This window comes from Hermetia illucens, chromosome 3 (assembly GCF_905115235.1).
Source record: "Hermetia illucens chromosome 3, iHerIll2.2.curated.20191125, whole genome shotgun sequence".
NCBI classification, from domain to species: Eukaryota; Metazoa; Arthropoda; class Insecta; order Diptera; family Stratiomyidae; genus Hermetia; species Hermetia illucens.
The window spans coordinates 121,933,909-122,078,087 of record NC_051851.1 but is presented as its reverse complement, the minus strand read 5'-3'; the positions used below and the strand labels follow the sequence as shown (position 1 = coordinate 122,078,087).

Below are 144,179 nucleotides of genomic sequence, written 5' to 3'. Positions count from 1 at the left end.
TGATAAAATCAAACAGCTTCCAACCTCTAGGATAGCATTTGCGAGTGCCCCAACAAATATATTAAGCGTTCGCATCACAACCCATTGAGAGTTGACACTGCATACCTACACTGCCAAATCTCTTAGTTCTTGAAGATACAAAGAATCATAGGGTAAGTAAGCAGAAGCAACTTTCAGAAATCCTCATTGATGAAAACCAAGAACAGTCAAATGTGAAACAAAATAAAATAATTGTAACAAGGATGGTATCGTTTCAAAGCCTTGTACCGCTATATATGTTTCCAAGCATTTTATGCCCTAGAGGGTACTGCTGTGTACAGTCCATTTCTAATATTTTCGTTCTATTTTCTATATTTTTACATACATAATATTACATTGCTCCATTGTTTATTTTTTACATTTACTTTGTGTTTTTTTAAAAGTTTGTTGCGCCTAGCTAACATGTTCTATTTGCCGTGATATTCGGATCGAATTTGGTCTTGGCAGGGATCGAATCCAAGATACTTGCAAAGGTCATCGCGAGCTGCATGCCGGGCATAGCATTGGTGGCCGCTTCATCCAAGCTATGCGAGACTATATAAACAGACTTCTACTAGTACCAGGGAATTTTGATGCTAATTTAAAGGATGCTCTGGTGTCTAAACCCCGGCATATGTGAAGCTAGTGCTGAAATCGCATCGCTCGATGAATTAAGTGGGCTCACTGAATGTGTTTGTTACCCCTTCACCGGCATATACATTCGGAATATTGCCGTGGAAGAAGACCGATCTGGAAAACATCGAGTGATAAATATGAACTACTATGTCCAAATTCCGAATGCATCACCTTGACTCTGCGTGGAACGGATCAACCTGCCTCGTGACTTCGACGCAGAAGCGTTATCAGTATTACGACAAAGCATTACCGCCAAGTCGACTCACTACGCGCTTATTTTTACAGCAGCCAATTCCGGGCTGATTCGACTTATTTTGAAAGATCGATCTTTTCATGCTTTCATCTACTGATATGCTATTAGTTATTAATATTACTACTCCTCATAATTGCAACATTGAGCGTAAATACACGGAGAAGAGCACTGGCTCGGGAAATCAAAAAAATTCGGTATTTCGAGGGTATGGTTGTAATTGGTATAACACTACCCGCTACAGGGTTTGGACCTAAATTCCTCACGGTTTCTCTAGATATCCTGAAATTTCCATGGAGCATAGTTCAAACCATTCGAATATTCTGCGAACGTCCTACGTACTGGAGGGGGTTCTCAGCGCATCTTCCCAGAAGTTTGTAAGTATGTTTCCGATTACTCTGGGTGAATATATAGAACAAAAATTGATAATGTCCTCTGGTTACACTACACTGAGTTTTTAATTTCGAATCATCTTTCTTCTTCCAAAAGAGAAATGTCGTTGGTAACTAAATTTAGCAACAACACCATAAACCCACTAGGACATGACAGTTTCGTATTATACAAAGTCCGGGTAATTTTTTTTTTCACAGACTGAAAGTGTAGACTCCTAACGACCCCAAAGAAGAAACTATCAGGTATTTCGTCCAGGAAACCTCCACTTCGAACAAACCACTCACTTTTTTAAGGTTTTGTGGGAAAAAAAGTCCATCTGTCTGCCTATCTGTTTGTCTGTCTCTCCATTACACCCGATTTAGTCGGAATAGGCTAAGGCCATTATCATAAAATTTGACGAGAAGCTGTGGTCTGTGAATCCCTTTACATACAGCCATACACACCATTTTGTGTTGAGTTTAAAGGGGCTCCCCATACATGCGAAAGAGGGGTGTAAAATTTTTTCACAGAATATGGTATATTCTGTGAATTGAAATAGTGAAAATCAAAGGACTCGATACAAGTACTTTTCGAACCTGATCTTATTTCTGATATTTAGTGAAACATAGGGGTGTGTATGGTGGGGGAGAAGCTACAGCTGGAACTTTTAGCTATTTACAAATGGAAAAACGTGTATAGGAAATTTCTCACACAAGATGAACACAAAACCTTTATACCCGAAACATCAGACACTGTCACACCTCTATCCAGGAATCAATGTAATCGTAAAAGGTAAACCAGGGAGAAAAATGAGAAAGTAAAATGAGTAAAGGGAACAAATCAAAATTTATTTTGTTTATAAAGTCGAAAATAGAGAGAGTAATAAACAAGTCGGAAACCGGAAGCTCGGCGCTTCAGGAATCGAAGGTTTTGTTTATTTCTTATGTACTTGAATGCAGAACTATCCCAGCTTTAGTGTGATATTGACATTTAGTATTCTGGTTTCCAGTAAATTTATACGAAAATGACAATTTTGAGCTAAGGCAACTTTATCAATGATAGTACGATTTTGATCAAACGTAATAATGTCATGCTAGTCTATATTACTGCAACTCTAAGCTGAACGTAAGGGAGGTTTCCACTCAGTTTCCCAAAAACATTAATATACTACTATTAACTTTTTTTAAGCAGATATCGACACGGAGAGCATTTTGAGGCCTGGACACCGCATAGAGGAAGCTTCCTTTTTTATTTTTTTTCGGTTGGGTAGTTTCTGAGAATGGGTCCCTTAAAGAAATCATCACTTTCAACCACCCGACCCCCCGACCCCTCTGTCTTTCCAACAAATGTCAAAACTAATACTGGCTTCATTTGATACCCAACATGACATTCGGTGAAAAAACATTAAACTCAACGTAGAATGTTGTAACTTACCGCATCTGTGGGCTTTCACAGTTCCCAACTTTTCACCAAATTTCATGATAATCGGTATAGCTGTTTCTGAGAAAAATGCATGTCACAGACAGACAGACAGTCTCAAACACAAAACCCTGAAAACAAAACCTATGCTTAAAACAACTATAGGGAAACGAGTCAAAGCGACCAAACTCTAGGGAGTTCAAATCCTAACATCTCCTCGCAATAGGGAATCAGGTATAAGCGGCGCAATCCATCAGACCGGTAAGGTTTTAATAGTGTCCACATATCGAGGGAGGGATAAACTAGAACAAGTCGGGAAACCGGAAGCTGGACGCTTCAGGTATGAAAGGTTTTGTATATTTCTTAGTAGGTAGCATATAATATATGCATATATTATGTGAGAGTATTTGCTTTCGGGTGATATTGACATTCAAAGTCTTGAATTTGTTTGTTAGTAATAGTGCGATTTTCACCAAACTTGGTACTATCATGCTCTATATTATGGCCTAAATCATTGCAAAACTTCGTATTGCTAGGATGAACTTAAGGGGGGTTTTGCAGCTAATTACTAAAAATTATAGTAATATACTATTATTGACTTTATTTAAACAGACATCGGAATGAAAGGTATTTCGAAGCTCAGGCACCATATAGTGTCAGCCTCCTGATTTTTTCGGATTTTTCGGTTGGGTAGTTTCTGAGAATGGCCCCCTTAAAGAAATGATCACTTTCAACCCCCCGCACGTTCCCAATAAATGTCAAAACTAAGACCAGCTTCGGAAGGTACTAATCGAGACCTTTCATTTGATACCCCACATGACTATATCTGATGAAAAAAAATGTACACCCCCCTTTTGCATGTATGGGCCCCCCCCCTTAAATTCAACATAAAAGGATGTAACTCACTGTATACGTGAGCGTTCACAGTTCCCACCTTTCTACCGAATTTGGTGTCAATCGCCATAACCGTCTCCGAGAAAAATGCGTATGACTGCCAGACACACAGACTGACAGACAGACAGCAAACCGACTTTAATAAAGTTTTTGTTTTACACAAAACCTTAAAAAGGAAAAAGATACATCAAAAGATACATTACAGAATTGGTCAAAAAAGTGCCCATAGGTTTTGGAATAAGGGAAGAAGCCCAAAATATGGTGTTAATACTCGGCAATTTACCAGAATTACGCAGGTATTTAGGAAGACGATAAGATCCAGATTCAACATTGGTATTAGAGGTATTCCACTAAGAGACGCGGCACGAAGAACAGAAGGGGAGCTATACACCGTGGGAAAGTAATTGCAAAGTAAGTCATAAGATGATTGGGGCGAGTCGATAAAAGAGTCAGATAATCCTTTTAAGACCTAGTTACCAATGAGTTTACGCAGGGCTTTTGTAGTAAATAATAGTTGTACTCGCCAACCAGAGATAATGGAAAAAGGGATAGATTAGGATTCGAGCGATTTTACCGGGTTCGCCAAAAATTTTATTATGAGAATTACTTCACAATGGTTCTACAGATTGTCGATACTGCCAGACATATTTCGTGTTATAGACAGATATACTTTTTAATCTACTCAACTTATTTATGCAAACAATTGCAGCCTAAATTATGCTAATTAACCATCGCTTTTCTGTCAAAAATCTTGAACTTTCTTTAAAATTATCTTTTTCTAGGTTAGGTTTACCTGGAGTAGTTGATTTGAAAGCCACTTTCAAACTACCGCTGTTGATGCGTTGAGATTCTGTTCTTTTCTGATACTCATTCATGATCTTCTCTGTTACATCATCAATTGCAAAATCTTTCTCCTCCCTCGAGCGTAGTGACTAATCCCTAGTTCAATTCTGGAGGACTCACTAGTAAAATAGCTACAACCTCCTCATCCTCGGGTGGCTTGCTCTTCGCAGCAATGCAACCACTCTCTAGTGTGATAGGAAATTCAGTGGTAAAAGGTCACCGGCCTCGCTATTTATCATATATAGGAGGTGATCGACGACCAAAGCGCCATCTGTCGAGTGCGTGCTCGAATAATTAGAGCGTTGTCCCAACATTCTGAAAGCGTGATTTCGAACAATTTCCATAGTTTCCATTGCTTTTTCTGAAAACGCCGATTTCGAGCAATTTCTGTAGTTTCCGCCGCTTCCTCATTGATGGCAAACTGTTTGGCGCAGGACGTGTTATAAGGTCAGTTGGAACTCCACTAACCAAAAATACAAAATAAAAATACAAATCTGTGCACTGTGAAGAAACGAAATTTAGCATTGCTCTGATCGCTGAAGCATAAGCCGCCGCAAATAATAATGATTTAAAACCCACATACTCCCCTAAGTACGAACTTGCAGGGATATTAATGGAGACCTCTTATGGAGGTAGAAGAAGCACTTCACCACGACTTCCTATAGTATAGCATCCGGAGAAATCCCATCTCCTATGGATGAAGTGGCTGCTTTCTATCGATTTAGAAAATGCTTTCGACAGTGTTAACAGGGAAAGTATAATATCTTATGAGGTGCATGCCGGAGAAGCTGGTATTACTGCTAGTGCTGCGTCTACATAAAATTTTTCAAGGATTTTGAAAGCAGAATCTACCAAGGCTGCATTATATCGCCCACTGTGAAATGAAATACCCCGACTACGCGAGTGACACCTGCTCTAACCGAGCCCTGAACTTTGGCCAAATTGCTCTAGATTTAGAAAAGGCAAATAGAATCAAACCAAACTCCAGCAAAACCAGGGTTTCGGTGTTCTGTCCAAAATCTCAAAATACAGATACGTCAATATCAACATTTACTTTTCTTCCGTGCCAATATTCCTAGTATGTTGCTATACGATAGCAACACATGAAAATGGCGCAAAACCGGGATGTCTGTTCCCTATTAAGGCTACCGGTTATGGCGCCGTTAGTGATGGTGCTGACATGAAAATGTGCGGCACTCTTATTCGGAATCCAAAGCCTTTGCCAATACTTGGCTTCGTCTTATCAGCACAGGTCATAGCTTGAAAAAGGATTGCAACTCTATCACTGACTATGCAGTAAAATCTACTATTCCAAAGCAACTAACAAGAGTATCTTAAATGTTAGATATTGCCTTCTGTTTGTAGTTAAGTCTAAAACTGATAGACCAGTAGCTTACTCCAAACTACAATTTTATTTTATTATGTATATATATATTTAAGGAGCAACTTACTCCCTTCATCAGTACAAAGCTACTTGCGAGAGAGAGTATCTTCCCAGAAACATATGTCACGGACCTAGAAAAAGAGAAGCTTTTTAGAAAGTCTTGGAGAGGCCTGAAACGTAACGACGAACCGGAAACGATGGACTGGTTAGCGCACTCTGCGTTATTTAAGAGTAAATGGAAGTTTATACTTCAGTTGCTTCACATCTGTGGTACAAAAGATAAATATAATGTTCTGCTGGACGAAAGAAGGTTATGGGGAAAAACAAACTTGACGAGACGCTGACAGAACTTTTCTCAAGGGTCCAGGATAAAAATTGTAATGAAAAGGGTATCCTCTTTACGGCCTTGGGGTAAGGAAGAAAATTTATATAGCAAGTCTTCACCTAATCGAGATTAATGCGCGTACATGTTTGAAAACAAGGTTGTTATCCACTACCGATTAGAGTAATTACCGGTTTTATGAGTAATTAACTAAAATGCTCATAGTCTGTGACTTAATAGATATTTTTACAGTAACATGCAGAATAAATCAAAGCAATTCTGATTCAGTTAAGAATCAGAATTTCATGAAACAACTAAACTAAACTCCCAGCAAAGTTACTAGAAAACAACAAAGCTTCGTACCATGTCTATATGTTCATAGTAACATTGTCGAATTCATATTTAATTCCCTTTCATAGTAACCTACTGACCTCAAAACCCTTTCACGAACTTCGTCATTCTCACCGCACTATCCTGGAATGATTTCGAGTATATGGGAAACACGTTCAACATCATATTCAACGAACAGATTACATTTCAAAAACTCATTTTCATCTTTCAACGAGACTTTCCGAGATTTTAATTAAATTGCGACAGCATGAAAGTACATTAAAAATTTGTGTGATATTTCACCTCCGCAACTTCTTTGTCCTTTGCCTCGTGCACATTGATACCAGGAGACATGCCTGCTCTTTTTCAATTTTCTATGCATTCCGAATAAATAATAAGCTTAGCCAATACAAAGGATCCCTCACATAAATACATACATATTTATTTGTTTCAGACACGTCAGCTAGCAGGTGATTACTGCGAACAATAAAGATTTTGTAGATAATTCGGTACTAGATATCATTCACCAAGTTCTAAATTATTGGAACGAGGGTTTATCTTTGATAGTCTTCCGGATTATTTCAAATATGTCGAAATTCGTATAAAAAGCTCCGTATCATTTTTAATGAGAAAATATTTCAGATAGCTTTGTCTGGAAAGTTGACTAATGTTTCAAAGTGCACAGAAGTCAGTTATACGCACATATGTCAAGCACCAATTTCCTAAAAGGCCCGAAATCTGGGTATAATACCTCGAAAAATAAGAATATGCCTGTATATGGGCATAAATAGTACATTTAGGTAAAAGCTGTTGCAAATTACTATCATTTGCACATAAAATCTCTGAAACTATCTGGAGTTTTAAAATATTCAAAAATATGTATATGGCAAAATATGATCCACGGCCCAATTTGTTTTTACTATTTGCAATATATCACTGCCGCTGATGGTACTGTGATTCTCAGTGATGACAACATCAGTACCACCATCAAGAATATTCGCTGGTAAAAGCAGAAACCCCATTTGCATATTGAAATGGAAGCAACATCCTTCCCAGATGATAGACCTGTCGGCATGTCCAGACTATGCAGCTCCTGAGGGAGCAATGATGACAGACTTTGCTTTCCCTTTTTTTCAAATATTCATAGTTTTCATCTTCTTAGTAGCTGCCATAATGATTGAGATTTTCGTTTGTAAATGAACCACGCAAGCTCTTATACATAGATGGTCTGAATTAACTTAAATGTTTAATTGAAAAGTACTTTTAACAAATTCAACTTTCAACTCCAAGTAAATTTTTCGTTAAAAATGAAACCACACAAAATTACGATCTTTGCATTTAAAAGTGATTCATGAAGAAAATGACATAATATTTGAAATGAAAAACAGAAAGCAGATCTCATGTTTTCAGATATGAATAAGTACAATTAATATTATCCCATTTTAAAGATTGGTGTGAAACAAACCCTTATTAAAAGCACTTCAACGTCTGCCTGTTGGTCAGTCAGTCTGACAGTTTGTCACACCCGATTTACCGGAAAACGACTGAACCTATTATCACAAAATTTAGTTAGGTGTGGTCTGTGAATCATATAGCAACTGGTGTCATTTTCTGTTAAATTTAAGGGGGCTTCCAAGTACACACGAAAGGGTGGTACAATTTTTTTTTCCTAAATATTGTCATATTGAGTATCAAATGAAAGGGCTTGATTAGTATTTCTAATGTTAGATGAAATATGGGGGAGTGAGTAATCTAGATGCGTGACCCAAATTTACTCCATGTTGAGACCAGTTTTCTCCCATTTAATGGATAATAATTTCTAAATTTCCCATATTTAAGCCCATCATTTTAACTAGTATAATAATAATCGCTGGCGCAATAATCCATATTGGATCAGGATCTTGAAATATGTTAGAGTACTTCATTCAAGACCGTGACGGTACACTACAGTGCACTGTAGGAGGCGATGTGGTCAGCATTGCGCTCGTCCGAGATTATTACCCTGATTTGCCTCAGGTACTCACTCACAACTGAGTCGACTGGTATCCGACATCCAGTCACGATAACAAATCCCTCTGCCACCAGTGAGATTTGAACCGCGACCTTCCGCTACGACAGCCCAACGCCCTAACCACTTGAGCCATCTGGACACAGCTAATATGGTTTGTTGTCAACTTTGTAGGTTTGTAAGTTTAAAGTACTGTTACAATAGGGAAATGTAGATGAAAAATGGTTTTGAATTTTGTTTTTAAATCATTATTGTCGATGTTGTCAATACAAGAGCATTCGGAGCGAAAACCAGTCTGCTCTCTGTCGATCAAGCTTTCGAGATGTTCTTTGATGCCTTCCAACGTTATTTTAGCTACTATTTAACGACGGTAGGCAGCACACACCTCTCCAATTGTCACACTCAAAACGGGTACCGGACTTTCGAATCTTAACGATTATCCCTGTCTTCCATTCTGTGGTGAGGGTCTCAGATTCCCAAGGCTTCCATACGAATGGAAGTAACAGAAATGCAATTATTGCAGGTGTTGCGATAAATAGATCTGCGGTATACCGGCAAACATAGCGGCTTTATTCCGTTTGAGTGCTTTTATGGGCAAAAATGATGTAAGACCCCCATCGTCAATGAAAAGTCGATGGTTACCACCCTTTACAGGACCATCAAAAGATTTGCGACCACATGCAAGCTCTTTCGTGATGCGGTATAAACTTCTGAAATCATTACAATCTGCAGCGTTTTTCGCTTCCCTGAACAGCACACTAGCAAATTCTCTCTTGTCAGGGCATACATTATGTTGAACTCACAGCGGTTAATAAAGCGTTCAACCCTTTCCGTTCATCGATTCGCTTCCATTACTTCGCAGTCAGCCAGATCTTATGTCCGACCTCCTGTGTAGCGTCCGAGAAAAGAGCATTTTTGATGGCGACCCAATGCTCGTCGATATTCACAAGCGGGTTACTCAGTATATCTACCGTCCGATCAGAAAGACAGCTCTCCCACTGTCGAGCGACAGCTGGATCATATAAGCGATTTCAGCTCCCTAACCCTGCGAGATGCGGCGGGCGCAAAGGTGCAATTGCTCGTAGAAAGCACTCTTTTCCACTATATCGGATGCGTAGTATAGTACAGTTGCGATGCTCCTTAACCTGGACCGAAATCTTGCAATTAAAATTCTGGCATAACCCAGCTCTCAGGGCAAGAGAGCGCGTCTTGTGGTACCGTCAGAAGCAACCCGACACCGGATCCGCGTCTGCTATCACTTGGATTCCCGGAGTACCAAACCACATTGCCGCAAGAGTCGCACCAGCTTACTTGGCTTAGCGAGAAATATCCTTATCCTTAGAAATAATCCCCACAGTAATGCCAAAACTTTTTTTAAACGAATTGTGCCCTGTTCGCATTGCACCAAACACCAAACAATTTCTAATCGTTTCTTAAGGAAAAAGAGGGAGCTATTAGGAAGACAATAACAGTTCGTAAACAGTGGCGAGAATACTAAAGAAAACTATAATCAGCGCTGGTAATCAAGCCATGACAAGAGAGAAAGATATTTGGGACTATTTATGTCAGAACCGAGCTTCTTTCTCAAAGTAAATGTGGCATTGAATAAAAATAATCCCAGAAGGATCAATTTCAGAGATTCCAATCGACAGCCAGTCGTTTTCAGAAAACCCAGACCCAAGAAGCCAACAGGCCTCCCAGTGTTACAGCTACCCGAATTCCCATATTAACCAGCGCAATCAAAACCCATCCAACAAAACCAACGAATCAAATCTAATTAATCAAAAACAGCGACCGCAAAGGGTCAGCACACATCAGCGCATGTTCATCCAAAAGTCGGAAAAGAATTTCAAGGCCACAGAGCTCACTATTCCCAATAGTGTCATCAACTACTTCCTGGTAAACAAATTAGGAAGGTACACCGTTAATCAAAAAAGTGCTATGCAACTGCAAAGAACCTTCTCGTGAAGAACCAGACGAAATCCGTCACAATCCTTTTTGTTCTCTTTAACCTTTGTCCCGTGCGGGGTCGGGACGTCTAGATCGGATTCGTCATTTTTTCGGTTAAAGGCGATCCGGGCAGAGTGAAGAAGCTCCCTAGCCACCATCTTGCGTAAGAAGCTATCGTTGTTTCGAAGGGAGTTTTGGGTGGCTCTAGATCGATTTTTATGTTCAACCGAATCTTAGCTACTTCTCGTGAGCGCAAATTCCATCACCATACCATCGAAGATGGTAGGTGCAACCACGTATCAATCGCGAATGCCCTCCGTTTCAATGTAATCATAGCGTGTTCCGCCACTGATCCATCGTCTTTGTCTCCATTACTGTCAGGCGCCGTTCATCGTCTTTGGTGACGCCCCGGAACCCTAGAAGACGATAATATGAACGAGTACATTGGATTCCATCCCATTCGCTTACAGCTGAAACGATTTTATGGCACAATTAACTAGAAGCATTGATCTTTGATAATTAAATCCTCCAGCTTTAAGCAGGTCGCTACTGCTTTCAATGATAGTATCGCTTTCCTTGAAGTCGATCGTCGAAAACTTTGCTCTATTCACATTACGCTGCAGACTGGGCTGTGTGAGATGATCATTCGGCTTTTGAACGAATTGTTCGATGTAAGCTGGATGTTAAAAAGACATCATCTATATAAAGCAGTGGGAATGGCACTGGACGTTGGGTTCCATTATGACAGTGACCATGTCCGGCATTAAGTTAATGCGGGCTTAGGACCCCACAATTCTCAAAAAAATATTTTCAGCTCTGGCGAAGCTCTGGTCAATAAGGTGGATTTGCGCTCAAAATAATTCGTACTCATGTTGTGTTCTGCGAATTATATAAAGGAGCACTAAACACCTGCGAGCCGCTTCGGTCACGCTGCTCCCAAGGCAGAGGTGAGGCAGCGTCTGACGATTGGCCTCTGCTCTGGTAAGAAACCGTAAAGTCGTCATCCCCTGACATAGCACATTGTTGGCGTATATATCCCTCTATGTATCTGAGCAGCCCGTAGTCCTTCCTTTGATCTCCCAAAACCTAGGCCAAACCAATCAGTGTATTCGTATAAATGGACACAGTAGTTTCATACGTATCAAGGTCTGATTGGAGCTCAATTTTCGAACCAGCGAACCAGAAATCCAAAAATTGTTTTCTGAGCCACAGGTGAGGTAACTAGACTCCTTTATACAATTTAAAACTACTTCAGGGTAGACTTCAGCAAAAAAAAATTAGGAAGTCAAGACGTATATATGCTTACATTTAATGAACAAAAATGTTACACCTCCCTAAAATTCATGTATGCATGCCGACGATTACTTTTATTGCGAGTCATCAGCTCTGCTCTCTTTTTTACGCGGCACCAGGTTGGGCACTAGTACTAAACATCTTAGAAAATCGCAAACGGCTTTAAGGCTAGGCGATCTCCGAACATGTTCCGCTTACTGCATACTATGAAGCAACATGGGCATTTGCAGCGCTGATCCCTGTGGATATTTTAGCTGATGAGACAAGCCACTTGTATGAGCAGCAGTAAGCGAACTTAATTAAATAAACTGAGCGATTAAAGTCAATCACTGCGTGACAAATTACATGGTACCAGGCAAAGAATGGTCGGTGGGTATACAAGTTTATCCCGATCATGAGTTTTTGGACTACGTGAAACCATGGTGGGACGTGTTATGATTTGTGGTGGCACCAGGAGCCGCTGTATCGTATTGGCTTACTGGCCGTGATGCAGTAGGTGAATGCTCCAAAGGCCTAATCAGGGCGATCAGACCCGAGTCTGCACGGGGACTCATCTGAAGTGACAATAGTGACGAAACCTTACCAGAGGAAAACTGGTACCATGGGAATCGGAATAGCCCCTGAATTCACATACTTCAGATGAACTCGTATTGTATGTGCGTTCAACTCGATTGTTTGCGATTGCCCCCCTAGTGGGAGCTCCATGGGGGTTGTCGTTGCGTTCGGGTCTCAGCGTGGTGTTGCGTTTCAACACAGATGCCGTAATTCTTAGTTCGGTAGAGATTTAGGTAGGTCTTTCATCCACCAGTATGAATGCTGGGCCATGTACTCGGTACAGACTGGTACTGTCGATTGTGGTCACAAAATCAATCTGTGTCTTAAGAAGACCGTGGGATTAAGTGCACGACACAGGTACCCACATAAAACACCGTGACGTAACCCCACCCTCACAAGGGGTCGGTTCTACGGATCCTGGGTAGGATCGTCTATTGCATTTGATCGACCCTCTTAGTAGAAGTTCGAGGGTTACAAAATCATCACCACCGATCAAAAACGTAACCTAAAGTACAAACAAAAAGTACTCGTAACGCCAAAGAAAGGGAAGCCAAAAAATATAGCGAAATTAAAACCCTACTCAGAAAAACGAAATCCTCAAGAGAACATCTAAGACTAGTTCACTTCCAAGGAAGCGCAGCAGCCCTAATATAAATGCACTAAGAAAATACCACATAGAGCGGCTAAGAAAACAAAGGCATACTCTCATTATAGAGGCTGTGAAGTAGCCGAAAAATTACAGAAGCTAACCAACATTGTTAGATCCAAGAAAATATAATACAGGCAGGCACGGTAGACTGACCAAAAAAATGACGATGATAACCAAATTCTGAAAACTATTTTAGAGAGACAACATTGTAAATAAAAGACTTGACAATCGACAAGACAAATAAATGTGAATACTAAAGTTGGAAGTCTTTCTTAATACTGCAAAGATACCTCAGAAAGGCACCTTACGGCACAGAGAAGGGTATTTTTAAGAAAAACTAGGCTTCAAAAACCTACAATAAAGTCTGTGTCTCCAGGTAGGTCCTGTCTTTACTTTGCTCGAGGCAACGTTCGCAATTCTTCCAATGCATGGTTCATTGGCTTTATTTTCGGCGTTCGTCTTGAAACGTAAAATTCCAAACGCGTTTTCAGTTTGTTTATAGTGAAAATTTGAAACGCCCATAATGAACTTTAAAGAAGAAGAAGGTATGCTTTTAAAACTGGAATTTTTAGCATTATATTTAATGAAGAGACATTCCTTATAATGATAAGTGAGTGGTTTCTTTGTATTTGTCTAGAAAATCACTGTGTGAAGCTTTTATGCAATGTCCGAAAAACAAAATTGAGAACAAACTCGCGTTTTTAGAAAACCACCTTAAAAATATTACCAAATGTCATAAAGACGAGCAGACATCACTAAAGCATTCCTTAAAGACGTTAAAATTTCTATTTAGGCAAAAATGGGCAGCCACTAGCTGCAAAGACCAACGCTTTAGAAAAAAACAGGACTGGCTCAAAATTTCCATAAAACTGCCTGCCTGGACAATAAAAAGACCCGGTTGACCTTCGAAAGATTTTAACGAATCAAGTTCACCAAAAGAGAAGTGTAAAGTAGTAGTACAAATAGTGACACAAACATCGTTCAGAGTTCATTTGTGCCACTGCGGCTCATACCCAATATTGGTGGCAAAAACAAGTTCATTTGGAAGAACCCAGTAGCATCTTCTATAAGGTATTATCGGCCAAACGAATTCGGTTTATCCAAGAAACTAAAGATGTCATAAATGAAAAAATCGGCATATATGTATATCAAATAAGAAATTTGAGAAAAACTGAAATACAGGCCATTTTTTTCGCTTTTTATAGAATCTTTTAAAGAAGAACTGGATATTTGTATATACGAATTTTTCACCATATATTTATTAGTATCTTGAGCATGCGTAATAATTTCCAGCTCGATAGCATAGCTCATTATTGAAATACAGAGCAACTTATACACCCATCTACAAAAAAAAAGGTGTTTTTCTACTGCCGTGCTAGAGGGCGCTGTGATCATCTTAAATAAAAAACGTAAACGGCATTTTAACGTGCAGACCTAATTACAGTCGGCAAACTAGGATTATTAAAAAAAATTGAAAGCTAAATTGTTGATGACTTCTTTAATAAATGAAAAAAAACTACTGAATGAATCGCAATTATCCTAGTTTGCATAGAAATATGTTCTAAATAATTCCTGAAAATTTCAAAGAATTTCGTTGGATAGGCTATGGCGGCAACCGATTTTCAATATGCAGTTTCGAGAAAAACGCATAACCGTTTTTAAGAAAAATTCGTGTGCAGACAGACAGACAGACAGTAAAGCGATTTTAATAAAGTTGTTTTACTCTCACCTAATAGCTCACCTAATAATGGCAAAGACAAAAAAGCTAGGAAAAAGTACCTCCTTGATATATGGGACTTTAATATTTCACTGGAATGTCAATTAAACTCGTTATGATTACGTCAGCATCTTATTTGCATGGCTTAAGGTGCGCTAAATTCTCACAAAATTGATAATTTTGAACTACTATAACTTTGATGTAATAGCCCTTTACAGGATTGAGGTAACCCTAGAACCAACTTAAGAGCGTTTTTCTTTGCAGCTTTCAAATTAAAATACATTACTCGACAATGGAGAGTGGTCGAAGTTATAATGCTCCCTATGCCATGGAGGAGCCAAATAGGGTCGAATCGTATCGACCAATATTAGTAATAACTACAGCCAAGCTATTTGAAAAGCTTCTCCTCCATGAAATCTGATGCCAGCTGACCAATTTGGTTTCCGTGAAAAGTATTCCACGATCCAACATGTGAACCCAACGGAAAAAAGCAGGTGTGCTCACTCAATTTCCACGATTTCGCCCAGCCGTTTGATAAAGGTGTGGTACCAAGGTATATTGTATGAATTGCATAAGGACCTCGCAGAACCTCACTCCCTTCGAGATCCTATGTATCTAATTCAGAGTGAAATATGAGCGAACTTACTCTGAATTGAAAAAAATGTAGCTGGTGTAACGCAAGGCAATGTTTTAGGTCCAACACTGTTTCTTTTCTATACCAATGATATACGTTGCTGTGATGAAGCCAAAATAGCGACATATGCGGATGTTATCTTTACCACCGGTGAAACTACCGACGAGCCAAAAACAAAGCCGCAAACAGCTGGTGACCTCATTGTAGAATGGACCAAGAAATGGAAAATAAATTCAAACGAAAGCAAATCAACGTTCACTAACTTCATAAACAAACAAGTCGGGAAACCAGAAGCTGGACACTTCACGTGTGAAAGGTTTCATGGATTTCTTTTATAAAAACATTTGAGCGGACATTTGTCCCGTTAGTACCTAGCACGTAATATATGCATATATTATGTGAGAATGTCCACTATTAGCACTCAAAATCGTGAATTTGCGTAGAAGCGATAAGTTTGACTCATTACAACTTTGTTAACAATAGTAAGATATCCAATAAAATTGGAAGATCATGCTCCATGTTATAGCCTTCATTGCTGCAATTTTGTAATTCTAGGATGGAGCTAAGGGGGGTTTTACAGTCAATTACAAAAAATTATAGCACTTTTATTGACTTTATTTGAACAGTAATCGGCATGGAGAATATTTCGGAACCTAAGAACAATATTATGGCAGCCTCTTGCTTTTATTGAGATTTTTCGGTTAAGTAGTTTCTGAGAAGGGGCCCGTGAAATAAATGACCACTTTTGACCTCCCGCACTCTTCACCTCTCCAACAAATATTAAAACCAAGGCTGGCTTCGAAAAGTACTAAGCGAGCGTTACCTCACATGACTACATTTCGTGAAAAAAAATTACATTCTCCTTTGTGTAGGGACCCCCCCTTAAATTCGATGTAGAATGATGTAACTTACTATATGCGTGAGCGTTTGCTGCTCCCACCTTTCCATCAAATTTGAAGTCAATCTCTATAACCCTTTCCGAGAAAACTGTGTTTGACAGACAGACAGACAGTAAACCGAAAGAGAATCCAGCTAAAATCATCATAAACGGACAAGACATGTCAAAGCCGAGTGACTTTATATATTTACGTATGACGCTTGATGTCAAGCTCAACTGAAAAAGACACATCCTAAAAAGGAAGAACGAGTTAAATGTTACATACAGACCAATGTGCTCGCCTCGCTCCCTTTGTACTTTGGGAGAAATTCCTAGCTTACCGTTGACAATAACTTGCTAATTTATAAGCACTTTCCAAGCCTCATATGAACGCACGGAATTCAGCTTTGGGGCTGTGCCCAAAAATCAAACTTGAAGTTCATACAAACGTGCTTAAACATAGTAGACGCTCCCTGGTTCATTATTAATGAGGATGCACATAGGGATCTGAGAATGTAACTGATTAGTGAAGTCATCAAAGAACATGCAACTGAGCATAGTCAACGAATAATCTCACATGAAAACAATCAAATCCGAAAATTGACTGATATCTCAACTGACTGACTGAAAAGAGTAAAGCCAAATTACTTGCTAACATAAAGGATGTTTAATGATATAAGCTACTGAGGAACAGCCAGTACTGCAGCGAAATCAATCAAGGGGTTGATCACAATGTCTTCCTCCAATAAAAGCGGAAATCAAATTTGCAAAGAAAGCTTCTGGACGGGGAAATCTTAGTTGTAGTTTGGTGATGGGTAGATTTATAAGGTGAAGATCCTGTACTCTCAGGGACGGTGAAGGAAGATTTATACCGCTTTAAAAAAAAATGTAGTCCCTCGGGGGGGTATGGTGAAAATATGGGAGATATTAGTCGGTATAAACCCAACATTCGCGTCATTGATTGCAGGCCCCACCCGTATCCATAATCGACTTCCCTCAGTCAAAAAATAGATAGACAAAAACTGAACCGAGTTTAATAAAATTTTGCTTTACACAAAGCCTTAAAAATGTGCTCAACCTCAATTATTCGCTTCCAAATTTTTCGATGTACGAGAATAGATTCACCTCTGTGGTATTTACATCAGAGGATCAACATTTCGTCCAACGTTTCCCATCTTTATCTTATTATTTTCTGATAATAATAATAACCGTTGGCGCAGTAATCCAACTAGATCAGAGCCTTAATAATAATAATAATCGTTGGCGCAACAATCCATATTGGATCTAGGCCTTGAAGTGTGTTAGAGCCCTTCATTCAAGACCGCAACGGTACACTACAGTATACTGTAGGAGGCAATGTGGTCAGCATTGCGCTCGCCCGAGATTATTACCCTGATTTGACTCAGGTACTCATTCACAGCTGAGTCGACTGGTATCCGACGTCAAATCACGATACAAATTCCACTGTCACCAGTGAGATTTGAACCGCGACCTTCCGCACGACAGCCTTGTGCTCTAACCACTCAGCTATCCGGACACCAGATCAGAGCCTTGATGCGTATTAAAGCACGTTGAAGACCGCAACTGTATACTCCAGTACACTTGTAGGAGGCAATACGATCAGCATTGGGCTCGCTCGTCAGTAATTATTAACCTAATTTGACTCAGATATTCATTCACAACTGAAGCGACTGGTATCCGGAATCCAGTTACGATACAAATTACTCTACCACCAGTGAGATTTGAATCACAATCTTCCGCTGCGATAATCACTGAACCATCCGAACACGAGCCCCGAAAAGTTACTCATGTTTGCTGTCTAAATCAATACAAATATATTAAGGGTGTATTTATCAGCAAACAAGAAAGCCTGAAGTAAATTCTAAAATCAAAAACCTACGGACAACAGATAAAACAATTGTTGTTGCTGTAGAAGAAGCAATGCACGAACATGCACTTTAAGCAACCTACATATGTTCGATAATGGCAAATACTGAATGCATCAGGAACTCAATTAACAAGCTGAAACAAATTGTATGCCTTAAGTCATCTGTCCACAATTTTGTCTTATCAAGCAAAACGTACCAAATTTGGAGTACCCCTAAACATGTGGAAAAAGCTTTCAAACATCTACCAAAATTGCTCATCCATGGCACTTCCTGCAGTAACATGCACTTATGCATTTCAATGCACTCAGCTTTCTTCATGTATAATTTACATTCGTATATCTTTATTTTCCTTATTGAGAAAAAACTTCATCTTCTCATATATTTTAACTGAAAGAACACTTTAAATTGTACATGTCCGCCCACCATTTCCGTTCAGTTCATTCTCTCATTTTTAATCTTTTGAATTCTTGAATAACTAGAAGCCATCGTTTCACCTGCCCTCGTCCACCTCTATGTGCTCCTCGAATCTCATTTCCTCTTCCTATTTTGAATCTTGAATGTTATCAGAATTCAACAAAGGGATGATAAATAGTTCAATAAAAGCCCAAAGCCCAAAGGAAGGGAGCACGATACGATGGGGGCGCCTGACGATACGAACGATAGGTCAGGGACTATTCTGATAGGGACGAGTGTTACCACTTTGCAGGGACACTGAAAGGGTTTCAGTTGTACCGAATTAACTATTAGTGCAGCGCAGACTTGGGGGAATGGGAGAATGGGGAGAAAAGTATTAGAAAGAATGTTTGGGGAGGAAAGTTTTTATTCGATTGTATAAAATATGCCCACGATTACTCTTATTAAGGCATTAAGACATCCCCTACTTCAGTGTGGACCCGGTAACACCATACATGTTTGTTACAAATCTCCTGGAGCTCACCTTTCGATTTTACTGGTGGCAATCTACTTTTCAACCTCCAAATTTACACGCAAGGTGCTTCCTACCGTATCTTTCCACTCTGGAGAGTATTCGAGTGCCACGCCGTGATTAATGCACGTTAGGTCTGAGTTTTAATATGTTTTGGGTGGCCAGAAGCTCGTCGGGGACAAAGCAGTCCGGATGATGCTCATATAGCCGACAGACTGTGAACTAACCAAATCTAAGAGATGTGTATAACTTATCCACTCCCTCCTGATTCAGTGCCGCGAAGAAAAAAAATACACGCACCAAGCATTCGCCGAACAACATTTTCTGACACATCGGAAATTGGAAGCATGTGTTCCCAGCAAGGGTGATGAAGTATACGTTTTTTTGTTAAGCGGGGGTGGAATATTTTTTAAGAGCTCGACATCATCGTCCTTGCCGTTGGCACCGCTGTTGTCTCCGTCTCCATGCTGAGACTTTTAGGCAAGTGATTGATAACCATCCAGCGAATCTCAGTAAATTTATCACTGACTTTCGGAATTCTATTTTTCTATCTTACTGTCGCTAAGCATATCTGGTGATCCTGTTCCAAGCACAGAGTTTTCAAAATCACTTTACCAAATTGAGTTCATACGAGCTATCAAACGGCGAACGGATGAAATATCTATAATATAAAATAAGAAAACTTAATTGATCGCTTTCTAAATTATATTGGACTGACATATGAGTGAAGAATAGCACACTTCGTTCAATGTGCATAAAAGCGTAATATGCAATGAAAGTTTATGTTCAAGGATAGCATCAACAACTTGGAATTCAATGTTCTCATTTATAAAAATATATGGACCAACATGAGATAAAAAGCCACATGACTTGGAACACCTTATTAGAATCTTTTCAATGTCTGTCCGCCAATCCTGAACCAAAAATAGTTATCTTTTTGCTTTTCCGCAGGTGGAAATCTTCAAAACACACTGGCCATATGATAACAGCATATGGAAGCTTTCCCACTAAAATCACCTAACTCCTACCTTCCGCATGTGGACATACCTCACAGTATTCTGTGGTGTTCGGTAATTAAACTCTAGCTAGGTTAAATTAGGTTCAGAGACTGGAGGCAGTCGTAATTCCAAGCACTCAGGTCTCAAATATTAGCACAACTGTACTGTCCCCTGAAAACACTCATTCCAGAGGCAGAGAGTGGGCAAATTTTTCGTTGAAGAGAACCTCATTGAGGTATCCTCGCCAAAGGTTTAAGGAATCTAAGCAGCTGCGTCGTTTACCCTTCTTCTTCACGTTGGTTACAAACAGTTGCGACTACCACCTCAATCTATTCAAAACCCTACTAGAGTTTTCATAATTCCTTTCGTGAAGAACAACAAAAATGGGTTCTAGAGACGACGGGTTCTTTTACAAAGATTTTCGCCTTCCGCACATTGGTTCAAATACCGTTCTTACCGAGCAAAAGTTAAGTAAAAATAAATACAGTAAAGATTTAAAAAAGTTAACCTTCTGTTTTTAGGTCTGTCAACTTTTGTAAATTATCAATTCTTATGGAATGTTAAAGCAATTATGTGTAAATACACAAGAAATAAGGAATAAGCAGCGAATTCACATAATATACATATATCAGGCTGGTAAGAGGGTAGTGGAGAGGGAGCATTTCCCCCCGATCCTGCACGGGTGGCTGGAATAGAAATTTCAGAGTCATACGGAGGCTTGTATAATTTTCATCCCGGGCCCTGTTTTCCGCATAATTCTGATCCCGGGCCCGGATTTCCTCTCCATGTTCCTGTAAATAATGGTTCATTCGAGAGTGAACAAATGATATGACTGTTGGCTCCCACTGTCGGTGCTTGGATTTAAAATCAGCCTTAAATCGTTGAATCATTCATATTGCCATTACCCTAAATTTGCAAAAAAAAAACTCTTCGGACTTTGCTTTTAAAATGAACTGCGTTGGTCTAAGTCTTGTGATAAGTTCTCCTGGAAATTTTCTCGCAGGTACTTGACGCTACCGTTTGCCTAAACTTTGAAAATTGCCGCCCTTTAAAAACTAAACTCCATTGCTCTCCGACTGGACGAAGGGACTCGTTCTGGTTTGACTTGAACTTCCTGTGATGGCCGAAAGTTAACTTTTCGTATGTTTATTTTTTAAGAGTGTCAGCTTTTGTGAGTACTATTACTGAAATATTGATTATTTTTGTTTCGGATTGGATTCTAGGTATGGATGATGTGACAGTGAGACTTCGTCTAGCACCCGCCAAATCTAACACTTTCGGCTCTAACTGTTTTGAAGTACAGATTGTTAGGTCATTTACTTCACTTTCTCTCGGTTCCCCGAACGGGGTGCACCCTACGTTTGCAGTCCTAGCTTCCCTCCTCTTGGATTGTATTTGCTACTGCCGCAACAAATATGTTGAGCATTCGCATCGCAACCTATTAAGAGTTCGAGACCACTTGATCAAACATACGCTACCAGATCCCTTAGTTATTTCGACGGTGAAGGATACAAAGAATCACAGGGTATATAAGCGGGGGCAGCTATGATGTTTTTCCTCGCGGTGTTAGTCTCATTAAAGTTGTATTTTACGATGACCGTATCTAAGTCCTGGGAACAGAACTGTTTCAACATAGTTTCCTCTAATAGTCTTGACATCAGAAAACAAGCCCTCGGTTTTATGGATCTTTCATCGTAGAAGATCCCACTCCCTTTACTGATGCAATGCCACATTCTGTTAAATCGAACGCACAGCTCTTGTACAAGAAAAGGAAGGGCCGGATTTCTGTTCACCCAACATGCGAATGATGTCTTTTGCCTTCAGTCGAGGGCTCGGTAACCAACATATGACATGTTCTGCCTTGCGCAGCTCAGTATTCACAATAGTGAACTTGGCCCGACCGCCAGAATTAAAAGCCGGGGTTACCTGCACTCCAAACAGAAAAGCCCATCGCGGAAACCTTGATTGTTAAATCTTGGCTTTATTCCAGGCTCTAGCATTTTTTCGACAGGCATTCCTGGAGGATGATAAATTGTCCTCTGACATTTTGCCATCCTTGTAGGAAACTCCGAGGCAGCAGTCTGAACTGAGGCTGCAACTTGCGCATACGTCCTCTTTCTTCGCGGCTTCGTGTCCGTGTTCTTATGGGAGAGACTCTGTCGCTGATTTGATCACCTCCCGACATACCGGCCCTAATCCCCGCGCGACGTGCGGATGTAAGCCCCGCGGAGCACAATAAAGCGTTACCCACGACGTGTTGAACTTACACTTCTTGCCACATTACCGCTGACAGAACAATTTGGTGCGTCCAGTGTGGGTCTCACCAAGGATACCAATTTATCTCCACCTTTGTCCAAGATTCCGCTTTCTTGCGTCCGATTTCTCCGGATATTACCGCACCTAGTGGTACAGCCACGTCTATGTTCTCATTCCTAAAGTGGTTCATCTTCCTTCGCAGTGCCTTCTTCTGCCGCCGACTTGGGGCCTTTCCAGATTTAAGTCCATTTCGACATACCGACGTTAAACCAGTAGCGTCCACGTCACCGGCTTCCCTTCTTCCCTTCTTCTTTCTGTGAAGTCGCTTCTTCACTCGACGAAGTTCGCGATTGAAAGTGCAGCATTGCCCGGTATGCGCCATTCTTCCGTTCCATTGCTAGCTTACATTCATCATCGAACCAGCCGTTCCGACTTTTCTTGCATCTAGGGCCAAATATATATATAACGTTCTTCAGGTGGTTGTGAAGATCATTTGTTGATGTTTCCACTTCAGGACCTCCGTTAGCTGCGGTAATTGCGGCATCCATTTCCCCTTTATAGGTGTTACAAAGGACTCCGTTATGGATGACTTCAGTGTTAACTCTCACCTGATTATCAGAGAGGTTTCGAGGTGGAATTGTTATTCAAACTCAGTCTACATTGGATATTGGGGTAGAGTATGTTTTGATATTCATCAAGGCTGAGAGATGGCGGCATTCAATTAGCACACGGCCAGTTTGGTTGAAAGTGGTTCCATCTGGAGAGGCCCACTTAAATTTGTGGACCGCTTTCCGCACCAACCAGGTACTTCCAGCAACCATTTCGTGTGACACTACTAGTTGAATAGTCCGCAGCCCATTGTCATTGTCTTGTGCAAGCTATGGGAGCCAACATATCGCCTGTATACGGGATATGATTTTGATATCATAACTGGGGCAGGCTTCGAGTGTTCATTCTACTGCCTCATAGAAGGTATCCTCCGACTCTGCAGCCTCCTCTGTGTGGGCATGAATGCCAATGAGGCTTATATTTCAAAATTTGCCTTCCAATGTTTTTAAACCGATAAGAGCAGATTTCATTTTTTGGGTGATTAGGAAACCTACTTCGAACACATGGTTTACCGAATAGCCACCATAATACATGGTGTAGTGGCTCTTCTCCAAGAAACCGGTTCCTGCCCAGCGCATTTATCGCATTGCAGTCACATGAAATGCGCAAATCTTTAGTCCGTTTTCGTTGCCGGGTGTGTCGTTGTAAAATCGATTCAAGCCGAGGTTTCTTTTGTGGCTTCGTAGCAAGTTGTTTTCCGTGTAAGGTTGTGAGCCCTACCCAACCCCCAACCTGGAGCACCAGTTAGTACAATTTACCCCATTTGTAGGCGCGGGCCTGACTTAACCCAGTAGTTAGCAAGAACTTAGTAACTGGGGATGACGGCTAATCAGGCCTTGACCGCATTCCACGTCGGATCTTTGACCTTATCCCAAAACTAAAGTTGACTTTGACAACAACAACTTGTCCCTGACAAGTTGAAAAAGCGACAAAGGCAAAGGAGAATTTGATCTGCGGTCTACATACCGGCCACTCTGTATGCGTAACACAGCCAGGCTAGTGCTCGGAAAAACCCATCAGGAATTGACTCGCTAAAGCGATACGTTCTGTCTCGCACTTATCCCCAAAGCAGTTGACCTCCAGAGAAGTTCACCAAGCTGTAGCCTGCAGACGTCGATCTTGACGAGTAGTGTCGCTCGATATTACAAATGCCTTCGATTCCGTAATATGTTCTATCTTTCAGACTATTGAGATTAATCTAAAACGTTCTCAAAGGATCATTGAGATCACGTTAGGGGTAACACTGCGGTCCATCCTAGGACCTTTAAAAACCTACTTTACGGCACGGAAGCGTGAGCTGATGCTTTTAGGAAGGGAGTGTATCGTAAGCGCCTTTCGCAGTTGGCCCTGCTTACCTTACTGCCTAAGAGCCGGTTGTGACGCTTTTCACGGGAGTGACCCTCGTCGCTCTCTTGCTAAGGAACGTAAGATCACCTATAACCGGAAGTACGAAGGCTAAAGAGAACAGAACCCCAACGTAAAAAAGGTATATTAAAGCCAAGAGACAGCTGATGGGAACCAAGACAAGGAGTATGCACTGGTTTTGGAATGGTTAAAATAGAGCACGGGATCTTCTATAGAAAATAGTTGTACCGCCAATCTGGAAATATGGGGTCCAGTTATGGAAATCGATGAGAATATCCAACTTATAAATACTGCAATAAGCACGATCCAAAATTGCGAGTAAAATAACGAGGGTCACCGCGGTCAAAGTCTAGTATGACGTGGAAGCCCATCCCAACAAGTACATGCGCTCACTGAAAGCTTAGGCCAAAATCTACCGGCTAAATAAGATCCAGATATGTGGAAAAAAATTCGGAAACATCAATATGAAAACTTAAAATAAAAGAAGCATATTAATTACCTTACCCTAAAAATATAATGACTAATGCGAATTTCGTTTTTAAATGAAAGAATCTTTAATAAAGCTTTGCTTTGAAACTAACTAGAAAATGAAAGGCTCTTGACTACATCCAAACCAAGCTTTAGACCTAGACAAGTGGCAAAACCGACCTCCGAAAAATTACCCCATCATCGAACGGGGTAAAAGCCCAAAAAGAGAGAAAGCACCAATCATTTCTACCATCATTCCCCAAAATCCTACGTAAACACTTGTCTACAATCTATCTTCAGAATCATATAATTTCAAATAGAGGACCACTTCGACGTAGCAGTCAGTCGACGTATGTTCTTGATTAAGGCTAGAAAATGATTGGATCGACTCTTCAAAAAGGCTGTCGTCCTTATTGCCAACTAAACCTGAGCCATAGTTTTCCTGAAGAAGACCGATATGTAGGAGCAAATTTTGATAATGAGCAGGCATAGATGACATGTTAAATTTTATTCAGGGGGTTTCGGATTTATTTTTTATTTCTCAAAGAGGAACCAAGTTGCTTTTGTTTGAAAATCGTCAACATTAAATTCCTCTCTATACAAATTAATGTTTACCCTTCCTACTTTTGAGCATATGAAGAGTTACTCAGATAGTCACAAAATTATAATGACGTACATTAAGCATGCAGTCGATGCGTTCCATGGACAGTACTTTCAATCTTGTGAGCAATCCACTAAAAATGAGGACCAAACAGTTCAAGAGTTTTCAAAAATAAAATGGAGCGACTCGCACGGTATGTACCATCTGAGCAAGCATTTAAAAAATATAAAAAATAAATGGGATATCTCCGTCAAATCTACGCTAGTGACATTGACTTCAATTTGAATGTCTCCTTTCATGCAATTTCCAAGCTTCATTTGCATCAAGTTTCCAACAAATCAATTTCCCATCTATTACGGCTCTCCCTCTACACTTCCGGCTAGTATTACTGATATACCGAAATGCATATATATATACACATAAGGGATCCCAATCGAGATTCTTGCACATGAATTTCACGACCAAAACCGATGAATCTGCTGCCCATCTATCAGTTATTCATTAGAAGCAAAAATGAAATCATTGTCAATTATGAAACAGATTCACCAGCTTCCTACATTTCAGTTGGCCTTCGGACATGTTCCACCGTGACACTAGAGCTATCATCCACCCATCACATGAGGTCCATCCCTGTACATTCACCCATACACGAAATAGTACCCAGCTGTGGGAATACGACGATGTCCTTTATATTATACTGAACTATGAGTGCGGATATCATGGCCGAAGTTTGTCAGAAGGAATTCTCAATAGTGTCCTGTGCTGTACAAGCTTCGTTGAGTCCATTATTGTCCGTGTACGGTCTTACTATCCAGTTGTCAACAATACCACCGAAATGGATATCGATTGAGTTCCGTACAAATTGACTAACTCCTGTATTTTCCAATCATAAGGTCAAGTTTTCAATACTTTGGTTCCTATAATTTTGTGTACAAACAAACTAAGGAGGGCTCAAGAGAAACATCACTCAAAAGACGTTAAGAATGCTAAGATGTTGGGAAGTGATCTGAGTATAAGAACTTATGTCTTGGAATTCGCATGCACTCCGAGAACAAAAGTGCTGGTAAGATTAAAAATCCTATCCGATGTTATGAATTTAAGGCTTATATTGATTGCATATTAGATATCAAACATATATGAGTTACCTACCAGATTTTAATAAGAAAATCAAAGTTGAACTTAGACAAACCATATGAGTTAGTACTGTGCATCTCATCTATTTATTATAAGCTGCAGGGACTATCCTTATACAAATGTTCCATTATGCCATGATTTCGGTCATGGCTATCCGTACGGTTTAATCTACGTCATATTCCCAATAAGTGAAAGCCACTGCATCTAGTAGCGTCGTCCATAGCTGAGTAGTTAAGCCTTCCTAAAATGTATGTCCCAGCTTATGTCACTTCGAATAAGCTCTATAGTGGACAGTTTAATTGCCATATTATATGGCTTTCTTTCAACTATACAGAATTTTGTTTGGCAACTATTAGAGTAAAGACGTTCTTCGAAATTGTCAGTCAGTTAACGCTCTAGCAACGAATTTATGTTACTTCTTCTAAATCTTAACTATTTTTTTCAATTCGCGATAAAATCTTCGAGATAGGTAGAGAGCCGTCTTTAATTGTACTGATTCAGATTGTCCTCTACCAGCTCCATTTCCTCTCTCCTCTCTCCTGCGAAGATTATTTATTTTTCCTTTCGGAAGATGCCCATTAAGAAAAATCTCACGAGAAACTAGTCATTGCTAAGAACTGACTCGTTGCCGGGGTTAAGATATCACCGAAAAAGTGGCACCAAGTGCCTTTCAATTTCAGCTAGCCTTATAACCTTAACAAAAGGAGTCCTGTAGATATTTATTTACTCTCATCTTTAAAACTAAGCCCTTGGTAACCGCCCTTGACAAAACTAAAGGCAGTAAATAGCAAAATAGAATTTGGATCTCGACGAAGAAGCCATTGGCGGACCGGCATTGGATCTCCCACGACCAATTGCAACTCTTCATATTAAAATCTCAATGGATAAGTCAAAGCAAAAATCACCAAATAGTCGTTTTGGTTTCCCGATAAATAAAGATAAAGGATATCCAACATGATCAGCAGCACTACAACCGAAGCCCGGTCTAGGTCTGTCTTAATAGAGATTTTCTTACATCCCAATTCTACGTCTAGTTTCAGCTATTCGGTATCCATAGCAGTTGGATTGCATCCTGACTTACGCTATCTCACCATCTAAGACATGGTTTGGACCTCTTCTTTGACTACCATAGATATCGGTTAATTAATTAGATGGCCCGCTCACCATAACTAATTGAGTCGGATTTTATCCACAACCAATCGACCGCAGTCTTTTCGTTATGTAGGCTACAGAATGATCCACTATTTTGCGGCAATTGTGTCTAGTTATTCATCCTGGAAAAGTGGATTCGCCATTTCTTAAAGCGTGACCTATCCACTGCCACTTCTGCCTTCTCATCAGTATCAGGCATTTGGCCCGCACGCCATCGAAGTTCTTCATTTAAAATTGTATCTAGTAAGAAAACCCCGATGATTCAAGACAGACAAGTGTTCAAGTAACAGTGGCGGAACCTCCCCATATACTGCTCCCATATAGCGACGCACAGAGAGTATTACTATGGGACAATCCCAACTTGATCTTGGTGTTACGATAGCTGCATTTTTCCCGCTTTCAAACAAAACAGCAAAGCAGACCTAGCACTATTAATGCACCGAACAACATCAACACTTCCTAGATATACAGATTGATCAATTTCTTCAATACTCTAGTTATTAATTAAGGTAAGTAGAGTGCGATGGCCAGTCAGACTGATGGCCCTGATTTTATGTCAGCTGGTGCAGTGCAATGGACTCACGGTGAACGCTAGGAAGACTGGACTAGTTATGTTCACTAGGAACGTCAGGTGGGACAGCTATACGCTACCCACCTTAGCAGGGGCAGAAATCCAGCTGGCACAAACAGTCAAGTACTTAGGAGTACATTTCGACTTCAAATTAACGTGGAAGCATCATATCCAGGAACAATATCAGAAATCCTGCAGATTTCTCTGGTGCTGTAGGAATGCAATAGGTAAGACCTTCACCCAAACGGATATACTTGATACATTCTGATGCATTTTGATGTATGCATGCATCGTCTGGTGGCCAAGACTGAACTTTGCTAAAAGCAGGAAGCTGCTAACGCAGATTCAGAGACTTGGTTGCCTAAGTATTACTGGAGCAATGAGTACTACGCTGACTGCAGCACTTGAAGCTATCCTAAATTTACCCCCCATTCACTTAGAGGTGAAACGGAAAGCAACCAACGACGCATATAGGCTCGATACCATTGGGCCGTAGAAAGGCGGCCAATCAAACGGTCATGCATCTATCTGGAAATTCCTTGAAAAACATCCGGTAGCCCTGATGCCGACCGATCATATGGTTTCCAGATTCGTTTTTGAAAAGACATACACTGTCGTAATCACCGAAAGAAAAGAATGGTCGACAAGTGGCCATGAGGCTTTTCAGATTACAGACCTAATAATCTTCACCGACGGGTCAGTCATGGAGGATGGATCGGACGCAGGAGTGTTCTCGAAGAATCCGATTATAGAACTGGCCCGATCAAATCACTACCATATTCTAGGCGGAGATGTATGCCATTTTATTGGCAACAGAAGAATGTCTGCGACAAAAATGGAGGGGTCGCACCATTCGAATCTGTTCCGACAGTCGGGCGACATTATCAGCACTAAATGGCAACGAGATATCAAGCCAGTTGGTGTGGAGTTGTCATCAGGTGCTGCTGAAACTTAGCCGACTGAACGAAACATTCCTGATGTGGGTGCCGGGGCACTCTAACATCGCCGTTAATGAGGAGGCTGACAGACTGGCTCGCCGAGGGTCTGGATCCACAATGGTGCGGCCAGAACCAGCTCTTGGAATCCAACCATCTACTGTCAAGTCCACTCTGCAGGGTGAAATCGCAAGGATTCACGCAACCGTGGAGAAATTTGGACTCTCTAGAGCGGCATTTTTGTTGCCCCTTAAGAAGTGGGACATGAAAACCCTAGTAGATATTTTGACGGGACACTGCTCCTTAAACTACCATATGGAAAAGATTGGGGTAGTGGTTTCGGCTATGTGCAGCCAATGTCAGGAGGAGGAGGAGACGGCCCTGTACTTTTTATGCAGCTGCCTGGCATCCTCAGTTCTCAGACGAAGACACCTTGGCAAGGTTTTCTTCAATGAAGAATCTGCACACTCTCTGCCTCTGGAGAATGTTCTCAGATTCGCTAAAACCTGCGAACACCGTAGGCGGGAAGCCATTGAATAGGTAACTTACGGGGATAGTACAGTGGGCCTAACAATGGCCTGAGTGCTCGGAGCTGCGGCTTCCCCAGTAAACTAAACTAACTAATATTCGCCAGGAAGCTGTTCAGAATGCTTGTTATCCTGTCAGAAAGATAGATACTTACTTTAGGGGGGTCCTAAAGACAGCCAGATTACACAAGTGGACCATATTAAGCTTAGGGGATCAAAGTTCCCTACCTCTGCGAGCAGATGAAGATGCAATAAACAAGCAAAACCCAGTGGTGATTTCATTGAGACCGATGCATCAAGTCAGTCTTACTAATTTCGCTTTTTGAGTTTACGTTTTACCCTGGCTATGCTATCATAGACAGCCTTGAAGTCCATGAAAAGATGGTGCAACTGATGGCTACATTCCAACAGTTTTTTTATGGATCTGCGCATATAAGGTTCTCTGGGCTAGTGATAGTTTCTTAGTTGCTGAAGCACTGTGAATTGGTGTCTAAGGGAGTGATCAAAGTATTCCTTGTTTTCCTAACATATGGTGGCTATTCACCCCTTAGTAGGTTATAGTACGTCAACAACACCAACTTGCCATTATTCACGGTTACCTGATATGCGTTTCAGCTCACCCCAGAACCCGAAACGCTTGCACTCCTCTACTGTTCTGAGCCAAGCGCTTTTGACGCAATCTACTCATCGGTCATCTTGAGAGAGTGTGCTAGACTGCATGGCCGAGCCAGCAATGGAATTGTCGCCCCTTCTTAAAATGTTGCTTGTGCACCAACAAAATTCTTTGTTTCAATTAGCAGTAGCATCTTTGCGCCCTTGAGTAACTGTGATGATCACTTTCCATGTGCTACTCCCATATAACGACACAGAAGGAACAATAACAGAGAACAGTTTCAACTTGATCTTGGTATTAAAATAACATTCACTTCAAAATTTTAGACAAAGCACCGAAAGTGAATCTAGCACCGTTAATGCGCTGAGCCACATCAAGTTTGTTGAGACCGTCGACAAAAAGCACGTCTCGCAGATATACAAATTGATCAACGTCTTCGATGCTCTGCCCATTAATTTAGGTAAAGACGGAACGATGATCCTCCAGACTGAGGCTGGTGTTGTTGGTATTTATTTTCAGTCCGATTATGCTTGCCTATTTTTCTGAATCCAGAGTCATTTGGTCAAGGTCCATTCATCTCCGATGATAGAGCAAACATATGTAATCAGCGTAGTCGAGATATTTGAGGAAAGATGGCATGGTCCATTGAAGTCCACCATATCACCCGGACAAAGCAGCATGAAAAACGTCACCGGTAAAAAAAAATCATATCGGTGGCAAGATACAACCATGACGGACTCCATTTTAGACCATAAATTTCTCTGAAATTCTACCTCGATGCTGCACATGACATTTCCTGACATCATATGTCGCTCTCATAAAAGCTATTAGTTTCTCTCAACTGCGCAGCGCATTCTGGACACAAGCCCTATTCCCGCTGTCAGAAGTTTTCCCGAAATCGATGAGGAGCAGGTGAAGCGAAGATTTAAACTCCGCACACTTTTCCAAAATGATCCGCAGAGTGTGGTCAATGCGGAAGATCCGAAGCAAAAACCAGCCTACTTTCTGTCACTCAAACTTTCGAGCTATTCTTTCATCACAATCAAAACGAGTGCCCTTCATTGAAATTTTAACGATCATATCTTTCTTTCGCTCGCGGCAAACGGTCTCGGATTCCTCGGATTTCCGTACGAATGGAAGTAGTAGATCTCTTCAGAAATTACATGTGCATCGATAAAAAGCTTTGCATTCAGATCACCTAACACTTCCTGAACTACGTGTAATCGCTTGTAGAAAGCATCCTTCTCCTCTATATCGGAAGCCACAGTTGATGCATAACACTCTATAATTATGATGCTTTTTAACCTGGGCTGAAATTTTGCAGTCAGAAGCCTGTCAGAAACGAGAAACCACGGTAGTCGTTAAAAACTACCCCACACCGGATTCACGGCTGCTACCACTTGGTTTTCCGGAGCACAAAAGCACATTGCCACAAAAGAGAGAGGAGTACACTCCAGAGTCTCACTATCTTACTTCGCTTTCGGAACATTCTGGGAACCCTTGATACCGTTGTCGCGGAACCTGAAGCCAATCCCTACTCGAGACGTTGTTGACTCTTCGATAACAGTAAAGTTCCGGAATTTGCAAAATGCCAGCCCACAAACTTCTATCCCTGTTAGCATAATAGCTAGTGTTAGTGCCGTCTGCCTTGTTGGGCTGGAGATCTAAAGAATAGACTAATTCGTCTTGGGCAAATTAAATAAGGTTGGTGCCTATTTCAGACGACGGGACTTCAACCATGAAAATGTCATACAGGGTTGGGCGAGAAAGGGATTCTTGCGACACTCCAGATATTACCGGCAAGAAATCGGAAATTTCATTTCCAACGCTGACTATCTATCTTTGAAAAAACGAATAGCAAGTCTTATGATCGAGATAGGAAACTGATTTTCAATAATATATAAATGAGTCCTTTTATCTGCACGGAGTAAAAATCTTTTCATTCATTCATTCTTTCATCAAGATCAAAGGCTACTTGGGTTTGTTATTCACATTTAGTCGGGTCCTCACGCTATCGTGGAGGTAGCTTAGATCGTGCTGGGTTCGACTGTTCGAATAGGAATCCAAACTGATGATCAGAGATTATGTTATTGAGATCCCAATGCTGAACCAACTCAATTCTCCATACCTTCTCAAATAATTTCCATACTGTTTTCCAGGTGGAAAGGGAATAACCGCTATTTATGTGGTAGTTATAGACTACAAGTGGGAACTTGATTGAGACCGCGGGGAGATTTCTTATGACAAAGTTTGGAATTTCGTCAGACAATGCTGACTTTTTTTCGTTTAGGTTTTTCGTCAGAAAGGTGAGTTTGGTTGAGGGATTCATTAAGGAAAAAGTGGTGAGCTTCTAGCAATTTTTCGAGATGAAGTCTTTGACCGTGGATTGAATAGTTACAGTGATTCAGCACGGACTGTCACTTTCGCAGTGTCCGTGTCTGCACTGTTCTTAGTCAGGTCGAAGTTGAGTGGTTTTTGCTTTACGGTGAGCCTATTTTTTATATCTTACTTTATATTCAGCATTCTCAATATCCATGCCTATGGAAGAGAGAGTGATATTTCTGCCCCAAATCTGTCTGACCTTCAGGTGTAGCATTATGTCGTAAGGAAATGAGTTATACTGCAACACTTCGACTTTAATAAGCCACATGTAGCCGAATAAAAGGCGCCTGCCTCCAGAAATCTGGCTTCAATTTATCGCAGTTTATCTAGACGGAAGAACTTTCGGGGACGGTTTAATTTCCACTGGTGGTCGGACATGCTTAGCAAGGTTTTACAAGAGATCGCCTAAAAGTTTTGCCTTGTATCCTCAGACAGCAGGTAGTAATCAAGAAAGCATTAAAGCACAAGGCTAGAAAGCCTTGTGGGAGAATTTCGTAAAACCAGCTCAAGGTCGGTTGGCGTGAAAGTCCTGCGGATCCATTTCAGTAGGGTTTCCCCATTTCTGTTGACTACCGTATCACCCCAGAAAATGTGTCTTGAGTTGAAGTCGCCATCGAAGATAAAGTATCTAGACTTTAGCTGAAGATTGCCCAAGACTTTCAGGTCTTGGTTCAGTTACTAAGTGTGATAGTTGCATCTGATATAGACGGAAACAACCAGAATCCGCCGTTTATCTGCTATCACTATTTTCGCCGCTGCGGAAGAAGCGAGCAGGTCCTCGATGACGACTTCTTCAGAAGGTTCATCTTTCCTGACTAAAAAACAGCACTAGTATTATTGTCATTCCGGATAATGTTATATCCGGTAAATTGAACATTGTTCCTGCTTTTAAGGTGGGTTTCCGAAACGAAGTAGATGTTTACGTTTACAGTGTCAATCAACACTTGGACAGTAGCACACTGAGCGTGTGAACTCTGGGACGCGGAAAAGTTATGTTTAACTCCATAAGTTGCGAATTTGTTTGATAGCAGGGTAGTGACTCTGCTCGTTGTTGGGGGCTGAAGCAAGCGTTTCAAGCAATTCACAGAAAGCATTGGCGGATAAAATGGGGACGGGTTGAACAGCCACTTTTGGGAAAATCTTACTGGTAGCTTGAGCGTAAGAGATTCCAGAACTTGTCAAGTTTTGTGACTGTTGTGCCACCGTTTGTTTGATGTGAGAGATTCCAGTTTTTTTCCGATTTTTGGCAGCCTCCCTTCAGGCGATCATCTTTTTGTAAACTGAATACTCGCAACAACTCGCAGGGTCGCCAGCTTTGTCGCAGTTACAAAAGTATGGCAACTCACTGGCTGATCTAATGCATTCCGTTGCAATGCGTTGCTGGTTTCTTGTGCACTTCACGCACCTAGTGGAGAGTTTTATCCTTTTTGGTCAAGTAGTTTTCAACCGAACATATTCTAAGCTGAGGGCATTCAGCTTTGATATCCAACAGAGTATAGGTCAGGTCTGTTTACCGGTGGACATCGCTCCTCCGACAACGGTTCCCCTAGCGGCTTCGACCGCTCGCTAAGAATGGTAATAATTCATAAGCCAATGAATTGTACATATAATACCTGCTTAATTGCGACATAATTTGTCTATTGTCTAAAGTCAGCGGAAACTCTAACGCGTCGAGCGTGGAGCCATTCATAATAATAATAATCGTTGGCGCAACAATCCATGTTGGATCAGGGCCTTGAAGTGTGTTAGAGCACTTCATTCAAGACCGTAACGGTACACTAGGAGGCAATGTGGTCAGCATTGCGCTCGCCCGAGATTATTACCCTGATTTGGCTCAGGTACTCATTCACAGCTGAGTCGACTGGTATCCGACGTCAAATCACGATACAAATTCCACTGCCACCAGTGAGGTTTGAACCGCGACCTTCCGTACGACAGCCTTGCGCTCTAACCACTCAGCTATCCGGACACCCAGCCATTCATACAAATAGTAAATCAACATACCTATATGATCGAAAATCATGTTTGCCTCATTGTCCCGATAGAATGAGTAGCAGTGTTGAGTTTTTAGTACGAAAAGTACCAAATTTAACTAAGTTCGTCAGTGCCTCAGTACTTTTCCTCGTTTTCAGTACTTTTTTAACTAAACAGATACTTTTCAGTACTTTTCAACAGAAACCGAAATGAAGTTGAGGTTAAAGTTTAACGATCGACCTTCACCTGGTTGAACATCTCTAGCATTTACTCGAATTCTAGGTTTATACACAGCACATCCCCTCCAAACATGATTTCAGGAAGGTACTCTAGGAAGCTGGGAATGAAATTTACCCCGATATGATTCAATACCTTTCCGATTCGATGATACATTGTTGTTTTGCAATTGTAATTGCGTACATAACTTTAAAATTAAAGTTCGAATTTGATCGGTGTTTAATTTTCATTTTATCGTTTTTATGTTTGTTTGCACGCTCTTAAACCTCGTCTCTCCCAAAAAATATTGATAGTCACATTATGCGATACAACAATAAGCGAGTTCAAAAACGTTTCTTCTTGCGTGAGATTGGGTACGCTCATATAATGGTTCAATGGGATATTACGCAGAGTGCACCATTTAAAACCTTTTTGCCACATCCAACAACACCGACATCCGACAACACTGATGAGCATGAAGGTTATATGATTTCATTTTGGCGATTTGTTGGTGAAACTACTGCACCTGGTCCGGTTGCTCCCTGTACTTCTAGAATTCACAAACTTGTTGTTATTGCGGCATCTAGTCTCCTGTTTAGGTGATATGGAGGGCTTCGTTCTGAATCACTTCAGTATTTACCCTTACCTGATTTTCAAAAGGGTTTTGAAGTGGTGTCGTTATTCGGGCCCGAAGCAGCATGCCAACGAGATAGTGATCCAAGTATATATTGGCCCCCCTATATGTTCTAACATTCATCAAAGCGTTAGCACGTGGTGAACTTACTTAGCCCACAATTATTTATGCATTTCTTTCCACGCAAACCAGGTTCTTTCAACGAATATTTCATGTGAGATTTTTAGTTTAATGCATTCGGGTGGTCAAAGGGTAGTATAGGTCCCAGGGCGAAACGTGGATTGGTACCCACGATGGACCATAAAACCTTGGAAAATGCCTGCTGAACCAACACCAATAGCTCCACTGCCAAACCCTATCTCCACCTCCACGTGGTGACCGCTGGGAGCTCTTTCGTAATGTAAAGCTGCAGACGGAGAAGGATGAAGGCGAGTCTCCCGCGCCTTAAAACGGGACAAACTGTACCAACTGGTCCTCCAGGTTGGGGGCTGGGTAGGGCTGACAACCCTACACGGAAAACTGATGTTACAAAGGCACGAAACGAGCCTCGGACAGGATGGACTTTACAACGACGAACCCAGCAACGACAACAGATTAACGATTTGCGCATGTTGTCATGGAACGTGCGCTCCCTGTACAGAGATAAAGCTGATGAGCAGCTAGCCGATACCCTGTCCCAATATAGGGCTGATGTAAAAGCGTTACAGGAGATGCGATGGACAGGGACCGGTTTCCTGGAGAAGAGCCGCTACACCATATATTAGAGCGGTCATCCAGTAAACCATGTGCTCGCAAAAAATGAAACCTGCTGTTATCGGCTTTGAAAACATAAACAAACGGCTATGCACTCTGTGCTTGCGAGGCAAGTTTAAAAATATAAGCCTCATTAACGTTCACGCCCCTACAGAGGAGACTGCAGAGTCGGAGAAGGATACCTTCTACGAGGCAGTAGAACGAACCCTCGAAGCCTGTCCCAGATATGATATTAAAATCATGTTTGAGGATTTCAATAGCCAAGTAGGGAAGGAGCCCGTATTCAGGCGATAGGTTGGCTTCCATAGCTTACACGAAAAAACAACTGATAACGGACTGCGAATTATTCAATTAGCAGGGTCACACGAAATGGTTGTTGGAAGTACCTGGTTTGAGCGGAAAGCGGTCCACAAACATACGTGGGCCTCTCCAGACGGGACCATTTTCAACCAAATTGAGCACGTGTTGATCGATGAATGTCAGAACATATAAAGGGGCCAATATAGACTCGGATCACTATCTCGTTGGCATGGTGCTCTGAGCTCGAATAACAATACCACCTAGAATCCCCTCTGACAATCAGGTGAGAGTGAACACTGAAGCCATCCACAACACAACCCTCCGCGACACCTATAAGAGGGAAATGGATGCCGCAATAACCGCAGTCAACAGAGGACCTGGAGATGAAGCATCAACAAATGATCTTCACAATCACCCGAAGAACGTTATCATGGATACGGCCACAAACATACTTGGCCCCAGCCACAAAAGGAGTCGGAACGGCTGGTTTGACGATGAATGTAAGCTAGCAACGGAACGAAAGAATGCTGCATACCGAATAATGTTGCATTCTCAAAGAACGCGGGCACGCGCAGAAACTTATCACGAACTCCGTCGAGCGGAGAAGCGACTTCACAGACGGAAAAAGGAAGCCTGGGAGAACCAACAAGTCTGTGAACTAGAAAAGTACAGGGAGCAACCGCACCAGGCGCGGAAGGTTTGCCAACAAGTCAGCAGGATGAAGCCTTATACACCTCGATGCTCATCCTGGGGGGAATGGGCATAATAGAGCGATGGGTTGAGTACTTTGATGAGCTACTGAATAACCAGAACATCGGCGAGTTGGAGGTCCCGCCAACTGAAGACGACGGACAAATTCTGCCACCACCAAGCTTACGAGAAACAGTCCGTGCAATTCATCAGCTAAAAAATCATAAGTCGCCAGAAGCCGATGGAATGACAACCGAATTGGTTAAATATGGAGGCGACCAGTTACACCAAGTGGTTCATCAACTTGTGCTCAAGGTATGAGACAGTGAATCAATGCCTGACAACTGGCAACGAAGCATTATCTGTCTCATACATAAAAAGGGAGATATCACACAGTGCAGCAATTATAGAGGTATCATGTTGCTGAGTACTATCTATAAGATATTCTCCGCTATCTTGCTAGGCCGGATAGCCCCATACGCCCAGAACATCATTGGCCCATACTAAAGAGGCTTCACTCCAGGCAAATCAGCAACAGATCAGATTTTCTCTCTGCGGCAAGCGATGCAAAAACTGTTGGAATATGGACAACAGTTGCAACTGTAGACGGCCATGAGAGAATTCGACACCCCGACGAAATTAATAAGACTGGCTAGGCTGACCCTGACCAATGTGCGGGGCCAGATAAAAGCAGCAGGATCACTCTCAAGACCATTCGACATCAACAACGGTCTACGACAAGGGGATGCCCTATCATGCGTCCTCTTTACCCTGGCCCTCGAGAAAGTGATCGGTGATGCTAAGGTAAATGCAAGAGGTACGATCCGCTTCAAGTCCACCCAACTATTGGCCTATGCTGACGATATCGACATAATGGGAAGAACCACCCGAGACATACAAACTCCCTTCATCCAGATCGAGCAGGCGGCGCGAGATCTTGGGCTGCACATCAATGAAGGCAAGACAAAATATATGGTGGCAACGTCAGCACCGAAGACGAATCAACCAACAACATCAAACCGCACTGGTCAAACAGGAAGAATAAGGGTAGGAGAATACAACTTTGAGACCGTTGATAATTTCTCCTATCTAGGGTCGAAAATCACAACCGGTAACAGCTACGATGATGAAATCCGCGCGCGGTTGTTGTCAGCCAACAGAGCCTATTTCAGCTTGCAAAGACTGTTCCGCTCAAAACGTCTCACCATAGGGTCAAAGCTCTTACTGCACAAGACTATGATCTTGCCAGTCCTCATGTATTCCTCGGAAACTTGGGTTCTTAGCAAGAAAAATTGCGAACTCTTGGCCGCGTTCGAGAGAAGAATCCTCTGAAGAATTTTTGGCCCCCTACATGAGGATGGATGATTCCGTAACCTACACAATGACGAAATCTATGAGCGATACCATGACCGTCCGGTTGTGGATAAAATTCGGCTCAATAGGTTACGGTGGGTGGGTCACTTAATCCGTATGGATGAGGATGATCCCAGCCGGAAAATCTATAAGGGCAATATCTATGGTAGAAAAAGAAGACGAGGCAGACCCTGCCTAAGATGGAGCGATGGCGTAGGTCAGGACGCCAGACTGCTTTTAGAGATATCGAATTGGTGGACCTCGGCGAAAAACCGGGATGTCTGGAGTTCCGATCCTTGTCTAACGCATTTTTTTATATACGGTTACATTATCCTCATATTAGGGCAATTCGCCTGCGGTCGTTCCATAGTTAAATGCGCAAATCGTTTGTCTTTCTTTGTCAGATGTCACTTGATGATTGATATTAAAAATGTTTCTTTTCTTTCCGGATAGCTGAGTGGTTAGAGCGCAAGGCTGTCGTACGAAAGGTCGCGGTTCAAATCTCACTGGTGGCAGTGGAATTTGTATCGTGATTTGACGTCGGATACCAGTCGACTCAGCTGTGAATGAGTACCTGAGACAAATAAGGGGCGAGCTCAATGCTGACCACATTGCCTCCTAGTGTACCGTTACGGTCTTGAATGAAGTGCTCTAACACACTTCATGGCCCTGATCCAACATGGATTGTTGCGCCAACGATTATTATTACCTTTATCTGTAAACATGGAATCAATCTCAAAATATTATCTTGAAATGAATGCGTTGTTACTTATTCTTTCATACTATGACAATACACAGCAATTACTATGGGAAAACACACCTAGTTAATAAAAAGCATCATAAATTTAACCTTATTATACACCGTAAATCTCCATGTATTTATGCGTTTACTTTGAACAATATCTAAACAATAAAGGTGACAAAAATCAAACATGCACTATAATTCCAAAGAATCTTATCTGGGCTCAGGGGATATGGATATAATAAATTGATAACACCACAAAATGGTGATAAGACGATCAATTTCTCAGAATTTGGTATAAAAGCAAACCGACATACTTAACTCTTCCAGCATTAAGTTGTGGAGAGATTTCAAATGAATATTGCTTTGAAGCAAATTTTTATTCGTATTTACCCACTAATCACTTGTATATGATGTATAGCATTACGTTTCTAATGAAATTTTCAAAAATAAATATTGATTGTTATCAATTTCTGTTAACTTTCGGAAATTTTGAGTAAATCCCATGACTTCAGTAAACTATACGTCTAGCAGTTCAAAGTAAACTTTCACAAGAATTTTTCGAATATTGATAAATTGAATCGTGTAAATAGTAACATAAAAATGAGTGCTAGATAATCTATCTTTACATTCGCCGTTTCTATATAGCATGCAAAATTATAAAAAGGCTTCACCAACATGTATTGTCGAGAAAACTTTGACTGGGTGCTCATTTTATGAACAAACCTACTTTAAAACACAGGAAAGATGTTCATCTTCTTTTATAACGTTATACTGTTTGAATGAGTGAACTCAGACACCGCTATAGAGAAACACCAAATTCATTCACAAATTCATAATTCTATATTCTACAGGAGACTGTTGATCGAATTAAATATATAATTTACTAAAACAATTAGGTTAGAAAAATCTCTTTGTTCAGACAATTAAGGGAAGCAAGAGTAATTTAAGGATTCCAATTAATTCCGCCGATCTTTTATACTATCAACTACATATTACAATAAGTCTACTGTATTAAGAGCGTATGAGGACTTAAGATGATAGCGTATCTTATCTTCAACTTATCGGCAATATTCAATACAGATAAGGCCACATAAACCATTTAGCACTACCTTAATGAGCAACAGTTCAAATAAAGATGTCATATCAAGATTCTCAATTGCATGAAGAGATAATATCTCCTCTACCTTCAAAGACACTAGTTGCATTTTACTAACTGTTTTGCAAATATCGAAGTAAGGAAATATTCTTCCAAAATGCTGGAATTTCGAAAAAAGTAAATAACTTACTTAGTTCACTTATTAAATCCCCCGTTGTAACAGCTCAGTCTTCGAAAGTTCCTCGAATTTTGATATAATAAATTTTGGCCACTTTCCATTTAAACTTTAACATCATTAAAGTAAATATAACGCATACAAGACTCACTAACGCAATCTACACATTTCCAACCAAGTAGCAATCCGTTTGCTGCAAACTATGCAAGTTAACTATTATAGCAACATAATTAATTCCTAAAATTTTGAAGAGTAGATTTCGTGCAATTAGCAATTGTTATTGTTGTTTTGTCATGCTGGTGTGTTAAACAAATTTCAACCGCTCCGCAAACTTGACTCCACCAACAAATAACCATTTTTTTTTATTATTCTTGCAACCGCTGCTGCAAATTGAGTGAGCGGCCTCAAATTTTGCACAGACTTGCAGTTACACAGATTGTCACTTGCTGACCAACCAGGCTGCTTGTCTGTAGATCTTTTAACGTTTCCAGTTAGCACTTGGTTTCAGGGGAATCCCCAATAATTTTCAACGCCATCTCCCGGAAAGGAACATAGTAAATATTAACCTATTGTGAACGAACATATACTGACATACTCCCGCAACTGTCAGCGCATAAATGACGGTTTGTGTTTGCCTATGGAATCCCGTCGTAAACAGATCTAGGTTTTGCCTATCCGGGATTTGGGTAGCCTCCGTTACGTGGCTTGATATAACTTTACTGGGGTGGAAAAATCATCAAATCCATAAGGAATATTTCAAGCATAAGATCCGCTCCTGGCCCGAATATGAGGTAAGCGTTTTGTGCGTATAAAAGTTCTATAACATTTAATTATATTCAAATTGCCATTAGAGCAATTAAGTGCATAGCGAACATTCTAACAAGAAATGTAAAAACGATTTCACGCAGCCCCAAACAAATTTACCCAGCCGCCACACGTAACGCAGAACCTATTCTACAAATCCTTAAAAAAACGTTGGATGGCACTAAGTCAAGGCTCCAACTGCTAGAAGTATCATCGGGCACTGGCCAACATGCACTCCACTTTGCCAATAACTTCCCAAACATCACATTTCAACCGACAGAATTCGAGCGGTCCTTACTGCCCAGCATCGCAGCCTATGCGGAAGAGAGTAAGTATGGGAACTTGAAGGAGCCTCTATATCTGGACATTTCCAAACCATGTTTGGAAAACCAGCACGGTCAATTTGACTACATACTAAACATCAACATGCTCCACGTATCACCGTGGTCTTGCACTGAAGGCCTCTTCCGGAACTCAGGTCAGCTTCTAAAACCTGGTGGCCTTCTTATTATATACGGTGCGATGGCTGTGGACGGAGTCCTAGAACCTGAAAGCAACAGGCAGTTCGATAAGTCGATAAGACGGCAGAACCGAGAATGGGGGGTGCGCGATGTGCGCGACTTGCAGAAGGAGGCTGCCAAATATGCAATTTCGTTACGAAACATGTATGACATGCCGGCGAATAATAAAATGCTCGTCTGGGCAAAACTGTGAACGTGAAAGTATTGAATATTTGTATAAGTTTTAACTGGAAACGAACAAAGAATGTAAATAGATAAGCTTTCAAGACTCATCGATAAGTCTTTTAATATTCCTCATAGAATAATTTATCTGGGCCAATAATTGACATAAAGTTTCGTGAACACATAAACCTCCCTAGAAATTTCCAAAATAGCAGAAAAAGCGGGTATAATTTTCAGCAAAATTGTTTTGCGGATAATTTTCTTTTGAGCTGAGATCCCAAAGAGAAACGTGGATTGGTACCCACGATGGAGCACAAGACCTGGGAAACTCCGTCGAACCAACACCAATAGCTCTTCTACCAATCTCCACCTCCACATGGTGGTCGCTGGAATTTATTCTATAATACAAAACTTGAAGCAGAAAAGGAAAACGAAAAACAATTTAGGAATTAAAACTCAGGAGCGTTTCCGTCGCCATTAGTATTTCTGTTTATTCTATACACCCGGCGCTGAAGAAGGGAACAAGTTGTTCCCGATATATCAATATTTGCTGAATAAAGAAAATACTACTGGCGGCGGAGACGGTGTTAAGTTTTAATTCCTAAAAACATTTCGCTACAAATATCACGGACACGCATTGATTGGAAATCAATTAAGTAATACAAAGCCACGAAAGCCTCAGACTACGGATTCTACAACGACGGATAGGCAACGAAAACGGAGGAACGATTGCGCATTTTCCCTTGCCCCAATATAAGGCTGATGTTACAGCGTCATGGGAGATGCGCTGGACAAGGACCGGTTTCCTGGAGAAGAACCACTACACCACATATTGTAGTGAACATTCAACATTGGGTGAATGTAGCCGAAACGACCACCGCATATGGTAGTTTAACGAGCAGTGGCCCCTTAAAATTCCTACGAAAGTCTTCATGGGTGTCCGCATAGCTGAGTGGTTAGACCACAAGGCTGTCGTCAGGAGGCTCGCGGTTCAAATCTCACTGGAAGCAGTGGGATTTGCATCGTGGTTTGACGTCGGATACCAGTCGACTCAGCTGTAAATGAGTACCTGAGTCAAATCAGGGTAATAATCTCGGGCAAGCGCAATGCTGACCACATTACCTCCTACAGTGTACTGTAGGGTACCGTTACGATTTTGAATGAAGTACTCTAACACACTTCAAGGCTTATTGTAAAGTTTTCATGTCTTAATTTCTTAAAGGACGACAAAATTTCTCTAACGGCCCCGGGTTTTTTCGCAAGTATATTCACCTACCGGAAAAAATTCTAATGTCTCCACTGCGTGAATCCTTGCGATTTCATCCTTCAGGATAGACTTGACAGTGGATGGCCAAATGACAAAAGCTGGTTTTGGTCCCACCATTGTGGATCCAGACCATTGACAAGCCAGTCTGTCAGCTTCCTCATTACCAGCGATATTTGAATGCCCTGGCACGTAAATCAGAAATATTTCGTTTAGTCTCTCAAGCAGCAAATGGCGGCAATTCCACAGCAACTAGCTCGGTATTCTGTTGCTGTTTAGCGCTGCTAACTCTGCCTGACTGTCGGGACAAATTGCAATGGTGGCATTCTTGTCGCAAGCATTCTTCTGCTGCCAATGGAATGGCATCTCCGCCTGAATATGTATTTTCAAAGACGAATCTGAAAACAACATGATCTTCTGACATCAGAGCCAACGTATGTTTTTCAAAGATTTCTTAGGTAGACGCATGATCGTATGACTGGCCGCCTTTGCATGCGGCAATGGTATCGAGTCTAAATGTATCGTTGCTATTTTGCATTTCACCTTCAAATGAAATGGGAGGTAGACTTAGGATAACTTCGCGTGGCGCGGTCGACATAGTACTCGTTGCTCCAGTAATACTAAGGCAACCAAGCCTTTGTATGTGCAGCAGCTGCTTGCATACATCAAAATAGGCTTTATTAAGGATGTACAGTATGCAAAATTCGTATTCGTACACCCATTTTTTCACCTATTATTTGTTATTTTTAAGTCAAATATAACATTAAGAGATAAATAAATTGTATATTATTATAGCAAATGAAGAGGTTAATTCATGTACATAATAACAAGTATAAAATATATTTTAAACTTAATAATAAAAACAGTAATTCATATAAAACTCAAAACAAAATTCGTATTCGTACACCTACAGACTTCAAAAAATGTGCTAGAAATATAGTTTTAGTACTTCGTGGGAAATCCTTTTTGTTTTATTATTGCTCTAAGCCTATTTGGCATTGATTGAACTAATTTTTGGGTTAAGTTCGGTGAAATATTTTGCCATTCGGTCTGCAAGGCAGTTTTCAGGTCTTCTTTATTCCTAATACTGTAATTTTTTAGATTCTTCTTGAAAATAGACCATACATTTTCTATTGGGTTAACGTCAGGACTCTGTGGAGGCGTGTTTAAACACTTTCGACAATTGTAGAGTAGCCAAAGCCGCGTGTGAAGTGCCGTATGCTTCGGATCATTGTCCTGTTGAAATATATACTTCCTACGAATTCCTAAATTTTGTGCACTCTGATGTAAATTAGTTTTAAGAATTTGCACATATTGCTTCGCGTTCATTATTCCATCAATAAAATGCAAGTTTCCAACACCAGAAGCTGCAAAACATCCCCAAATAATCAACGAACCACCTCCATGCTTAAATGTAGGAAGCATGTTTTTTGGATATAGCCTCGTATTTTTTTCTCGCCATATACGAACCCGTCCGTCCGACAACTTTAGATTAATTTTGCACTCGTATGAAAAAATTACTCGTTTCCAATAACGAAAATCCTTGTTTAGATATCTTTTTGCAAAGTTTAACCATTTTCTTCTATTGCATTATTGATAAATGGCTTAGAAGCGGGAGTCCGGCTCTGTATACCGAAACTACGCAAATAATTCCGAACACTTTGGGGTGTAATTTTAATTTGGAACAGGTTTTGCAAAAGTCCTGCTAATTTCACTGCACTTATCGTGTTATCCTGTCGAACAACACGCCGAACAAAGGATTGGTGTCTCCTTGACAAAATTAATCTGTTTCCATTTCTTTTTTTCTTCTCGATTCTACCAGACGAATTGTAAATCTTTACTACAGATTGAATTGTCGAGTGACTCCTATGCATAATTTTTGCAATTTGTCTCAAGGATTTACCATCCTTGTATAGCTGTATCACTATCTTACGATCACTGTTCGAAAATTCACTACCTTTTCGACTCATTTGGAAAATTTGTTAAAGAATTAACTCTTTATTTGTAATTCCCAAAACACTTTAGCTCGAACTGTCAACCACACTTTTTCAAGAATTTACCGTTAGAATTTTACAGTGCAAAATGATTAATATCGTACAGGGATTGAGTTCAAGCCGCTAGCCGGGGTGTATGAATACGAATTTTGCTTCGATTGAATTTGGAAATTGTTCTCTTGAACAAACGGATGTAAATAAAATTTAAGATTAATGTTCTATAACAACTACATACATATTTATGTAAAAAATTGTTATATAAGATTGAACGAATTTTCTATCATTTCTCAGAAATAACCCAAAAACCCGCAAAATATAGGGTGTACGAATACGAATTTTGCATACTGTATATATCCAATGAATCCGTTGCGGTGAAATTCCCCAGGTCTTACTTATAACAGTTAAGCCCTTGTTAAAATGTGTAGCGTGTACCTGCCCCACCTGACATTCCAAGTGAGCACAACTAGTTCAGTCTTCCTAGCGCTCACCATAAGTCCGTTGCGAAGACACCAACTGTAGACTTCATACAGAGTTCTCTTCAAGCGGTCACGTACTATGTCCGCAAACTTGCGGCAATTATTACGGATAGATCATCCGCATATGCTTTGGCAAAGACCTTTTTGTCCTCCTGGAGCCATAGCAAAGTGTCCATTACCAGCAGCCATAACAAAGGAGAGAGAACCCCTCGCTGTGGGCAGCCCATAATATATCCTGCCTTAATAGACTTCTGGCTGATGAGTAAGTGAATTTTTCTCCATTTCAACATGTGAAGGATCCAAGTGATTAACAGGACCAATTCATACTGTTTATATATTCCGAATATGTAAACCCAGGGAATTTATTCCCTCCATTGCCAGCGCAGGAGTGATGCCATCCTCCTCCGAACATGCAGACTTGTACCTGTGGAACGAGTTAAATGCCCATTTTACTCACTAAAGTGATGCTGGTTTGCGTGCCAGATCCTTTGACAAGGATCCGCTTCGGCTTTGATGTTGTCTCAAGAGAGCCTCTTCGCAAAAGCGCCTCCATGAAGATTGTTTAGCTAACCTTATTCTCTTCTTTAGAGCTTTCTGTGCCTCTTTATATCTATTCTCTAATCAGACTTCAGAGCACGATTGAGGAGCACCCTTATCGTTCTCCTTTGTGTTGCGAAATGCAAGTTCTACAATGGTGTTTTGCCACGCAAAAGCTTCTCTCATACTAATTGGGTTGTCTTCTCAATTCCAGCCACGGATCGTAACTCGGGCACTCAGTTCCGGATTCCGAAATAGAGTGGCCGAAATTGCATCCATGCCCATTACGAAATCAACGCGCATCCGAGAATGCGATATCGTTTGATACTCTCCACTCTTCGACAACAGCCGCAATGTCAGCGATGCCACCATGATGTCGATGACCACGTTGAAGAAGATGGGTTCATTACCCAAATTGAAGATCTACAGATCGGTTCCTACTAGATACTCTGGTAGTCGCAATTCTCTTGCGTTGATGTTGGAACTTCGCTAAATATGCGGTGTGCGTCGACATCACATCCTTTTATTACCTACATGCCCTACTTTTGGGATATTGGATAGATCTGATCCCATTCTACTGGGAACAAATTCTCCGTCATAGAGCAAATATGCAGAGCGCCATAGAATCTCCCTGTTGGCTTTTTATGGTTAGTTTAGCTATTGTGCTGTCGCCACCACAGATCCTGCCTGGAGATCTTTTGAGACCACTCTGCCTAGGTGCGGTCTATCACTTCCATTAGCATGCAACAGGTCAGCTGGTCGGAAGTTTAAGTCCCTGACTATCCCACCAACAACCCATGGTTCTTGTATGAGGTATATAAATGTCTTGCAGCTATTGATCCAGTGACTAATAAGTGCAGTCGCTGCTTTAAAATGCTGCAAATTTATTTGAGAAATATTGCACCTCATCTACTCTTCAGATAAAAGTGCCGTGGGCTGCACGTCCCCTTCAATAGTTTTAGGAACCGACACTTGTGGCGTGACGGTCTCAAGCGAAAGGTAACGCCATCCGAGTTCCTCAGCAATTTTTTCGTTCAGTAATTGAAAAGTTTAATATTTCTTCTTGTTCGTCGTGATGAGGTGATGGATGAGGCGAAACTTTGATGGAATGCGGAGGCAATCGGTCATTGCTGTGCCGTTCCATCCTCACTTCGGATTCCAAACAAAGAAGATTGAATTCTCGCTATTCCTTTTGCTTGACTTTGGTTATCTAATGCTCTGCGGTGGGGAACGGTTCTTTCTATATTTCACGTACTGGAGTACATTTTGAGTTTTGTGCAACCGACTTCGCTGGCTACTCCGCCTCTCCATCAGTGGATTGACCCGTATCAGCACCCTGGTGCATTATTGGCTGCAAAAGTTAGCTAAGCTACATTTTTTGGCCATGTTATTGCAGCAGGACATTGCTAGGGGTGTGACGGCGGTCACTACCACAGCACTATCCGCCGACTGGATAGCTTATATTATAAACTTGGTGGACGGTGAAATTTACGGGCCAAAGGAACGCCATTCCAGTGGAATGATTTCTGTTCCAGTTGAAAGCATTAACGTGATCCACCCTAAGCGACAATTTGGAATCGTTATGCCAACACGGGCAGATGCTACTTAACCATGCAGCCTCTAACTGTCTGAGTGGGAACTAGTTGAAATTCTTTCACGTGGATTACTTCCATCAACCCAGAAGGCAATTTTACATTTCCCCACCACAACTGAGTACCGGCTTCGACAGTTCGTGTATGTAATGGCCAGACGGAAGGGCGCTGAAATAGTTACCGGTAACAGCAGCAGCACGCAATCTTGATCTTCAGCTGCCTTTCCTTTTGCAGGTCTAGAAAAAACAGTTACTCAATGATATTATTTGCAGTAGGTTTGGTCTTCAGCTGTCTTTTTTCGAACGGTCCTCGGAAACCAAGCTGCCATATAGTATAGTAATAATTCCCTAATATTGCAAACTAAACATTGGCCGGGCAAAGTAAGCGTTGACCATTTTGTTTAGAACTTGCTCAGGTTCAATATTATTCCATGCAAGCCTAACGTTTTTCTTTTCAGGCGAATAGAAATTTTATTTAAATTTTACTATTGCCACCGCCGACATAAAATTATAAGTCCCGGGTCAAGGTCAACATTAGCAAAAGGTGGACGGGTGAGCAACTGAGAGTCTTCTTTTGAGTAGAAATCACTTGCCGGAAGAAGGTAGTACTGGCAGTTCCGAATTTAAAGAAAAGAGTAGAGAACAAGGATTTTGGTTTTTGAAGTTAGTGGGTTATTAGGTGGCATTTCGGAGAGAGTGCTATCCGTGCCTTCAAAGAATCAACGACTTCAATTTTATTATTATTTATAGTTTATTATCATTGGTGGCACGACTCTTCTCTGATCCCTTAAAACACAATAAAAAGGGCATCCTCCAATATACCCTAATAATATCAAGGCAGGGCGGGAACTTCAAAGACCACTCTTCATTCCACGCATGATGAAGGAAAACCATCGATTGAGAATGCGATCTTTTGTGGAGTTTAGCCATTATTTTCTTTTTATTTTATAGATTTAGCGCGTGTTAATCTGAGATTTCTTGGCTATCCAATAACCCCTGAAAAAATCCAGCCAGACCCAGTCAAAGTGTAAGCGATTTTGAACTCCCTCGGTCCACCAAATGCTTCCACGCAATCCATCTCGACTAACAGGCCCTTTGCAAGACTCGCACGGTTTCAGGTATTGCCTCACAATCATCGATTGTTTTGCGCGCTGGCCTGTGACGATACCTTTGAAAGACATTTCTGCACAATCTTGTACCCAGGCTTTTGTCGAGAGTGCATTCCATGCCTTTGTATGTCGGTAATTACAATCACTGGCCAAGGAATGTAGTTTCGAATACTGTTTTTTCTCGAAATCAGGCAGATTCCTCGACCTCAAACGTCACCGGATAATCGCATGCTACCCGCAATCCTATGGGATGCTTGAAAGATGGCACAGGACGCTGAAAACCGCTATGATACTGATTAATTAATAAATTTATAGGATTATACCATTATCAACTTTATTTGAGCAGATAAAGGAATTGGATGTACTTTGGGGACTAAATTATATTTTTTTCGGTTGGATAGGTTTTGAAGACGAGACCCTATTACATTTTGTAGTATCTACATTTTGAGTCCTATTCCTGTCATCTTCCAGCTGGAAAGTAAAAACAGTTTTAAAAGAACTAATTGAGCATTGTGAATCGGGTGTAACAGGCAGACAAACGGACATTGAATCGATATTAACGAGGATTTGCTTTACACAAAACCTTAAGAAATATAAAATCATATTATCTGCTTCTTGCCTCTGGCAAGATTCCCAGCTACGTCCCTGCAAAATATGGTACTGAGTTGTAATCTTGCTGTTAGGCTCTTCGTCAATTTGTAATCAGATATCAAATTGTGCCTACTAAACTTATCATTCAATATCCACATCGGCTTTCGTTTCCTCTTTCTGCTGATTTTTCAGCGGTACGTTTTAATTCTACGTATTTGTCTCGTTTGGCTCCTGAGGGTCGTTCTGGATATTGCCTGTTTCTTATCGACGTCGACACTCCTCGTCGAAAAATTCGTTCGTTTTACGCTGCGATTCGCGCCTGATGATTCTCTATGCGATAGTCTTAACAGCTTCTTTTAGTCGACTCCATTTCCCAACAACAATGACATCGGCATCCTGGTGTCGGTTCAGCAGCATTAGTTCTTCTAACGTTTCCACATATTTCAATATCATTCTTCGCTCCTGAGCTTTTGATAAATGGGGTGAGCCTGCTAATTCCCATTATTTGCTACCCGGCATCGATATCTTGCTGTGACGAGATAATAGTCACTGTCGCAATATTCCCCGTGATATGAGCTAGTTGCTTTAAAAACAGTTTTTAATGTTCCGATAAGTTTATATATTTTTCTAAAAACTTGAAAAATTAACTCTTCTGGGACAACTCTCAGCATATAAAAAAGGGCTTTCGACTTTTGGTTTATAAAGTCGATTTCGAAAAAACGTCGTATTAGTTTAGAAGTCGTAGTTTTAAGAAAAACGCATTCAAAATTTTTTATATCAAAATTTAATTGTATTAAACGTTGATAACTCTTTTATTCACTCTCTACCAGCAGCTGCAAATAGCCGGGTAAATCGTTTTTTTTTTTGTCTTCAGAATTGGACTCCCTTCTGACTGCTCGCTGCTCCTACTGTTTCTTCGTCCAATATTGTATTCAGCCTTAGGTCCATTTTCGTGAGGTGTGTGCTTAATTCTTCATTAAAAACGCAACATCTTTGCCCGACAGCGACTATCTTCGAAAGGAGCACCGATTTAAGGTATACTTTACAATGTTTTCAATGTAATTTTTTACTAATTTTCAATAACATCGAGCACGTGCTTCATCACGGACGTTATTCAGCAGTTCATAAATACACAAAGTATGTACAATGTAAGAAGAAACATCTAGCGCGTCGTGTTCCGCTTTGAACAGAAAGCGGTTTCTTGTCTGTTCATTGTCTTTTACAGTCGGCCAACACTCAGAACCATAGAGGGCGACAGGATGGACGACATTGCGATAAATTTTAGATTTGAGACTTTCGTTGATACGTCGATCACAAAGAACTCCAATTGTGGAACGCCATACACAAAAAATTTCATAATGCAGTTTTCAATTGGCTGGTCGAATTGACCCGACATATCTAAGTCGCTCAGTTCTGGGCAGGTCACTACCCCTGACAGTGATTTGTGCCTATTTCATAGTGATCGGTCGTCAAAAACTCAGTTTTATTCAGATTCAATCTGAGACCATGTTGCATGTGGCAATCATTCCATTTTTGGACAAGTTGCTCAAGATAATTGTTGCTATTGGGCGCCAGGAAAACATAAATTACATAAAGCAGTGTATACGGCGTTGGACGTTAGATGTCCCGTGTGACAGCGTCTATAACAAGAACGATCTGGAACAAAGTGCTCTAGCACAATTCGGGGTCCAGATCAAGTTGGATTGTCACGCCAATGACTATTATTATCACTCTATCTTTTACCATTACACAGTTATAGCCTTTTTCGTGAATAGTGTCAAAAATCCTTCCCAAAAAAATAATTTCCCACTCCCTTAATCATTTAATTCCAGATTTGATACCATTTTCGGAAACTACATAAAATTTCTCATAAGCATATATTTCTTCATAATGAGGCAAGTTTTATCAACTTTGCAGATTTGTAAGTAGTGAAATTTAGATGAAAAATTGATTTTGAAATTTCTTTCAAGTTTGAACAGTTATATCTTCGAAGTGATGATGACTTTTGCAATTGAAGAAATATCCGTTTATAAGAAATTTTATTTAGTTTCCGAAAATGATGTCAAATCTAGGATTAAATGATTGAGGAAGTGGGGAATTGTAATTTTTTTGAGAAAGTTTGCGAAAAATGCTATAACTCTGTAACGGCAAAAGATAGGGTCCCCATCCCAGGGACTAATTTTCCTCAAATAAGTGGTATTTTCCACCTGAAAAATTTGTACCATCAAAAACGGAACACTGTATAGTATGTACTGAAATACACATGTACACCGGGTACTCTAAAATAACTTAAAAGGAGGTTCAAGAACTCTTGAACCACATCCACACAAAACTTGTGTGGATGTGCTACTTGCATTCCTTCCGAAATTTCCTAATTTTTCGATAAACTTACCTTTTTTTGGCAACATATAAAATCCCAATCCCACAAAATATCGAGTAAAACCATACAATGAAATTCTGAAATCAGTCTTAATAACTATCTACCAATGATAAATGAATCTCATCATATTAATATCTCATTTATTTTGTGTTTGTTGTCAATGTAGAGGATGAAGCGGTCGCTGTCCCTGTTGTCAATGTCGTCGTTGTAGATCCCGTCCCGAAACCCGATATTGTACTTGAGCCCATCGCATCTCTTCTAATGTAGAAAAGGATGTACGGTTTACATTCTGCCACTGCTGACGAGTCCACTTCTTTCACTGTGTGATCGTTGAAGTGTAGCCAGGTGCCATTGTTTATTGCGAAGGATGTGTAATGTCCATAGCTTGAACTAAATTTCGAAATATTTTTATAAACAAATTTTTCAACGAGAAAAAACATTTCAATTACCCATTGCCATGGTGAACAATCACGGCAGCCAAATCATAGACGTTGCTAGTTTGGCTGTTGCGACGCGTTTCTGGGCCGTTATTCAAAACGTACTTAGACATATCTAGGGAAGTTATTGGGAACGAGATCCTCTGATCGATTTTAGTCCTATTAAAAAGCAAGGCTGTCAGTTACCACAAGTAAAAAATACTAGACTCCTCTTAATACCTAAAGAAATTATTCCAACGAAAGCGTTTAATGTGCAGACACAGAACATTGGGTAGCCGACGAATCCAAAAACGTTTTGTCGACTTCTGTTTACATTTACATGAGCTGCAATAGTACAACTCTGTTTCAGCTAATTCTTCTACCTGTAATACAAAAAGTAAAAATTAGGACATTGCTAGGGATAGTCGTGGACAAAACTTACTTCTGTAAAACTAGACAAACAATCGTTTATATTACAAATGGCTTTTGAGTCGCTACTGTCGTCACAGTGGTCGAAAAAACGCTCTGGAATGTCGAGTGATAAGTCGAGGAATGGATCATGCTTTTTACTTTCCATTCCACAGATCAAGCATCGAACTTCACTTTGCAATGTGCCGCCGAAAACGTTCGTCACTATCGAACTTTTCCCGTTTTTCAGCACATAATTACTGCTATTCGAGGACAACGACGGCGGCATACCATCTGGGAGTGATGGATACAAACTTCCGGTAATATGTGAAGCCTGCGTTTTAGTACTTGTCGCAGATGATGCGACTTTGATCGATTCCGGAGACAATAAAAGCAGTTCATTATGCAAACGATCCAGCATATATCGCAGAAATTCATGCGCATCGTGCTGACGATGTCCACGAAACTGAGGAACTACTTTCCATATCACAAGAAATAAACATTCGGGCGAAATCGCTTTCGAGCCATCGCCGCCACGACTTAAACTAATTAAAACTTTCCGCAACTCCTCGACCACGCTTGCATCACTCATGTGATTATCCTTCATACTTCTGGAATGATAGACGCGTTGCTGTTTCTGTTTCGAAGTTTGTTCCAAGCATGGCAACGCACTAAAATAGCAACTAAACTCTTGAATGTTGCTCAACGACTGTAGTACAGAATTCATAAAGCAGGTATTTCCTAAATTCCTAAGACCTACGATCTGTAATTCAATCAGACATGTTTAGTATTTGTGTATCTCTATTGGTAAAAGTAGTAAGTCGATCTGCCCACCTTCCTAAGAGCCTTCTTCTTTGCTACGCCTTCGCTACTATCACTTGAAATTGTGCGTTTTCGAGGCCTGAGTTTGCGACCTGGTCGCGGTTCTTCCCACCCCGAATCGCTTGACGATACACTCGCAGTTTCTTGCTGGGAATGAGATTTTGATGAGCCTGTCTCCTCTGGATTTGTAGATAAAGATGTTTCCGAACACGAATCATCTTCACCTTTCAGTACTTGACGGAGATCATCAACGTCAGATGTTTCATTTATAACGAAATCGTCGCATTTGTAACTGTAAAGAGAGAAAGCAACGATTAGATCTAAGGTGGCATGCACCAGGAAACTTCGTAGACTTACCAGAATACCGAATAATTCAACGTGTTCATGCAAACTTTATGATCCTCTGTGGTAAAGTGTTTTAGAGCATGCGCTTTGTCGTAACGTCCACAAAGTACGGAGCCACATAGTAGACACAACCAGTTCTCCTTGATAGATGAGCACTCTGCAAAAATGAACTGATATTACCATGAGAAACCACTTCCCAACAAACAAGCAGAAGATTCGCCAAAGCACTATCCATTTCTTGCAATGTGTTGAAAAAAAAGTCAGAACGCAGTCAATCCGAAATACTCTAATTAATGTTCGAGAGGAATAGCAATTGTAAACTCTTGGCTTGCTCAGTTGGGAGCAATTTTTATTAAGAGGACAGAGGCAACTCGTCAGATGCTGCTTCATTTCTGCGCTGGGAGCAGCTTGACCGAAGTGGCTACTGGATGTTGTTCGCTCCCTCATGTTAACACGTTGCATGCGGGCGCCGTATATGCTACGGCGCTGTAAGTTTCTTCTTAGACGCAAGCGCCGCACATACGACTCATTCCTACGCACTTTCTGTGGATAGAGAACGCTTGCTTGACAGTGGACACTTGTGTTTTGCCCCCAGGTTACAAAGCAGCTACCCATGAGAATTTTCATTGAAAAAAACGTATTAAACTAATAAATATTTGAGAATATATTAATACCAACTTAAAACAAAATCGCTAGAAGGAAAAGTTGCGCTTAACCCCGCCAGCAGTCAACATGTTATTCCGCAAACACACCATGGGTGCGAATTATGTTCAAACGAAAAACTGCCTACTATAATAGTTTGAACTAACTTGTATTAGCAATTGAGGGATCCTGAACCCACTACCCACTTGATAGCGGACCGGACCAAGTGGAGAGAAACTTTCTCTCAACTTTTAGTGCATGGACCACCTTTTAAGGCTTACACAGAATGTTAAAAAATACAGACGACTATAGTTTCTTCCAGCGCAGAGGCAATTTATCACCTTCAGCGATGGTCCTGTGAGAAACGTTAACGATCTCTCCCCAAGGCTTGATCGACAAAGAGGAGGCTTGTTTCCGCTTTGGATCCTCCTATATTGACCACATCTACACACTGCGGTTCATTTTGGAGTAGTGCGGGGAATTTAGATGTCCACTCACAAAAGCCTATTCGATTTCGAGAAGGCTTTCGATAGTGTGAACAGGAAATGTATCTAAAGTGCCCTACGCAGCAAGGGAATTTCCGAAAAACTAATAGCTATTATCAGAGCAGCACATGGCGCAGTATAGTGGAGGAGTGGTTTCCGCACCATGGTCCATTAGAGGATGGATGGGGATCGTATATTATCCGAGAGACACAACACTTAAATATCTTAGGTTGCAAAATTACCGCAGTTTCTACATTTGAGAAAAATCCCAATTATCTGCCTGGCAGCCAAAGGTACGACACTTGTACATTTTGAATTCCTCACAATGAAATCATCAACAACCTTATCTGTATTTACTTTGCAAACAAGCGCATATAAACATTCAGAATAGCAATGATATTCAATATTTGTAAAGTTCTTTTCCGTAGATAGTTTTTCCGATAACAAAGAGCTGAAAATTACTTTCGCTTGCACATGATATAACCGCATTATTACAGTAGTTTGTAAAACAGGCATTTCCCAAAACAGAACTTTTTGTGTGATTGTATTGCAGTACCAATGTTTCCAATTTATATACGTAAATGTGGATTTAGTTTGATTTTAAAATCCACTCCAGCGTCTTTCCTATTCAAACTAAGAAAAGTAGCCATCTTGATGGGGTCATTCTATAATACCTTGATGATAAGTGAGTTGGTGAGTGCTGAGCAATTAAGATATGCTCAACGTCACGAGGTGTACCGCTGCTTGCGGGGTAAACAATTCGAATGTTTTGGTCGATTAGGAAAAGGGAAAAGCTGAACCGAGATCCCTACTGCATTCTCGTCGATAAAGCAGGGTTTTCTCGGACGCAACAGAGTAATGGCATGTCTTCAGGTCGTATCGTCAAGAAATTCCCTCTTGAATCTTTTAATATTCCTTCTGAATAAAAACAGACTAATTTCTCCGTTGTTGCTGTACTATGTACCATATTTATTTTGGCATCGGTTAGTAATTAGTCAATTAAGATAGATACAACAAGTCGGGAAACCGGAAGCTTGACGCTTCAGGTATAAAAGGTTTTGTGTTTCCCTATGTGAGGAGCATAACGTAGTTCTCCATTGGCTTATAGCATTGACCCGAGATATTGAAATCGCTCAGTTCTGGGCAGGTTACTGCCATTGCCAAAACTCAGCGATTTAAATATCTCGAATCAATGCTATCAGCCAATGGAGAACTGCGTAATGAAATTGTTTCACGCATTAATGCAACTTGGATGAAGTGGCACTCCCCTGGTGGTGTTCCTTGTGATCGACGTATCACCGCACGTCCCAAATCTAAAATTTACTGCACTGTCGTCCGTCTGCCGCTCTCCATAGTTCTGAGTGTTGGTCGACTATGAAGGACAATGAAAGGCGTCTTGCGGTAATGGGGACGAAGATGTTGCATTGCACTGGTGGCGTGATACATTTTGATTACGTCTGAAATGAGAATATCCGCGATCGATATGGGTTTGCACCGATCGTGGAAAAATTGCAAGAGAAGCGTTTTCGATGGTGTGGTCACGTAATTCACGCTAACGAGAATTCACTTACCAATATTGTCTGAACATCGAAGTTGATGGTAAAGCAACCAAAAAGCGGGCCAAAACAATGGTGGCTTGATACGCTGGACGGGGATTTAAAGGTCTCGCGATTACATCCTGGTCATGCATTTGATAAAATAAAATGACGAAACCGATCACCACGAGCAGACCCCGCTTGTGAACTGAAGGCTGAAGAAAAAGAAAAAGATGTGAGGAGCGACGAGTGCACGATAGCTCCGTGTAATATAGCTAAAAATGTCATTGCCCTCTATTTTCTAGAAAGCGATTTAAATAAATCATTTGATGGAAAGCCCTGTGTTGATAATGGTGTGGCGATGTCCTTCCATAAACTAAATCTTGTGTTCAATGCTTTGAGTTGCTAAAGCAAGGCTAGCAACGTTAAATTACGATATAGGATTTCACTTCAACGAAGCTGAGTAAAGTTATTTGCTATCAGAGATGTTTTGATAAACCAGTGAACTTGTCGATTTGCGGAAGGTATCAAACGAGTTTTGGACATGTTGGATGTGCGTTGGTCGCTATTGTCATACTGGTTGGCAATGAAGAGCGGTTCCTAATGCCTATGGTAACTGAAGACAAAGTAGCATCTAAGATGGCACGGCGGACGATGACGTGCAAATTTTTTTGCAGACAGCAGATTTAGGGACTTGGGTTGAGTTCAATTCCAACGCCTGTAGTAGAGTAAAGAGCAATTATATCATAATATGTCGCTTTCGTTTCCCATGAATTCGCCGGCTTGTTACCTTTGCAATACGGATCGTTTTGACTGTCAATAGCAACACTACTTACGCAAATAATCGTTTTGAAGAACCTTTTAGAGATTTCCAATTCTTATTTTTTTTTTTGTGAAGGGAATCACACAAATGAACACGTGGAAAAAATGGAGTTACTAAAGTCGGTACCTACCAGGCTCCATCATTGCTATAAACAAGTCGCTTCGGGCATAAAGATATTGTGTTCATCTTATGTGACAAACTTTCTATGCAGGTATTCTCACCAAATTTTGTGACAATAGCTGCTTCTGAGTAAATCGGGTGAACTGATCGACAGATAAAGACTGAATCGATTTTAATAAGGTTTTCTTTCACACAAAACTTTAAAAACTGTTGAATAAATTAAAAACTTTAAAAAGACTTGTTTCGGTCTAAGTCCCGTTTTCGAAGTAAAATAGTCTTTTATTTGCGACAATTAGTGGAATACAATGAAAATTTAATGTCTGCACAAAAACGTAAAAGAGGGATGAAAATGGTTTATGGTTTCGTATCAGCGTGACCGAAGCGGTTCACAGGTAGTATAAGTTTACTCTTACGGTTACTTTGGGTGTTAATTTTAGTTAGTCAATTTTTAAAAGTAGGCAATATACTATTACTAAGTTTATTTGGGCAGGTATCGAAATGGAACATTTTTCGAAGCTTAGATTTCAGATAAATGTTTTACACAAAGCCTTAAAAAGGGCTGGGGAGAAGTAAATGCGTCTTTAATATTTCACGCGAACGTCAATCATTCTCGGTAATTATGACGTCGCCATCTTATTTGCATGGCTTTAGAAGCATTAAATTCGCGCGAATTTGCTAAGGTTGAACTACTATAACTTTGGCGTTAATTAACGTCTATGAAATTTGCCGTGTGGCGATATTATCCTCTATGCTATTGCAACATTTGGTATTCCTAGGGTGAATTTAAGGGGGATTTTTCGGACAATTTCTAAAAGTTAGTGATATACTATTAGTGAGTTTGTTTGAGCAGATATCAGAGGCCAAGATTTCATCTAAGCGCACTTGATTTTTTCTAGGATTTTTTGGTTGGGTAGTTTCCGAAAATGCGTCCTGTCTCACTTTAAATGTGTATATTTTAACTTCTTACTCACGCACTTTACAATTCACGTCAAAACTAATATTAGTTTCGGAAAGTACTAACCGAGACCTTTCATTTGATACCCGACACGACTACATCCGATGAAAACAACAACAACTTTAGACTCCACCTAAATTTATGTTACTCGCTGTATGCGTGGAACGCAAGAAAGAACATCTCGAAAGCTTGATAAAGGGGGGAGGCTGTTTCCCCCCAAGAGCCGCTCCCAATTCATTCTTCTTCATTCTTGAACCTTGGCCTGGCCAAGATGTTGTTCATTTTTCACATCGAAACCGCCACTACTAAACCGCGGGAACCACTCTTGACACATCCTGACCGATGACGCATTTTCAACAGAAGCTTCAGAGAGTTAAACGATGCTTTTCGGTTGCATTTTTCTTTATGTAAAAAATTAGTGGCACTTCCTGCAAGTTTTGCTTCGTTGAATGGAATTATGCAACTGATTGAATTTTCACTTTAGCTACTGACAATGCACTGAGAAATGCTATATAATCAAAAATTGCGAAGGATAAATTGCTTGACTTGATACCACCGAAGTAAAGCAATATAACAGTTAGACTGAAAAGTTCGTAGGCTAACATAGAAAAAACATTTTTTAATAAAATTTGATTTTATTATTCAATATAGTCGCCTTCGAGTAAGATAGAATGATTATAGCGGTCATATAATTTTTCGGTGCCATTTTTATAGTGCGATTTGTCTTTAGCTTCATAACAAGCCTCAGTTTCAGCGACTACCTCTTCATCGGCGCTAATTTTTTTTCCAGCGAGCATTATCGATAACTATCTATTATAATAGAAAAAAGTCGCTGGGGGGCAGATCTGGAGAATACTGGGGATGCGGAAGCAATGGGAAGCCCAATCTATGGAAATTTGCCATCGTTTCCATTGATTCGTGACAAGGTGCATTGTATTGATGAACAGTTAGCGCTTCGGGTATAATGGTTTTGTGTTATCTTACATATTCACATTTTTTTACTTATATATGGCTAAAAATCCAAAATATTCCTTCATATTTTTTTCAAACAAGATATACGTACATATACCCTAAACAAACAAACATTGTCTATTACCGAATGATATATATTCACTTTGTGCATACAGGCATACATATATACATATAAAATGCGTATATTGAAAACCACTTGTTCAATGTACAAATATGTTTATCTGAATTAGGCGATACCTCAAAGCTTCATTTACATATACAGATAAATACATATATATGTCCGTCTCAAGTAATTGATATTGATTAACAAACTAAAATGAAATGTTTCCCTACGACCTCCCATTCATGTGAGCTCACTTAGTTGTGGTATTCATGAATCGTCATACACGTTTTAGAATTCCTGAAATTCAGCTCTAAATAGTACATCTACACTATACGAATAGAACTTTATGGGAATTTTTCAGGAGCGCATTAATCGCGATAACCCTTAATTTCGTGTCGATAATTATGATTACATTGTTTGTACCGATGGACCCATATGAATCCAATCGAAAAAAGCAAATCAATAGTGTTTAATACAAAGATTGTTGCTCAATTCAATTATTAACTGAATTTGATTTAATTATTTTTTTTCCAGTTTGTAGTTCAAACATTTAAACAAAAATGAAAAAGTAAAGAAAAACAAAGGTAAACACCTTTTTCGGCTTCATTTTGCTCTATACTTAAATAATCTTTTTTTGAAATCAATGAAATATGAAAATAAGTCGGGAAACCGGCGCTCCAGATATGAAAGGTTTTGTTTGTTTCTTGTTTGAGTATATTTGAGTGCAGAACTATCTGTTTAGTATGTCAGATTACTAACTTTGGGTTTCAATAAATTTACACGGAAAAGACAACTGTAATTTCGATTTTGATCAAACTTCATATTACTGCAAATTCGTATGGCTTTAGGATAAACTTATGAGAGGTTTCTTATCAATTTTCCAAAAACAGTAATATACTATTATTAACTTAATTTGAGCAAATATTGATAAGGAGGGTATTTTGACGCTTGTACACCGTATAGAAGCAGCTTCGTGATTTGCTTCAGATTTTTCACTGGGGTAGTTTCTGAGAATGGGTCCGTTCAAGAAATCATAACTTTCGACCCCTCGCACTCCTCGCCTTTCCAACAAATTTATACCCCCATTTTGTATGTATGAGGAACCTCCTTAAACTGTTCCTACCTTCCCATCAAATTTCGTGTCAATCCGTATAGCCGTTTCTGAGAAAAATCCTTGTGACAGACATTTAACCGATTTTAATAAGGTTTTGTTTTACAATTAATAAAAATTACCAGCTAAACGTAACTTCAAAATATAATCGAAAACAAAGCGAGTTCCTTGGAGCATTCTTAAAACCAAATTATATTTGTTATTTAGAACACAATACCGTCTTTACTAAATGACTCTTACACGATATAATTGCAACATTTTGAACATTGTGGAAATTGCTTTTGATCTATTTTCGGTGTTTGATCTCTTTTAGAGGTTTCAGCATGTTTCGCGTGCTCTAAAAAATTTTCAATCCAGTGAAAAATGACCGAGCATTCAATCTGAATTTCGTGAACAAATGGTATCAGCAAATTATTCATAAGCTTTTCTAAATTAAAGGCTTTTCACAAAACAAAAGCATTTGAAACGATTCTCATCTCTAAAATACCCAGTGCCCATTGTAAGGTAATTTCCCTCTTTTCCAAAGCTAATTATACTTGAGGAGCCATCTTCATGAATAATTACACTACCTTCCGAGCAACTAAATTTCTCGTCGCATAATTCACTCCTGCCAGGTGATTATAACTCTTAAAAGCAAAACGTATTGCTTGAACATTTAGATTTCGTGACATTTTTCTTTCAAATAAATAATATTTATTAATACAAATTAACAAAAAGTACATAATTAGTATCGAGGGTCCATTTCTACTTCTAGCAAAAACTGACCGCCATACGTCCGGCAACCAACCCAGCATGCGACGTAATGAAATTACTTAAATTGGTGTGTGCGTAAACTAAAAAATATACACATTAGAGCAAAAAACATGCATGGTCGAATCCACTTGGGCCCCACGATACCAGTTAAGGGTTAAGCTGATATGCTTGTACTTTATTCTGCCTTCATTGTTGCAAAAGATCTTGCTACTTTGTAAGCAATAGATTAAGAGATTATCGTTTCGTTCTCTGCAAAATAATGTTTCTAAATTTATCGGTGAATGTAATTAAAATCGTTGTTAGCTAAGCGATGTATTTGTTTATATTTGAATGACCATCGAACTACGCTCGCTCGCCAATACATACATATTGCGTATCACAATTAACAAGAGTTTGAAGATTTTCAGAATTTGTTCCGAGTTTTTCGTAGCCGTTCATTGAAATTTACAAAATTGCGTGGAATTCATTTATATTTTATTACCCCAGGTTTCGAAAAATCAAAATCATCAAATCTAAATGACATTTTCGAAGATTGAATTATCGCGACTTATCTGGAATTACACCTGACTGGGAAAATTATATTGGAATTGCAATGGGAAACAGCGTTAACTATTCTACCTCGAACACTCACTCTAGTACATCCCATGGACGTAACCAACTCCCACCACTACCACCCCCACTGAATCTACAGCACCTTTCGAAAATTGAAACCATTTTAACAACAGTCGCCATTGCTGGAGCAGGCCCCATTCACTTTCTGTGAAAACAATTAGGTCAAAGTCCGATCCGCAGACTGAACAGCCAACGAGAATGACACGTGTGTCCACTTGCTCTTGAATCATCAATAGCTTCACATTTAAAAGATTCGATACCATTTGAGCCGGAGCCCTAGCTTTTTCTGCGCCAACTCACCTGAGCATTTCCACACCTTCGCAACGTTGCCAGCGCCCACCGCACTTGACGCAACGCCACTGCTGCCACCGCTACTCGAGCTGGCAACGCTAGTGACGTCGCTGTTGGTGCTCACGCTTCCAGGCGACGGGGACACGCTCGCTCCGCACCCGTCGATCAGCTGACACCGCTTCGACTTGATAATGTCGCGGCTGATCTTGCAATTATCGTTCAAATGCGGACATTCCATGCTCGCGGCTAGGGTCGTCCGCCCTCACACCAAACGCCAGCAGTGACAACAAGCGCAGCGCAGACAACGCAGGCAGCGGCAACGAGTCGGCCGGGCTACAGTTCCACGCAAAAGCACTCGACTGCCACAGCATAAATTATCCACCGAGTCAATCACCTCCACTTCCAAGCAGCTACACGCGAAAATCACCAGGCAATCGGTCACTCAGCACTTTCCAGGTCCCCGCAGGTGAGAAACTACTCACGAACGTCCCACCATTTTCCCACGGCCCGATAACTTTGCGCGGACACTTCTTCCCAGACTTTTGTCTAAAATTCACACCGCCACTGTCTCAAATCTCGACACTGGCCTCGCGAAACTGCTCCAAGCTCGACCAGAGTCGCAGAAAACACAACTCTCTCTCTCCAGCTCCCAACTACTACGGGTAGTCACTGCAATCTAGTACATTCCCGAAAGGTTGCAACGATGATCCGAACGTTAAGCCCCAATATGAAAGCAAGCGGTTCGTAGCGTGGCTCCAATGAAAACTCCAAGGTACGGTCGAGGTCCAATCAGAAATTTTACCCCGCAGGTGACCGAGTCTGCCAAAAACCCGTGAATTAGAGGAACACGCACGCTTCCCCTAGCCAACGACTGTTGACACACGACTGCCTCACGAACCGACCCAGCAAGCCACACGCACACACTCGCGGCCGCGACTAATGCCCTGGCCCCTGGCAATGCCTTGAGGAAGATCACTTTCGGCCGCTCTCGTAATTTGTCGCTAATCCCGGAATCTGCAGCACAAACAACTTCAAGAAATCCAAACGTTTCGCTTTCCGCACTCGCGGAACTTTCTTTTCCCACCGCGGCAGAACGACTCGACTTCAATCTGTTTCACGTCGTGTATTGGACCAAAAGCGGGGAGCAAACTCAAAAAGTGTTCCCGTTCCCGATCTGACCCCAGCGAACGGAATCGTCTTGTCGCATCTCGCTCCAAACTCAGCCAAGAGAGTAAGCATGTAGGAGTGAGCGGAAACGACTTTACACAGGCGAGCGAATTCGAGTTTGAAAGGGAGAGAGCTAGATGCGTGTCTTCGATTGCATTTCATTCATGGGCTGAATTAAATCTGCAAAATTGTAGTAGTGTTGTTCCAGTACGTTGGGTGGTTTGAGCATAATTTTTTTAACACGGGTCATTATGGCAAATCTAGTACAAGAATCAATTCCTAGCAGTGAAATACACCCATAAAAATCCAAGAAATTTACCGAAAATTATGAATGGAATTAGGCGAGATTCCTATCAAACAGCGACTTTCACTGTGATTTACTGTTATGACTGTTTAGCCCGAATCCGGATGAATTCAACACAGTGTTGTAAAGTGGCGATGAATATTGCTGGGAAACTCAAGCCACTGTTGCCTGATTCCAGCCGTTAATTTTCGTATTTCCTTCGAATTTTGCTTAAAAATTTTGAATTCTTCAATTTTCTTGGAACGAAATAAACAATAACAAGTAATCTAACTGCAATTGGAGGACCGTAGAAGAGTTATACTGAGTTTCTACTATTTGAAAGTTTTTCTGGGCGTGAATCGAAGCCTTATGATTTGTATTAAATCAGTTCATCTTAAATGGCTGAAAGTGATCAAATGAAAATTCTTATACTTCAATCGGAAAATTTAAGTTCGAGTGATGTCGGCAGAGTTGGGTTTAGGAACAGGGCTACTGGGTCTATCAAGAAGAAAAAGGGGTGTGCAGAAATCTGGAAAACCGCCGTTGATGAATGAGGATCCGGATGGGATAGAATAGGGCACACAGATGATTCCACAAAATCTGCGGGAAGTAGCTTATATGCTCAAAAACCAACCTTTGACCGAAAAAATGTGAAAATGTGTTTATAATGGCTAGAAAAGCATGCAAATTGGACGACACTCGACTTCTGAAGGATCATATTCTACCATGAATCCAAATTTAATTTGTTTGAACTCAATAGAAAGGCGGGCGTGAGGCGTAGATCCGGCGAATGATTTTTGAATAATTGCGCTAGATGAACCGTTAGTCTGGGAGGCAGCCGAATGATTTGAAAATTATTTACCTATTATGGTGTTGAACAATTGGCACCGATAAAACGATGGTTAGATAGAAATGCGTACAAAAACATTCTAGAGAACCATCTAATGATGTTTGAACATGATTCTGTACCGGGCCATTGCTACAAACTGGTTAGTATTTTTAATTATTTTGTTCAGAATTTATTATTCTGTTAAGGGAAAGTCGCGCCACGTCCTTAAAGAACTATTGTGCCCCCCAGAACTTATTAGGTTATCAAAAACAATAGCAATGAGGTCTAACATTTGTTTTGTCTTACCCTTCTGGTAAGGGGATTTATACACTCAACATTCTGATATGAACCCCATTGAGAAGCTTCGGCCCAATATAAAAGTGCAGGCAATGAAGTAGAAACCCAAAACGCAAATCTCTTGCTGAAAAAAAATGTACCCCACCCCTTTCGAAGAAGTTCATCAATTTGATGTCTGAAACGCTTATAAAAAATGAAAGAGGCCTCGAAAAATATTGAAAAGTTAATGTGAAACATCCATTTTTTCATTTAAAAATATTCACTTTGTGATTGTCCCCCTCCTTAATGTGTGACCTATTCATTGCCAGTTCCGATCACATCGCGCACGGGTGACAAGGCTATACGCCGACCAAGTTTTTCGTTTGAAATAGTAATTGACGAATGCTCGGGGACTTCAATTTGATCTTGCTGTTGAGATATTGCAATTTTTATATTTTACACAGGGCAGCGAAACCGGATTTAGCGTTGCTAATACATCGGGCAACAGTTTGGTGCTATCGTCAGCATAAATGTTACCGCCAGCATAAACCGTGCTTTCAAAATGTACAAATTTATTGGCGCCCTCGATGCTCTGCCCATTACTGCAGATAGGGAGAGTGCGATGACTCGTCAGATTGAGAACCTTGTTTTTGTTGGTGTATATCTTCAGTCAAAAAGCTTTCAATTGTTGCAGTTACAAGTAACTTTGTAGGGGGACCTTCAAGTAAATAGTGCATTGATGGCTGAAATAGTTTCTCTTCTGCTTGGAGAAACAGTCCGTATCCGCATGCTACGGTGAATAATCGATTCATCTAGTAGAGTTCTCCTCTTATCAGATGTGTTATGATTAAGAGCCATGGTGAAGTATTCTTTCCACCTCTTCAGCTGCCTGTCATCGTGGATCAGGAGACGATGATCCCTGTCGAGACCGACGTCAGCGCCTGTATTCTTACGAACATCCAGGAGACAACCACTAAATCGATTGCTTTTCAATTTCCCTACTGGGACCCATTCCAGCATCGGGAAAAATACTTTTTGCAAGAGTTCTGATCTGTGCTCTGAAGTGTTTGTGCGGATACAGAGCGCCTACTACTGGATAGTATAAATACTCTCATTCTTTTGTGACTGTTATGTTAAGTGCTGGACACGTTTGTTGCTAGATAGTAAGAATAGAGCTTCAATCGTTCGGGTGACTTGCTTCGATACTCAATGTACATACATGGTTCTTGTATAGCATTTCTTTAAAATCCTCAGTTGCTCCTCTTAAGGGTATATCGTTTACCCCAGTTCCGTTAACTGTTGCTTTGCCCTAAGAAATTAGGGGCTTTATCACAGTAAAGATTCTGAACGTGTCAGCGTAGTCCAATGAGTCTCTTAAGAAGAATCTGTCGTTAACCACTTCAAGATGAACAGTCTTAGTGCTGAAGCAAAAGAATACTGCCAAATAGCTTTTCCGTGAACGACTTCCTCACGAACAATGTTGGATCCCCTAACCCCATGGTTGAGGACTCTACAGTTGAGGAAGAGGCGCCCTGGTTGTAATCGATGTAGTGGTCTGTCTGCTATGTAGTAGCTGAATGCACCTATAATGTTAAATATGTTAGCTATAACCCCTGAGGTCCTACATACATATTATTGACATGTGAATCAGTCATCAGCTATTTTACGAATGAATGGGCGTAAGATAGGAGCATGGGGTACTTGGCATGGGAAAAAATATTGAATGTTTCTCACCTCCCTCCTACCAGTAATAATCCTTTATCGTCTAGGACTACCACAACTCCCAGCAGATAGCAACATCACTCCCGATTGTTCGCTGTTAAATTATCTTTACGATTCTCGGAAAGTTAATTTTATGGTTCCTATGTTTCGAAAGATTTATGAGGCGAAGGTTACAATAGAATGATATATTTTGTTCTTCCTACAACATGACCGAACAAATAATTCTATCAATTTTCTAGTGTTCTCCGTTTTCAAAATTATTCTGATTATTCTGAAGAACCGATTTTGTCTTCTTTCTCCTTTTCTTCCTTTTTGCTTGTGCTTTGCTTGTGATTTGAAGTTCAGCTTAATGTTCGGTAATCATATTGATTCTCGCCCCTACAAGAATAATGGCACAGTTATACGATACAATATAATGTCGATGAGGTGAATTTAATAAATTTTATATTTTGCTTTTTCAGATCCTTGTTCTTCGCAAGTTTGCGTTTCGGCCACATTTCCCGAAACAGTCATTTTTTCTGTTTCCGGCAACGCTAACTGTGTGGCATGTGAAAATTGAGTGCTCCATAAGACCTATCCTAGACGATTAGTATTTCGTTAGTTCAACTCCAGTCAAAAAACTGATGAATATTAAAATTTTTAAATAAAATCTGCCAGTCCGGCTGAACGAATGTGTGTGTGTATGTGTTTAAGGTGGGAGAGAGGCAAAGCCTCTGGGCATTCAGACCTCAGTGGCCCATTGTACTCGATTCCCCCATCTAACAGAATATCCCGGATTCGTTTATGTATCGCAGGATTTCCGTTAGTGGATGTGATGCTACCCGCTGCAGTTGGAATGCATCAGCACAAAAAATCTGATATCTGATGCGTCCATAGGCGGGGCACTCACATAGAAAATGTTCCGTGAATTCCGCTTCCTCATTACAGGGTAGACACGTATAATCTTGGAGAATTCTTATTCTGAACATATGCCCAGCTAGTGAATTATGGCCAGTCAGAATGCTCACAATATTTCTGCCAGTTTTTCGATAGGATAAACGTTATTTCATTTCATTTCCCTCTACACCTATTGAATCTAAAAACAGAGTTCAATCAGTTTCTAAATTCCTAGTGAAGTGCTCAAAGTACTACTCAATAAATTGGGATGCGCCTGCCCTTCAACCGCTTGTCAATCATCCAGGTTGCCGCTCTTAGGATCGCAAACACTTCAGCCTGAAAGTCCGTTGTGTATTGTCGCATGGGAAAAGCCCACTTTTCATTTTTTATTCGAGAGGTAGACTCCTGCTCTAGATCCCTGTTCTGTTTCGGTGTAGAAGACGTCAGTATGTCCTGACACACACTCCGCTGGTTCGTCCCAGTTTCTCTCCGTCTCAAGATAACATCATATCTTCTACCAAGTAGGTGTATGGGAATCCGAGAATCAGAAGGGATTGAAAAAACTGGATTCAATTCTCCCAATGACTTTCAATGATCTGTGCCCCAATGCACAATTAGACAATTAGTCAATGAGCTGCTCCCATTGCAGTGCTCTGAATAAACCAATCCAAGGGCAGCAACTTGAGTAATGCATTCAGAGCTGCCCCGGATGTCGTGCTCATTGCACCGGTGATACCCAGAAACACAGTTCTTTGCAGTGCGCCTAGTTTACAGCGGAAACTCTTTTGTTTCTCTTTAACCCACCACACCACGGATGCTTAAACGAACATCGGCCTAATGATAGCAGCATATATATTGCTACCTGAGACCTAAGTCCCCATGTCGAGGCAAAAGTTCGCCTGCACAACCCATAAACTGTGACAGCTCCTTTAATCTTTATCTCTACATAATTACTAGATATTTCACTTCTTCGGAGAGTTGAGGGATTGTACATTGTCATCCCTGGAAGGCAAGGAGCATTCAGTTTGCTCCTTTTTGTAAATAATATCATTGTGGTTTTATTTGGATTTTATGAAAGTCCATGCCTAAAGCACCAACTGTCAATCAAATCAACAGCGCGTTGTGTATTTCTACACACCCCCATCGCGTATTCGTTTTTCAGAATTGTGTCCACAATCTTTGAAACCAAAGAATGAAGAGCAGACCCACATTACTCTCCACGTTGGTAAGCACGTTTGTTTTTAGTAAGTGCGACCTTAGCGCTTTCTCCCGAATGTGACGCTCAACCAGTGTTTCCAGACATTTCAGTGAAAATGATGTTATGCTGATTTGCCTCAAGTTCTTTGGATTTGAATGGTCATCTTTCCCAGGCTTATGTATGAAGACTACCTTCATCTTCTGTCAAAAGGTAGGCACGTAGCCCAGAGCAAGATATCCTCGAGACATATTCCTTAGAAAATGCTCTAAGTGCTCTTTACTCTAATCCCATCCATCACAGGTGCTGCAGTTTTCATTGGTAACAACCGCTCTTTTTTGCAGAAACCGTCAATTGTCTTCTTCCCACTTCTGATACCTGTTCTTCCGGATGGTGTTCTTACAAGAGAGTATTTATAGACTTAACTCTGAAATTCGTGAAAATACCATCCGGATTTCCAAGAGGGTCCAACTTGCCCGACTCATCCTTATTAAGGACTCTGTACAGCCTGGAAGTCTCCCTTTCACCTTCCAGTTCGTCACAGTATGCTCTAAGAGAGTCTCGTTTCGAACGTTTTGCGAGCCTCTTATATTGACACTATGAATTCCGGAAGTTTAATCAGTCTTCATCCAGTTCTCGGTTCCACCATGGAACCGTTTTACCACGTTGGCCTCGGGAAATAGGACAAGTCTCTTTCTCAACTTTGCAGCCAAGAAGTTCATTAAACTTTGTCCAACTCCATTTTCCTAGTATTTCGCCTTTGTATTAATTCTAATTAAGTAAGTAAGTAGTGAGACTTCATCTAGCACGCGCCAGTTTCTAATCAACTGAAGTGCAGATTGTTAGGTCAATTACTTCACTTATTCTTGGTCCCACGAACGTAGGAGCCCACCCTACGTTCGTGGCCATCAGACCAGCTGAAGTGATAAAATCAAGCAGCTTCTCTCCTCTAGGATTGTATTTGCTACTGCCTCAACAAATATGCTAAGCGTTCGCATCACAACCTATTAAAAGTTCAAAGTCATTTGATTCTGCCTACACTGTCAGATCCCTTAGTTCTTGAGTCGGCAGAGAACACAAAGAATCATAGAGTAAGTAAGCAGAGGGAACTATGACATTCCTCCTCTTACCATTAACCTGGTATTGTAAGTTGACCGCAACAATCCAATACCACAGATTCTGTTAAAACGACCCCATGGCTCTTGAACCAGAAATATATACACAGTATAGACAGTCCTGCAATTTTGCCAGCCTTGCCGCCAGTAGATAGGAAGAAGCTTTGGCATGCTGCAGGTTAATTTGACTAGCTTTTATGTTTGTAGTCATAAGTGCAATCTAATATGGAAACCGCCGCTAACTGAAAAGTGTGCTGCGCTCAGTGCGGGTCTCACCGCGGTTACCAGTTTACCCTCACCTTCCGCCGAAAGTTCCGCTTTCTTGCGTTCTATTTCTCTGGATATTGCCGCACTTGGTGGTGTAGCAACGTTCATGTCCTCATTCCCAAGAAACTTCGCCTTCTTTCGCAGTGTCTTCCATTGTCGTCGGCTGGGAGAAGCCCCCCCCCCCCCACATACCGGGGTTAGGTCAGTTGCGTCCACATCATCAGCTCCCCTTTCTGCGATTTTTCCTGGTATAGGCAGATGAGAAGGTTCTGACAAGAAAGCATGTAGTTCTTTCTCCTTTAGAGCTAAAGTTTCCGTCTGTTGAGCCTTCCCCTCCCGTATTTTGGAAGAGTTAGCCAACAGTGTCACCGACAGGCCGGTCGAAGTTAGGTTTCCAGTTCGTCTCAGTAAGGGAGTTGCTGTACTATCATTTTTGGCTGGCCGCGCGGTAGACACCGGGTTTAGGTTTCCCACTGAAGTAGAGAGCCTGTATTCCACAGATTTCTCCATGGGGGACCATGAATTTAGTGAGGCCTCCCAGATCCGTGCCTCGGCCACGACCTGATTTCGCAAAGTCACTGGTGAATTCGAAGTGTGTGACTTCTTACCATTTGGAGAGTTACAATCCTTTGTTTCCATCTTCATGTGTGTTTAGACATCCTTAGTGCAGTAGTAAACTACAGTAAGCTGCCCCACAACGAGGAGCTGGTGTCCGAGGGAAGGCTGAACGGATGATAGTCCGGGTGAATGGATGATAGACTCAGTGTATTGCAGTTACCATTATGTTGTTAGTCGAATCATAACTTCCGAATGGTTCGGATGTTCAAATCCATTCTACAAAGATTCTTTTTTGCCGCCTTTTTTATACTAAATACGTACATCCAGCAGCTTCTCAGCAGTCCATTTTTGATGGATTGATTGATGGCAGACTGATGGAATACTGTCCGTGTAGGGTAGGCCCACTGTTCCATCACTTCATCTCGATCACACTTTGCTGAAATTCATGTCTAATTCTGAGCAACCAAGCATCTCGGCACCTATCAATACTGTTATTGATGAGCTCGTGACCATTCTAAAACTCAATTGCAGTTCTTGCAAGGAAGTCGAAGATCATATCTGGAGCGTCTATATTAACTTGGCATTTGATTGATTTCGAAACTTGCAAGTTACTAGACCAGGACATTTCTTTCTTTCGAATGAATGTCTAATTTCCAAAGGAAAAGAGTTATACGACCAGATCGAATCAAATATGAGAACTAATAGATGTACTGTGATCAAAATTGATTTGATTTAAGATTCTGACAAGCAAGAAAAACTGCCAATTTTATAAATTTACACTTCCATTATCCATACAGAAGCTTATTATAACAAATTCTCGAATATTCTTCACTGTTTGTTCCAATATGGCTCTATAGTTTTTATTATTTTACCAAATTGCTTTTTTATTCAATTCTCATGCTTTTTAAGAAATTTCAAGAAAACACTTTTTGCGATTTCGTCAGATGTGGGATGATACAAATCATGTGAAGTAACAATTAAACTTACGATATTTTTCCGGCGGTCTGGCAGTGCCTTCCAATCTATCGTTTTGCAATGTTTCTGCATTTTCTCCGCTTCCAATAAGATTCACTTTCCCGTGAGCAAGTGTCAAACGGAGACCGTTCGCGGACCGAGGTGGACGTCAAGCGGCACGCAGTGGAAGTGTCTGTCGGAGTGCCTCGCGGATGGTGGCTATCAAATCACGTCGACTAAAAGTCTAGTTGCGAATCACATTGTCGCCTTTATGTAATTCTAAGCCGAGACCCGGAAATTTGACTCCGTGAGGATTGAATCGATAGTGGCATTAACAGGGCCTTCAAGTGAATGTTTTTTGTATAATTGACAATATTGTGCAATTGTGTCGGAAGAGAGAGCAACGTTTTTGCTCGGCCAGAGGATGCCGGCCGACTTTCGCTTAGTGGAGCAGTAAAAGTGCAAACGCGGTTAGCTATTGAACCGGTCAAGTTTGGATTCAGTCTATAGGGAAGTGGCGTGTGTGCTTCAGTGCGCTAGCAACTATGTGATTTTCGGTCGGGTGCTATCATTAGGTTCCTGTGTGACCGCTGATCGGAATCTTGGCCGGGACGGGCTCGCTCTGACCAAACCTCGCCGTAGTCGGTTCCGTCGTAAAAGGAGGAACCTGACAGCGCATCGCACTTCTTGTACGGCGCCGTTGCCGCCGTTACCACCGAACATCGGAACATGACCAAATTGTTATCCTGCAAGCGAATCGGAACTCGTTATATAATGCGGAACTACTTCCTTGGAGCGAGGAACACCTGGACGCTGGGCCTCCTAATCAGTTTAGCCGTGCTTTGTATATTTTGGATATCGACAGGTAATTCGGTGATTGGCGGCGTATCCAAGTCGAACGATGATGGAGCTGGAGCCTCACGTAAGTAGGGTTGCCACGAACCATGCTTAGCCCCATTCTCAATATTTGTGTAAGTCGTTCCGGCTGAAGGGAGTCATCGCATAACCCATTTATCGCTTTCATATCCAGCGCGTTCAGGAGCTTGTAACAAGTGCCGAAACTACTGGCAACCACTTTTCCGCAAGTGGCTGGGAACAAAAGTGGCAACCCTACAGTATTTGATTTACATATTTTGTCTACTGTTAAGATTTATTTTCGTCCATTGAATGTGTCCTGTGTACGTCCTCCCGCTATTCTAGCTCGTCGGGGACTCGGTCGATTGCCAGTTTTGTTGCCATTTTACTTATTGCATGCAGTGTTGCCGAATAATAACCTTTGGCTACCATCGTATATGGAATTGTTGGCAGAAATCTGGGTCTAAAAAATCACACTTCCGAGAACTTCAAAACCACTTTTGGAATATTCATCTTCCAAGAATTCGAGCGATAACCACTCCAAGCATGCTTAGTAGTTAAAAAGTGCTCAACAAACAATCCCATAATGCCTCCAACTTAGTTCTCCAATTCTATCCAACCCTAGCGCAGTAATGACGTTGGTACTTAATTTGTATTTTGTTCATACATTAATTTGTTGATTAACTCTTCGAAGTTAAGATTAAGTACATGTAATTATGAGAAGTGCGAGCCTGAGTAACGCTAGGCCTTCTTTCGCTTCTATTTGCACCTGTTCACGGAGCTGATAATGAACGGTTCGCCCATGATTCATGAGATAAGAGCGGCATGGAGGAACACCAGCTACTAGAAGCTTATCAGAAATTGAATGGATAATACAAGTGTATTTTTATGGATTGGTCATGTGAATTCTTTCGATTATCAAATTGTCGAACATTGAATTAGGCACATTATCGCTCTTAAGTGGTTATCGATCATGCGAGAACGACTTGGTCTTGCTTTAATTCGTTCATTACAGGAATTTTGCATTATTAAAAGTAAATAGTGATGATGGATCATTTGTTGTGAGTGGTCTATGTTGTTGCTTGTAATCGAATCAATATCACCCATTTTGAAGTCCGCAATGCAAATTCAAATTATTAAGATTGATAATCCCAATAATTAATCCAGATCTGCTACAATCAGCCAAGTATGATGGATTTGTTTCCAACCTTTGAGGGTATTTGGTAGTCGAATAGGAATAGGAATTTTGTATGTGGTATTCATAGAAAACTGAAATATCGACACACTTTCCACATTTCTCAATTGTTGTTACCTGCAATTTTCGTTTTTGTTTGGGTTAGCACAGTATCAATAATGAACTAAAGTCCTTATCGTCAGCGGTTAATACGCCTTCCTGCAACTATGTTGTCGTCGGTAACCTTCCAATTTTTGGAAGTATGTTTTATGTGTGTGGATTGGCATTGAATCATCAGCAAAACAAGGAGCAATTAGTTTATTTTTTTTAGTATTCTACTTACCCGTCATCATTCATGATGCGACAACACAAATTAAGCTATGGCCTTTAGCGTAATTTCCTCCTTATGTCGATCGAGTCCTCCCATCACTTACGGAATAATTCTGTCGGCAGTCTAAACATTGATCTTTCACAGATTGTCTGGGTATTTCTTCCCCCGGTATCTGTTCCACTTGGCCAGCCCATTAAAACTTGCATAGGTTGACTAGGATCGATTCAGCCGGTTTGTCCCTATTGTTTTAATATGCCTCAGTTGTGGAGCTCGAAAACACCGAGAGCTTGTTCGGAGTTTCACATCTGGCATACGTACAGGTCGAGGTTTAAATGAACTAGCGCGTTTGGATTCATATCCCCCATGAGTATTCTGAACTGTTCCATTCCTGGTGCAATACAGTTCTTTCAGCCCTTCCACACCGTTTTTTAGCGTAGAAACCATGAAACGATTTCCGACTTCACAGAATGGCACTGACCTGTGCATTGGATCTCTTCTTTCCTGACCACTTTGTTCGCGGCTTCATTGTCTTCTAACCCAATGTGGCCTGGAACCCAGAGCATCCAGACAGACAGATTATCGCACGAGCCGAGCGTGTTCAGTCTCTCAAGGGACTCCCAAACTAGTTTGGAGTTCATTTGATAAGACCTAAATGCTTTAATAGTGGTTTGGCTGCCGGTTAGAAAAGCAATATTCTGTCCTGTATAGTTCATTTCGAGATTAATGCTGGTATGCTTATCCATTGGGACCCCGGCGCCCGGTCCCTCTGCCGTAAGGGTCCATCAATGCCACGCTCTCGCAGTTTGCCCTGTTACTCCAACGTGTTTAAAACTTCTTATCGAAATGAAACTTCGTGGTCATGTTATTCTTTGGTGTCAATATTCAGGATGCCGCCTAGGAAGAATATCAGTCTTCCTTTGATTTAGGCATCTTCCCGCTTCGCTTGGTACTCCCAGATATCCTGAAGATACATTTGCCTAGACTTTGCAGCTTTCCGACAAATCTTTTCAACATACGTCTTCCAGAGTAGTTTTTAATAATAATCGTTGGCGCAACAATCCATATTGGTGTAGTTTTTGGTCTCGTGTAATTCCCAAATATTTGACCTCTGTTACTCGTTTCACATCTATGCCATGTAATCTAATGACTCTTAGGTGATCAAGCGAGTAGGAACGATGGCAGGCAGATGGGTCTGAGAGATTTAGGGTGAAAGGTATCCTTTTTACTCGCTTTCGAAATAAAGACAAACGGTTCCGGGCTGCTTCCCTGATCGCGTTGCTATACGTCGTGAGTGTGCTTTTGTACATCTATCAGTCCCCGGTTTGTTTCGCTCGGTTGAATCATATAGCAGCGTAGAGAAACGTTGCTGCGAAACATTTTAACTTAAGGGGGTGTATCGGATCCGTGGAATCGATTTTTTTTTGTATCAGTTGCATCTAGATGTGGTATAGAATATATGGGCGAAGTGATTTTTCGATATTCGGAGTCGTTTGGAAATTATAGTATTAAACACGTAATATGTCACATGCCAGATTTATGTCGATCGCCGTAATATAGCGCGTATTTATCGGTCCGAATGACGTTCGAATGACTTCGCTAAAAGGACAAGAATTGGCTGTACATGTGTTTCTTGCAGAAACCTAAGATTAATGGTCAGTTAAGATTTTATGGCTAAAAATCACATTTTACTTTTTAAATGCGTTTCTCTCGAAACTGCATATTGGAAATCTGCTGCCACCATAGCCCAAAATCTATCCAAAGAAATTCACGAACATATTTCTACGGTCCGCAAATAGGATAATTGCGATTTATTAAGTATTTTTTTTTTAATCATTAAAGAAGCCTTGAAAAAACACCCCATTAAAAGGGTTTTACTATGTGACTCGATATTTCAACTTTTTTTTTAGATTTTTTTTTGCAATAAAGAAAGGCGTAATCTTTCAATCTGTTTATGTTATTATTTAGATTGGATATTATTGATATATTTGATAATCGTTTGTATTTGTGTGTTACCGTCAAATTGGGCTCCTCTAAAAAAGGTGGGTGGCTGGTGGAAAGTGCATCTCCATTTGTAGTAATCTACTTGCCTCTATCGCTTGGACCACAATTAGAACTTTACCTTATTAAACATTGAAGTGGTGTAGCTGTAAAGGAATGTAAAGGAAATTGTTAACGAAAATATAAAATCGGGTTTCCCACCAGTTGGAAAAATGTGGTTTCGAGAAAAACGCGTTTGAGGTTTTTGTTTTATAAGCAGGCCAAAATGGCGCACAATGTTTTGAAGTTCGGCCTACAATTTCTGCAGTATATTCTCCAACATATTCTGCATTCAAAACATATACAAAATGAAAGGTCGATTTTTAAAAACCGTCACATAGGAAAACCCCCTTAATGTTAGGATCTATATTTTAGACAAAAGGGTGAAGGCGGAGCTAACGCTAATAACTCGCAGAGTAACCTTTGAAATCGGTGTCATTATCAGCAGAAACAAAGCTACTTTCAATATTCTAGTCATTAATGCAAATGGAAAAAACAGGTAGCACAGAAATTGTCGCTGATTTTGAGATGAAATTGACCAGCAGACTATGCAATCATCTTGGATATTGCTTCGAATTTCAAATTCATGCGAAATTTTACCTCGACGCAACCTGTATGATTTTACGTCATCATGTGTTGCTCTGATAGCTTTTAGTTTCTCCGGATTGTCCCCTGTCCTGAGCAGAGCATTCCAGCTTTCTTGGAATCCATGAAGTGAAGCACAGAATCAAAGAAGACTCAATGAATTCCCCAGGAAGATGCCCCCCCGTATACAAATGGGTTCTGAGGTGTTCATCTGTCAGTCTGTCAGCTTTATTAGTTTGCGATCAATTTAATACAGACGGAGGACATCGATTAGCCGGGTTTGAGGCTATCAAAAGCCTTGGCGTAATTGATATATGATAGCAATTAAAGAGATTTGTTTAGTCTGTAGTTGCCTGTTCTGAGTCGATAATGAGTTGCTGGCAAATCCTTGACCTAACTCAATAGTCAATCCCCTTAGGATGTTCAGCATGCTGAGTGGGTAACCTCCACAGACCACTCCAATAATCTTTTGCTTCCGTTATCGAAAACCACACTGGCTGGACGCTCTGTTGGGATTTGTAGAGTGATCTGAAAAGGTTCCGCTGGCCGGCAGCTGCAACTATACCACAATACACAAATGATTGTAGTTGCAGTAGCGATTGACCAACATCATCGAGATGCAATTTCATCATTGATTTGAGATAGAATTCTTGGAGTTGCTGGTGATATATAGAACCTGGAAATACCTGGTGTATGCAAAGGATCTACTTCCGAAACTTATATTCACGCTCTTTTGAATTCGTCCCGAATCTCAGCGGAGCCTTCAGTCGGACGGTGAAAGTCCTTCGGCGAATACTTAAATTGTTGCCAGCAATGCGGCGTGGTGTTGTTGATGATGTCCCCACTGCTCTCATCAACTCTTGATCACCAGTATCTGCGATAATCTCAAGTAAAATACGCTGCCTATTGACGGCCGGCATTGTGTCGAGAAATAAAGCGATCCTGGTCTGTAACTCGCTGCATAGATACGTGCACGTATTGCGGGAAACGCGGGCAAATCTCGGGTGTAATGGGACAGTAAGACGTTGTACCTGCTCTTGCTGCTGTTCTTTCATAGTAGGAGCAGGGATGAAAAAGAGGTTCGTTTCCTCAGTCCACTTTATCCTATCCCTACGCGAACCTGCTCAGGTGGTCACCACAGTTTGTTACGAAACAGTTGCAGAAGAGAGAGCCATGCTTGGGTCCGGCTACGGTTTTTAATATTATACTATATATATATATATTATATACTTTTATCGTATTGTTTCGCATTTCCACGACCATTTACCACCACCAGATAAGTCCATAAACTAACGTTTAACGTCGGAGCAGTATCCCAGTAGTATCAACCTATAGAAGTTCCCTTACTCCCTTACTTTGCATGGTGTCACTTTCATTAATGTACAAAATATGGAAAACAAATAGTTTCGTGTGTAAATTAAGCATTGGTTTTAATAGGAAAAGATACTGACCGAATCAAAAATGTAACGCCCGATAAGCAATCTGAGCAATGGTTAGAACAAGGTGAAGGAAGAAATTGGCTTAGTCATTTCCGAGTAAATCGGGTGTGACAGACACATTGAATCGATTGTTTCACGCAAAACTTTAAAAATCGATAGAATAATTGAAAACGTATAAAAGTGTAATCAACAACTGGGATTTGAACTTTGAAGAGAAGCACTCTACCCCCTTAATCATCATGCCGACAGAAAAATAGTGACTAAAAAATTTTTACTCGGTGTCGAAACGTGCGGCGACGAAAGGTGCTTCGTCGAGAGGAGTGGCGTCGTTCGTATATTTTTTGAAAGTCTGTAAAGGTCCGGTGCTTCAGTGTCAATGTTATCCATGCCTTAAGGGTATCACCCCGTGTGAAGGCCGTTTTTTTTGGCTTTTTTTGAGAAATTTTTTTGTGAAGAACTGGATTAAAATATGAATTTTTCGCCATATATTTATTAATATCTTGAGCGTGCATTGTAATTTTTCCAGCCTGATCGCATAGTTCATTGTTGAAATATAGAGTAATTTATACACCCATCTCCAAAAAAGGTGTTTCTGCTGCCACGCTAGAGGGCGCTGCGATCATCCTAAAGAAAGAAAGTAAAAGGCATTTTAACGTACACTAAAATTTTTGAATTTTGTTTTTTTTTACAGCTTCTTCAATGAATAAAAACAAACTACAGAATGAATCACAATTATTCTAGTTTGCGGACCGTCGAAATATTTCGTTGGATAGATTTTATGCAATGGTGGCAGGCGATTTTCAACATACAGTTTCGAGAAAAACGCATTTGAAAAGTGAAATTCGATTTTTAGCCATAAAACCTTAACTGACCATTAATCTGTTATACCTAGTCCATAAACCTTAGGTTTCTCCAAGAAACACATGTATAGCTTTGGCTTCAATTCTTGTCCTTTTAGTGACGTCATTCGGACCGATAAATACAAGCTTTATTACGGCCATCTACATACATGTGCCATGTGACTTACCACGTGTTTAACACTATAATTTCCGAACGACTCCGAATATCAAAAAATCACTTTGCCCATATATTCTAAACTATATCTAAATACAAGTCGGATACCAGTCGACTCGTCTGTGAGTACCTGAGTCAAATCAAGGTAACAATCAGGGGTGATCGCAATGTTGGCCACATTACCTCTTATAGGATACCGTAGTTCTATAGTGTACCGTTACGCTCTTCGATGAAGCGTTCTAATAAATCTAAAGGACCAGAACCAATTGAATTGTTGCGCCAACGATGGTGTATTGAAGCCTAGGTATCGGATAACGATAGCTTCATGATTTTTTCAGATTCTTAAGTTAAATAGTTTCTGAGAATGGTTCCGTGCAGTAAATTATCACTTGTCAGCCAGCAGTGCGTTTGACGTACAGACAGACATTAAACCGATTTTTAATAAGGATTTGTTTTACACAAAAGATTAAGTGCTCATTCACTTTGTACGAAAAAAAATTTCATACTAAAGGATATGAATTGTTGTTATACTTCACTTGCAAATTGGTAGAGGGAGTTGTAAGTTGGGTAAAATATCCATAAAAAAAAGCACTGGAAGCCGTTATAAGCTCCTACATACTATTCAAAGTAGAAAAGAATATTGCAGGAAATCATCAAGGGGAAAACCTCTGCACAGAAATTCGCAGCTCTATTCTATTCTCTAGATGGGGTCTCTAGCGACTTGCATCCACTTCTTCGTCTAAAAGGACAGTTCCACGGGAAAAATGTGGAGGTGAAGCGAGGTAGAGATGTAGAGACATTCGACGCACATGGCAATGTACGTAATACATTTATATATTAGTGGTATTAAGGCTTTAGGAAAAATATGGACTCTTAGATTGTATTACTCGTAAGTATAAATATCGACATTAGTCTGTAAAGATGTTGGAAATGGGTTTTATTGTCGCCGGTAATCCACCTGGTTTTCTTTAGCATCGGTTCATTCATAGGATACCATTTACGTGTCGACACCAGTAATGGCTCGTATGATGAATGTTGCTGCAAATTCAATTCAATTTTTAAAATTGTACAAAAAAAAAAACGGTGTAAACAATATGGCATCATTTTCACAACTGTTGCACTGTAACACTAAAATTTGGAGGGAACGCCCGTAATAGATTTTCCAATTAGGAGCGTTCAGTGGTAATTCTGGGAACTTTTGATCAAAGTAATATGTTAAACAGAGAAATATTTTCACCAAAAGTGGGAACTATTTTCCGTATTTTTTGTAAATATTACATAATAATATTTCAATTATGATACAAAATTAAGTTATGTATTTCTAATTCTTATTGGCTGATGATGGGATTCTTACCTCCTTTTAAAGCTAGTTTCCAGTAGCCAGCTAGTAATGGGACCCGTCATCATCGTCAGCGTAACAACTGGTATCAGGTCTAGGCCTGCCTTAGTAAGGAATTCCATACATTTCGGTTTTGCGCCAAGGTCTATCAATCCGATATTCCTAAAAGCTGTCTGGCGTCCTGTCATACGCCATCGCCCATTTCATCGTCGGGTGGTGCTTATATTGCCATCATGTATTTCCTCGTGCCTTCATTAATTTGCAGCCCGAAGTTTCGCGCCGATCGCCACTTGTTCGATCTGGATGCAGGTAAATTGTACATCTGAGATTGTTCTTGTCGTAATGTCAACATCGTCAGCATAGGCCAGGCCATAGGACTTAGGAGGAGAAGGCAGATGATATTATTTACATCATGCAGATAACTTTTTCCAGGGACAGGTTAAAGGGGATACATGATAGGGCATCCCTTTGTGTTAGATCGTTGTTGATGGTGAATGCTCTCGAGAGTGAATCTTTAACTAGCCTCGCATATTCTCTTATGGCCGTGTACGACTTTACCCTGGCTATGCTACCATATACGGCCTTGAAGTTGATGAGAAGACGGTACAACGAATGGCCATATTCCAACAGTTTTTGAGTGGGATGACCCGCCAGGCTGAGAAACTTGGTTTTGTGTAGTGAAGCTTCTTTGTTGTGGGCTGATAGAACATCATCAGCATCCGGCCTAGCAAGATAATGGAGAAAATCTTATATGTAGATGTTACGCAGCAGTAGAACCTGTATTTCAATTAAAACTATTAAATTGCGTCAAAACTTTTGGGCTCAATTCCTTCCTTATTTTATCGGTGTTACTTTGATATATTGTTGCTTGACTCAACCATTGGAGCATCATAACGGGTTAGATTTTCCTTTCGCACGAATTGCTTGTGTAAAAATTTCTTCTAGTATCCGTTTGTGAAACCTTTCCAGACTATGTAAATAACTGCCCCGAAAATATTGAATTTATAAAATCCATTCTTTGAAGTATTTTTCGACAGACACGAGAGAACATTACGATCTGATGTATAGCGAGAGTCGGCCCATCCTAATCGATTCCTTAATACGGGCATTCCCCTCTTTTCAAGAATCGATTCATGACTGAAGTCGAAAATCGGGTGCGACCTCCGATTTTTTTCGGTCAAGACCGATTGATTTGGGGGAAAATTAAAGGTTCATTCTTGTAATTATTAAATATGTTTGTTTATAATTCTACATAAAAAGCATCATTTTCGAGTTATTTGCGAGAAATCATTTAAAAACATGGATTTTTTCGGTGAAGAAAATGAGATGTTTGAACACGAATAACTCGAAAACTACTAGTCGTAGGAATCATTTTCATGAAACACATACCACCCTTTCCTCCGACCCCAAATTTCATGTCAATCAGTTTTGACCAAAAGAATTCGAAGGTTTGAGTGTGTTTACGGTTTTTTATTCGGCTTCGAGTATTCTTGATGACGTGTTTATCTTTCATTACAAAGCTTATATATTGGGTTGGGGAAAAGTAATGCCGTATTTGTGATCGAATTTTAACGCTTTATTTAACATACTTAGAATTATCCGATTTAAGTCAAATATGCGCCGTTTTGTTCGCAAACTTCATTATCCCCCTCTTATAAAAGTCCCCCTCCGTATTGGCAAAAAACTCACACAGCCACTTTTCGCAAGCCTCTTTTGAGTCCAACTTAGTAGCACCAAGAGCATTTTGCATGGACCGGAAGCGATGGTAATCACTAGGTGCCAGGTCCGGACTATACGGTGGGTGCGATAGGATATCCCGTCCGAACTCTCGTAGCTTCTGGCGGGTCATCAAAGATGTGTGTCCTGGTGGAACACAACACCATTCTTATTGACCAATCCTGCTCGCTTCTGGTCAATCGCCTGCTTTCATTGGTCGAGTTGCTCACATTAGAGGACCGAATTGAGGGTCTGGTCATAGTTGAGCAGCTCATAGTGGATGACTCCCTTCCAATCCCACCAAACACACAGCAAAACCTTCCTGGCCGTCAATCCGGGCTTGGCGATGGTTTGGGCCGGCTCGCCGCGCTTCGACCACGATCTTTTTCGTTTGAGATTTTCGTACGTAATCCACGTTTCATTACCAGTCACCAACCGCTTCAAAAATTTGTCGAATTCGTTCCGTTTCAGCAGTGCATCGCAGGCGTTGATTCGGTCCAAAAGACTGTGGCGCGGCAGAATCTGCAGCATTCGAAATTTATTTCGAATGTTGCGGATGCGGACGGGTAGATGGCGCGGAACTCTCCACTCACTCATTTTCTGAACGCACCGGGGGAGTGGAGAATTAGCGGTGGAAAAATGCCGTTGTTTGGGACAGTAAGGACCGCATGGAAATAAGTCGGTCTCTTCTGTTCTAAACCGCGGCGGCATACACACGTAACCACCTAAAAGAAAAAGTGATTTTTTTCATTTACCTTTTCTATGAATAAGGTTTTAATACTCGTTATTAAATTCAATTGATTGGCTCGGTATAGATTGTTTAAAAATATTCCATTTAAAACGTGACTTTTCTAGACAATAGTTTTATGATATTCAATTTCTTTAACTAAATTTTAATGTATCATAGCAAAGCTGTTTATAAAAATTATTTAAATTAATTTTCTGAAACGCAAAACTTACGAGTTGTTTTGTGTTAAGAGAACAAGACTTTTTCCGTTAACTCGTGTGGCACCCAAACATCCAGCTTTTTTGGAATCCAATCTTCTGCAAATGGTTCCAAATGGTTTTATGGTCCTTACCCAGTTCCTTACCAATCGAGCGGATGCTCACATGCCGGTCTACTTGGATGATTTCGACGATTGTATCGGTTTCCAGTACGGGGTGTATCTTCGACATCCACTACACCAGAACGAAATCGATCGAACCAACGCTGTGCTGTGCGAATCGTTACAGTATCGGACCCATAAACTTCACAAATTTTTTTGGCCACCTTGGTTACATTTTTACCTCTCAGGTAGTAAAAATGTAAAATATGACGAATTTCTTCCTTGGTGGACTCCATTTTTGACGTGCTATAACTTGAGACTGAAACGTACGATCCTAAAACTGTCAAAGAGACACCTGTATCCCAGATTGTCGTCTTCAAATCGCCGTATAGTATGACCCAATGCGATAAGTACAACACAAGAAATGTTTAAGTGTCGCCTTCTATTGACAAAATACGACATTAGATTTTTCCCAACCTATTATAATAATAATATAATATATAATAATTGTTAAGAACAATTACAGGTTGCGAAGACGTTCCTTTTTTTTGTGGAGGTATGTTAAGTTGAACTTTTCAATCTGTTCATGAAATTCTACACGAAATTTTCGAAGAATTTCGATCAAATATAATTTGTATCATATCCCCAATGGTAGTGTACATAGAAGAAATAATTGGAATTCAAAAGTGAGCACAAATGCTCATTGCACCAATTCCAGTGAAAACACAGTTGACTGCAGCCAAGTATCGATTTTTATGTCCTGGATATTTAGACTTTTTTATATTGAAATTTCTCTACACTATTAGTACTTTAGAGGAAATTACATTCCTAAATCCCCCCGTCTATACCTCTTTCGTTGTTTTATTCATATTGAAAATTGCATCGTAAACAATGGATAGGGATATGAAAATGATTCATTTACCTAAATGGAGGCATTCGCTAGTACTTTCTATTCTAATCATAGATATAACTAACTTAGACATGAATGTTTATGTTTGAATTTGAAACGGGTGCTAGTCTGGATTTACCTTATCAGATTGATTAAAAATAATTTTATATGAAATTTAATAATAATATATAGAAGATTAGAAGTTACATTGTAAACAAATGCGTTTATCTGCGGTCTTGATTTAATAACAATGAGATGAATCAGCTGAACTTCCCGACAGTTTTAATGTACCGATAGATAACTACTTATAAAGTAATGACGTAGATAAAAATCTACAGTATATGACAATTATATCATGGATGAAGCTGCTTCCCATTTTCTATCATTTCAACAGTTTGGATGAGCTAATTTTTAAGATTTTTTGTGCATTATTAAAATGAGTTCGATGTCCGTCTATCCGTTTTTACACTCAGAAAAAATAACAGGCAGCAAAAGCCCAGAGTAGTACTTCTATGTCCGTGACTGTATGTACAGATATGATGGAAGTATTCTGATAAACTGTAAATTACTTTGTTTTCCTTAAGCTCAAGGTACAATAAAGGCGAGCGATTGGACGAACTACTTGTCCGAGGTCTCATTCACAAGTTCAATGTAAAATCAAAATCTCACGTCGGCGAGGTGCGTTGCTGTGGAGGTTCCGTAGTGTGAAGCCGCTTGGCAGAGATTCACCCGATATCCACACCAAAGTTGCGCATCACAACTCGCCATGACTAAGCAACTTGAACCTCACCCGTCTGAGTAGCTCGTCTACCTGTTAGTAGCAGGATGACAGCTACGAGGCCGACAGGAATCGGACTGGTCACTTTGCAGTCAACCATTAATCAAGGTAGATCAGTTATTAATTAAAACAAGTCGGAATATCGGAAACTCGGCGGTTCAGGTAAAAGGTTTTGTGTTCATCTTATGTGAGCAACTCACTATGCACGTTTTCCATTCATAGATATGTTGCTAAGAATACAAAATATTCCGTAATACTTTTCCAAACTCTAAGATACACATATGTACATACATATCAACGACATAAATACGGTGTTCATCCTAAATAAGCAAACTTGTCGATTACCGCAGTGATAAATTGATTTAACGCATCTTCACGCATTTCCACTTTACTCCATGCACAAAAGCACGTATGTGAATTAAAAACCGCTGATAATCAGGTACACACATGCCTATTATATTAGTTACTACCCGCACATGTCTCCCTCTAGTAATTAACACTGATATGCAAATAACTAAAAAAAATCCAAAAAAAGGAAATTAAAACGTCCCCATCGACCCCGCCATTCATATAAGTTCACTTCATATGATGATGACGGCATGCACGTCTTAGGGTACAATAAATTTACCTGAAATGCGAAACTTTGGCCTCCTATAACTTTGTTAATATTAATTGGATTGCGTTCAAATTTGTCAGAATTATGCCCTATATTATCGCCTGTGCTGCTGCCAAATGTATTTCTAGTATTAACTTAAGGGGGGCTTTCCGGTAAATAAAACGTGGTAATACACTATTATTAACTTTATTTGTGCAGATATCGGAACGGGATGTATTTTGAGGCCTAGATTTCATATAGATGCATCATTTCGGATTTTTCGGTTGGATAGGTTCTGAGAACTGGACCTGTTTCACTTTTTGGGGCACAGGTTTTGTCCCCTATCTCCCCTATGTTGCACCCAATATCATAAATAAAACGCAAAGTACTATTCAAACCCTTTCATTTGATATCCCACATGGCCATATTCTGTGGAAAAAAATTGTCGCAGGTATGGGGAGCCCCCTTCAAACTAAACACAAAATGGCGCCACTTGCTGTATGTAAAGCGGCACACAGACCACATGTTCTCACCAAATTTCGTGACAATCCGTTCAGCCGTTTCCGACTGACGGACAGCCGGACATACAGACATTGAATTGAGGTTTCATACAGAACCTCAAAAGTGACTAATAAGAATAATTAATTTGTAAAGTTAACTTATTAAATTTATTAACAAATTATTATAAAAATATATATAATTATTATATATTAATTTCATTATATTGTAATGGCATTTGATGTCATTCGGAATCTAATGACGCTTCTGGTTTTCTGCAATTAATTAAGACATACCACAGAAAGGAAATCTACTTCAGCCTCCAAAACGAACCCAGTCTAATTCAATAAATTAAAAATCTAATTGCCGAAAGACGTAGTCAAATTACCACGTGAACTGTCAACAAACGAGCTCAGCACAAGCAGATTTTTAATTGCATACACTTGAATATATATGTACGCTTTTGCGTGCCGGTTAGCCGTGACGTGCTTCTATATATGTAAATGCATGTACGGACTTAGCAACAGGCAATATCGGATGATATGGACGCAACTGGTCTAAAACCGATATGTAGAAATGGACCCATGCAGCCTGGGAAGAACCTCAGCCAACGGCAACGAAGGAAGTCGAAGCTGATTGGGAATGATACAATATCAGATTAATGGAAAAGGGAGAAACGTCATAGTTGCCTCTGCTGACACATTCTATGATTCTTTGAATCTTTTACCGACGCAAGAACTAGGAGATCTGGTAATGTACGTGGAATCAACCTCCTAATAGGTTGCGATGCTAACACTCAACATATTGGCTAGGGGAGTAATCGAATTGGACAAAATTCAATGAACTTCTTGGCCACAAAGTGCAGGCCCGTATCCCACTACTTTTAGAAGGCTTTGCCGAGGCTCGTTCTATTACCTGACGCAAACGCGGTAAAACGTTTCCCTGGTGGAACCAGGAACTGCAGAAAATCAGAAAATCAAACAGATGACTACTGAGCCGTGCTTGCAAAAAATGAAGACAGGTTAAACTTATCGAATGTACAACGTGAGTGTATGGGGCTCGTAAAACATTCGAAATAACTCTCTTTAGAGAATACTGTGACTAACTGAAAGACGAAAAAGAGAATTCAAGGCTGTGCAGGATCCTAAAAAGAGATGGGCCGGCCAAGTTAGACTCTCTTAGAAAACTGGATGGAGCTTTCTCGAATCCTTGGCACAGTTAGATACTAGACAGCTACCTCACTCCTCCTTGCCCCTCAAGGGGGGAAATTAGTGCGAGTACACAAGATTTCAAATTGTTTTGCCCTTGAGCATGAGCGAGATGTACCGAAAACCCGATCAGCTGTGTTTGACATACCGCCCGGACTTGCCAATGAATTGGTGAGATTGGTAAGTTTTTGCTTATGTATAAGTGAATACGTGAAATAACTTTTTGCTATATGGGTGAGCACGCCGTAGTACCAGAATAGCAAAAGCTCACCGATCTCTCTCTTACCAATACGATTTGACGAAGATTATGCCTTTTCCTTGTTTAGCGTCTCTGATGTGTACAGATAAGCTTCTGCAAGAACATTTGCAAGTGGGGTCATTTTTGTAAGGGTACTGCCTATAGTAGATCTACTGTGCCCTTGGGTCGAATCTGGGGAGTCGGGCTATATGACTACCTCTTACCAAATGTAGTCTTCATACCTAAGCCTGGAAAATATGATTATTTGAACTACAATTTTATTGGGGGAAAAATGACTATTTAAATCCAAAGAACTTCAGAAAGATCAGCTCAACAATTTTCTCGTTGAAATGGAGGGACTGGTTGAGCGCTAAGATCGCACTCATTAAATGAAAACCAACATTCTTACCAGCGTGGAAAGTCCTATGAATCTGCTCTTTGGTTTCGAAGATAGAGAACGTACCTCCGAAAGGCGAGTATGTGATGGGGGTATTCATGGACATTGAAGGGACTGTGCACCTTTCCAAAACTTTGTCGTGTCCATGAAACTTCCGTTAAGTGTATCTATGCTATTTTGACGGAGAGAAAGCTATGTATATCGGAACAAAAGCAACGAAAGGCTTTCCTCTAAGGTGGTGTACTACCGCCACTTTTGAAGAGAGTGTTAATCGACTGACTACTGAATTGCAGATGGCAGATGCCAATATACGCTCAAAATTATGCGGATGACGTGCCTATGTTAGCTGTTAGTCGAGATCTTGGAACAGTGTGCAGAAATATATTTCGCACCATTGATTTGATTTACAGTTGGAACCTTAGTCATGGACTGTCAGTAAATCGAAAAAATTACGATGGTATTTTTTACAAAAATGGGGAAACAAATGAGTTTTCGTAGCTTACTCCAAACTTCAATTTTATTTTATAGTGTATATATATATTTCGGAGTAGCTTTGTACTGATGAAGGGGGTAAGTTACTCCCGAAATACATATATACACTATAAAATAAAATTGTAGTTTGAAGTAAGCTACTGGTCTATCAATTTTAGATTTAACTACAAATAGAAGACAATATCTAACCTCTTAGAAATGAGTTTTCGCTTTGAATTAGCTTCACAGCAAAGAACAATAGTTCTGTTTATTATCGATGCTATGAGCACGGGGTTCGGCGCATCTCAATTTGCAGCCTTTGGGCTTATATACTTAGAGCACTTCAATAAGGGCAGCTCATAGACTAATATGTTTAGGTCTAGGGGAAACAACGGGCATGACAGGCACAGAGCACTGGAAGAGCTATTTGGAGAACTGAGTACAATTTTTGAAATTATTTCTGATTTTCCGATCACCACACGACTGTTTGGTAGAACATGTAAAGTTATATTCTACATCGTTAGTTCAAAAATAAAACAGGATACTGGAGTAGAAGTCTCCTTTCGAGTAGGAACAAAGGGTTGGCTCCCTGGTTCCCTTGGAACAATATATAACGGACTTTCAGGTTGTAATGTATGATTGACGGGCGGTTGAAGGACAGGCGTGAGTGCCCGCCTATGGATGCATAAAACATCAATTCTTTTATACTGATGGGCTCCAGCCGCAACGGTTCACATCCTTTAGTGGACATCTTGCAATATATAAACGAATCCGGGATGTTCCGTTAGATGAGGGAGCCGAGTACAATGGACTAGTACAGTCTGAGTGCTCAGAGACTTTGCTCCTTCCCCACCTCGTATATGCACAGGCACACACTTCCCACACAAGAACACAAAGCTTGATTATCTGGAGCATTCACCTTTCGCTTTCGCGACTTGTTTGAATTCAAAATATTGTTAATATCGGATTGAATTCTTCTTCGCTCTAGTTTAAATTTAATATATTTACTTTAATTGTATGGCTGTCATTCATTTTACAGTAAAACTTTACGAGCAACAGAGGAATATAACAAACAGTATAGACTTTCCACCATTTCATCTACACATTTTGAATACAGGCCTGTCGTAATCTTCAGTTTGAAGTAACTCTTTCCAACTTTCCTTGTACTGTAGTTGCTTCTTTAAATTATGCATTCAACCCAACCATAGTTTGAAATGCCACTCGAAAAGCGCATTAGGGTGCATATGACATTGCTGCATTGAAGGTGAATGTCAGCGAAGCGAGCTTCATCGATCCATAGTAAATAGAATTGCTTGTTACATTGCATGGTACGCGCGCAGACTAGCGCGCCCTCAGCATAGATGCTGAAAGAAGTTTGCTCTTACAGTAAAACTTTCCATTCTGCCTTCTACTTTTCGTCACTTGTTATCAATATATGATTTTATTTCCATTTGTTTACAGAACAGTCACGAACAGGATCATCGAAGAGAATTTCCTCGTTCAGCTAGATGAATATTACTTTTATGTTAAAGACATACAGCACATCTAATTATAAGAGCGCACAAGATAAATTTAGGGCATGGCAAACTGCCAAGATATAGTATTCATGCTAAAGTGCCTACTGCACCGTCTTTCATTTATTATGTACATACATACAAAGGTTTCTCATTTCTGCAGACATAGCCATGAATACGTACATGTTTTGCCACCAGCGCCCCTTGTGCAGCCTACTCCTCAACCCTCTTGAGATAATGGGCCTTCTGCACTTGCCTTGGCATCCTTACTTTGGGTTTTTTTTTCATTAAATAACATGAAATGCTTTCTATGCTATAATAATACAGCATGTTGTTGTGGTATCAAAACGCACGTCATAAAGGGACGATGGGGGAACTGGGGTCTTTGTTGCCTATCACTCGAAATTGCTCCAGTTTTTACCTATTGTTACGAAATAAAACCGTATTTGAACACTGCTTTAATTGCTATTCGTGCTGGACATTAAAATCTGCTTTATAATCGTTGAGACCTTGGCGAGGATAGTCGAAACGAATCCCCTTCGCAAATATTAGAAGCAAGAATTCTTTTAATTGAGAACGCATTGTTGGCTACCATCGAAAGCGCTACAAATCTTTTACTATCGGAACAGAAAAGACGTTATAAAATAAAAAAAATCAAGACTTGTATTCATTCACAGCATCACAATTGAACCTTTTGTCTATGTCCGGAATTTGAGCAATCTTAAAAACATATTTTTCCAGAACTAACACAAAGTTAACATAAAATCGATACTGCTATGATATTAGGGCAAAAATAAAAGCACACCTCATCGTTTGCTGAATGGGTGGTCAGTGTGGATGGCGAAAAGACGAATTGGATGACTAAATGCATACCTACATGGATGATAAATATGTGTCTATAGATTCACATAGCATTCTGTTGTATGGAGGAATCCGAAAGCTACTTTCCTGTCCTACAGCAGCAGGAAAATAATGTTACATTTGTTATTGTTTGACTTGAACGGCATGTTATATAATTTCTTCAGTAGCAACACGGATAAGGTTTTATTGCCGTAACTATCTGGGAGGTAAATATTTACATCTAACCATTCTTTGTTTGCAATGAAAACGAAGGGGCGTTAGCTAATAAGTATAATGAGCTTTGAATCTGCGATAAATGTTTATGTAGTCATTTACTAAGTAGAATGATACAGAAATCCTAAACGAATCGTTTCCTTCACGTTTTAATGTTATTAATTTATTCGAACCCGTGGGGGTCCGGATATTGCATATAGCATACCTTTGACCGATATCTCTCGCAATTAAATCACTTTTGAGGCTTTAAGAGCATAGCAATTGGCTTGGGAGTATCATCATATGAATAATTATGAAAAGACGATTTGCCCCCTATAAGGTGCAGCACCTTATTTGGCTTAAGTTTACGTATAATCAGGACTTCACTACCAAAGATTCAAGCACATAAAGACGTACACTTTCTTTCAACTGTTTTGTGCCATAAAAGAGGCTCTAAAATCTATGCAATAAAAATAGTAGCTTAAAAGTAGTATATTTGATTGATCTGCTAAGCAGTTTATTTATCGTAATTGGTTGAATGACTTTTATCAAAAACATAGGCTTACAAATGATACAAAGTATTCAAGGAGGGCAACAAATTTTCGAAGATATATTTCGATCGAACGATCTTTCTTTTTTCAACTTTCCTGTCATCAAACGTAACCATCAAATGAAAGAACTTGATTAGCACTTTCCGGTATGAGCACTAATTTTGAGATTGGTTACAACGGAAGGTGCGGGCACGAGGATTATATATATATATGGTTGCCATTTACACCTTGGTGGGGTATGGTAATTCAACCATATCACTTTCCATCGTTCACGATTCGCTGAAATTCGCTTCAGCTCTCCCCCAGTACTTCCCAAGATACTGGCGCTCCTCTACTGCTCTGCGACAGGTGCTCTTGAGGGTTGGAAAATTTCTCATTTTAAGGGGCCATTCTCAAAAACCATCCAACCGGAAAATCTGAAAAAATCATGACGGTGCTTCTACTCGACATGGCAGCCTCAAAATGCCCTCCACATAATGGAATATCTCTCTCTAGTTCTTCCTAGAATCATAAAGTGTGATAATATGAAACATCATACTTCGAAGTCTTGTGGAAATCCTATTAACAAAGTTCCAACAGGTTAAAGTTTGCACTTGAAATTACAACTCGTTAAAAGATAAAGTATCAGCACCACATTGAAATGAATTGTCCGATATATTCATTCATATACACTATGAGCTATGTACAAGTGGAACCATTGTTCTAGTAAATATTCTTGTATAAGAAGTCCGCAAAATTTTTCATACCTGAAGCCCCGAACTCCCGGCTTAAGATTTGTTTAAGGTTTGACATAGAAACAAAATCTGGTTTACTGTGTGTTGGACACATTTTTCTCGGAAACGGCAAGACCTATTTAGGGAAAAGCACGATTTTTAATGGAGTTTAAGGGGAGTCCCCACACAAGCGAAAAAGGACTGCAAATTTCGATTGTGATTAGTGGTTTATGTAACAGGTTTTAGATGACACCGGTTGGAAAGTAGGGGCGGAAAGTTTCAAAAAGTACAAATTTGAAGTGAACCAGACATTGTCGGAGCCTGCCCACCCGAAATACTGATCTCTGTTCAAATAAAATTAGTGATAGTATATTACTATATGTATTCATCGGAAAGCCCTCCTTAAATTAATCCTAGTTTCGCACAATTTTACAAACATTTCAAGCACAATATGTACTTTATACTGAAAAGGGAACCATAATATTACTAATAAAATTGTAGCACGTCAATTCTTTCCATTTCCTGTGAATTTACTGTACCTAAAGATAACATTGCCACACTAAAGGGAATAGTCTTAGTTCTGAGTGACTTGAAAAATTGTGTTATGTCTGTAAGTTACACTATTTAAATTGCATAACACATAAGTATCGCTGATCCTGTATAGCAGCTGGCATTCCGGGTATTTTTTGCTATTTTAGTTTAGAATATAAAATCACACTGCAAACCCCGTTTCTGAATGTTGACCCAATCAGTCCTTTTTGTAGTTTGCTTTCGTTCCTGTGGTGTTTCATAAAAAAAAAAATATGTCTTTGGCTTACTACAGAAACATAGTATGATGAGAACTCCACCATTAGCGTTTCTCACAGAACCAAGCTCATTGGTGATGTGGTATATTAAAGCGAAATCGTTATTATTTGCGGCAGTTTCTGTTCTCTACTTTTTGGTTCCTGAGTTATTGTTTGCGCCTGAATAAAGTTTTTCCATTCCTGGATGGCTGCAGAAGCAGCACAGGCATACAAACGAAGGGAAGCGAACATCAGATGACAATCCCTTTTTTAAGCCGATATCAGCACCCGTTTTGTTGTACATATCCAGAAGCCAACTAACTAAATTATCTACTATAGATCGCGATGTGATTGATATGATTATTGTTGTCAGATATCCTTCTGCAATTAAAAGTGACATAATGGGGTGATAAATAAATATTCGACTCTTCAGAATTAATATTTAATCTCTTCCTCACCATTGCATCAGAATATGTTTCCAAGCATTTTCTTTGGGAAAATTTATATTATCAAGCCTTGCTTCTGTTTAGTCATCTGGATTTGTTTATGTTTGATAAGTTTCGAGCTAAGATTCATGGTCTAGCATACTGTATACCAGAAAGGCTGCGTCATTTTAATAACTTTTTTTCCGAAAGAAAAATGTTTACATTGTTTGATAACATTCAGCATATTTTACCATTGCTATTTACACCATGAAAGAATTCAATTTAGATATGGAAAACAATGCCTTGCAAATAATATCTGTTTCCATTTACACATTTTGCTGATGTTTTGAATTCAATGGACCCCCATGAATTTGCCTTGGGTTCGTTTTGGGCCAATAGCTATAATTCTGTTTATTAACAAAACCCGGCAAATTGAAATGGAGATGATCATGAATCATCTTTCACCGTTGTCAATATGATTTCAGCGAAAATAAATAGTGTTTTAGCTACTGAGTAAGGAGTATTTTATATGGGCGGGAATGCAAATCAAAGTGCAGCATTCGCCGGTAGGGCAAGCTTCAGTGCCAGTCTGTTACGTGATATTCGGATGGAGTTTGGATTAGACAAGTGTCGAATCCTAGCTATCCGCACAGGTCATCACGAACCGCATGCCGGACATATCATTGGTGACTTCCACATCGAAGCTATGACCGAGACAGACTTCTACAAGTACCTGGCAATTCTGCAAGGAACCCATGCTCGATTTGGTGATCTGAAGGATGCTCTTCTGTCCGAATTCCTGCGACATGTAAAGCTGGTGCTAAAATCGCATCTCTCGGGAAAGAATAAAATAAGCGCGCTGAATGTATTCGTTATCCTTTCACTGGCATATGCATTCGAAATATTGCCGTGGACAAAGACCGATCTGGAAAACGTCTAGTGACGGATACGAACAACTATATCCAAATTCCGAATGCATCATCCAAAGTCTGCCGTGGAGTGGATGAACCTACCTCGTGACGTCGGGGTCAGGGGCGTGGTTGACGTGGCGCCACAACATCATCGCCAAGTCACCGAGTCTTTACAGCAAAGAGCAGGCGAGTCCCTTGCATGCGGCTGTCTGTAAGGCAGACTGTGGGCTGACTCCACTTAACTTGAAGGACCGATCTTTCAATCCTCTGAGTGGGGTGAAGTCAGACCAAGAGCGGATGGATGAATGGAAGTCGAAGGCGATGCACGGTAAACACGTGAATTGTCTTTGGGAGCCATTTGTTGATTTGCATTTGTCGAACAGATGGCTGTGTCCTGGGGAGCTCTTTGCTGAGACGGAGGGGTTCATGTGTGCCATTCAGGACGGCGTGGTTGCTACTTGAGCTTATAAAAAGCTCATCATGAAAAACGCGTGGAGAATGACCAATGCAGAATGTGTGGTTCGACGTTGGACCATCTCATTTCTGGCTGTACGGTTATGGCACCGGTACAATACATCACCAGGCATAACGCTGTATGTAAGGTTATCCATCAAAACCGTGCATACAAGCATGGGTTGATCACGGGAACATGTTCGGTTTACCGATATGAGCCGCAAGCAGTGCTTGATAGTTGTGCTTACAGCATGTATTGGGACCGGCAAGTTCTGACTGATGGCCACACTGCACATAACAAGCCCCAATAATAGTAACATTAAACGGAAATATGTGGAGAAGAAGGTGAACTATGAGCCATTGGCTCGGGAAATCAAAGAAATTTGGCGTCTCGAGCGGGTATTTGTAGTTCCGATAATATTGTCAGCTACAGGTATTGTACCTAAATCCCTCACGGCTTCCCTTGATGTCCTGGGATTTTCGTACAGTCCGGTTTAAACCATGCAGAAGTACACCATTCTGCATACGTGCTCGTTGCAGGGAGTACTCGACGGATTCTCCCATTGACCTACCACCGGCCACTGCCACCAGCGCCTCTTTAGTTTTTGAGTAGGTAGGATCGTCCAAACCTAAATGCTTGGCACTTAGTGCTAGAATTAGGTAAAATCCGCCATCTGCCGAGATTGTGATAACTCGGAATTAATAGTCATTGATGCCGCAAAACCATGCAGCAAGCCTAATGATATCCGAAATCTAGCCTACGATATAAACCCCTGTGCCACCAATGGATTTTGAACTGGAATCTTCCCTTGAAATAGCTTAGTGTTCCGGACATATGAAACATATATATAGTATACATAAATTTGAATTGCGAACTGAATGAATCTGAATATTTCAGTTATACATACACATGCGTAGAGTAGACGTGATGATCATTTATAGTGACTGAATCTTTGGCATAAGCTTGATATTTGAGGGGGGAATGACATTTTGGTTTGCAATACTTCAGTGATTCTTTGATATTTTCTGTCGAAGCAATCGTGTTCTTGATCGCTTTTTGTACGCGCCTTTTATATCAAATATTCTACTGGGACGATGTAGCAAGATAGATAGTTATTATTTTGCAATCGGAGTCCGCTTCCTTTGTCAAATTTGCCTTTATTCTCGATCTAAGGTGTTGGGTAAAACAAGTAATTCGATTTGATAGCGAGATAAGACTTACGTACAATAATTATTTTCTTTGTGTATAGGTATTAATATTATATGTTGTTTCAAGTAATGGTAACTGGCGAATGGGGCTAGTGAAGGTCATTGGACAGTTGCGCAGACAATGATGGTTAGGTCAGGTATTTTATGAAGAAGTACAGTCTCGACAAATGGTATTAAAATTTGTTTGATTTTTGTCTTCTCTTGAATTGTCAATCGATGTGAAGAGGTTTCATTTCCGAAGGACATGTGAATGAACGTGTATCGGTTTCTCCGAAAGGAAACCTCTTCATATTACTGATCTCTCGAATACAACTTACTTTCAGTGAATTAGTTTTGTATTACAACCAAGAGTAACGATAACTAAATAACAGGAATATACGCATCTTTTCGGTCTGCCTTGTGGTCGCTTCCCTTCAACATCCATACTAAGAGCAGACTTGGAAGACATTCGTCACTGAACCCTTCTTCAAATTTGCGGCGCCCAAAATGTAGATTGAATTTCGACTCATCTAAAAAAGCCACATTGTTCCACATCTATTGAGTCTCTGAGCCCTCTGTAGGCGTTTTTGCTCTACTATTAAGGAAGTTTTCTTATGCTATTCTCGATGCGAAATGGTTACATCGATTGACACAAATCGAAAGTAAAGCATTCGGGATATATTCCATACCTTGCCTTTTATTGATTACTTTCCCAGATTTGAAGGGAGTCATTTTTGCAGGTGAAATTCCCTTTTTCCTAATCTACAAAGCGAGCATCCTTCTAAGCTTTGTAGTGTATGGGCGAATGATAATATCTTTGTGACTTTCATTCAAGTGATTCCGCTGCTGCAATCATTAGTTTTGACGCAAAGCAGGATAATAAAACTTACGAAACTGATCAGGAGGCTTTACGTAAATCGGCATGTTAACAGTTAGACCTTGTTTTATCTTTGCTATTTTTGGAGCTTATTTCGTCAAATACTTATCTTGGCAGCCAAAGATATTCATTCAAAATTTATTACAATAACCATTGATAATATATGTGAGCTAAACATGTTTCTGATAAGAACAACATTTAGCGTTGGGAAAAAATCTAAAAAGCCGCAATTAGTTTCATATCATTGACAAATCTTTTTTTCTATAATTTTCACTTTTTATGCAGAAAGTAAGTCGATTCAACGTACGTAGCAAAAACTGTGATTGTTTTATAAATATTTGCGTATGTACCTTGAGTGTGTAACATTCGCTTTAATGTAATATCGGCATTCTATGATGTTAATTTTGTATTCCTATACTGAATTTAAGGACTGTTATCCAGTATATTTCCAAAATGTAGTAATATACGGTACTAGAATAATAATCTAATAAGATTGTCCTGTGTTACAGCAGCGAAACGTGGATGTTGAACCAGTCTGGTGAGCAAAAATTCAATCAACGTCTAAACTTCAGGAAAATCTTCGGCCCGGTAAGAGTGGGCGGTTGATATTGAATGTAATACAACAATGACTTGTAGTTATTATGTAACGAACCAGAAACCGCCATCCATATTAAGATTCGAAAGCTGCAGTGAGCAGACCATATGGAACGCCAAAAAATTCCTAAGTGTTGGGTAGGCCTTCCACAGTGAGTATTCTAAATGATTTCCTTGGATCCATGTTTACAATGTGCTTCTATCTTAACGGATAATTTCGACTTAGCGGACAGAGGTAGGCATACCTGTTATTCGTGTCAGAGCCTTCTCATTCATTTATTAGACGTACGACTTGGGTCGAAGTTCTTCGGCTTCGATGCCAAGTGAACTTCAAAACAGAATTAAGGAACGGTGCGGATTGTGTGCTGAGTGTTGTTGATTACCTTTTAATTCTTTTTCATTTTTAATTGACTGATTTATGTGAACTATTACCGGAGAATGATCTGATGTTAAATAGATATATGGGTCGCCGCCCGAACGCCGGAGCTACAGCGGGCGCGTGTGGAATTCGCATCCACTAAAAACCACCCCCGGTCTTTCCAGCCCCAGCCCCGCGGCACCACCATTGAGGCATTACTTCGCGGGGTAGGTTTGTCCTTAGGCACTCGTCCTATTTGCGGCTTTCCTCCTTCTTTGCTCCTCCTGCATTTGGATGATTGCGGAGCCAACCGTAAGCCACATCTCCTCGGACTCCAGCATCTCCGCAACCAAGCTCTCCGGGGTCCCGCTCCTGCCCAGCACCTGGTTTAAGCTCCTTCTCTCCATTGCAAATTATGGGCAGTGAAACATCACATGCTCTGGATCCTCCGGTATGCCATCGCATCTGGGACAATTCGGAGAATCATCCAACTCAAAGTGGTGCGAATACTGCCTGTAGCAACCACCGTGTCCCGTGAGAAACTGGGTAATGTGGTAGTTGGTTTTCGCTCAAGCCACACCCTAATGTTGGGAATGAGCCTATGCGTCCACCGACCTTTCGTAGACTCGTCCCATCTACGTTGCCAAAGATCATGCGACTTTGACCTTTCCGCATTTCTACACTGTGCATACCCCATCATACGTCTTGCATGGTACAGGACACTCATTTCTTTAGCCAGAATGTCAACAGGGGTCATGCCTGCCACCACCAATACTGCCTCATCTGATGTGGTTTTAAAAGCACTGCAAACCCTCAAAGCCATCAACCGATAAAGCGAGTTCATCTGCTTCCGTCTCTGAGAGTTTGCAAACGCCTCTGCCCACACAGGTGACGAGTAGAGCAGGATGGAGCGCACCACTCCGGCTAGTACCAACTTCCGGCAATGTTTCGGCCCACCAATATTTGGCAACATTTTTGCAAGTGCCATGGTGGCACTGGCTGCCTTTTGGCATGCATACTCTAGGTGCTCCCTAAAACTCAATTTGGTGTGAATTATTACCCCCAGGTATTTGATAGCCGGCTTTGATACGACCGTATGTCCACCGACCTCCACTTTCACAGTGTTATTTTTCCTGCGGTTAGTTATTAAGACCGCTTCCGTTTTCGCGTCCTTGCCCGGAAACATGCGGCTCACAAACTTGCGATTTCGTTGTTCCATCAGTAGTTGGGTTGTCTACTGGGGAACAATCGCCTGCACCGCGGAAAATGTGTCCCCCTCGAAAGGTTTCGCTGTCCAGTCGAGCATACCACCCGGCACTCTGCGAGAACTCTTTATCTAGCTTGATCCGCCCTTGATTCTATGCAGATTGCCTGGTGGTCGCTGTGAGTTTAGTCCTCACTGACATGCCAGGCGACTCTACTGACTAAAGTGGCACTCACGTATGTCAGGACCACTATAGACCCCAGGTCCCTTCCCCGGAAGGTGTAAGAAGACCCAACATTCGCCAGTACCACGTCGAGCTCCGCGAATGCTTCACATTAGTTGTCCGGCTGCCCCATTCAAGAGCCCACGTATTGAAATCGCCTGCTATTATGGTCGGCCAACGTCCTCTTGCATCCAAAACAAGAGCGGCAAGCATCTGCTCATACTCGACGAGCGTAGCGCTGGGTGAAGCATAGCAGCTATAGATGGACGCCCTTCATCTTCGCTCTGATGAAGCCCTCCTCCGGGTGCACCATTATTTCCTTGAAGGCCCTCCGTAAGTCCATAGCGCTGCTTGGTCCGTTTGGTCCTTGACCCAAACGCTACCACCGTGGTTTCGATATAGTTCACTTATTATGGCCACATCGATGTTTTTCTCGCGGATGTTTTGCGATAGTAGATCTTGCGCCGCCTCGCAGTAGTTAAGGTTGATTTGTATCAACTAAGGGCTCTCCTGTATTCCGGGCACCTGCTGCTGCCTGCAATGTGCCGATGATCCACACTTTCCTTTCCTTTGTACAGTAGACAATTTGGGTCAGCTCCGCAGTTCTTACTGATATGGCCTTCCACTCCGCATCTCCTGCATTGCTTTGGCCTGTCATTTGGACTAGTGCATGCCTTCACAATGTGACCAAAGCCAAGGCATCTAAAGCACCGTTTTAACGCCACCTGTTCCCTAAGGCGACACATAACCCAGCCTATTCTCACTCTCCCTGTTGCTAACAGTTTGAGTGCGTTCTCTGCTGGTAGACTGATGATGGCGGTTTGTGTTCCCCCATAGGATTTCCTTAGCGTTTTCACCGCCAACGCTTCGTGAACCCTCCTCCTTCGTCGTGATTTCATCTATATCTTTGCAGATTATAGTGATCTCTGGCCTGCTAGCTTTTATGTCGGCTTCCTGTCCTAAAGTCTTTCCGATTTGGCTCAAGAATTTGTCCGCGGTTACATCCTTGGATTTCTTAAGCTCCAACGTAAGATCTCCCTTCTGGGACCCTCTAATGCGGCTGACATTGTCTCCCAAATTGTTGAGTTCGGGGTCTGCCTTCACTTTCCTGAGAATATCGGCGTATGAACATTCGCCTCGTTTGGAAATAATAATCACCTCCGGTCTTATCTTCCTCCGATTATTTCTTTTCCGCAGTTCTACTTTCCTCCAAGTTTCCACATCCGCTTTTGAAGGTCCGATGCCTTTTCTCGAGGTAGCCGCTGCAATATTTTCACTGGCAGCTTAAGTTGTAATTTTTATGAACTCCGCCTTTTTAGCAGTTGAGTCCTTTTTTCTTTTCGGGGTTTGCTGGCCTGTTGAGTCATTCAGCTTTTCGCGCAGCCTTTTCCCCGGTTTCTCCCCTTTTGTGTGTTGAACCGGCGTTACTTGAGTTGCCTGGTTCACTTTTCCAATCGACGACTTTCCTACTCGTTCGTCCTGGGCCTTGCCGTACGCCAAACGGATGCCTCTTATCATGGCCCTTATATTTTGATGAATGTTTCTGCGCACCTTTATAAGCTCACACAGCTCCATGGTCTTTTTACCGAGGGCAGTAAAGGCAGCTCCATACTGATCGTTGCCTAAAACATCGCTCAGGTGATTCGGCGTCAGCTATTCTTCCTCATCGAAGACTCCCGCTATGCGCTTCCCATTGGGGGTAGCGATCGCAGGGGCTTGTGCCCATGTGGGAGGGGATCTACGAAGAATCGAGTTCCTTCTGAACGGGTCCGTCAGTTGAGCTAGTTCCAGTCCTTCCCGTACGCTTGTAGTATTAGATGCCACAGTAGCCAAGGTTCCCACTACTAGGCACTGTGGTCGAAGCCCTGTACCGTAACTACATTCCCCTACTGCTCCTCCATGTTTGGTTTTATTTCTGGGTATCCTTCCCATAGCCAATTTTTATCCACGGGTGGGCGTTTACTTCCCACCTACTGACCCTGCGGATAAGTATGCCCATACACGCACATCTCCGGATGCGTGCATGTGTATGGCCATGACACATTCGCCGAGCATTCCCTTATCCGCACAAATGGACACGCCTGATGGGAGATTTGGCAACTCCACACAAGTATATATATAACTCAAAAAGCCCACGGACCCTCTTCCCGCCCAACCGGACCGAGGGGCGACCAACCTAAGGATGGGCTGAAGGCAACATCCAAAGGCCCGCATCACAGCGATGATGCGTTTTAACGCAAAGTGTGTGCGACCATGCGAAAATGTATTGCTACATCCCGATTGTCGCAAACACTTCAGCCAATGACGCGGAGGTCCTACACTACAGAGACATGGATCTTATATTGAAGACAGTGCGGATCAAGACTGAAACCCATTAGGTCAGATTGTTACCGGACAGGACTCTTCGGACTATAGCACAGGTTGCAAGGATAACTGCTTTTTGCATCTCCATGTATAGTCCAGCCCTAAGATCGAGCGTTTTCAGCGCTTTATGTAAGTTCTGCGGGACTAATCCCGTCGCTGAAATTATTACTGGGACTACTTGGATCTTTTGTAGTCTCCAAGTCTGCTTCATATCATCTGCCAAGGGGCCGTAGTTCCGGATTTTTTCGTGCTGTTTTTCAACAGTGTTCCGGTCCAACGGTACGGCTACATCGATTATGAAGCACGCTCGTTCTTCCTTCAGAAGCAGAACTAGATCGGGTCTGTTATGATTAACACTGTGGTCGGTGGCAATAGTGTGATCCCACAGTAGTTTGACCCGATCATTTTCCAAGATTCTCTGCGGAGTATACTTATAGTAAGGATGGTAGGTTGCCACTAAGTTATACTTCAACGCAAGGTTTTGATGGAGAATCTTGCAGACGGAGTTATGACGATTGGTGTACTCGGTACCGCTCAACATCCTGCACGCAGATGTTATGTGCTGGATGGTCTCCTCTTCACAGTTGCATAACCTACAACTGGAGTTGGTGATTGAGGAGTCGTGAAGAATGTACCGTTTATAATTTTTTGTTGGGAGCGAAGCATCCTGAATTGAAGTTAGGAATGCTTCGGTCTCATAGAAAAGTACACCATTTGTCAACCATTTGTTGGAGGCTTCGATGTCAATGCCTGACAACAACAAATTTTTTATATGACCTCCGTGAATGGGTTTCTCTTTCCACATGTCGATCTTCTGTTGGACTGAAGTAACATTCGACATGGGATCCCATTCTCTGCTTCTCAAGTTCAAAGGAGATAATTTATTATCTGCCATGACGGTAGCCTGATGTATTTGGCTAGAGGATTGTTTCTCATAGAAAAACTCACGAAGAGAATGCACTTGATTGTAGTGCAACGTTTTTAAATCAAGTACCCCCCTTCCTCCCTGATGACGTGGGATAGTGATCCTCAATTTTTCGGCAGCTCTATTGTGCATGTTGTTGTTTGCAAGAACTACCCTTACCCGTCTATTGACAGATTCTAAATCAGTATTACTCCACTGTATCACACCGAAAGTGTATAGAAGGACGGGAATAGCAAAGGTGTTGATTGCCATGATTTTATTTTTCCCGTACAGCTCAGTTTTAAGGACAAGATCCAGACGCCGCTCAAATTCCCCCAGCAACTTAGATTTCATAATTGCCACAGCAGGTGTTGTTGCTTGCAATATGCCGAGGTATTTGTAGACGTCGTCCGAATCCATGCCCTCAATTCGGATGTTATTTTGGCTGTATCCTTCGTTGTCGGTGTGTTTTCCCCGAACAATTGTTTTTATGCGACATTTCTCCAAACCCAACTGCATGCCGATATCCCTGCTGAACTGGATGGTGATGTCCAGCAAGGAGCGAAGTTGGTTCTCGTCTTTGGCATACAATTTGATGTCGTCAATGTACATCAAATGGCTTAATGTACATTTCGACAATATGCCATGCTTGACTTGGAACCCGTATTTGCTTTCATGCAAAAGATGGGATAGCGGATTCAAAGCCAAACAAAACCACAGTGGGCTTAGAGAGTCGCCTTGGAAAATGCCACGCCTGATTGGTATCTCTCCTGATGTTTGCGAAGATACCGATAGCTTCGTGCTCCAATTCTTCATTACTGTTCTCAGTAGAAGAACGACATTCGGGTTAATTTTATACAAGCGTAACACTTGTAGTAACCACGAATGTGATATGGAGTCAAAGGCTGATTTATAATCGATGTAGGCTGTCGAGATGTTTCGTTTTTGGTGGACAGCCTGCTTTACAGCTACCGTATCGATTATAAGCTGTTCTTTGCAGCCTCGGGAGCCTTTTGCGCATCCTTTTTGCTCCTCAGCTATCAATTTATGAACATCAAGATGTTTTGAGATGTTCGCGCACAGAACTGAAGTGAAGACCTTGTAGATGGTAGGAAGACAAGTAATTGGTCGACATTTTGAAGGGCAAGAGGCACCCTGTTCCTTGGGGATGAGGAAAGTTATCCCCTTGGTGAAAAATGGTGGAACTAAATCAGGATCGGCAATCATCTGATTAAATTGATTTGCCAATATCCTGTGAGTGCTCTTGAACCGCTTCAGCCAGAAGTTGTGAATCTTGTCAACTCCTGGCGCCTTCCAGTTACCTGCCTTGTCAAGGACTGCTTTAACGTCGACTTCAGTTACGTCAGGCATGGTCATTTCGGGGAGGGCCTCGCATGAACGCATAAGGTGTGGGAGCCACGCTGCTTCTAAATTGCAACGACTGGATTCGCTCCAAACACTTCTCCAGAAGTCTTCTGCCTGATCCAGATTGAGGTTACTTTCCCTACCTGAGTTGATGAGATTTTTGTAGAATCCTCGTTGGTTCTGGAAGAACAAGGTGTTGTCTGTCCTTCGCTGAAAGCTTTTCTGATACCTACGGATGCGATTGGAGCATACCGCAAGTTTCTGCTTCAGCACCTCGAGGATTTCTTCGATTGGCATATCATTGGACAGATGGTAGTTTCCAATGATGTTCGCAACGCATCTGTGCACTCTTGGTGATGGATTTCCAAGGAGTGCTTGCGTCACACGACCAATCTCCTTTCTCAACTTTTCGACTCTTTTGTTGAGTCGAAACACCCAGAACGGTAAAGTCCTTCTGCGCATACCTCTGTTATTCGCTCTAAGATGTTGGTTATGGAGACGAATAACCGTGGCAGCTGCAACGTAGATCAGGCTGTGAACCTCTGTAGCAGTAATCTCGCTAGCCAAACGATCAGCCAAAATTCTGTCAACGGCAGCAATGATGTTAGTAGTTGCCGAAGTAAACTTCAGTTTTGGGATCCCTGGCCTAGCGTCTGGGAGAATCTCAGCATACTCTGTGAATGCGACCTGGAATGCGGTCAAAGCCTCATTATAAATTGGGTCGACATCCCCAGTTACTAAGCTTCTCCTGACTACTGGATTCATGGAGTGCCTTACAGGTGGAGTACTTGTGTTACTCCTTTGACTAGTCCGGTAATTTGATGACTCCAGCCCGAGCTCAAGTGAAACCTCTTGGAAGATTTGTTGCCTAGTTGGTAAGGCAACTCGGTTGTTATTCACGATCACTCGGTACTGGTTGACGACGTTCTGTTCCGGAACATGACTTAGCTCCGGAAATCGGGTTATGAACGCGTCATGTAGTCGATGTCTGTACCCTGATGGATTCCGTTCCAAATCCGTGACACGGTAATAGGCGCGGACGATAAATTCGTTGAGTTGGCTCGTCCAAACCATACGACGCCTAGGTCTCCCGTCCCTGGTGGTTGACGGCATAACCGCCAAAACATCCAAGGGCGAAGAGCCGCTCTGATGTTGTTGAACGACCCTTATCCGTGTTGGGTACTGTCTTCGTGTCCCTGGGGTCCCATTTAAAGAATTTAAACCAAAGTCCCCAATTTTATTCCCACGAGTAATGGGGAACCAGTCAGCCCTGCAACAGAGCCCCAATGTTGCAATGCCCCATGGTTACCTCCAAAGGTAGGGAAGGTATTTGGAGGGGAGCCGCTGAAATACAGTGTAACGTCACTGCAATTCATCCGATAGGCGCGTCGATCCCTTCACCCCGGATTACGGATTTGTTAAGGAGGTTTACTCCCCCTGAACGGGAAGAATCGGTAAGGGAGGACGAACACAAAGGGAAACGTTCTGCTTGTCCGCGGCTACTTATCTACAAGATTAACTTGCGATATTCGTAGCTGACCCGGTGGGTCATGTCATTATCCGCAACCCATGACACGCGCCTGGTCGCATGCAGCTCTGCGTTTGCAACTCAGGTGAGGATAAACCTGGTACGCCAGGTATATATATATATATATATATATATCGATAGATAACACATTTAAGAATAACTGTATAAAATATTAAGTTGGTCTCTAATTTCTTTTTAATTTTATAACCATATTTCGAAGTGTGCGTTGAACGGTTCCCATGTAGTAGAAATCAATAATAAAAGTTTTTCTCAAAACAGTTTTTTTGGTGCGAGCAGTAGCACAGAGAAAAATCTAATGAACCGATTTAATCCAAAGTTTATAACCTTATAGTGTAATTAACGACTGCATGCATTTATCATAAAATTAGACAATAATATTAAATTTTGAGAATTTGGGAGCATTTTTTACGCCACCTCACCTTTGAGCTTCTCCACACTTAAATCCTCGAATTCAATCAGTCTGTCATCAATCTTTACGTAGATGTCCATTTGCATACCGAGACTTTCGTAGTTCGGACTAGTTCATGTAAAAATTAGGGACTTCTAAAACCCCTTTACTTGATACCCCGAGGCTTCCGTAATCGGAATCCGAACTTCCGTTGAAATTATACATACTTTTCCTATTTCTATCCGTATCACTGGATTGCGTAGCACCCGGCGAAACCCGTTCTATAGCTTTAACGAAAACGTTTGTATCACACAATTATACAAATTATGCACAATTAATTGTAGAACAATTATGTCAATTTGAGACGTATTTATAACCAACCCGTTCTGTTTTAACTCAAGAACGAGACTGACTACTACGGCTCATTACTACGATTTAAATTTATGTTTTTTCCAAAGTGATTTTCGTCACGATATTTTCATTTTATGGACCAAAATAAAGAAATTGATGAAATTTAAAACTGCAATTTACCGGTTTGATTTCCTTCTTACTTTTCGTTCGCAAATTACATTGCCTTACTTCCCTACTTCTCTGAATGTAAAAATAGCTCGGAAGTCGATTCAGATTTGAAAGACGTTATGGCTTTCTTATGTCAAAAGTTTTTAGTGCACGATTGCTCCCCTTATACGTTGCCGGCAAATTCAATTGTAAAATATGTTTAAATAATTTTCGTGTTTTTTGTACATAATAAATATACTTATTAAATATCTAAACTTTATTAAAAAATATGAATTTTATGAATATTTCAAATTTTCATTACTCTATTAAAATCATTGAAAGATAATAGTATAAATTTCACACGAACTTCTTCATTCAATAAGAATTCTAACGGTTTGAAAATATTAGAGGAGCCCTTATTTTTCCTGTTTTCTTTGTTCAACGACTTTCATCCAACCAGTTTATTTCAATGTCATAAATGATAAATTCTACCCAAATACTATGGTAAACAAATGACAGATGTTAAATCCATTTTAATGAAGTTTTGCTTCCAACAAAGTTCTAGAAAGGATCAATTCGACACGACTTTTCGTTCATCAGATCAAACCAGAGTTGACGTCGTTCATCCCCTCTCGCCAGAATTCAATGTGCTTCAGGCAATACTTCTATTTATTAATTCATAATCCTTTCAGGATCCACAGTTTGTAGTCAACATTAAAATCCACTCCTTCAAATAGTTATTCTAAAATTCTTACCGTTGGCAAATATCAACTATTGTAGAACGTAGCTTCTGCAAATTGAGCCAACCTCCATGTAACTCCTACTTTCTAACACTAGCAATTGTCTATTGAAAATCCTTCAAAACTTATGTGTACCCCCAGTATCACTCCAAGATTATCTCATCTAATAATAAACTTGATAAAGTTGTTTTGCAGATAAGGATTAGTTATGAAGCATTGATAAGAATTCAGTAAGGTCAAGATTCACTACATTAGATCTAATTATTGTCATTGTCATCATTCTAGTTTGTCATCAATTTCTGATCAATAACGAAGTGTATTACTGAAGTCAATTGCCGATAGTGATGACTACAAGCGGGATATGCACTGTGGGTAATAATCAATACCACTGAGAATTATCCGAATTAATTAGTTGTACAACTGAGTTGATTGTTTGCTTTAGGAGAAATTATGTACGGTAAATCATTGAGGACGGCACTAGTAATATGAATGTTTTGTATATAATTAATATGGTTTATTGATTCTCTTGAGAGGGACTTGGATGAATTGGGTTTATTAATTATAGCTACTATGATGATCGATGGAAGAATATGAATATGGTTCATGGTCGAATAGCTGTAATGCCAGATTTTAGGTTAATTACTGCCAATTCATTGTAAGAATGTAGATTTTCAAAGAAAAAATACAATATATATAAAGTAGAATTTTCATCATAATTAGAAGAAATAGAAAAATATTAAATGATCTTAGTAAAAGTTGATGGTTTTCCAGATATTAGCAATTCAACGGAATTCGTTAAAATCGATCTCTTGGATCAGATTTTCGAGTGTCACTCCTAAAAAAAAGCATATTCTTAGATTCAGATTTCAGCTGCTGCCACTATATGGTACTAGGCTCCGAAATACCCTCCATACCGATACCTGTTCAAATAAAGTTAATAATAGTATTTTTAATAATTGACTGGAAAACCCCCTTAAGTTCACCCTAGAATCAAGAAATTTTGCAGCAATATAGGCTACAGATGCTCATGCTTTATGATCCTGCCAAATTTGGTGAACATCGCACTATTACTAACAAAGTTATACTAGGTCAAAGCTGTCGCTTCTGTGCAAATTCAAGACTATGAATGTCAATATCACTTGAAAGAGGATATTTTCACATAATATATGCATTCAAGTCTGGAGACCTGCAACGCCAAGAAATTGGGCTAAGTCGGGCAATCTTTCTCCGGAAGTACCTTTGTTCTAAATAATGACAGACTACACCAGCATAATGGGCCGAGCAGCCATCATGTTGGAACCACATAGATCGAAATCTAAATCTAAAAGATCTGGAAGATCGTTTTGTAGAAAAGATAAGCAAGCTTACCACATCAGATTTTGTGCTAATTCGAACGGATTACATGTCCGTTCAAGATATCGGTCCAAATGTTAACTTTCCATCGTTATTGTAACCTTTCTTCTCGGATGGAGTGGGGATTTTCCAATGCATAACTATGCAAATTGTGCATGTTCATAAACCCATCCTTTTTATTATAAATGTACTTATCATCATTATGTATCTGTATCATTGAACTAGTCTTACAAAAAGCAGAAAAGGGCAGATTATTCGACAATTGTTTTCTACAAAAGTGCTCGTGCTATGGTCCCAATGATTTGATTTATTCCTTCAAAAATTGGATTTTTTTTATCAATGAAAAGGTTATATCATCACTTTTTTAACGTATACCTGGCAGGTGTTGCATTGTTTTGAAAATGACATTAAATGAGAAAATTTTTCAAGTCACTGGCCAAGTTAGCTTAGTAATTTTTTTTCACAGTATGAGGGTTAAAACCTTGAGGATAAGTAAAAATATGTCATATTTCAGCTTAAAGTAGATTTCTTATTAAAAGTTTTGTATCGTTGTGGTGATTAATGAAATGACTAATTATTAAAGAAAATATGAAATCTCAAAAAGAATTTGAATTTTTTTAGAGGTGACACTCGAAGAAAACGATTTTAACGAATTCCATTGAATTGCCAACATCTGGGAAACCATCAACTTTTTACTCAAATCATTTAACATTTTTCTGGATCCTTGTGAGTATGAGTCCTTTAAGTATTATCGTTGGCTTTTTGGACACCCTGTATATGCATCTTGTTCAGATTTAATAAGGCAGCAAATCATAGAGAACTGCAGAGTAAGGAAAAACAAAACACCTCGGATGTAGCATATAGTTACGAAAACTGTAGGTAAGCTAATCGACGAACGTATCAAGAAAGCTCATTTCCGAACATATCAATACCAACCTAAAATTTTTCTAATTCGTTTCGTGTTGATTTTCAAACTCTCTATTTTTTTAAATATTTGACTTAGATCGAAAACTACGTCACCAAATTCAGGCAACCAAACGGTAGTTGATGATAATTGCCTTTCACTGCGGTGTTCTAATTGTTTGCTGATGGACATGTTAGGGACATTGCATTACATTTGTCACCTGAATCGATAATCAATTATTGAAAAGTGCCATGATGGAACGTTATGAACATAATATACGTATATATGTCCTTGCTTGAGGTTTGCTCAACAAGGCCCTTTATACTCGTACTGCAAACTGTTACATACTATACGGATTATATACTACATACATGCATGTATTTATCATTCTTTATCTAATAGAGGTCATTCTAATGTTGAAACTAGCGTATCAGGCATTCCAAATTAAATGTGGCTAAACTTAAGGTGAGAAACCACATTAGAAGGTTCAAGAAATCGATTTTTTTATTATTGCATAGATCGTTGATTTCAGATGGCTTGGTGGTTAGAGTACTAGGTTGCTGTAGCGGTAGCTCATAGTTTAAATCTCACTGGTGGCAGAGGGATTTGTATTGAATGTCAGATAACAGTTAACTTAGCTGCGAATGAGTAGCTGAATTAAATCAGGGTAATAATCACGGGACCGGATAGCCGAGTGGTTAGAGCACAAGGTTGTCGTACGGAAGGTCGCGGTTCAAATCTCGCTGGCGACAGTGGGATTTGTATCGTGATTTGACGTCGGATACCAGACGACTCAGCTGTGAATGAGTACCTGAGTTAAATCAGGGTAATAATCTCGCGCGAGCCTAATGCTGACCACATTGCCTCCTACAGTGTTCTGTAGTGTACCGTTACAGTCTTGAATGAAGTGCTCTAACACACTTCAAGGCCCTGATCCAATATGGATTGTTGTGCCAACGATTATTATTATTAATAATCACAGGCGAGCATAATGCTCCTATAGGGTACCTAGTGTACCGTTACAGTCTTGAATGAAGTGCTCTAGTATAACTTCATGGCTTTGATTCAATTGGATTGCCGCTAACTTATCCCGTTAACTTAATCATCCCAAAATATGTTATAAAAATTCCCAAGCGAATAGGCTCAGGTTCGCGCACATAGTAGATAGTCGCTTTCTGTACTTGCTTAATCTTGTAGCGCTAATTTGCGTACTTATAAACACCTGGCGTTCTCAAATTTTTTATTTGCGGAAACTCTAACTCATAAAGCTGTGAACCGCTCATTATGAAATTTGGAAGTATGACACTTTATCAAATTACTGAAAGATTTTTGGATTATATCATGTTTTCAGGAGTGTTTTTTGTATAATTTGTGAAAAAAAATGGGGAAAATTTACATATTTTGTTGCAAGCGTTAACAAATTTTCAATTTCCATTAATTTGACGTTCATTCAGTTTTATATTCTTATGTAATAAGATGAAACATGGAGTGGCTGCGTGTCCCGCAATTGGAGTTACGACATTACCGGATAAGTTTGCAGTTTTTGTCGCGAATTATTTAAAATTCTGAAAGGTTTTTCAAGATATGACTAATATAATGTCAAAATTTGATTGAATATACTTCCCGCCAGTTCTATGGTGGAATTTAGCAAAATTCTCAAAGGACCTTTTTCAAAAAAAGGGTGTTTTTGAAATTATCAGCATTTTAAATTTCAACCAAATTCAAACAGACTGAAAAATCCGCGCTATGTTTTGTTACGTCACAACTCGAGTCAGGAAACTTCAGTAGGCCGGCAGCTACTCATAAGAATATAAAACTGTCAACAATAATTTCCCGCGTGAAATGCTAAGGAGGACGATGAAATATTGTTTCGTGCCTTGCTGCACAAATAACTCCACAAAAACCCTTAGCTGCCCTAGCTTTTATGGCTGTTCCGAAAGGAGATTTTCGGAAGAAGTGGATCGCCGTCGTCCGACGGAATCCAGTTTCTTTGGAGTCAGGTTTAAATTGTGAGGATCATTTCAATGTGAGTTAACATTTTTTAAACTATAACTCAAATCTTAATTGATAATATACGATTGCGTTAGAAATTTTAGTCACTATTATTCAAATTCAATTAAAATCACAAGAAAAGAGATACCGCCGAGTATTAACTTGCCCAAGATTCAAATCCCGCTCAGTGCAAATCCATCTTGTTTGTGCGGCCTGTGAATCCTTCAGAAACGTACGTTTCATTACCGCTCAGGTAAAAATGTCAGAATTTGCTATATAGCCTGTTGTGCATTGACGCATCAATTTTCGACTTTCCGGTTAAAAACTAATTGATTATTGATATCGGATGTCTTCGCGAAAATAAGATTCAAATTGCTGGTTCGATGACGTTATCGCGTTTTCTTTTCCACCTTGTGAGAATTCAATTCTTAAGCCATTATAATTAGCAAATGAGCGTTTCGAATTGTTTTTTAACGGATATGGTAATTTGGCAGGTAAAACCACTATTTCGGCGTAAAAAAAGTCATTTTCTAATGCGGCGAGTCTATTAGAACTAACCCTAAGAAAATCGTAAAAAATACGTGAAAAGAAGGCTTCTAATGTGGTTTTCCTTTTTAAAGGTGTATCGATCTCAATCACATTTCTTTTTTCAAATATATGGCAACCTAACGCGCGTGGAGGGAACTATAATTATGAAAACAAAAATCTGACTGTATTTGGAAACTCTTCCTCAATCCCCTTCCAATCCAAAATAAAGATTTAAGAAAGAAAAAATATAAACGTAAAAAATGGTTTCTTTAAGATTATGTGTAAAACAAAATCTTATTAAAATCGGTTTACTGTCTGTCTGTCACAGGCATTTTTCTCGGAAACGGTTATAGCGATTGACAACAAATTTGGTAAAAAGGTAGGAACTGTGAATGCTTATGGATACATTATTCTGCGTTAAATTGAAGGGGGAGTGTACATTTTTTTCTCACCAAATATTGCCAAGTGAGAATGAATTAGAATAGTTTTGACATTTGGAAAGTGATCATTTATTTCACGGACCCATTCCTAGAAACTACCCAACCGAGAAACTAACCATAGTATAGTATATTACTATAATTTTTAGTAATTGACTGTGAAACCCTTTGAGTTTATCCTAGAATCATATAGCAATGTAGGCTAAAATACAGAGCATGATCCCACCAAGTTTGGTAAAAATTGCACTATTATTAAAGAAGTTATAGTAGGTTAAACTTGTCGCTTCTGTGCAAATTCAAGACTTGGAATGTCAACGTCGCGTGGAGATCACATAATATATGCATATATTACGCATCAATAGGTACCAAAGAGACAAATGTCCACTCAAATGTTTTTATAAAAGAAATACACAAAACCTTTCATACTTGAAGCGTCCAGCTTCCAATTTGTTTTTAGTCGCTCAAACTCCAAACTTTTTTGTTTGGGATATGAGGGATCCTAAGTCCACATTTACTTGAAGTTGGACCGGACTAGATGGAGAGCAACTTACTCTCACTTTTTCGGTCCACGGTCCCCTCGTTTTGGACATAGCACCCCATTATTCAAAAATAGATAGAATGTCTAACAGTTTCGTCCAGGGCCACTCATCATACGTTGCCTTATATAAAAAGGTGTGATTTCCATCTGTTGCCACTCGCCGTCACGCTGCTCCCAGGGTAGAAATGAAGCAGCGTCAGTTGAATTGCCTAAGCCCTGGACGAAACCGTTGGTCATTCTTTCCATTTTTTTTTTCAAAAGAAACGTTTGAACATACAAAAATATTTATGTTCTGTATCTGTCAGTAGCTTGATGCTTATTGCTTTGATAAGCCAAATTACCCTAGAAAATCCCGTAGACTCATTGCATCACGGTTTTCCTCTTTGTGGTAGTTATGTAATGATTTCACAGAAAAACAAAACTCTAATAAAAAATAATAAAAGCTAAACAAAAAACCAAAAATCAGTAAAGACTAGATTCACAATGTGTAGATAATAATAATAATCGTTGGTGCAACAATCCTCATCAGAACTTTGTAAAGGTTGGTGTCCTTGTTCTATTGCCAGAAAAAACCATCTAGGAAGTATTAGTCTTTAAGCGAATGATAGTATTTGTTACCCAAAGAAGCTGCGAATAAAGTTTCATAACTATATGATAATAATCGCAATCGAGTTTTCTAAATTACAATTATAGTTATGTAATCAGAATCATAACTTCGTAGTCTTGTAATTATAATCACTCCTATTCTTCTTTTTTGCCCTTTGCCATGTTCGATAGAAGACTCCGCCGCTTCGATCACATTAGGTCGTATAAGGCGACTAAAGGGAATACACATTTGTGGGCTAGTAACCTGCAGGGCAATGACTTTTACTATCGAAATCAGTTTATGATTTATTTCTGGGCTTATGCAAATGTGGACTTAATCGATTCTTATGAAGTCTCGTTTGCGATTCTTCACTTCTTGCTGATTTGTTCGGTTCCTGTGGGCCTATACTTCGTCTATTTCCAAAACGCTTTGTTGGTGGGTCTTAGATTGTTCGTAGATAATGACATTGGTCAGCTTGGCAATGATTTTAATTTATCTGCAGGAATTAGTTTGGGCAACGTACTTAGAACTTTCCTGGTGCTACTTGTTATGTACACAGTCAAGGTCCTTCACTTCTTTGCAGAGTAAGTTGTGAGTTCATTTTTTATGCACAGCTTCGATCTATCTCTCATGGGAGTTGGTGCCATTTTTCGCCGAAGCCAAAGCATTTTAAATGTCTTGTCAGCGATATTTGATCGCAAAGTATATGCACTATCCATTCGTTGCGAATTTTACCCGATGATTCGTTGATATCGCAAATATAATAATACTCGCTGTTTTCGTTCCGCCATATGCCTATGTAAAGCTCTTCATATCCAACTCTTGCGCACATTCTAGTCCTAACTGTTCGTGAAAATGTTCGCTAAATTCTCTGAGAAAAGGATACTCCCGGTGTTTATAGAAAATCCTGTTATTTTTCTTTTGTGTGAATTTACTGCAAGCCAGGATATTTAATATTAATATCACACTAAAGTGAATATTTTTAAATGCGATAAGCATATATGAACATATGTTACTAGGTACAAATAGCAAAGCTTTGCTCTCAATATATTCTTCCATAAAAACTCACAAAATCTTTCATACCTGAAGTGCCAATCTTTCGGTTTTCGACTTGTTTTATCCTACAGAACTGCCACTTTCCAGGAATGCTGAAACACAAAATCAAATGCATCAGGGAAATGCAAACTGAATTATCTTTTTAGCGCTGACAACAGCTAATGATGAACAGAAAGGTGTTTAAGAATATATTCCATAATAAGAGGATGTTTTTAAGACAATCATAAAAACGACCGTTTTTTGGAACAAAATGTATTCATTGGAATCGCGCTTATAAGCAACTATAAATTAATTATACTCTTGCGTGATTCACTGGTTAACACTCCCCTCTAACACGTTCAAGAGACACTTACTAATCACAATTACATCTTTATCATCTGAATTTCCGGTTGCCGATTGTACTTTCAAACCAATTCGCGTAGATGAAGCAAACCTCACAGACATTTTATTTGAATCTTTATTGGATTGAAAGACTATACGAGCATATACATCGCAGTGAAATATTACGGAATCTAGTTAAGGTATGTGATTAATAGAGCAACTGTTGTATCTATCGAATTGAAATAAATAATAAGATATATAGAAATAATATATAATTATAGATTGGAATGGAACATAATCATACTTCATTGAATCACCCTTTGCCTAACGTGCAGTAAATGTGCATACTCTTTAGGAAGAAACAAATCCTTTTACATTTCTGGGCATGTTATTCAAGCCTCATTAAATGCAGTGATGACACCTTTTTGCAATGCTAGCAAGATATTCGAAAGATGTTCTATAAGGTTAACATATCTGTGAACTAAATAAGCTATTCTGAAAATCCATATTTCATTCCATCTTCACAATTTGACGCATGCGTTTAAGAATATAGACCATTTTCAATTAGGGCTTACTTCCTTTTTTTTTGGAAACTGAATTCTTACTCGTTCTCCTATAGTCCACTTTTCAGGTTTGCATGTAAGCCTTCAAGACCAATACAAAACCTTAATATTAACCGTTGGCGCAACAATCCATGTTGGATCAGGGCCTTGAAGTGTGTTAGAGCACGTCATTCAAGACTGTAACGGTACACTAGGAGGCAATGTGGTCAGCATTGCGCTCGCCCGAGATTATTACCCTGATTTGACTCAGGTGCTCATTCACAGCTGAGTCGACTATACCAGTCAAATCACGTCAAATCACGATACAAATTCCACTGCCACCAGTGAGATTTGAATCGCGACCTTCCGTACGACAGCCTTGCGCTCTAACCACTCAGCTATCCGGACACAAAACCTTAGTCTGACCTAATACATCAAACGATTGTCTCATCTTCCTACATTTTATAGTGCCACCATTACGAATGTGAAAGAATCGTGGAACCAAATGAAAGACACGATCCACAAAGCGGCCTCTGCAGATAGAGATACTTGGCTTTAAAATGATGAGGTTGAAATGAAGGTCCGTGAAAAGAAACGCCTCTACCACAAATTTCTCACACACAGGATATCGAACACTTTTGTTGCGTTAATGACAAGAACGGTACTTTGCTTACCAACCGTCGAGCCGCAACGGATAGATGGCGAGAATACTTCGAGCAGATTTCAACTGAAAAATTTGCTCATCCTCCACTTCCACAATCATTGCCGACATTTGTAGGAGTTCCACCTGTCAGCGCAACTGGTGCTCAGAGGTGGCGGCGAGGAAGATGGGGAGGCAACCCTATCGGCCAAACCAAAACCAAGTGGCCGAGGAGTGGCACCGGGAGACGCTGTAATCACTTTGGTTTGCCGGCCGTGATTCAGTAGGCGAATGCTCCAAAGGCCTAATCAGGGCGATCAGACCCGAGTCTGCACGGGGACTCATCTGAAGTGGCAAATTGGTCACGAAACCTTACCAGGGCTATACTGGTACTATAGGAACCGGGAAAGCCCCTGGACTCACATACTTCGGGTGAACTCCTGTTGTATGTGAGGACAGCTCGGTTATTTGCGGTTGACCTCCTAGTGGGAGTTTCATGGTGGTTGTGGTTATGCTCAAGCGAGAAAAGACCTTCGGGCCTCGACGTGGTGTTGCGTATCAACACGGGTGCCGTACTCTATAGTTCGGTAGAGATTTAGGTAATTCTTGCATACACCAGTATGAATGCTAAGCCATGCACTTGGTATAGACTGGTACCGTTGTTGCTTGTCTCAGCGGGGCTGTGTTTGTGGTCACAAAATCAATCCGTGTCTGAAGAGGACCGTAGGATTAAGTCTCACGACAGGTGTCTACGTAAAACACCATAGGCTTCACTGTCAGCGCAACTGAAGTCGAGGAGACAATAAAATGAATGAAATCGGGGAAACCACAGGACCTGAAGACATCGCATCTGAGCTCTGGAAAGCGAACAGCTGGGACCTAACACTGTGGTTCAGTGAATTCTTTAATCGGGTTAATCAGGAAGGAAGAACACCATCTGACTGGCAACAAAGTACCACTGTTTCAATATGGGAAAAAAGGTAGTCCAGCAGAATGGTCAAATTACCGTCCGATCCGGTTGCTTTCCTATACCATGAAGATTTTTCAACGAATTCTTGACGACCGTATTCGCGAAATCGTAATAAAAGACAATTAACGGCGTTTTGCGGTACTGGAGGCGAAGATGTTGCGTTGCACTAGTGGCGTGTCACGAAATGAAGATATCCGCGATTGTTATGAGGTTTCACCGACGGTGGAAGAATTACAAGAAAGGCGTCTTCGATGGTATGGTCACGCCATTCGCGCTAACGAGAATTCACTTGCCAAGATTGGTCTGAACATCAAAGTCGATGATAAACGACCAAAAGGCAGGCCGAAACAACGGTGACTTGACACGCTGGATGGAGATTTAAAAGCCTCAAGATTGCATCCAGATCAGGCATTTGATAGAGCCAAATGGCGAAACCGATCACAACGAGCCGACCCCGCTTGTGAATGGGATAAAGGCTGAAGAAAAAGAAGAGGCTGATCTAATATGTTTGTTAGCTCCATAGACCCAAATCGCAAGTTGCTTCGAAAGAAGAGTCATGTAGGCAAAGTTGATACACGACCCTCAATTGAAGGTTTTTGTGAATCGAAACTTTGTTTTGTCAAGTCCGTCGCCTTTCGCCCTTCTCCATTAAAACATACTATTAGTGCATCGAAATGGATTTGGGAGCATTTTCTGTTTGCAAGTGGACCATTTTCTGACTTGTCGCGTACTGCCTTCTTTATAGAACTGAAATGAATGCCAGCCATCTGTTTTGAAGCGAAGAAATTAACACTAGTTTATCAAATAATAAATTTCCGCTGGAGTTAATAACGGCAAAGGCATCCGAGCAAATTTACATACGTTGACCGGTTAGGAAAACGAATCGAATATGCAATGAACGAACAAAGTATGTCACATGAGTTCTTACATAAGCAATTTAGTAGGCATTTGAAATCATTATTCAAATATATGACTAGCATATAAAGCACTGATATAGAGTCTAGATACGATTGGCTATTAAAAACCTACGTGCTCATCATAAATATCACAAAAGTTGGTTCGATTCACATTTTTCCGTTGAAAACGATCTTATTATCAAAGTACGAATGGACGAATATTATACAATATGTGCGATATCGAATCTCCTCATCGTTTAGCATAATTAAATCGTTTAGCGTGCGGTCTGTAAACATCAGTACATATTCGTTCTGGTTTTGATTTATTTATAATTCACTTGGGGACTTTTAACAGTCTGAATCATTCAAAACAAATTTCTATTTGGCACGACGACACGTAGTGTCAAATTGAACAAATAACAATTGATGGAAAATCGAAATATTCAGAGGATAGCGGATGGAGAGCGCTAGATCGAAATTCAAATTTATATACGAACGGAGGAGGCCTTTTACTAGTTCGTTCTATAGTGTTTATTTGAGTCGCTGATAGACTGATATAAACTCAAAATGCAGAAGCAAGATACTAATATATGTATAGGCAATTAATTAATGTTGGTCAAAATTCAAATTAGGGAATTGACAAACCAGTAGGTAACCAAGCTTGTTTTTTGTTTTCTGATAATATTGAGCTTTCCTATTTTTGACTTGCCATTTAATATGTGATCCCCTCCATTGCTGATTAATTAACTGTGACTAACTGGCGAATTTCAGTTAACTTGTTAACTTTTTGTGATTTATCTAAGAGATCCACGTCTCACTTCTATACGAGTATAATCATACATCCCTTTTATATATGTGAATCTTGTATTGTAAAGAACTTTTTCTTGATTATATTGTTGGTAGGACTGACTAATAGGGGCTTATTTGCTCGTTAGGTTTGCATCGGAATTTCTTTCTTCTTAATCCATTATCGTATTCTTCGTTTACTGTATGCACTCCATTGCTGTGTGGCATTCTCTCTCCCCTTTTTGCAATGTCACCTCGGTCAGTCGATTGAATCACAAATTTTAGAGATAACGGAAACCCATATTTTCTCGATCAAAACATGGTTGATATGTGTATAATAATGATCGATGACGAAACAATCTAAGGCTAGGTTCTAGCCTTTGAAGTATTTCAGAGCATTCCGTGATGGTGCACGTGTTCATTGCCTTACCTATTCATTTAGAGTTGAGTCGGCTGATGTCTGATATCCATCTCATGACCCAAATCCCTCTCCCACCATAGATGTTCGGTCATAGATTTAACTAATTAGATATCTCCTGTTCATTTCTGTCTAGAGTTTTGGGCTTGCATACAGTCGTTTGCAATGAGATTGTATTTCAGTTTCATTATCATCGCATTTAATACTTAGCAAGTAATCAGCCTGTCCCTTTATAGAGAAAAGGAGCTGCTCATAGTCATACCCTTCTGGCGAAGGCTGCGTCATAATCTGGCTAATTTCGTGACATATCACATCATTGACACAAAGGATATTTTTTTCATTTAGAAAGGCATATTTGAATTTCCATTTTCAGATACTTTTATAAAATAAACTTGAATTATTTTAAAAATGATGAAGGTAAAAATACGCCAAAAGATGAATACTATTCCCAGAAAACGTAATTAACATATCAAGTGATGAAATGAGTGTGCGTGCAAGTCTCCCTGGTTTTGAATAAAACAATTCCGAATCTTCATACCATTAATTTTGTGGAGGGTTAGTCATTCCTGTGCAATCTCTCAAATCCACTTTGAAGGTCACTTTCCTTTCCTCGCCCTGTAGAAAATTGTGCATAGACTGAAAAATATATAGGAACGAATTCTTTAGAATATGATGAATATCACAATGTTTTAGTTGAAACTCAAACCAAAAAATGAATTGCCATGTTGTCATAAAGCGAGACACTTAAAAACAATTGCTCATCATGAGAAGCGTTCCAAGCTCTTCTGTCCTTGGAGAGTTTCAATGGAATATCCAGGCATCCAACTTAAGCACACTCAAGGGGTATATCCTTTTTGTGATTTTGCTCCTACAGATTTAAAACTTGTCCAGTAATTCTATGATGGCAAATCTATCGTCCTGATTCAGTTACAACAAATTACCATCTGTTATCCATAGTAAGAGCTCCACCGTTAGATTCCGTTCTTCCTGCGAATGTGCGCAGACGACTTTTGACATGATCGCTTTTCCGGCTGCTACATAAGTTCGACGTGCTTCAACCACTTGAGATCCAACATCAAACTCGTAGAACAAGCAGTGCCTAATGTGTATTGCCATGTTTGTACAACATATTCAGCTACAAACTAAATTTTATTTACTACTTTTCCTTCCAGTATAGTCAAGATATTAGGATTAGAAAGCTATTTGCTATTGGTATCTAGAAACATTCTCATTGATCGAAAGTAGGCTATATCGAATAGAATACCTGTAAGACAAGTCGAATCTTGGTGTGTTTTTTTCAGTAGAATTTTTGGCACAATCTTCTAGCATATGAAGCCGATAACCTGCATTGCATTATTAATATTAATAGCCTCACTGGATCGAAGACCATGTTATTTTTTTTTGGATTAGAATTCCTGGTCCAGCTTTTTGGAAATTGGTTAGACATTTTCGAGCTATAATTCCGCCAAAGAGCTAGTGAAATAGGAAGCAATTTTCGAACATTTTACGGGGTGTCATAAAAGCTTGACAATTTTGCAAAGAGGCAGAACATTCAACTGAATAGCAATGTTGAATAAGTTGGAAATAGGAAATTCTGTGTTGTATCCACAAGATTCATTTTATTTATTGATTTCAGTGGAGCTACCAGTTAATAGTTAACTAATAAGAATGGGTTTATAGTATGTTAAACTGTTCACTTTGAGATAATAGTGGCATTTATCAAAGCGTAAAAGTGTATTTTTTACACGAAAATTGCAAAATTTCATCTACCGTGTTCAAAATATCACTGCTTTTACTAAACTTTCTAGTATCGTGCCATATGTAATGACTTGTGTTTTCGGACCCACTTTACTTTGCTATATTTTTATTAAAATTTTCATCTTAAATAAAACTTACTTTAAGTTCTTGTGAAACAACTTTTAAATATTTTGAAAAAAAAATCACTTGTTCGTCTTTAGGAAAATATATGTTGGTACAGAGACTAACAATGGTTTTAAGATGGTTTTCGGTCAAATAAAGTTGACTTGTAATTACCTGCAGCCTTCCTACTAGAACTGATGATGAAAGCTTTTATCGATTTTGAATCAAAGCCCATCTAACTTGTTAGTCTCTATGGTGTAATATATCTCATATGTTTTGTTTACTCTTTTGTGGAGAACTGAGAATCACAGTCATTTTTTTATATTGTTATTTTTTTTCCTATTCGATTTTCATTTGGGCTTATGCCTCATCACTCTTAATGCTTGCAAACGGTAAACCTACGCTTACGCTTATCTCTGCGAGCTAAATTAAATCGGCAACATTACTCTGGTTTGGAAAAGGTGGATTAGTTGCTATTCGTAATTTCAGTGGTTTCACAAAGATTTAGTAAAAATTTTAAAATTGGCATATACTCCCGGACGTGCTCATTGACTTTGAGCAATCGTTTTGGATTTTATAATACCAGTCAAAAAATAGGGTTTCCTTTCATCTGCGTTCTTAAGCACAAATACTACCTTATTGTCAGAGTAAGAAATTTTGAACCCACATAATTCTAGAAATCAACTTAATTGCATCGACAATATCCTTTCATATCCTTTTTACAGACGGATATTGCGGTATGATCGTATTAGATTCAATTTTTTCCAACGGATAAAAACTGTTCAGATTCATCAGTTCAGTCTAATCCTCCTAATATCCAAGTGTTAGACATAAAAAAATAGTTTTGGCCAAGTGGACCAAAAAAGAGGGAGTAAGTTGCTCCCCATTTGGTCCGGTCCAGCATTAAGTTGAAGCGGACTTAAGACCCCACAATTCTCGAAAAAAAAAATAATTCCTATATTTTTTATTAGTACCAAAATTGAACGTTGCATGATCTTCATGATCTACGTGAGATGACTAGTTCTCTTGCGTTTACATAAAGGACGACGCCCAGCCCAGTTTTCATCAATCATAACTGGACTTAAACGAATTCCCGTGAAAGCCCAAAAATGTGAAACGATTCCTGCATAAGGACTGCCCGCAGCTTCCCACTCGACGAGTTGAAGATTCCGATTGATATACAAATACAATCCACATCTTCTCGAGTAATTCAAAGTATACCCACAAATTGTTAATAGTAAGCATGACAAAGTGGTCAATCTAGATGGTATGTCGTGACTAAAAACAATTACGCTAATTATTCATCTGGATCAGACAGAGAATGATGGACAACGACGAATCGAATAATATTTGAATTAAATGTCGTAATTACAACCCCGTGATATTTACTACAATGCATACCGATTTCAAGATAGAATTGTTCACGTCTTTTCATCCTTCCGAAGAGAGGACAAACTAATGACTTACGAAAAATGTCAGTATATTGTAACGTGCCAACGAAAGCAGTTAAGGCATCAATTTTGACTGATTACTGATAAATTGGGGTGACGAACTACATGAAGCTAAAACAGATCATTAGGCGTTGACCTTTATACTTTTTATATAGATAATAACAACAAAGACAGTAGGTACATACTATTTATTGCATTAGAGATAAATCTAATTCCAATTTTGTCGATAAATTCATGTTTCAAATAATGGTGCATACTAAAAGCGGTTAATTTAGAACCTGGTGGGTAATGCATGAATCAAAGATTGAATGGGAGGCTTATGCCTATTTGCATAGGCATAAGTGAAGGTGGTTCTATTTTCAGAAATAAATTGTTTTTAAACGTAAACATAAAAGGTGTAATGACATAAATACAGACAATGTCCAATTGAGTCCTGTCAGGGTTTCATCGTCGTCCATTTCCACCAAGGTTAATTTTCCAGGTCATGATTTATAGTGCAATCTTGGGCAATTTAAAGAAAATTTCATGAATGAATGAATACAAAAGTGCTTTAGATTATGCTTTTAGATTCCCTAATATGTAATACTTTCAGTTCCAAACAATAAGACATTAGTAGCGCACAGAACTATTAGCTATTGTATCCACCTGCAGCAGACAATTTCAGTGATTTCATGTAGCTAAATTTCTAATGGACAAAAATAGTAAGGAATTGTTGGAATAATAGTCCGATAACACCAGCATGGATTGTTATTCAATTATGCTCCTCTCTCTCCTATTCAATTACAGACTGAATCAGACCAAGCGGTATTTCGATTACCAACGAAATTATTTACATTATTTGGTTAGTAGCAACTAGTACTAGAACTAGTACCGCCTCACAAGGTTGCAGGCATTAGTAATTATTTCGGAATGTATGTAGATAGTGAATGGTTCATTCTACATATGAAATTTCAAGAAATAGAGTTTATAAGATTTAGGAAATGTCTTGCTTTTGTGCAAAGAATGTAATACCAATGGGTAATCATGATAGCAATACGCCTAGTTTATTTAGTTTATTTCTAATTTCATGGCGATGGCAAACAAGAAACACTTCATAGAGGGGAAATTATGACCACTATGACAGTGGTAAGAAGTTTTGGCATATATATGTAGTTGAAAGAAGGTCGGTTGGGTTTCGATCGAGAGGGCCAGTGTACATCTCATCAGATCGACCACATCGCGATCAGCAGTAGATTAAGGGGTTGGCTTACTGTAGAACTTTCAATCTTTGTTTTTTTGTTTTTTTTTTGCTGAAAAAAACACCTTAAAAATGACATACTCAAAGAATTAAGATGGGGCAAAAATTTAAATACTTCTATTTAGAATTTTGGCACAATCCTCTTAGTCCGATGCGAACACACCACAAATTTGAAACACCTTTTTCTCCAAACTCAATTTTTCAAAGTTATTTTCACATTTTTAAAAATCTTTTAATAAATATTTTTCAAACGATCTTCGTCCCAAATTTTTGAATTGTTTTTTAAACACTCCCGTTTTTACAAAGATCAACAAAAAAATTCTACCTACGTACTGTAGTTATGTAAATGTATAAATTAAAAAAGTCTTTGTTCAACGTAAATTAAAAATTGTAGGTGCAATTGGTTCGACCGAGGGATGGACAGCTTCGGCTCCAAGCAATGGCGTAACTATCTTTCCTATCGCAAATATTGGGCCACCATCAAAAGTGCTCCTTCTTCTGGTGCAAGTCAATTTGTCAGCGACGTCCTCAAAAGGGCCCCATAAAATCTGGTTGGCTGCGAAAGCACGGGAGCGGCTCGACAAGCCTAAGGAACTGGAGGCTCGAGTGTGATGCTCATCAGCTCTGCTACTGCGACTAACCTCGGGAAGTGTTGCGTAGCGTGCGCTGTAAAAAAAGAGATTTTTTTTCATTGAAATTTCCGAGCTCTGGAGGAATTCTTCCCGAAAACCTAGGAAGCTTGATCGAGAGGCCCTTTTCAAATAGAAATATTGACCCTCCAGTTATTGACAAATCATAAACAACTCCCCAGGTGGAGAGCTATACGCTCCTAATGTAGCAGATTAAATCCTCTCTCCTGTTTTTTAATCAGCGCATAATTTTCACAAATTTGTCTCAGCAATGTAACTCTAATTTAAAACATCTTCCATTTCTTTTATTTGTCGAAGTCACAAAGTCGCGTTTACATTTCTGTACATTTGTGCAGTGACGCGGTCAAAGACGTTTCAAATTCGCAAGAATGATTATTATTAAATTTCATAACTACATTTGTAAAGACAAAGCATGTATCGAAAAATTGAAAGAAAAGAAATTCCAATTATGTTCGATAGTTCCTTTGCAATTAATTCTCAAAAATAGGATTAAATTTTCGGCTGGAAGGTAGGCAGTCTCTTTATTGGGAAGAGAATCGAAGTCGTCGACCAGTTTGTATATTTGCGAAATTTACTTCTACCGACGATGGCATCGAGCTTGATATCTCCCGGGAATTTTTAAAACTAATATTCAGTTGAGGCTGTTCCGCGGGAATATGTCTAAAATCTGGAAAAGTAGATACTTCAACACCGAGATCACGTTCAGATTCTTCTGCAACAACCTTCTCTCTGTACTGTTATATCAGTGAGGCACAAGGAAAGTGTCCGCTACTATTACCCGAAAGCTGCAATGCTTAATTAACATCTGTCTCCGCCATATCTTCAAGGCACTTTGGCTCTACACAATCTAAAATTAAGCCCACGATAGACGGGTTGGTTGGAGGGCAGAAGTGGAAGTGCACAAATCCATTGCATATTTTATGAAAAAATACTCCCAAATGGCCACATAGGATTCAATGTAACGTCGCATTATACATTGAATGCATATATTATGTATGTATAAAGTGGTCCAAAAGTCTTTCTATATGGTCCAAAATGTACAGAAACCGATGTATTGATGAAATGCCAGTACAAAATGTTGCCCAGGTTCTTTGGTAAGTGTTCAAATTACATGCGATCGCAATTGATGCACCTTTCCAGCACACATTTTCGCACAGTGCTATTATTTCTGATGTCTTGAAAAGCGTCATAAATTCACGGCTCCAACTCTTACAGATTGCGTGTTCTACGAGCGAATACCTTGTCCTTCACGACATCTCAGAAGTAAAAATCAATGGGGGTTAGGTTGGGAGAGCGGAGAGGCCATTCAATCGCTCCAATAACATGTCCCTGGAATACGCCAGGTAGCCGTGGACCATGGCTGCATAATGCGGTGGCACACCATCTTGCTGGAAGTAAAGGCCATTAAAATTGGGAACCTGATGTATTCCTGGGAGGAAGTAATTTTTCAGCATCTCCAGGTAGCTGTGAACGTTGACATTTCCGTCAAAGAAATAAGGGCCGTCAACACCTGCTTCCGAAATACCACCCCATACAGAAACGGCACACATGCAGTAAGTTATATCTTTCTATGCTGAGATTAAGGGGGCGGGGTCTCATACATGCATGCATGATGTACATTTTTTTTCAATGTTGGATATCAAGTAAAAGGTTTCAATTATGACTTCTCGAAGTCACTCTTAGTTTTGACATTTGTGGGAAAGGCGGGAACAGACCCATTCTCAGAAACCATCCACCCGAAAAATTTGAAAAAGAACATAAAGCTGCCCCTATGCGGTGTCTATACTCTATCGATATCTATATTATCTTACTATGTTTTTGGGAAAGTGATTAGAAACCATCATCCTAGAGTTATTAAAAAATAATCGAAAGAGAATTATGCAGTAATATAGATTATAATATGAAGCATGATATCCCCAAGTTTGATCAAAATTATCTTTTCTGTGTAAATTAACTGCAACCCAAAATACTAAATAAAACTAAAACTAAAGTGAGTAGTTTGACATACTAAATACACATATACATTATGGACTATATACAAGTGACATAGTTCTGCACTCAAATATACCTACCATACCTGAAACGCCGAAATAAAGTGTGAAGCACTGTATGTTATACGACTCCGAAATATACGGGTAGCGTCTAATTCAGGTGAACACATATATATGTATGTTTTCAAGTAATATTCGCTTTTGCATAGAAAGTAAAGGGGAAATATTATGTCCATATGTATGGACTGTTCGCACTAGTACTAGAACTAAATTAAATAACTCCAAGTTATTTTAATTTTCAATTTCAAATTTTAAAATTGTTAACAACATACATACCGTATCTTCATAATTTGCTCCCTTACTTTCAATAATACCGTATGAGAAAATTGTTACGAGATTATTCCAATTTCAATTCCAATTTTGATAATATATAAAACAATAAAATAATAACGAATTAAATTTTTACGCGTAATCTTTTTGATAAATTCAATAAATAGGAACTCTTAATCTAATCTAAGAGTATAATCGAATTTGATATAAAATTATATACATCTTTACCATATGTATATATGTAGTTATCAGTTAGTGGCAACTTAAACGTTATAAACGCATAAGCACCACCAAATCTAAAAGTCAAAATCACTGCTAAATTGGCCTTTTGGCAAATACCCAATGCAATGTACACTGCTCCACAGAATTATAGGTGCACCCTATTGTCTGAAATTGTGATATTATTTTTTTAAGTTAAGACATTTGCTTAATCACATATTTAATTAAAATACCCGGGCAAAGTTTAGCACAACATAAAAATACAATTAATTAGAAAATGCTTTTTTTGGAAAATGAGCTTTCACAAAAGCATACCTGCACTTTGAAACACAACTATTTATTCTCGTAATATTAACCCAAAGCTGGAGTCGTGGGGTCAGAATGGACCCTATCATCCACAATTTTGCTCTAATATTTATATTTTTTAATTTACGTGCACGCTCATCTAAGTAACCTCATTACGTGACGTGTTGCAATGGTTGCCGAACGTAGGGCGGTTAGTCTCTACTAGAAGCAGAAATGCAATGGCTTGGGGTCTAAATGGACCCACGACAACAGTTATGTATGTGTTTTTCTAATTTATAAATTTATAAATAGTATTTTTTTTTTCATTAATTTGAAACAAAAATATCACATCAATCTGAATATCCACGCAGTACATGTATTTGTGGAAGATAAATTTCATTTCGAGAGCAATAATGTCTTCTGTAGAATGGGATTATGTGAGGATGAACTTATTAGTGATAGAGAAAAAATGGAGAATGTTAGCTGCTCGGAAGATGAGTAATTATGCATGTGGATAGCTTTTAGAGTACAATTACGGTTTTTTGAGGCAAGAATCGATGCAAATGGTTAGTTTTGTAAAAAGCTTCTAATTTAGAAAATCTATGAAATACAATCAATATATCAATATTAATATATACATAGATTTGTTGATAACATTTGTTCACGAAAAATATATCAAATGTTCGGTAATGTCTTACTGATTTCAAAAAAAGAATAGAAAACTTTTTGGAGCTCACGAAAAATTTGGACATGTTGTTTTACAGCAGTAAAAATTCAAATGTGGCATCATGGGAAAATCTGAACGCAAAACCGGGCATTAGTATCTATGTGAACGAAAAAGAACAAAACACAAATCAACAGGGCTTAAAATGTTGCAAACATCTTTGTAAAAGTCATATAGTAAAGATGGTAATGCGTTCTAAATGTCAATTGTAAGCATATTCTAAGAAACTGCTTTGTTTTCTCTAATATTTAGAAGTTACGATTTGTGTGTCATCCTTAAGTTTTTGCGTGAAACAAAAAGCTTATTTCTGATCCGAATGTAATAACGCAGTGTTTCTAGCGATTCATTATTTGGAATAATAAAACTTGTTTTTCCTATTCCCTAGTGTTGTTGTTTGCTTCAGCAGTGCCAACAAGACAAGGCGGCTCTGATGAAGGGAATAAGTGGTTTCCGAAACATTTATGTTTGCAAAATAAAATTCAACACTAGCGAAGAGGAAAATCTAGTTTTATTATTTCAAATTATTTCTGATATTAGGTGAAACATAAGGGAGTGAGGGCTCAAAATGCATGTCCCCAAAAATGAAGTCGGTCTCATTCTCAGAATCTTTCCAGCCGAGAAATCCAAAAATAATCACAATGGTGCATCTATACGAAATTTAAACCTCAAAATACATCTCATTCCATTATCTGCTCAAATAAAGTTAACAATAGCATACTAATATATTTTAAAAATTTACCCGAAAGCCCTCCTCAGTTTCATCCTAAAAGCATAAGACTTAGTATTGGTATAAGGAATGATATAAGGCGAAATTGGGAAGTTTGAATGAAATCTGATGATCATTAACAAAGTAATGTACGTTGAAACTTTTTCATTTCACAAAAATTTATTGCACTCTATGACGTCACCATTATATGAAGTGATGGAAACATTTTAATTTTCCTTTTTAGCTGTTTTTAGCTATTTGTATATCAGTATCATTTATTCGAGAAAGTCATGTGTATAACTATGTATCCGCTACTTAAGTTTGCGGGAAGTTTTTAATAGGATGAACATCGAAAGCATTAGTGAATCCGCGAGGCTCAGTAAGATTCTGTCCACAGAACATAAGAGCCCATCTTTCCTTAAAAAGTCGGAAGGCTCTTGGACGAAATCTTCTAGCGAAACCTTGGAGCTGTTGGTTCAAACGCACTTTCCCTCCAGCGAGGAGGAGGACTGTGAGTCAGAATCTTGCTTGAAGGGTTTGCGGCAACCCCAGCTGTGCGAGACTTTCAAATCGGTAATTACCGAGGACAGGACCGGCTGGGCCTAGATGCCATAATGCCAGTCATGCTACAGAAGCAGCAGGAAAGGGTTGTGCCGTGGCTTGTTGAGATTTACCGGAGCTGCATTACTTTAAGATACGTACCGCAGTCCTGGAGGCGCGCACGAGTGGTTTTCATACCGAAAGCGGGCAGGCGCGGTCATAAGTCCGCGAAGGACTTCCGACCAATCAGCCTGACCTCTTTCGTGCTGAAGACCTTAGAACGCGTCCTGGACATTCATTTAAAGATGATTATGGAGAGAACGGCTTTCTCTAAGTCCCAGCATGCCTACCTCAAAGGAAAATCCACAGAAACCGACCTCCACGAGGTATTGGCACGGTTGAGCGGTCGCTGCAGTGCAAGCAGTATACCCTTGATGCCTTCTTGGATATAGAGGGAGCTTTCAACAACGTCAGTACCAACGCCATCAAGGAAGCCTTGACCGGTATTGGATTGGAGGGGTATCTCACGCATTGGATTATATCCATGCTGAGTACCAGGATAATCCAGTCCGATCTAGAAGGCAACCACTTGACCAGAGCTGTGAACAGAGGCACGCCCCAGGGTGGCGCCATCTCACCGGTGCTCTGGTTAATAGTAGTGGACATTTGACGTACATTGAACAGCAGCATCTCCTCCCCCTAGACCTCCACATCGAATATGTTGCAGCGTGCAGTGTCGTCAGACTACGTGAGTCCGGATGTTGGAGAGTGAAGTCCTACGGCCACAGCAACATCCTAGATGAAATACCTCGAGAAATCTGGGCATCCCCCACGGACTATGTCACACGCAAGCTGAACTTCACGAGAAACTTTGCTGTGGACCTTCCAACCAGGGCAAAGTGGAAGACCGGCGGCGTGTTGCAAGACTATGACACGGTATTCTTTACGGACAGATCAAAGATGGCCTATGGAGTCGGCGCGGGGGTTTTGTCGCTCAAGGTCACTCTCCTCTGGGTTCCCAGGCATAGGAACATAGAGGGGAATGAGCGGGCTGACGGATTAGCCAGGCAAGGCTCTGCTCTTGGCAGTCCCTCGGCGAATACAGTCGGTGTTCCGCTGGCGGCTGTCGGGGGCCGAGTCTACTCGCACTACCTAGCAGCCGCGGGCCTGAGATGGCGAAGGCTTACAAGCTGTGCCAAGTCAAGGAGAATTTGGTCCGCTTATAACATAGCCCGATCACGAGAGCTCCTGTGCCAGACGTGCAAATGCATTCAAGATTACGGCGGTCTGCACGGGGCACTGGCCCATAGGGGACCATGCCGCTAATTGGGCTCCTCGGAGCGGCCACTGATACCTACCTACCTACCTACCTCTCCAATGCGGTAGACATGGGTGTACTTTAGTACCGGTGGTATTTACTTTAAAGTACATATTTGTATGCCTTTGTAAACGGGGTAAAGTGGAAATACGTGAAGATGCGTCAGATCAATTTGGATAGGCAACGTTTGTTTATTTAATAATAATCATTGGCACAACAATCCATATTGAATCAGGGCCTTGAAGTGTGTTAGAGCACTTCATTCAAGACCGTAACGGTACTCTACAGTAGTACACTGTAGGAGGAAATGTGGTCAGCATTGCGCTCGTCCGAAATTATTACCCTGACTTGACTCAGGTGCTCATGCACAGCTGAGTCGACTGGTATCCGACGTCAAATCACGATACAAATCCCACTGCCACCAGTGAGATTTGAACCGCGACCTTCCTTACGACAGTCTTGTGTCCAAACCACTCAGCTATCCGCACACATTTAGGATTAACAAAATATTGACGCTTTTGATATGTATGTATATCTAGATTTTAGCAATTAATGAACGAATATTTTTGCATTTTTTACTATGTAAACTGTGCATAGGGAGTTCCTCACATAAGATGAACACAAAACCTTTTACCTGAAGCGCACAATTTCCGGTATCCCGACTTGTTTGTATCTGTTGTAGGTTGTCTTCTTCACATTTGTCAATAATATTGAACTCCTAGCGTGAAGTGTATGAGGTCGACTACTATCAATGTAATGCCTTCCAGATAAATTTTTTGTGTAAAAGGCTTTTTAAAAAGTAGAGGGCAAATGAATTTTTAACTGTGTACACACACAACTGTCATGTACTCATCATTCCTCACAAAAACCCTTTTATACCTGAAGCGTCCAACTTCCGGTTTCTCGACTTGAATCATGATATCAAATTTTTAATTAATGATAATTGTTTGTATTTGTCTTTTGCAGTAAAAGTGGATTCTTATAAAAAAGTGTGTGATTGGTATGAAGCACACCTCCATTTGTAGTATTCCGGAACCAAACAATCAAACGTTTTCTTAATATGCATACTTGCCCCTATCGTCCGAATCACGATTATAATTATTTCTTACTAATCTAAAAAATGAGTAAATTGTAAATTTTTTTTTGAAAATATTACGTTTTTCATTTCTTTAAATTCGAGAATAAAAGTAGAAAATTCTTCACAAAAATACATAGTCGTGGCTTGGACCAGAATTCCTGATTTAGAATAATGTGCAAAAATTGCAGCCCGATCAGTTCAAGAGAAATTTAGTTGTTCTTCCTACCAGTTGAAAAAATTTCCGTTTTATAGGCATGTCAGCATGGCTATTCGCTGAAACTTGATAAACAATTTGAATTTCGGTCTAAAATGTCTACAATACTAAGCCAACAGAAAAAAAAAAACTCTGAAAATTGTCACATAAGAAAACCCTCTTTGAATACATAAAACAATGGTGGGCGTATTGTAGAGCTCCATTTCGCAAGAAAGCCCTTAATTTTTTAAATATTGAATATTTCCGGTAATAATAAAATAATTTTGCTGTACACTTTAATAAAGTATTTGAAACAAGCAAAAAGAAACAAAATTACTTAAATTATTTCGATATAATAAGGTTGGCGGATAATTTTGTAGAGCGGTGTATTTGAATTAACAATACCTTTACATGACGAACCCACGAACTAATATCAGCAGCCCGCTGATCGATAATCTCGAGCACCATATTTCTATTATACCTACTTTGTTTTAATTTTTCATTTTTTTGTCTAATTTATGGATATTATTTCTTAGCTTAAAACCTCAGAAAGGTAAAGGCTACACAATATTTCAAACCAAAGTATTTTAATTTAGTCTCAAATAATATGAGGAGAAAAAAACCAAAACGAATCTAATTTGATTTGTTCTTTAGTGGATTATTATCATATTGTGAGCTTGTCCATTTTTAAGTGCATAATAATTCAGATCATTAGAAAAAGTGATTTGGTGCAGAAGTACGCATTACTTGCCGAAATTGTGGGTCACCTTTCACTACCATAGAAGTTACCATTTTGTGTGAAATAGATTTAGAAACCTGTTTTAGTAACTAGCGAAAACCAAAACAGGTTTCTATATAAGATTAATTCTCTTTATAGTACAAAAGTGGAGATGCTTCAAATCGTGACCTCCAAGCAAGTTTGCATAAATTACGAATCTGGTGTTTGTCTTAATGACCAATTTTGCGTTTCTAGTTAAATTTAGTTTCTCAGTGGGAATCCCTGATAACTAATTCCAGAAAGTAGAATTTTTGAAGGACTTCATTTACCAGTCAAGGTTAAATTAGCTATAGTATACTCCATATCGATTAGAAAAGAGAATTTACAATATGATAGAGTATTTACATTTAACAAAAAGCAACGGTGCCTAAAATGTTGGCCCCTAACGTTTTGACATTTAATCGTGAAGATAATATTTAATTTATTATTTTGATAAGCATCAATAATGATGTGGCAAAATTATCGAAAGCTAGGGTTTTTAGATTGCAGCCTGCGTGCTTCAAGTGCGATAGTCTAATTAATATTTCTGTTCTAATCTGTGTGACTATTATTACTTACCTAATAGATGATTAGCAATAGTCGTGTGGTAGCGCCCTGAGTCATACTTTCAATGCTACAAGCTATAAATCTCACTATTGAATAAGTGAAATGATAGGCAAATGGTTAGCTCACAATGTGAAGCACAGAAATGTTTCTTTGTTTATCAGTAAACTACAGAGAAAATAAAATCAGGGCCCACATAATATACAAACTTGATTTTTTGGGAAATAGTCATGTATTTTTTGATCGCTTATGATATAATCTATACGTTTTCAATTTTTTGTGTAAAGCAAGGTTGGAATTGTGAACGCCCGTACATGCAGTGGGTAAGATCATTCTACATGAGGTTTAAAGGAAGATTTCTTAGATTTTTTTCGAAAAATTTGATTTTTATGTTTTTTACAAGAAATGAAAGCTTCGTATATTTAGAGTACGTGTACAAAAGGATATTTCGATACGAAATATTTTTAGCGAATTGGAGCGTCTCAAATGCACTTATCTCATGTGCGGGACGTTCAGGTATCAGTTCACCGCCCGGCCAAAGAAGGCTTTCTGTGCACTGGAACGAATTAGAGTTGGTATTATTACATACATGCGAAAAATAGCTGTGAAGTATTAGCTAGTCACCTATCGAAAAAGGATTCTTATACAGAATATCCGATTAAGACTCTGATGCGAGTATAATGTAGTATATTTGACAAGAATTTTACGTTCGGTGATCGCGGAAACCTTCATATAGACATTTTGGACCAAATTGCTAGATCAATTTTTTTTGTTCCGTCATCTTACATTTTGTTGATTTGATTTAAGATAGGATCCTAATTTCAAAAAACTTCAAATACGTTTTTCTCCGAAACCATATTTTTCAACAAACTTCAAGTACATGTCTCTTGATCCGATTCTGCCCAGTCTGCCCAAAAGGATATACTTTTCTGTATGGCTTATACCTAAAAAGGAGAATAAAAAATTGTTAATTCATAATTATTAAGCGAGCGAAATAAAAAATCTGGATAAAAATACCACTTTTTTTTAAATGTCCATAATTTGGTTTACTTTTTTGTCCAAATTCATTCTAATGAAGTGTAAGTCGTAGCAAATTTTATAAATTATTACTGAATTCAGTTCACTACAAGAGGCTGCTTACCTATAGTTTTCGGACGATGTCTTGTGTGCAGAGGCATATTGAATTCCATCCTAGTAAAAATTTCCATGCAGTCTAGAATGATGAACAAATGAAACCATCAAAGTTTTTATGTCTTTTCATTCTGCCACAAACAATCTCAAATTTGTTTTATTTTCAACCCAATCTGAGAGAACCTTCCCTTAAAAGGGCCCATACATGCAAAAGAATTAGAGTACTACCCCTATGGACATCTAGACCTTAAAATACCCTTCATATCGATATTTGGCTAGAGAAAGTTAATAATGATATATACTGCATTTTTTGGAAATTGAGTGGAAACCAACCTTAAGTTTATTCTAGAAGCACCAGATTATAGTAATATAGACTTGATATAAAGGATAATACTACAAAGTTTTGTGAAAATACTACTACTATTGATATAAAAGTTACAGCAGGTCAATGTTGTCCAACCGGAGGGAGAGCGCTGACCTTTTTATAATCCCTTCCATTCTGATCCGTTTGCGACAATGAACTGTTTTTGAAGTCTTGTGTAAAACAAAACCTTATTAAAATCGATTTGGCGTCTGTCTGTCACACCCACCCCCCAAACCAATTGTCACGAAATTTGGCGAGAATTTGTGATCTGTGAATCCCTTACAACGAGTGGCATCAATTTGCATTGGGGTTAAGGGGGGCTCCCAGTACTGGGGGTGAACATTTTCTTTTACAGAATATGGTCGTGTGTGGTATCAAATGAAGGGGCTCAATTAGTACTGTTTTTGATACCTAGAGGAGCGAGGTCTCCAAATATGTGCCCCAAAAATTATAACAGGTCTTGTTCTCAGAATCTATCCAACCGAAAAATCTGAAAAAAAAATCACAATGGTGCATACATACTAAATCTAGGCCTCAAAATACATCCCATTACGATATCTGCTTAAATAAAGTGCATAATAGTTTATTACTATATTTTAAAAATTTACTCAAAGATCCCACCTTAAGTTCATCCTCCCATCTGTCTCTATCGCATTCTACGACGTATGGGACATCATCATCAAATAAAGTGAACTCATATGAACGGCGGAGTACATATGTATATCAAGGAATATTTTGAATTGAAGGTATACGCGAATGGGCAAATGCGAATAGGGAATTTCTCATACAAGGTGAACGCAACACCTTTATACTCGAAGCGTCCAGCATCCGGTTGTTGTTAGTATCATCTAATCGCACCCACAAATTGCGAAATATCACTAAAAACCATTTTTTAAAGCATACAATTCTCAATTTCACTGAAAATTTAAGCCACATCTCTCCCTTTCGCTCTTTTTAAAATCTATCTAATTCTTCATGAATTTTGAAACATTTTCTAACATTTTACAGGTTTAACTATTATACATATATGTTCAATAAATTGTTGTTGAGATATCTGCATTTCCATATTTTGGAGTGAACAGAAAAAGGAAATCTTTCGCTGTTAATATGTCGAGTAACATCGAGTTCGGTGTCACTATCAGCACATCGCTTCGATCAATTTGTCTATCTTAAATTGATCGAAGCCTTCAGCATTCATAGAAATAGGGGAATGCATGGATCTCTCGGATTGAAACCCTTAGTTTTCGGTATTTATCTTCATCAAACTGTGTTTTTTCTTTCTTCTCTAAATCCAGAGCCTTTTTTGGCAAGGTCAAGCATTCCATCTGAGAACGAGCAGATGTTGCAGCGTAAGCGAGGTTTCTGTTAAGGTTTCTGAGGAAAGATGTAATGGTCTATTAAACCTCTCTAGGCCTCTAATCAAGGCACCGTTAAGGACGTCACCAATAACGAGAAAAATATATCGATGACTGAATGCAACCCTGGCGGATTCCTATTTTACTTGAGATTCCAGCTTGATGAAGCATGTAACACTTGGCACCGTCATATGTCGTCTTGGTAATAGCTTTGATTTCTCTGGAACGCCCCTCCTGCATAGAGCTTGTCAGATACACTGTTCCGAAGACTATTAATATGGTCAGTACAGAAGGATCTAGAGCGGAAACAAGCCTGCTCTCTGTCGACCAAGCTTTCAAAGTGTACTTTGATAAGTTCAGAATTATTTTACAGACAGCAGAAAATACAAAAATATCCCTCCAATTATCGTATTCAAGGCATTTGTCCTTCATTCATCATTTTTTTTCTAATTGCTGACAAAGATCTCAAATCCACAATCTGCTCCTCTACAAGTAAAAGTAGTAACGACACACAGGCGAAAGCAAGCATCCGCCAAATGATGTCCTCTTTTGAGGCCGATGTCAGCACGCATTTTGTTATGGGGTTGTTTCTCTTTTGACGAAAATAGATGATACAAATTGAAGAAATCGTGAAAAAAAGAGCTTGTGTGTGTATGTGGTGGGGGAGAGCAAAGTTTCTGAGCACTCAGACCCTAGTGGTGCATTGTACACGATTCCCCCGTATAACTAAATATCCCGGATTCATTTATGTATCGCAAGATTTCCGTTAGTGGATGATACGCTACCCGCAGCTGGAGCACAGCAGGACCAAAAATCTGATGCGTCCACGGGCAGGGCAATCGCATAGAAAACGTTCCGTGGACTCCGCTTTCTATCTTCCCTTCACAATACCTTTGCAAATATCCCTGCTTTTCGACAGGATCGACATTGCAGTATGGTTGTTTGGTTCTGATAGGAAAAGTTTGGTGTGTCTAACAGCATTTAGGATCTGAGTCCTGTCATTATGGGAAGCTTGTTGATAGCAGCATTAACCAATGCTATTGACACCCCAATTGCCGATGCCGGTCTGGCATACGAGATTTAATTAATTCCCTTTATAACACAGTGCCCAGCCACCCAGAATACGATGGAATTTAATCTAAAATAGAGTCTGAAATGACTGTTCAATACCTTCAATACAGCTTGATTATCGCTGCAGATTGTAATGCACCTGATCTTCAATCGCTCGTCACTCACCCAAGTTGCTGCCCGTATGGTCAAAAGTTGTAAGAGCCCATTTAATCTTTACCTTTACATGTTTGTTCCAAAAAAGCTCCTTGCCTAAAATAACTCCAAGATATTTCACTTCTTCGGAGAATCGAAGCGTTGTACCGCTCCTCTTTGGAAGGTAAAGCTTCTTTTTGTGAATAATACCATTGTGTTTTTATTTAGATTTACTGAAAGTCCATGCCTAAGGCACCAACTGTCAATCAAATAAACGGCGGGTTGTAGATTTCTACACACCGTTCCGAAATCTCGATCATCATGCTACGATCAGCATTCTACGCAGAAGCAGTGATAGCACACCTCCTTGGGGGCAGAATTTCGTTATTTCTGCTGTTAGGTAACGATCGGCACCCACTTCAATGCACAGCAATTTCTGAGTTAACATAGTATAGATCCTCTATTCAAATTTTATCTACGCCGGTATAGTAAAGCTTTTGGAAAAGGCGCACAGTCAAACGCGTTCTCAATGTCCACGAACGCCCTCATCGCCCATTCGTCTTTTAGCACTACATTCTGTAATTTTGAAACAAAAGAATGAAGAGCAGACTCACATCGCGGCCTTAGCACCTTCTCGTGAATATGACGCTCAAGCAGTCTCTCCATACATTTACAAAAAAAATTTAGAGAAAAAATCTGTTCCTTCCTTCAACAAGATCTAAAACACAGCTCAAGATTATGTAGAGGTTTCAACATGATATGAATTTTCATAGAATAAGGAGTGTAAATTAGAAGCTGTTGTCCTTCTCCGGTCCTATTAGCACTTTGGCGATGGAAATTTGACGTTTTAATAAGACTCGGTGCCGGATTACAGACCAAAAACGACATAAGAGTGGTGCAAAGTAAATTTTCCAAATTTCATTTCATCACCAGAATGGCCGCGCTGTTCTCCGGATCAGAATCCGATGAATTACAGTGTATGGTTCCCGCTAAAGTGCTAATTTTTATGAAGGGTTCCTCTCTCTCTAACTACTCTAAGTTCCCAGTAATGCTTTTAATTCGATGTTTGGCAATCTTAGGCGTGCTAAGGAAATGTTTTTTATTGCTTGAGGGAAACTACAACGTCAATTGAGAATAAGATTTGCCAGGTATCTTCATCTGTTGATCATCCCCATTCAGGTTTTCGAGTTCCAGGTAAGGTCCCCTGTGTATTTTTTTCATTCCATTTTTAACGTTCATCCGTTTTTATGACTTGTAACTATTTTCCAATATGTATGGATTTCAGTTCCTTTTTTTGCATGTCCTAATTACACCGTGGTGTATCTAGTCTAGGAAAATACGTAAAATTTGTAAATGACGAGCCCGATTTCGAAAAATCTGCCGCTTAAAGGATACTAGTAACTCGTACGAGTCATCGGACGAGCCCGGGAGACGCGTATTTCACAAGGATAGTGGCGTCTACATGCTAACATAGCATCTCTACTCCAAGAAGGCTATATGGAGGAGGTTCGCTTCCCAGTGCATTTCTTCGATTTGTATGGTGGAAGGAAATTATCACAAGAAAACCATCTAGGTTACCAATAATGAACGACATGCGCAAAACCCACTCTACATAGTATTCTTGGCCAGGCAGCTATTTCTTACCATACGCAATCTAATTCTGTGCTGCTTAGAAGCTCGATGTGCCCCTCCTGTATGTAGTCTTCTTGCTCCACCCCAATTGCCCATTTTAACAAACTAGGCGTACTGTCAACGGCTTCATTAGCACCAAAGTAATCACTTGTCCGCGTTACTCGACTCATGTAATCGATCTCTTAAGATGCTAGTATCTCATACAGTCGAGTACAGTGTGGTAAAATATTGGTGGGTTAAAAACCTCGTCCCAGTAAATACGATTGCTTTCTATTCACTCAACTGGCATGAGCACAGACACCAGATATCCTGCTGGAATACAGAAGACCAATTTCCGTAAGCAGAGTACTCGGGAGTACTCAGTCTTAGTGACTCGAACGAGCTTTACTAGTATCATTTAAAGCAGCCTTTATTCTGGCAAAAAACGTCTAGAAGAAACAGTCCGTGCAATTCATCGGCTTAAAAATCATAAGTCGCCAGGAGCCGAAGAAATCACAGCCGAGTTGGTTAAATAAACCAAGTGGTTCATCAACTTGTGCTCAAGCTGTGGGACAGCGAATCAATGCCTGACGACTGGGAAAGAGGCATTATCTGTCTCATACATAAAAAGGGGGATATCACACAGTGCAGCAATTATAGAGGTATCACGTTGCTAGGCCGGATAGCTCCATACGCACAGAACATCATTTGGGCCAATGAGGCAAATCAGCAACAGATCAGATTTTCTCTCTGCGGCAAGCGATGGAAAAACTGTTGGAATATGGACATCAGTTGCACCATCTCTCCATCGACTTTAAAATCGCCTATGATATCATAGCCAGGGTAGAACTGTACACGGCCATGAAAGAATTCAGTATCCCGACGAAATTGATAAGACTGACTAGGCTGACCCTGACCAATGTGTAATGCCAGATAAAAGCAGCAAGATCACTGTCAAGACCATTCGACATCAAGAACGGTCTAAGACAAGGGGACGCCCTATCATGCGTCCTCTTTAACCTGGCCTTCGAAAAAGTGATCCGTGATGCTGAGGTAAATGCAAGAGGTATGATCCTCTTTAAGTCCACCCAACTACTGGCCTATGCTGACGATATCGACATCATGGGAAGAACGACCCGAGGCGTACAAACTGCCTTTATCCAGATCGAGCAGGCGGCGTGAGATTTTGGGCTGCACATCAATGAAGACAAAATATATGGTGGCAACGTCAGCACCGAAGACGAACCAAGCAACAACATCAAACTGCACTGGTCAAATAGGAAGAATAAGGATAGGAGAATACAACTTTGAGACCGTTGATCATTTCTCCCATCTAGGGTCGAAAATCACAACCGATAACAGCTACGATGATGAAATCCGCGCACAGTTGTTGTCAGCCTAGTTCAGCTTACAAAAAATGTTCCGCTCGAAACGTCTCACCATAAGGTCAAAGCTCTTACTGTACAAGACAATGATCTTGCCAGTCTTCATGTATTCCTCGGAGAACTGGGTTTTGCGAACTCTTGGTTGCGTTCGAGAAAAGAATCCTCCCTACATGAGGATGGACGATTCCATAGCCTACATAACGACGAAATCTATGAGCGATACCATGACCGTCAGGTTGTGGACAAAATCCGACTCAACAGGTTACGGTGTAACTTAATCCGCATGGATGGGGATGATCCAGCCCGAAAGGTCTATAAGGGCAATATCTATTGTAGAAAAAGAAAACGAGGCAGACCCTGCCTGAGATGGAGCGATTGCGTAGGTTTGGAGTTCCTTATTAAGGCAGGCCTAGACCTGATACCGGTTGTTGCGCCGTTGATGATGATGAAAGACCGATAGAAATATCAAATATAAATTTGTAAGAGCTACAGTATTAAGGAATATACATACATAAAGTATACATAAAATTCAATATACTTATATTCCATTTAAATTAGTAGGATGAAATTGCAAAAACATGTATATTCTGCATCATTTGCTTCCCAGTAGAAACCATTTTTTACTATTTAAACGATGAAAACTTGTATTTTTTTAGGAATATTTTTTCAGAATCTAACCTATGCATACATTGCGGGCCGTGTGGGCTCTTTTTTATCCTATTGCATACCGCAACGTAATCAAAAATAGATATATCCCTGTCTAACATATTAGTTAGGAGAGAACATTTCTTTTAATTCTCATAAAGGTACTTCAGAAATATATTCAGTTCCCCAAATATAGACTACTTTATTTAAAATGTGGATACCTGTATATGTTGTTTTTGTCTAGAATTATATTTTGAATATGTTTCATCCAATGAATGTTCCATCTTAAAAGCTTTTGTATGAACTTACAAAGTCTTCTTAACTGCATTTCAGTACAAACAAGCGAATTCAGGAAAAATCAATAGAAAAACTATAAAGGCAACATCAAAATGAAATCTGTGCGCATTGAAAACGAAGTCTGTAATTGTATATAATCAAAGCAGCTCATTCGTATCTTAACATAAATCATTCCATGTCATGTACTAACTTCCCATGAACATTGCCCTTCAATCCTAATTTCTTTTCCAGATAACGTCATGCACATGCTAAATGAAGTACAACGCATCAACGATACCATGTTTGTCTGCAGTGAGAGTTTCGAAGATACGCGAGCTTATATTCAGAACCGTCCGAAAGATGACTACAACGATCTTCCAATAATTTACTTTGTGACTCCAACATATCCTCGAAGAGAACAGATTCCGGAGCTTATAAGACTTGGACAAACATTGATGCATGTGCCTCAAATTCACTGGATTGTAGCAGACGACTATGATGGCTGTAATAATTTTCTAGACGTAAATAGATTTGGTAATTGAAAGAAAATTTATATGTTCTTTTTATGCCCAAGATAATACAATAGAAAAATCGAGGTTATTTCGGGTACCCGGTAGTAAAGCGTATTTATTGCATGTTCAAAGCAACTCAATCAGTCAAGACATGAATGGGTCATTACTTGATAATAATCGGAAATGATTCCGTACAACATTCAAACATAAGGTGAAATGAGGGAGGCTAGTAAATACGTTTTTCCATCAAAACTAATTTTTACGCCTGGAATTACTAAATTGCTTTTATTTGAAGGTATACCATACACTCATATCGCTAGTCCTATGCCTGACGCATATCGTTCCATATCACCAAGCCCACGCGGTGTTGCAAATCGCCGAGCAGCTTTGAATTGGTTACGACAGAATAATAAAAAGACAGGAATCCTATATTTCGGAGACGATGATAACACTTTTGATTTAAGACTTTTCAACGAAATCCGAGACACGAAGAAAGTGTCCATGTTCCCTGTGGGTCTCATTGGATTGTATGCAGTGAGCAGTCCTGTTGTTAAGAACGTACGTAGAATAAATCCAATGTCGACATAAAATCATGTGTCGACTAGTTTTATATAATAAATTAAAATTTGCTTCGAATATGCCTAGCAACCAAAGACTTACCTCTCCTACTTCCTTAGGGCAAAGTTATTGGATTCTTCGATTCATGGCCTGCAAAGCGGAAATGGCCTGTAGATATGGCGGGCTTTGCTGTGAATCTAGAATATCTCTCACAACATCCAAATGCAACGATGCCTTATAGAGCCGGCTATGAAGAAGACGCCTTTTTGCGGAGCATTTCGCTACGAATGAATGAAATTGAAACGAAAGCGAATAACTGTACGGAAATATTAGTGTGGCACACGCAAACACAGAAGTCGAAAGCTCCAATGGTTCGTATAGATTCACAATACTTGGAGTCAGAAAAGTCGAATTTGGGTGCTTTATTCCGAGAACTAGAGTCGATGGGTGTAAGTCATCAGTCCGACTCAGCAGGTACGGATGTTTGCCTTTATTTGATAAACCAATATTCGCAGAATATGTCAGATTAAACTTTACGATTTATACTTTTGCAGGAATCAAGGCTCAAATAAGTAAAGACGGGAAATCTAAACCATTTACATTTTTCTTCCGGTGAGGACTTTTTCTCAGTATAGAAGACTTACTGGAATATTCGATGCTTTTTAAAAAAGTCACATTGATCGTAGATTATCAAGAATCCATTTACTAAAGAAGGTAGTTTATAAATACAATTAGCGTATGGATTAGAAACAAATTAAAACGTAATGTTCTCATGACATATTATTTGATTGGGGAGGCTTCTATAAAACCAGCTTTTCAAGTTTGCTGCATACTACAGCCTAGATATTATCGGCGTGCTGTTTACCAGCCGTTAACTTTATACTGGAATATGACAAAAACCATAATTAGATACGTACCAGGCATTTAATGCCTGACCTAAGAACCTACGATTTGTTACTTTGATTTATAACTTTTAGTGCATCTCACTGACCCCGACTGTGTTAATTATTTATTTGGAGAAAAATATTTATGTTGATATCAATTGAGTCTTCGTAAAACGAAGACTTGAATCCTAGTGGTGTGAATCAACCAGTGGGGAACAGAACGCAAAGAGACAACTCGACAAATTTACAATATTAGACATAGTAAATTTTTCTTTTGTAATATTAAGAAAATTGTATGAAAACAATGAAAGCATATCGAAGTGATGCAATAGCATGTTGCCTGTTTTTGTAATTGATCATTTGTGCGGATACAGCTTAGGAAATGTATCGGTTTCCTATTACTGGTCCCTTTGAAACCAGCGATCAAAGTAAAATATGAATTTGATGTGTTCAAAAATTGTGGAATGCAACGTACTTTTAAAGTTAGACTTAAGTACGTGAGCATTCATCGAAAGTATGACCTATTAAGTTTTCGACATTCGAACTAAACGGAAATTTATACGCGCCTATCTACTAGGAATTGTAAGTTATGCTGAATATATAATTTTCTCTGATCTGAAACCATATTGTAGATATAATTAGGATGCGTAGCTGATAATTTTATGTTTGAAATGGTTGAATTAGCAATTTCAATTAATACTGTGATATTAAATTTTGTAGAATTGTGTAAGTGATTAAAAGAACGGAAACCGCAGCAAGTCTGTCGTGTTGCTGAAACCAATCAATTAAAGAGAAACAGATGAACGAAAGGACAAACCTTTTAAAGACAGCTTAAAGATTTGCTTTTTGCGACATTCAAAATCGATTATGTATTTAGGTTGTGATTTGGTTATCGACTTATGGCTTTAATAGAAAATAAGTGAGCCTTTCTGTGTTCTCTTCACCATTGAAACAGAATGATGCAGAGTGCGTGATTTCGTTTCGAAGTTTGTTATTTACTGCTTACTTCATTTGGTTTCTCTTTCATTCGGTATTCGCTTCAACTATGATATCACTGTGCGGATAGTAAAAGCGAATAAAAACAACTTTTTTATATCTAGAATCGAATTAGTGAGAATAAATTACTGATTGGAGAATTTCTATATGAAAATGCTAAATCGGAAATCAGAAACAAATAGAGATTATTGTTATAATGCTCGAGAAAGTAAAGAAATAAAGATGTAACACGTAACAGAGTTTTTTCAATGTATCAAACACAAAGTACCTCCGACAGATTTAATGAATAAATTCCTAGTATCTTGTTTGCGTTTCTCTGAGAGAAATGACGCAAATAGTGTCTCAAAAGTTACCAATAGATTTAACAGAATGACACAAACCCGCTAGAAAAGCTTCCTGAGTGCTTTGCTGAGGTTCATGTCGAAGATAAATATTGGGAAATTTAAGTTGGCAATTTCGGGATTGCCACTATAACTGCTTTTATTTACTATTGACTTGTGTATAGTTAACCCGAAAGAATGAAAACGCAGCTTTGCAACATTTCTT

General features: G+C 39.9%; 3 protein-coding genes and 1 long non-coding RNA gene across 6 annotated transcripts; 2 read left to right on the top strand and 2 right to left on the bottom strand.

The window, feature by feature from the left end:
- The first annotated feature begins 40,773 nt into the window (after positions 1–40,773).
- On the top strand, positions 40,774–42,107 carry LOC119652889 (UPF0585 protein CG18661-like). 2 transcript variants are annotated; one of them, XM_038057256.1, is made up of 2 exons: positions 40,774–41,303; positions 41,364–42,107. In XM_038057256.1, exons 1-2 carry the CDS (start codon positions 41,299–41,301, stop codon positions 42,028–42,030), a joined length of 672 nt encoding a protein of 223 aa, XP_037913184.1. In that variant the 5' UTR covers positions 40,774–41,298; the 3' UTR covers positions 42,031–42,107. The 2 variants fall into 2 exon arrangements, with proteins under 2 accessions (XP_037913184.1, XP_037913185.1); XM_038057257.1 differs by having other exon boundaries at positions 40,822–41,303; positions 41,421–42,107.
- A 9,904-nt stretch (positions 42,108–52,011) lies between these two features.
- LOC119650961 (ubiquitin carboxyl-terminal hydrolase 3-like) lies at positions 52,012–63,536 on the bottom strand. The gene is made up of 7 exons (XM_038054216.1): positions 62,344–63,536; positions 53,945–54,089; positions 53,600–53,879; positions 52,800–53,528; positions 52,598–52,740; positions 52,391–52,537; positions 52,012–52,331 (listed from the first exon to the last, which is right to left on the bottom strand). Exons 1-7 carry the CDS (start codon positions 62,570–62,572, stop codon positions 52,082–52,084), a joined length of 1,923 nt encoding a protein of 640 aa, XP_037910144.1. The 5' UTR covers positions 62,573–63,536; the 3' UTR covers positions 52,012–52,081.
- LOC119650962 lies at positions 59,719–62,329 on the bottom strand. Its single transcript, XR_005249400.1, has 3 exons — positions 61,798–62,329; positions 61,576–61,680; positions 59,719–61,511 (listed from the first exon to the last, which is right to left on the bottom strand). It is a non-coding gene; the product is annotated as an uncharacterized LOC119650962 (long non-coding RNA).
- Positions 63,537–71,711: 8,175 nt separating the features above from the next.
- On the top strand, positions 71,712–143,868 carry LOC119650951 (galactosylgalactosylxylosylprotein 3-beta-glucuronosyltransferase S). Of its 2 annotated transcripts, none has more exons than XM_038054187.1 (5): positions 71,712–72,441; positions 140,936–141,217; positions 141,491–141,753; positions 141,873–142,227; positions 142,308–143,868. In XM_038054187.1, exons 1-5 carry the CDS (start codon positions 72,306–72,308, stop codon positions 142,367–142,369), a joined length of 1,098 nt encoding a protein of 365 aa, XP_037910115.1. In that variant the 5' UTR covers positions 71,712–72,305; the 3' UTR covers positions 142,370–143,868. The 2 variants fall into 2 exon arrangements, with proteins under 2 accessions (XP_037910115.1, XP_037910113.1); XM_038054185.1 differs by having other exon boundaries at positions 71,712–72,498.
- The last annotated feature ends 311 nt before the right edge of the window (positions 143,869–144,179 follow it).

Excerpts from the sequence above, each read along its gene's own strand:
- LOC119650961 (XM_038054216.1), bottom strand. The coding sequence starts at position 62,572 with ATGGAATGTCCGCATTTGAACGATAATTGCAAGATCAGCCGCGACATT. Across the intron at positions 52,741-52,799 it reads GTTTGTCTAGTTTTACAGAA|GTAGAAGAATTAGCTGAAAC; the intron begins GTAAGTTTTGTC and ends TTTGTATTACAG. Across the intron at positions 52,538-52,597 it reads CGTTGGAATAATTTCTTTAG|GACTAAAATCGATCAGAGGA; the intron begins GTATTAAGAGGA and ends GCTTTTTAATAG.
- LOC119650951 (XM_038054185.1), top strand. The coding sequence starts at position 72,306 with ATGACCAAATTGTTATCCTGCAAGCGAATCGGAACTCGTTATATAATG. Across the intron at positions 141,218-141,490 it reads TCTAGACGTAAATAGATTTG|GTATACCATACACTCATATC; the intron begins GTAATTGAAAGA and ends TTTTATTTGAAG. Across the intron at positions 142,228-142,307 it reads TCATCAGTCCGACTCAGCAG|GAATCAAGGCTCAAATAAGT; the intron begins GTACGGATGTTT and ends ATACTTTTGCAG.